This window comes from Ornithodoros turicata, chromosome 2, assembly GCF_037126465.1.
Source record: "Ornithodoros turicata isolate Travis chromosome 2, ASM3712646v1, whole genome shotgun sequence".
In the NCBI taxonomy this organism is placed as follows: domain Eukaryota; kingdom Metazoa; phylum Arthropoda; class Arachnida; order Ixodida; family Argasidae; genus Ornithodoros; species Ornithodoros turicata.
In genome coordinates this window covers 28811990-28956168 of record NC_088202.1, presented here as the reverse complement: position 1 = coordinate 28956168, position 144179 = coordinate 28811990, and the positions used below count along the sequence as shown (strand labels likewise).

General features: G+C 47.4%; 1 protein-coding gene across 1 annotated transcript; it reads left to right on the top strand.

The window, feature by feature from the left end:
* Nucleotides 1-27510: 27510 nt before the first annotated feature.
* LOC135385260 (protein turtle homolog B-like) lies at nt 27511-141771 on the top strand. The gene is made up of 16 exons (XM_064614463.1): nt 27511-27756; nt 127132-127479; nt 127557-127856; nt 128001-128255; nt 128342-128623; nt 128714-128980; nt 129076-129396; nt 131173-131469; nt 131574-131759; nt 133563-133670; nt 134824-135108; nt 135666-135824; nt 135914-135947; nt 136414-136580; nt 136652-136864; nt 139903-141771. Exons 1-16 carry the CDS (start codon nt 27705-27707, stop codon nt 140064-140066), a joined length of 3438 nt encoding a protein of 1145 aa, XP_064470533.1. The 5' UTR covers nt 27511-27704; the 3' UTR covers nt 140067-141771.
* Nucleotides 141772-144179: the final 2408 nt, after the last annotated feature.

Genomic DNA, 144179 nt, shown 5'->3' with positions numbered 1-144179 from the left:
AACCGAGCAAAAACGAAGCGAAACGAAGCAAAAACGAAGTCAGCATTGAAGCAGAATTGCAAATGCAGAAAAGAGTCCCAACTGGAACTCACATAAATGACTCATCAGGTTCACGGTACAACCTACAGTCCAACTTACTGCATACAAGCCGGGTTACGGATAGATAGTACACAACTACACATGAATGGGGAGAGGACAGTGGACTCAAAAATACACTACACGTGCGGAACACTGTGGCAATTAACCTCGGGGTCCTCGGGTAAGTAATTGTTGCGGGAAAAGTCCTAGTGATAAGACAGCTGCCTTGCACCGAACTTGCAGAGGGCAGTTGGTTTTGTCTTCTCGCGGCCGTGAATCATCCCATATGTGTGTGTGTGTGCATCGTCCCGAACAATGTGGATTCTTTAGTTTCCAAGTAATCGATTACTTGGTAATTGATTACTGAAAATTGTAATTGAATTACTCAAAATATTACTGGGCCCCAAAAGTAATCGATTACGTTACAAATTACTCAAAAAAGTAATTGATTACTAGTAACGCAATTACCCGTTACCCGTTACGTACAAGTCTGCGGCCATGTGACCCCTTGCGCAAAGAGCACCTGGGAGCGCCAGGGAGTTCCCGCGATGGCCAAAATTGAAGCAATTTGGCAGATACAGGGGGAGAAAAAAAATGTGGGCGTGCTGATACGTCACGCTTCGGAGATATGATTACGACGGACGGACGAGTTCGGGTTTTGGAATGTTGTGGTAAAGGCAGTGTTTCAATGCCTTTCGATTCCTTCTTGGGATAATCGGGAGATAATTTTCTTCGGGGGATAAGGAATACCTCTCGTTCTGCTACATCACTTCTGCGCGAAATCCCCTAATTAAAGAGGATAATTAATGAATTTTAAGTAATTAGTGACCTTGTAGTTACATACTTTCTTCGAGGGAATGTTCGCCTAGCCATATATAACTGAAAGAGAAAAAAAGCAAGAAATAAATAAAAGGGAGGAATGGAGTGGACTTTCACTGCTGCAATATATCATGGAGCCAAGCTTGTACAAGATACTAAAAAAGTATTGAAGTCAATATACTAAACACTGCCTTTTAAAAGTATTTGTAAGATACCAAGTTACTCCCAAAAGCACTTAAGGTAAAGTAACTTGAGTAGAGTATTTTTGTTATGTACAATTCTGTCTGAAGCTCTCACATGTTTTGTGAGATAGGACAAAGGCATTCCATTCCAGTCTCCTTGGGTACATCACACAGATACGTTATGTATAGATGAATGTATTTGGAAGTGCCTTTGATAGTCATAAAGGTATACTTGAGGTAGTTTGCATTCACAGCAGAGTACATACTCGTTTGCTACTTGCTGCTTGTCTGTATATGCCCTGACCCACTTGAAACATTCAAAGAAAAGTCACTCAGCTTATCTTCCGTTTTGAGACATGGTGGAAGGCTGCTAAAATTTTGGCTGCAGGATTTTTTTACAACCCAACATGATGAGCTTGTTGTATAATGCAATGATACACTGGCGCACAATGTATAAAGTTTTTGGGTGCGACAAACTGACCACCGTGATACACGCTCTGAAAGTCATACAAATCTTTCCATACTCACGCTGAAATTTTGTTTAAGACGCCATTTTCGAAAACAGCGTCATGTACTAATACATGCAGAGTATTGGGAAAATCAGTCAGATACCTAAGCCAATTCTTGACATCAAATTATGCAAGCTGAAGAACATCTCCTTATTTACCTCATAACATGTAATCGCGTCGTTTGACAAGCAAAAATCGAGGTGTACTATGTATTTGTCGCGAACATGGTACTAGACGTAGTGGAAGGTAAGATCCCGTTTAGGCAGAAAGTCACATCCTGTAGGAACACTCTGTCTCTTTTATACCTACGTCGTAGAGGCAATGGTACGATTTCAGACCAGGGTTTATACACTATGGCACTGCTCTCCCCCTTTCCCGGCTTTTCGCGATGCAACAAGCTTTCTATTTCACAGTTGATATATAATCAGAATGAATCAGCTGGACTAGAAAGCATACATTTGCTTTCTAGTCCAGCTGTTCTGCCGCCCAAACTTTGGAAGATAGCTGCAGCAGAACCAGCAATCCCAAACGTGGTCAAGTCCGGGCCACTCCGCGAACAAATATGCGGCGGCCCTCCTGGTGCTGGGGGTCACTATGTGTTAGAATGTGAGGTGCCCTTTTATGCTGACATGGTATGCCGAGACTGGGAGGTATCCTGGGTTCGAATCTCGGAGGAAGCTGTGCTGTCTGAGGCTGGGCTTTGCTCGTACACTTTAAGACAAATGTCAGCACAGTTGCCTATGAAGTCTGTCCACAACGCCCCCCCCCCCCCCTCTGCGCTCGAGCAGCATGTGCCGCCAGACAAGCAGGCAGATCGCTCGGAAGTATCCACTACCTTTTATGCCACGCAGACAGTGTATAGCGTCCTATTTTGATACAGCATTCAGGGTTACCCCCCCCCCCCCATAATCTCACTAATCTTTCTCATTTCTAGAAAGACATCGTCTCGCTGTTATCAGGTATCATGATACATGCCGAGCGCCGCTGCTATTTTCATCTTCGTTCTTAAGGAAAAGTTTTGTGTGTCCGCTGCAAACGAAGCTGCTCCATAAATTAGTCTTTTTCTTCAGAAATTCGACCACCAGTATTGTTGTCTGACTACCCGCACTTTCACGCGTTCAGCTGGTGAATATTCGGGAAACAAGGACGCTGTAATGTTTATTTTATTGCAGTTTTTATCTTGTCGTTCTTACTTCCAACTTTAGTGACGCTCGTCCATTGCTTGCTATTGAGTACTGGCATTCAACAAACCGGTCATATAAAAGAAATTTTATTGGCCTTATTTGATGGAGTGTACAATAACAAAAAAGCGCGAGATGTACACATACAGGCTGTACGGGCTAAAACAATGAGTGGGATCCCCAAACACACTTCCTTCGGTTCTTACATACAGTCTCATTTCTTGAAAATAGCGAGCAACAAGCAGTAGTTATGATGTGATTGTGAACAGCAGGCACATTATCGCCGAAGTTCTTTCCACTTGTACGTACACCAGCTAAGGGGTTCAGAACAGAACGAATAGAAAAGCAAACGAAACGTCGGGTGGTTTATCGTTAAGGGATAACAAGTGAAGATAATGTCGCATGCTTAGATGTAATTTATATCAAATATCAAATACCAAATACAATGTGGTTTAGTACATATAAACGCGGTATTTGATTAGGCAATCGTCTGTGAAGCACTGCGCGGTCCTACGTTTGTCACCCGGTCAGTGTTCGAAGCGACGAGGGTTTATCTGACCCCTGATTAAACTGTCAAAAACTGTTTATCCGCACGCTTGGTGTGCTTCCCTACTTATCCCGGCCACTTACCGGCCTAATAAAACGCGAAAGAATACGCATCACAAACTCTGACCAGGTTCGATAATTCTTGCACTGCGCACGAGTCCGACGCTGTGCTCTAACCTGTGAATCACTGAGAGCAACGGTTTCTGAAAACTGTGTGAAATTAGAATATATAACATCCAACGATTTGTGGCTGCTGATTTCTCTATTGAAACCGTGCTGTCTCGGGTCATACGGTGAGGTCCTGTAGTGGCCCTTCCCTTGCCTTCGATACACAATCCTGGCATACTTGTGCCTGGACGCGGTCCTTATGCGATAGCCGATTTCGAATGCGAGAAAACAAGCACAGTTAAATTGCAAGGAATAGCCATTGCGCATTGTCTAACCAAGTCTACGCGTACTTTATAATCAGTGATTTATGGAGGCCCCCTTACTAAAACCCTCAATTGTTTGGCGTCAGGTTGTGGATTCGAGGATAGGATAGGAGGATAGGAGGCTATCAGCTTTGCGGCGGCGTTTTACAAGTTTTACAAGTTGTACAAGGTGCTTATAGATTGTGCACTCGCAGCGAGCGAACGCCCAACGCATTGCCAATGTTACTGGAAGGGTTCCCCGAAGACCAAAGACCCCTCAAGTCTGAGCGAGATTACAGCGATATGCACAGACCGACCACTGTTGCATCGCTTATGACCATTGTTGTAAGCAACAAATTATCAATTGCAAGAGAGTGAGAGATAACCTCAGCAAGCAACGACCTTGCACTGAGCTCGTGATGCCCTTGATAAACCATCCATCGACACTGTTACGTTTCTCGGCCGGCGCGGTGCGATCCTCTGCATTTCACGGATAGGGCACGTGATTCGAAACAGAAGAGTACCTCGGATCCCCACAAAAATCCTTCCGCAAGGCGCGCAGCGAGCTTCAGCGCATCCATGTACACAATCGCACGTGGTCGGGTGCCACGGCCGCGACCAAGCGCTCCCATGCATTGGATAGGCCGGTAAGCACACCAGTCATTCTAGCTCACCATAGTAAGGAGACCGAACTCGGTTGGAGAATGACGTCCCAATAGGCGATTTCAGATATTGCCCTTGTGCTCCGCACGGGGGCCCTCCGTCGCCCAAGTCACGCGCATCGCGCAATGCGTTGTGGGAAATGGTTTGCATTCGTGCTCGTCTGCGTGTCGCTTGAAAGTGCGGGAGGTCAAGGAGAGAGAAAACCGAAACCGTTTGCGCTCATCTTCTTCTTATCTGACTCCTGAAAACTAAATCCCAAGGTGCAGCGGGGCTTTCGCAACACGGCGCTCTCTGGTGAGCCATCCGTGCAATTTCTGAAATCGTCTATTCCTCGAGTCTATTGTTGGCCGCGGCGCGGCCCTCGCGTTCCCTCCGGTACAAGCTCCGCGAAATCTCCTGCAAGGCAATGCGGTGTTTGTCCTCGAATACTCTACTAAGAAGCGTTGAAAACGAGTGTTTGTGTAATAAAAATTAACAACGATTTCTCCAATAATGAGTTAATGTTTTCTGGCCTGCTCCAATCTTGTTTTGCAATTTCTGCTGCCTCGTTTTCGTGTCATAGGTGGGACCTACTCCAAAGGAAGCAGAGGTTGTGCTGAAAAGCCACATTTAAATGGCGTGGAGGGAATTATGTGTTTGAAGACCTGTAAAGTTTCAGGACGCGATCTTTTCGGAATATGTGGGAATTTCTATGTGGTGTCGCCGCATAAGCTGGGACTGGGAAAGTTTTATCTGGGGGGGAAGGGGGGTTTAGTGACACGCTATGCTACGGTTTTGGGAACAGAAAAGAAAGTCGGTATGTAGCCTGTAATGTGTGAAGTCCAACACTGACATCTTGAATAACACTGACTTTTGATGTTCAGTTCCATGCCTAGGAGTTTCAATTTACTTCAGCACAAGCATAAGCTGCTCAATACGCTACACCAGGTATTCTACCCAAGCTAAAAAAGACCCAAATCCAGTAGATATGGGCTTCACACCCCAACCGGACACCAAGATGAAAATCGTCTTCGGGATCTCTTCCTTAAACTGAAGTACGTAGGGTGAAACGCCTCGGCCAGGTGGCGTACAAGTTCACTGCGTACAGCGCCACTCGCGATGGCGGAGTAATTACCGTCTCGCGCCAGCCAGGCCATAGGCGCAGCTGTTTCCAGCGAAAGCAAGTGAACGGCTACTTCTGCGTTGTGCCGCCGCGCTTTCCTAGCTATGGCAACGTTGCGTCTATTTTGTGGATTCGGCAAGGTGGAGAACGTGGAAGCATACTTCACAGGAGCGTTATTTTTGAAGATGGTGCACGATGTTTGGTAGAATATCTAGAGCTGTGTGATGGACAGGTATCACTAAGGAATCAACGTTGCTACTACACTCAAATCCAAGTCCAGTTATATGTTCTCAACCTTTCCAGGGGTATTTGTTTGTGTACAGTCCGAAGGGGGCACAGACTGTGGTAGTCACTCGGGATGACTCGTTTCTTTCAGAATTAATCCCAAAAAAGCTAGAGTATTTTTACTTTACATATCTCCTCAATGAGCTCAGTGAGACCGAATAAACTTGTGGCTTATATTATCTGAATATCAACATTTGGTTTATTCTGTAGCAATGTTCTAACAACTGAATAAATGATGCTCAAGTGGAAGCCAAAGGTGTGTTACTGACTTCAGTGGTTAAAAGGACAGTCTCGTGCCAACACTGTTGTTTTAAAGCCCCACTGAAATTACGTTCCATAGGGTTTAGAGACATATTCATTGCACTGGGATACATTTATTGGGCTGGAGTGCACGAGTTGATGATAGGACGCTCAGGACCTGTCCTTACTACAAAAGCTATGCCGCTCCGGGGTTTTCACTGTCAGAACGAAAGACAGGAAGTTGCCCGTGCGCATGAAGTTTGGTGACAGCTTTTTTTGTTTGCCTTTTTCTTTTCTTTTTGTGGTCGTAATACCCTCTACTACAAAAAAATTATTTTCTCCTGTAAACGAAAAAACACCATCGAGATTTTTTAATATGTTGTAGAGGAAGGCTCATTCTATAAAACTGCGTTGGTTTCCGGCGTATCTTCCGACGTCTTCATTGCGTGTTTTACGCTCGATTGTAGCGAATTTTGGAAAAATCACATACTTCCTCTTTTTTTCCTGCAATGGCTATGAAAGTTACGTGTCTGGCGATTTTTCCTGTTGAAGTATTCCTTGGTGCCTTGGCAGGAAAAAAATATTCATTAAAATTTAATGGTTTGATTGTCCACAAAAAAATCGCGAAGTAGGAGGAAAATTGCGAAACTTCCGGCCTTTGTATACCTGCACCGATTACAGCACGACAACCAGGATTTGGGTGCTGTGTAGAGCATAGTTTCCTCTATCCGCAAAAGAAAACCACACAGTTTTAGGTGCTTTCTATGAGCCGCACCTGCCGTTCACGCCAGGCACGGTTTTCGGCAGCGCTGCGAACTTTGCTCGTGTCTAGCACCCGCCACATTGAGATTTGGGAAGAAATGTTTCGTGGTGTGTCGTTTTGCACTATTAGCGACTGCTAAAAATTTTTTCGTAAAAATTCGGGATCGTTTTGTGGGGGCCGAGCAGGTCAGCTGGATCATTTCGCGTGGAATCGCCCAGCAGCACACTCCGGCATACACGGGACGGTAGTTTCGCCTTTCGTCGACAGGGGAGAAATTGGCGCTGGCGTCGTTGCGCTAAACTCCAGGCGCGCGCCCCTCAAACCTGTGACAGAAAGTGCGTTCTGGCACCTTGGCATTAAATTCATGTGTAGTGGCATGTGAAATGTAACTCTATCCTCTGATGCTTTGTAACTCTATCCTCTGCTCTGGATGCTTTTTTCCCAAAACGTTGTGCACGCGAAGCGGGTGGTAGAAACGCGCGCTACGACGCTGTCGTGCAACAGCTGGAATCCAAATGTGCTCACATCATTTCCTCGCGCTGCGAGATGTTCGTGGGAAGTAATAATCAGTGCACACCATTAACAATGTAGATCTCGCAGTCGTGCCTTGCCAGTCATGCAAATTATCCTGTACGATGTCAAACAACAACCTTTGTGCTCCTTCGGGTGTCTTTTTATCTCAAATAAAACAAAACGTACTTCCGCGATTCTTAACAGCTTCTTAACTGCGAGAGCACTACGCTTATTTACACATTCAAGCCTTCGAGCAAACGCGGATCCCCCTTGACGGCGGCTTCCCCACATTGTAACATGAAAGCCTCCCGCTTTGCACCAACAAGGACTCTAGGCGAAAAATGCAAAGAGAGATCGTTCCTTGACACACGACAATCGTGTTTCTTTATCAAAATATTTTTTCCTGCTTGCACTGGACACACTAGTAAGTCTGACACAGCGCATTACAAGCACGTCATTTCAGAGGAGCAAGTACCTGACGGAGCGCGAGCGCCGCACCGCTGCCACAATTATAGCGTCCTCGATAAACTACACCGGTGCGCCCCGGTGCGACCTGGTGCGGCTTGCCATCCTCGATAAACTGCACTGGTGCGTTTAGACTCAAGAGTGAAATGGTGCACCCACGTTTCATCGCACGTGATGATTCGGTCAAGGAACGGCTGTCTTTCAGTGTCGAAACGGTTTAGCTCTTGGGAGATTTCCAGTCTTCCCTGCCGGTCAAACACGGAGAGCTGCCTCGGGACCCAACGGGCACTAACTTTCCGAAACTGGAGATGTTCATGAATGATAGTGTTCAACGTTCCCACAGAAAGGTCCGTCTTTCGAGCCAGTTCGAGACATGTTATTCGTCGGTCCTTGCGGCTCAGGCGCTCCACAAGTTGGATGTTCTCAGGAACTCTGACACTGGGCTCTAAGCCGCCCCGGCCGGTATCTTCCTGCACTGATGTATGGCCGTCTCGGAACCGTTTGCACCAATCAAACGCTTTGCTGCAGCTAAGTGTATCGTGGTCATACTGAGCCTGAAGTCTTCTGTGAATTTCAGATGACCTTTATGGCTTCATTCACAAGAAACTTCATGGCAATTCACTGTTCGATGTGCGCGCTCACCTCGTTGTCGGCTATCTTGTCCAGCACGTGTCTTCTGTTTTGCACAAACTTTGGACCACCACGTGGTGAGCGCGGAGGCCTGTCGCGTATGAAAATGACGAAAAAGAAGTCGCGCGAGCCATTTGTACACTCAGGAGACAGAAAGTCCCGGTTTGACTTGAACACCCCTCGTATTAGAAGACCAGTCGCAGTGTGCAGAACGCAAAAGGAGCACGCGGGACCGGAAACATCACGTGTGGCAACAGTTACTTCCAACGTATGTCCGTTCCTTGATTAAGTGGTAAGGAATGCCATACTCAAAATACCGTTGATCAGATTTGTGCAACAACAGAAGATATGAAATGAATCTGCGGCACAGTCTGAGGTCCCAAATGAACAATTCAAGATGACTCGAACACACACGGGCGACTAAACTTACCGTGTACTTACGAACAAAATGCGTTCCCGTGACAGAGCTGCTTTCAGTTCAACGAGAGCCGCAGCTGGGACAGGAACATATTACCAAGGGGATGAAACTCGCGAGTTCCTTTGCGGACTAAAGTGAGGCGCTGCGAGCCTTTCGCGTCATCAAACGTCATGAAACGTCAAAATTTTTACGTCGAAGCACGAGTTCTCTACCGAGAGCATCCCATTGGCTCCTGCGGCCGCTCCTCTGGTATGCGAGCGCTCATTGGTCGGTTTGAAATCATAACCTCTTCGTGGCGCGGGAAAGCCGGCACCACTGATCTCTATGTATAAAGGCTGGATCGCGCATGGGAGAGGGACTCGAGGGGGAGAGGCGTGCCTTCGGGCCGCCATGTTGGTGGGCCCTAAAGTGCTGTGTGTGCCCATAGAAAACAATGGGAGGCAACAGAGATTGTGAGTATTTATTGCACTGCAAGCATTGGTCGTTGTTTGTCATCACACAATTTTGTAAGGTGCCAGTATACTGATGTATCCTAAAAGTGTTTCACAGGTGTCCTGCCGTTCGATTCTTAATTACGTTATGTTTTGCATTCCGAAACTAGACCGTCACTGCAGTGTAGCGCTGGGGATTGTACTACAACACGTTTCCCAGCCAATATTTCAATAAGAAACGACTTGAGGTTAACAACAACCATGTATATTATATCCCGTACTGCGTTCTGGACAAAAATTGTTCCATAAAGAACGGTCCAGGAAAAGATATACTCGCATGGCAGAAAGAGATCGTTCTGTAGAATCACAGCCGTTGTTTTAGCCGTGTATGCGTTTAGTATGATTTATATCAAGCATCGCCTAAGAAAGAGTCTTTTAGTAAACGACAGCGGCGCTTTGCCTCGCAAATATGGACACACCGAAGCAGCCCAAATAATTACTTCACGCAATTAGATCACACTCGTTAGGACAGTTAATCAGGTAGTGATGTAAGCGTAATCAATTATTTTATTAAAAAGTGGTAACACCTCCTTGAGACACAGGACTTATCTCTTTTTGAAGTACAGCCCTTCTGTGTTAGTTTGCTTCTTCCTTTATTTGTTCTGATTATTTGCAGGCGCGGTTGTGCCAAACTGAATGTCCTTCTCCAGCACTCACATGCTTTTGTTGAATACAACTGTAGCGTGAGAAAAGCTGCTTGGGGACGGGGTCCTGCTATCCAGTGCTGACTTTGTCATGCTTGTTATGTGGAGCATGTTCCAAAAAATGCAGCTCCACGTAGGGTCTTCTAATTGCAACAGGACTATTTGGAGCTTGAAACAGTTGTGATTTTGTCATTTTGGCCCTCGTGTACCCAGTCTGTGAAACACAAACAAAAAAAGTCTAACACGATATGCTTTTGTAATGAAGATCACTGATGATGAGTAAAGAGAATATACGAGTTCAAGTTTATTCAATATTTTATGTGATTCATTATATAGGGTGTATGCTATAAAAGGTCAGTGACATTTTCGCGTGTGACACTATATCTATTTGAGAGATGGACTTGTGCTGCCATACAGTGAATCACTTATGCCAGAGAAACCTATGAAAAAAATGTGGTTACCATTCACTTCGTAATAGAATAAACACGGCCACGGAAACTTTCATCTTCATATGTTTCCTATGCGCAATACCGATGGATGGAGGGTGAAAGTTTGCATGGTCATATTCATTTTGTTACACAGTGCTAGGTAACCACAATCGTTTCGTAGGTTCCTCTAGCATAAATTATTCACTTTGAGGCAGAGGAAGTCTTTTCGTGATAGAGGTACATATAGCATCAAGGAGGTATCACTTCTTGCACGAAAATGTGACTGACCTTTTATAGCATACACCCTGTATTATTCAACATTTTATGTCAAGTTTATACAACATCAAGTTTATTCAAGTTCAAGATTTATTTCTTGCACTTATGCGTTTCAGGATACAATAAACGTGCAGGGAGGTCGCAAAAGACTACATTTATTGTTTTGTGACCTTGCTACAATGGCAATATATATTTTAGGAATGACAATGGTCAGGTACGCTCTCTCAATTTTAGATTGGAATGAGCAATGAATAGCAACTTCCCTCCTGGTATTTTCTCATATATGCTAAATTTTAAATTTAATGTGATCGAATATGTGATAATATAATAATAATATATAAGAATATAACATGTGATAAATGAATGTGATCAACAGTAGATGTAAACAACATGAGTAGCCAGAGAAGTGCACTCTCAATAAATAATTTTCTTCTTATAGCATATATGTGCATGCCTATTAACTGAAACAATTATCACAGTTCCCTGGCAAGTTTTAATTACTGAGAGTGTACTGTAGAGGCTGCTTAGATCTACAACAGTTCATACAAGGTATTATATACACACATAACATGAAAAACGGTGAGGAGCAACTAATATTTATTTGAACAAGAACTTTGGTGCAAGAGACTGCACTTCTTCAGGAACTCCAGTGATACTCCATTGAACTCCAGTGATACCATCATTAAGTCTGTTCCTGGTGCCAAGATTCCGGACCTCATCAACATCGTGAAGGACCTCCCGCATCCTGAAGAAGTGCAGTCTCTTGCACGAAAGTTCTTGTTCAAATAAATATTTGTTGCTCCTAACCGTTTTTCATGTTATGTGTGTGATTCCCTCTACGCGGGCTCCTTGACAGTGTTTCTCTTCTTTTTTTCCAAGGTATTATATACTGTGAATGCCTTTAAAAATCCCATGTGACACATATGCCTTTACTTTCCGGAGGTGCTGTGGTAGTCAAAGTTTGTGGGCATTACGCAGGTTCTGCACCCATTTCTTGAGTATGTTGAGGCAGCTGTGAAGTAACCTGCATTGATGATGATGATTCTAATTTTTATGGTGCATCGACAACAAAGGAAATAATACATCAGAACATTGGTTTGGGTGCAACCAGTTAAAAGTGAATATGTTGTTTAATAAATGCATTGGACAAATGTTAAAACATCAGTTTAAAACATGGTTTACAATCCCTGTACCTTCTAAAAATTAAAAAGATTAAATACTATTCTAAAAAGAATATGGGGAACTCTTCTAAAAAGAATTATAATCTCTAATTATTATATTGGTGGGTGAAGGAGCCTAAAGTCTAAGGTGTGTTTCTGATGTGAACACGTAAGAAAATATGCAAAACAGAGAGGCTAACCACAGTGCGTGCACTGAGCTTGTTCCTTCCTGTAAAGTAGAAACCAGTGGATGAGGAACGTGATACTTACCTGTACACCCAGCCGTATCACACTGCACAGATTATTCACTGGGTAGCCCTCATGACGAAACCTGTATTGAGAGACCACTTTTGCCTTAAAAACTGCTACAAATAGCACGACACGCTACAAATTATTACTATCGTAACAAGCTGACGATACAGCTCAGACACAAAGGCGTTATTCAAGTCGCGCCACACCACCGTTACGTAGGATTCTTTGTCACAAATCAAACCAAGGCACAAAACAATACCAATAAAGGAAAATGTGACAGTCGTGGTCTCATTATGACGTAATAACTTGTGCGCGAAGGTAATTCAAAGAAATGAATGTGGCACTTGCTTCCGTGAGAGAACACCGTGTGTCATGCTAGCAATGCTTGCAAAAAAGCGCTCGAGTGCTCGCACATATATTGATGGCAACACTACCTGTGTAGTGTAACGTGTTCTTTCAAGCATATTATGCACTCAAACTGTATTTGCCGCCGGGTAAAATGCAAGTGTGCTCGATTGAAAGTCGGAAGAGCGATCAAGCAACCTGCACCCAGTGCTCGTTTTGGGCAAAAAAACACTTCATAATGGTCAACTAAATATACAGAATGGACGCCTATTTATTCCTTGGTGAAGAGTGACTCACCTGCAGAAATTTGGGCCCTGTAACCTTGCCAGTACGGTTGATACGACCGTAATTGCAAGAAGTTGCCATGATCGCTGCGGCGACTGTTGTGGGTACAGTAAGATGGCGGCCGGTTTCTTCACGCTCGCGCTCCCTATCCGCGATCCAGCCTTTTACAATCGAGATCAGTGGCCGGCACCGCCGTGTCTGGAGTGCCGGAGCGGCCGGAGCAGCTCGCCGTAAAGTTTCGAAATATATGGTGCAGCAGGGACGCACGCAAAGCATCTTTGCCGGTGCCGCTTTGGATGATTTAGTGCCCGTCGATACCGACTCTGCAAAAGTCGAATCCTCTTGGATACTTCTGCAAGTAAATTCAGTGATAGATAAGTGGAAGGCAGGACTGCTTCGCTTGCTTGGCGCGACAACGATTCAAGAAGCATCTGTGTTTTTCCACTCGATGGCAGGTAAGTCAGTTCCTATTCCATTCTGCCGCTTAGAGTAACATAGCATAGCACCGCACCTGTGGCATATACGCAACATTTCGGCCGGTAGAATTTTTAGTTTTCACGTTTTCTGATCCCTGTTCTGGCCTTTCTTGCTCAGGTATCAACTAGGTACTCCTCAACTCATATCTGCTTCAGAAAAGCATCTACATGGACGCAATAGAATGGATATGCCACTCTGAGTGGTTGGAACATCATCTTTTGGTTTAGCAGCAGCACAGGTTCCTTTGTGACGGGTCAGTCTTGACATGTGCCACTACACAAGCAGCAAAGGAATATGAACATGTTTTCTGTCATGCTGGATTTGTGAATGTGTGTGCCTGTGCAGTGAATTTACTGATCTACTGTGAAATCTTCCACGTGAGACATATCAGCTCACAGTGAAAGCGAAGTTGCTTCGGCATATATTACTCGAACTTCAGAAACAATGTTCATGTGAAGTTTGTGTTTCGCGCAGATACAGAAGACTGCATATGTATGATTTGGAAATACCAATCCCGAAAAATAAAGCACCTTGTGCAACAGAAAGAGCCAACGCTTCCGCGTTTTATTTATTTCACTGGATGCGAACGAAAATGCAGAACCGCCAAAGCGGGGGAGAGAACAGAGGGGAAAGGGGAAAAGAACGCCTCGGTAGCGTCGCTTTACGTCACCCGTCACCCAGGGAGACAAAATAAAAGAAAGCAAAAACTTCTCTACCGAGGCCCAACGATTGGCCCGACGTCAGAGGTCACGTGAGTTTTTCCCGACAATAGAAATATACTACACGTTCATTCCCCTGATATTACCATACGTCGTTTCTACGATGGTGCTCACATTTTCACAATAAATTACTTTCAAAAAGCAAGATCATACGAAGAGCAGCGCGAGAAACAAAGCCTTGCAAAACCGAAACTTTAGAAGGGATCACGTGGTGGACAGGAAGCAATGGCGATTTTGACTCGAGCGACTCGGAGGGCGGCAACGCCACTCCGGCGCTAGTCCGGCGCCTTGCTCATCTGAAATAAGGTTGCTGTAATGCACCCTTTGAGATGTACTTGTGTGTCCAGTGCAAGTAGAAAAAAAAATATTTTGATAAGTAAACACGCTTGTCGTGTATCAAGGAACGATCTCTCTGTGAATTTTTCGCCTACAGTTTTTGTTAGTGCAAGGCGAGAAGTTTTTATTTTAGAATGCGGGGAAGCCGCCGTGAAGGGGGCTCCGCGTTGGCTTGACGGCTTGAATGTCTCCGTAAACGTGGTGCTCTCACAGTCAACAGGCTGATCTCTTTTTTCTTTGTTTATTTGAGATAAAACACGACACCTGAAGAAGCACAAAGGTTATTGTCCGACATCGTACAGGATGGTACGGGTATTTACATCACCGCCAACGCACGACCACGAGATGTACATTGATACATCGATGAATGGTTTGCATTGATCACTATTAGTTCCCGGGAACACCTCGCAGTGTAGGGTAATGATGTCATTGGGCTGGTTAATCCGCATTAGCATTCCAGCTGTTGCACGAGAGCTCTAGCTGTCGCCCGCGTCTCTACCAGCCGCTATATGCAAAACGCTTTGGGAAACAGGAGCCTTTTGTCGTAATTGTGATGCATCCGCTGGGATAGAGAGTTACATTTCGCATGCCACCATGCACGAATTTAATGCCAAGGTACCAGAACGCACTTCTGTCGTAGGTTTTGCACACGCGCGGTGCAGGATTCAGTGCATGCACTTCCTGTTTAAGGAAGGGATCTCGAAGACGATTTTCATCTTGGTGTACCGGGGGGGGGGGGGGTGAATCCCATATCTACTGGAATTAGGGCTTTTTAGCTTTTCTGGCAGGTATATATTGGTGGTGGTGCAGTATTGTTCCTCTTTGTGTGTGTGTGTGTGTGGTGGTGGTAAAATTCCTGTGCAACGCTTTGAGCAGCATGCTTGTACAGAAGTAACTTGCAACTGAACACCAAAGCGATAGTGTATTGTAGAAGTAAGTGTTGTTCAAGATTTCAGTGTTCGTCAACATAACTTAGAGACTAGATCCCGACTTTCTTTTGCAGTTCCCAAAACCGAGCGATTGACATGCATGACAAGAAATAAGAAACTAAGTGCCAGAACCTTCGGAACCCCACCGTGTCTAATCATAAGAGCGTCCTGCCCCTTCTTGCACTCACACACCACAAAGGTCTCTTAACAGCTCTACACGTACCGAGATAAAACTTTCTAAGTCCCAGCTTATGCGACGACCCACATAACGCGCGATTTCGGAAAGATCGCTTCCGGCGACTTTCGATTACAGAGCTTCTAACATACTCTTTCCTCCATACTATGGTGGCTAGATGAATATTGTCTGGTGTGAGGAGCGCCGCAGTCGAGGCGGCCCGTTCGCGGAAGACGCCGTCAGGTGGCGCGCCAACACGGATGTATGCGAAGATTCTCCCGAACGCTCCCGAAGCGTGTCTGCTGAACGGGCCGTTTTCGCCCGTGTGGCCGAGAAGTCTTGCGGAGGAATTGAACAGTTAGGGGTAAATATCAATGGAAAACGAATAGCCTAAAACACATTGAAGATCGCTTATCCAAGCATGCACAGGATCAGGTACTCAGCTTGGTATGTCCCATGCGTAGCTCGGACGTGACAAACCTGATGGCAACCCCCCTTTTCAACTTTTATCTCTCTTCCTTTTATCAGTTTTTTTTGTCCATTCTTACTTTTAGTTTTCTTTTTTTAATGTCATAACAACAAGGCCGGTTGATCTTTCTTTTTGTTTCTCGATGTATAAAGTTTCCTATCAGTCAGTGAAGACACGATCATCTGCAAATTTCAACCTGGCAATACCAAAACAAGATTTATTATACACAGCAATAGAAATAACCTGTTTCGTCCCCTCATCATGATATATATGTACATACATATGCACACAATGAAAACAAAGAACATCAGTACATGAGTCTGAATGCTCACATAAGTGTATTCACTGGAGACGCGCCTCCTTTGAAAGCTTCTGCGTTTGCTCCGCTCTGCGCGAGAACGGTTAATGCTCTTTACGAGGAAGTGCATTCTCATCACAGCATAGAATTTTACAATGTTCATCATGAAATATTCACTATGGGCTTGACGGCCAACATTCCCCTCGGCCAACAATCCCCTAGCCAGTGATGGGCAAAGTACCTGGCGTCATTAGTACTTCAAGTAAAGTACAAAGTACTAGGCAAAGCACTTCAAGTATTCATCAAGTACATTGTGAATTTAATTTGTATCACTTTGCATTTCACTGTTTAGTATATGTGTCTCGCTTTTTTGGCAAAACTTTAGCGAGCATTCTTGACAAATGCTCTAAAGCCGTAAAGTCTTAGGTTAAGTGCTAACCCGTCAATATGAACTTAATCAGATGACATAATTTGCAGTTACATGTAGAGAGGTAATCTGTCAACTAGGCTGTGATTGCATATTATACCCTGAATGATCGAAGATCACCCGCCTAGTGTGGTGTTCCGGTACCAATCTTCTGCTATAACAGGCTAGGAAATTTCACGGGGGGGGGGGGAGGGGGGAAGTACAGGCCAACTGAGATTATATATTTCTGGGCATTCCATGCTGCTTTTTGAAATACCACATGTTTAAAAAAATATGAAGAAAGTAAAAAGGATGAAGCACAATGTAAGGCATGATTTTTATACGACTGTGATCTGCAGCAATCTAATCCATGTGACCAATTAAAGAAACGTAAAATGTAAAAATTAAAGCATGTGTGTCTTTTAGAGTGTTCATCATGTGATGCAATCACACATTGTGATATAAAATGATTATTAATTGCCAATGAAGGAAGCAATATAAAAAAGCATAGAACCCTGCATTGGAAGAACTGAAATGACAATTGACCAAGTCATTGTGCTGCCGGTTGCAGTATCATAATGTGTGGATGTCTGTGCATTCCATTCGTTTTACATAATCATAGAAGTGTTGATACCTTTTCAACGTTCCAAGCCTCTCAACCATAAATTGGCTTCAACAAATATTTATGCTCCCTAACAGCACAAAAATCCTTTTTGGTAAAATGTCAGACTAGGACTCTGGGTACTGCATCCCACCAAAAGCGCTAAAATGAAGTCAAGAAGACGAAAAGACACAGATAGCCCTATCTGTGTGTTTTCGTTTTCTTGTTGTCATTTCAGCGCTTTTAGTAGGGTGCATTTTTGATACTCTTTTGTGACTTTTTGTCTGGAGTCCAGTTTGGGTACTTGAGTACTTCATGGGAAAGTACTCGGAGAAGAGTACTTTAAGTACGGTACAAAGTACACGGTTTAAAATGTACTTAAGGTAAAGTACAAGTACACAGAAATGTACTTAAAGTACTACTTGGGTACTTGCTACATCAAGTACTGCCCATCACTGCCCATAGCACATGCCATGACTTCTAGTATAGGCTGTCTGCATGCCCTTTACGACATGAAAAGAACCTTGTGAAGGTATCTTCAAGTTTGGAGACAAGCTTGAAGGGTGTTTCTGAACAGTAGCATAAGCCACCCCTGTTGAATTGACGGATGGCCTGCGCTCTGTTCGTTTTTGCACGCTGCCTTTTCTTCACACTGGCTTTAGATGTCTTCTCAAGGTTCACCATTCCACAAAACAGTGCACAGCCGACGAGAAAGTAAAATAAAGCACCTCAAAGACGCGACAGCGTCGTTATTCCACCCCCTGATACGTCACGCACGAAAGAACTCCGCCCGGGGACTAGCCAGAGCGCACAGAAACTAGCATACATCCGTGGAGCAGCGCGCCTGGTGGCCGTCTTCCGCAAGAGTCCCGCTCCGTCGGGTAGGAGGCTGCGGCCGCTCCTCACACCAGACAATATTCATCTAGCCACCATATCCATACCATTCAAATGTAGCTTTTCGGAACAACGTTTGCTTCCTTTGGTGTATGTTAGCTTGTTAGCGCAGCGGTCGAAGTACGCGCGCACCAGAGAGAGAAGGGCACCATACCCGAGACGGCCGGGGAGAAGCGACAGGTGATTCCGTCGGAGGCATTCGACACTACACCTTTGGCAATGTCAGACGTTTGTCTTACATATTAAAGTTTACTTTTTTTGTCTTCCTATTTCCGATTTCATTTTTATCCAACAGGTAGCTTCCATCTATGAGACAAATACGAGGTAGCAGAAACTGAGAAAAAAAAAAGAAAAAATAATTGTAGCTAACCAGAAAATATTAACTCGTTACTGGAGACACCGTTGTTTATGCTTATCAAGCAAACATTCGTTTTGAACGCTTTTTAATAGAGTATTCGAGCACAAACGGCGCATTGCCGTGCAGGCGATTTCGCGGAGCTAGTACCGGAGCAGAGCCTCTGTACCGGAGGAAACGCGAGCGCCGCGCCGCGGCCAACAATTGACTCGAGGAATTGCGACGTCGTTTTCCAGCAGAGTTCGGTCTCCTTACTTCTCCTCCGCGGTTTCCTTCCTCCATGTTCTGCCCTTCTGCGTCTTCCCGAGATGCCCCTCTCCATCGAGATGGCGCCTTTAAAAGTGGATGCAAAATCCATTCTGTTGGTAAGTCGTCAGGGGGATATCCTATTCAGTCTACTTCAATCCAATTTCCCGAAAATGCCGGCACTACAGGTATATTACAGTACAGGTATAATATATAGCTTGGATGGCCTGAGATTAATAGCGAACTGTATTTTGGCTCGTGCTTGGCCAGAGAGCTAAAAAAATAGGTGGAGCTCCAAGTACAGGCAGGTCCCATTAATCCACGAATCTTACGAATCTCGATCCTTTCGAATCCTTTCTAAAATAGAGTTTAATAAGCCCGGGGGAAAGCACTTCTACTGAAAAGTGTTTTGAAGCAGAATTTGATATCTCTGTTTAATGAAAAACAAATTAAATAATGGTTCACTTTCAGGGGAGGCATACCCAAATATTTCTTCTTGAATGTAATTTGTTGAACACGTTCTTCATCGCCTACAGGAAATACTCTCGGATCTGAATTCTTTCCATAAAACTAAGAAACAATCAAAAGCTAAACCATGTTACTTTTACACTTGTGATGTAAGAGTTCCTGGCTGAACCCCTACAGTCCAGAGCAATGTAAACAAACAAGAAAACATAGCTGAAACTTTTAAATTTTTGCAGATTTTTGTTCAAAAACACCAGCATTATCGCTCGCTCGGTGTGTAGACACCTACTGCGTTTTTTATCAGCTATGACAGTCGATGCGCTGAGGTGAAGGAGGTGACGGTGAAGGGGCTCGACATTGTCGGCCTCACAGATGAGGGCAACATCACGACTAACGCCCTGGGGAATGTGCGTCCTAGGACGATTTCTAAGGGGACTGTGCCGACATATGTCTGAAAGCGTCTGAGGAAAACCCAGGAAAAACCCCAGTCAGCACAGCCGGAACCGGGACTCGAACCCGGGTACCTCCCAGTCTCGACGTGATATGGCCAACACGATAACCACTGAGCCACGCGAGCTCGTCCTGATGTGCTGAAGAGTTCTTCTCACGACCTACTAGGTTATAACGACCATGTCAGGCACACCCCTTCTATGCGCCGCATTTTTGGAAGGTAGCGGTGGCGCTTCTCATCGTCCCAGTTATGGCTTCCTCAACTTCTACAATACTTTGTACTTCAGCTTACCTTAGTTATAGCCCCTAGAAAGATGGATAGTCTACCCACCGCGCGCATCTCTCTATGCAAGGAGAGTGGCAGCCCCTTGGATGACAGCGTAGAGGGCGCTGCGCATAACCGGCGTGCCGTTTTGTCGCTGTGGTGCGTGGGTCCCGTTGCGTTGATTTGATGTATTTTTACATTTTGTGAAAGGTCGTGTCGTGTCCTTGCCGTCAGGATTTATGTCTGTGAAGCCTTGAGGAAACGGTATGTGATTGTGAAGTTTGCACTAGAGCCCTGCGCGGATGAGATTTTTGGCATCCGCATCCGACACGCATCCGCGCACACGTAATCCGCATCCGATCCGCATCCGCACCATACACACCAGTTTACATCCGCATCCGATCCGCTGAGCAAAACGCACCATCCGCATCCGATCCGCAAAATCCGCACGTTTCGAAAGACGCGTAAAGACCGCCGGAAGCATGTTGGTATAATTTCGGATGCCTCCACGCTGTCACGGAAGGACTCAGTGATGACGACAAGCAAAGGTAAACCTTTAAACAAACGCGATATGGAGAGACTTCTGGAACGCGCGGAACGCTACCTCGTCGGTGCTCGCACGGTTCGAGACGCCAGAATGCCTCCTCTCCCGTCTTGCCGCCGCTCATGGTCAAAGGGGTCAAAGGTGAACCCGAGCATGCGCTCGCTGTCGGCTGTCGGCGCGCAATACAAATAAATTGCTGATGGAAAAATGACAGCACGCGGTATCTCCGCATCCGATCCGCTGCCTTCGTAACCGCATCCGATCCGCATCCGACCTCGCGCCATCCGCATCCGATCCGCACACCGCAGAAAGTGCTAAATTTTCATCCGAATCCGCAAGTATCTTATCCGCGGATATCCGCTTCCATCCGCGGATGGTGCAGGGCTCTAGTTTGCACTGCCTCGACGTTGTCTGCTGGGACGTAAACGGCATGGCATCCAGGAGTCGACGGACGCGGGACAGCACATGTTTTGTTCCCGGTTGTACAAGTGGGTACCGCTCGTGTAAGTTGAAATTCTCGCTCTTCCGGGTGCCAAAAGACCCCGATAAATTACTGCAGTGGGCACGCAACATAAAGCGTGGTGACAAAGCACTCGACGAAGCAAGTGTCGTCTGTGAAAGACATTTTGAGCCCTGCTACATCGAGAGGAGCTTCAAAACTGTAATTCGGGGTACAGCTGTTGAGATTCCACGCGACGTGCCTCAGCTAAGTAGTGATGCTGTTCCCACGTTGTTTCCTGATGCTCCAAAGTACCTAACAAAGCCTCTGCCACGAAAAAGAAAGGAGCGCAACTTAAGCGAGCAGACGCTACCACCACCATAAAAAAAACGACGCACTGAGGCTCCGACGGCTGCAGAAACTGATGTGCTAACGGAAAATAGTCCTCTTGATGACATGAGCACCAAGCACAGTGAGCTTCTACGTGAGCTTCAAGCACCACTGCCGTGGACGAAGATTGTTCTTCCCGACGTCAGCGACCAGGTAACTTTCGCACAGTGTCATACGAGCGATGATGGAGCATTAGACACGCTACATGTCAGCAGACGTGTCATCTTTGACATCGCTGCCTCGGACACTATTGCTGCAAGCGCGACAGTGCACCTCTATGGGAAGAAGTGGAAGGTCCAAGATATAAGGACTACCACAGATGCAGAATAACTATTGTTAGAGACCGCAAACCTCAAGTTGTGCTCCGGTTCTGGGTTGAAGCCGACAACAAAGACTTTTACCACATCCAATGGACTCTACTTTGCGAAAAACTGTGCTGTTATCTCTGAAGGACCTTGTATGCACTGCAAGTATGTACGGAAGCTAACCCTGAACTCGCAGTCAAGAATGAAGAAGAAAAAAAGAACCACACAAACCGCGAAAGCTTCAAAGACCCGTGCCTTGTGGCGGGCGAAGCAGAAACTCAGAAAGGTAATGGTCACAATGGAGCAGCTACAGCTACAGAATCAACAGCTTTCTCAAGCTGACTTCGAGGAGAAAATTGCAGCGCTTCCTTCTAAACAACAACTTGCTGTTAGAACATGTTTTGAGGCTGCCAGAAGGAAGTCGGCAAAAGGAATGACTTATAAGGATGACTGGCTTCTTGAGTGTATTCTGATGCGAACAAAAAGTCCAAGACTCTATGAGCATATAAGAAGGCACAGCATCTTAGCCCTACCAGGAAAAAGTTGTCTACAGAGACACATTGCAAACTTCAGGAGCAGTTTTGGCTTTAATTCAAATGTATTTGATGCCCTGTCTGCAAAAACAAAGGAGATGGATGAGTTTTCTCGTCATGGAGGAATCATTTTCGACGAGATGAAACTATCACAGCACTTAGATGTAAAGGCAACCGGTGAGATATTCGATACCCTTAAACCTCTCTGCCCTGTAGCTGCTTATCTGATTTGACATCACGTCTCTGGAAATTCTAGGTGATTTAGAGGGCTTCGTCAACCTTGCACAGCTCACCACCGACATCCAAAAGGAACAGCTTGCTGATCATGGCCTGGTGGTCCTTTTCCAGCCTTTTCAAGGTAACTTTTATTGTTTCACTGCTCTGGTATTGACATCTACACAATCTGAATGTTTTTTTTTCTTCTTTTTTTAGGATCATGGACACAGATTCTTGGCACGTTCGCTTCGAGAAGTAATGTCAAGGCGGATATGTTGGCGAAAATCATCGTGGAAGCCACAATACTTAGCGAAAAAGCAGGCCTGTTCGTTGACTACATCACGTGCGATGGCGCGAGCTGGAATAGGTCTATGTGGAGGCTGTTTGGAGTACGAGGTAATGCCATCAGGTCATAGGCTGCAAATCATTTTGACTTGGGTATTTTTTACCTACACAACTTGTTTCCTTCAAGGTGGAGCCAACGGCATACAATGCAAAGCCCCACATCCTGTGAATGAAGAGCGTCATTTGCAATTTTTATCAGATTTCCCTCACCTGATAAAAAATGTCAGGAATGCCTTCATAGCTAAGGGGTTTAACACACCTGATGGTCACGTGCATGTAGGACCCATAAGAGAGGCCTGGAACGCTGACAATAAGAGCATCTCACTGAAGGTCATGCCATCCATTACGAAGACTCACCTGTGCCCAAATTCATTTGAAAAAAAAAAGAGGGTTGGACCAGCCTTTCAGCTATTTGGGAATCAGGTAATCAAAGGTTTGTTCCTCTATCGAGCCAAGATAGAAAGTGCCTATGGCCCTGTGGGCCCAACAGAGAGCTTCCTGAAAAAAATTGGCAAGCTAATCAGAATCATGACGTCTAGGGTGCCGCAGTCGGCCTTGTACCCTGGTTCACCTAACTGCACATTCTTGAAGGAATTTCTGCAATATATCCAACAATGGGAAGAGCACACAAAAAGCAAGGGTGGCTTTCTCAGTCAAAGCACTGCGGAGGGACTCCGTGTATCAATTGAAAGCACTCTTAGTTTGCTCACTTATCTTGCCAGTATTGGCTTCAAATACCTCATGACGGCGAACTTAAGCCAAGATAAGCTAGAGAACATATTCGGCATTATCCGCCAGTCATCGGGGACTAATGACCATCCTACTGCTGCACAGTTCTTAGTCACTGTGAATGCACTTGCATTTTACAACTTGGCTAGGCCACCAAAGTCCGAAAATTGTTCTCCGGAAGTGGTTTCCTCACTGCTGTCAAGCACTGAGAAACAACCGGAACAACAGCGCATACTTAATGTACTGGACAGCCTGATTGACACTGGGAGGCTCGACGAAGCCGAGTCAGTTCTGTACACATCCGCTTCAAGAGATCACCAAACATATGTAACTGGTAAGTCTCATGATATGCTGACATACTATATATCTGGTTACGTAGCAAGGAAGACGTTGGAGAAGACCCAGTGCCAAGCTTGCACCATATTTCTGACTTCTGAGAAGGACACGGAAACAGCAAGTGACAACGCTTCACAGCTCACAGCGAAGTTTGATAATGGAGGATTGCTGTACCCGTCTGCACCCCTGAAGTTGGCAGTCACTGCTCTGGAGGACTCATTTACAACGTTTTTCAGTCTCAATAAGCTGCATGAAAGGAGCATCGTTGACTTTGCAACATTTTTGATGAGCACTGAGTTACCTCATCTAGGCTGTCCAGAACACACAGCCGACATTACAAAACGCATACTGAAATTTTACGTCCTCCTCCGGTTCCGGTTTTACACCAAGTCACTTAATGGAGAGAGGACAGCAAAACAGGAACGGCTAAAGCACCTTAAAATGAGGCGATGCAAATAGCTGACCTAAGTCTTGAAGCATGTCTAGTCATACTGTCCAAGTCATTATATTCATCTAGTCATATTGCCAAGAGCGAGTTGTAATTTTATGGCCTTTGTGTTTTCAATTAAGGTCTGTGCAATAATAATTGTGATAATGCAAATGCTACCTGCGGAATGTGTAATGTGACCATTGGTCTGCTTTTCTTTTGTGCAATATTCTTATGTCTATGGCTAAATAAATAAAAGGAATTCACTACTAGCGTTCGTTGTGTCGTGTGGTTCGTTAATTACAATTGCCATTACAACGAAACACTTCAGAGGATCAGCGACGATCCAGGCCCTAATCGCGTGAGCGCGGAGAGCAGCTGCGCTGGGAGGCTATTTTCAAAGCATTTAAGGATTAAGTAGATTACGAGCACATGCTTCAAAGTGGAATAAAATGACAGGCATGACGTCCATATGTTTCACGATTTTGTGGTTACAATGATTAAACAAACAAGCAAGAAACCGCGCGATTGCAAAGCTCGTAGCGCGAAGCGGGCGGCTACTGGGGTAGCACTCCGACTGCGACCAGCGCCCTCGCGCGACGTCATTGCGCAAGCGTCCCGCCCGTCGGCGCCGACCGGGAGACTACCCATCTTTCTTACATACCTTAGTATTTCTGTACAAGCGGTGGACGTTCCACAGATGTTTCATTCTGAGGTTGATTATCATCATCATTCTACGCGTTTTCATAGGGGCCATCGCTGTCGTCTGCTACGGTAGTCGTACACACGCTTCTGCGCGTTCAGAATTCAAATTTCCATCGTCCAATCGTGTTGTGCCGATCAGTAGCGCCCCTGGCGGATCGTGCGGACAGGCTCCTCATAGGGTTTTCTGATTGTGACGTGGTCGTTATAATCTAGTAGGTCGTGGTTCTTCTGACATTAGTGTCGATAGGGTGTGGTCAGGTATTTATGCCAATCAGACTCTCGGCGGATTCCGGAGGCGCCAATTTTAAAAAGAAACAAACAAACGTGGTTGGTGGATTCGAAAGATTCGATTCGCCGTTTTGGCCACTGGGATTCGGATTCGAATCCCTACCAAGGATTCGAGGATTGGAAGATTCACGGTTTCGGTTGGCCCATCCCTAACCAGAAGGATAACTATAACCAATTCATCGATTACTGTGGCGTCGCTTAGCTGCCTTGCGACGTATAGCCGTAAATTGTCATTATTACATTACATTTATTACATTTCTTAGATTGCGACGTCTCACGGGCGTGAGGCGGATGACCACAGGCGTAAGTCGTGTACAGTGCATTATGTGATGCGTGCCATGTGAAATATCCTTTTTTTTTTTGTTGTTGTTATGACCCGTTATATAATGTAATTTAATATAAGTTAACAACGAATCAACTCAGTGAAGTCATCAACAAAATGATTGGTTTTGCAGATGTTACATGCTCGTAAAATCGATCAACGTTGTTTAGTTAATGCTTCAAAGGCGCAATACATTCCATAAATACTATACTGTAGTCTTTATAGCAAAATAATTCGGTACAGTAGTGCAATAAAAAGTGACAAAAAGTGAAGTGAAATCAAAAAGTTACAGTAGGAATGAAATAATTATTGGCCAATAATTACACCCGCAGCCAGGTAAGTGTTCTTTCATCCGTACCCGAACACTAGAAACACTAGTACCGGCGGGGATCTGTCCAAGACCGCCACAGGTAATTAATCTCACTGGCCATTTCCATAAATACAAACTTTATTTAAACATTTCGAAATAAAAATACTTTTCTTGTCGAAGGAGCACTCAATTCTCTTTATTCTGCATGCATGTGCAAGATGGAACATTTTTATTTATTGCCAGGAATTTGTGTCACATGAGAGTGTATTGTTGTTGTAACTGAAAGCACATCACAATAACAATACTTCTGGCCTCTCTTGTTATTTTAACAACCTTTTTTCCACAAGAACAATCCAAGTTTCTAGTGTTCGCAAAGTACAAAGTGGCTCTGCTATGTACATACTAAAAGCAGATACCAGATACGTGTATCAATCCTCTCAATAAGTGTAATCACTTAATGAGAGGATTGATACCAAGATATCAGAGATACAGTGAACTGTGTACGCGTTGTCCCTCGCGTGGATTTTCCAAACATCTTACAGTTACAGCATCCCCCCCCCCCCCCCCCCCCTGCCAACAAGGCGAAAAAAGCCCGAAAAGTCAGCCTGAGTCAGCAGATGCGGGTGTCATACCCCTGGAGATAAAAATCCAGTCCAAATCTACGCTGCACGCAGGCAGAGCGGGGACATCCACGGGAGAGTTGAAAGTCACGTGAATTAGTTAACTGTTCGTATCCCAGATGGCAGCACGAACACGGCGTGTTCCTCTACTGCGCAGCCTACTTCGAGATTCAGTTTCGGTTCCGATTTACAGCGTCAGCGCTACATTTGTTCCATGCAGTTGCGCTGTTTCCGAGGCCCATGAAAGGCACACATACCAATGTAGCTGCACTCTCCTAGACCTCCAAACGTATTCTGCAGTACCGGCGTGTACGCTCCTCCTCCACCCCCACCTTCCCGAGCCTGAAGCGGCTTCTGCCTGCCCGGTAGCATAGGTCGGCGCAATCATGATCGCAATGCCTTATCAAAGCCTGATGATCGCGATCGTGAGTGCGATCACGAAGCACTGGCAAGGCTGCCGCGATCATGATCGCGCCGAGCAATGCCCGGAAGGAGTCTTTTTGACGCCCCTTCAGTACGACAGAAGAGAGGAAGAAAATCAACAATACCGGGGGGGGGGGGGGGGGCAAATTTCCAACTTATCCCTTCGGAGGCGAAAAGTAGACGCCGGCTCTGGAATCCTGGTTTCAGTGTGTAGTGTGGAACAGAGTCACTTGATATTCAAGTACACTGCACGAATTGTGTTTCTATTTTCGGCACTAACTCGACCCTCCAAGCATCAAGCAAGCAGTGTATCGACTGCTTCAGCATGCAATTTATTTTATTTCGGATATATGCGAGACACAACCTAAACTGTGAACTGAATCGACTCCAGAGTTCAGAAGCAACAACGTGCTGCTACTTACTGGACACTGCACCAACAAAGCTTGAAAGCGTAGAGTTGGGGTTGTTGTTTAGACACGACAAAAAACGGCGAGTGAGATACACAGAGACAACACCAGACAGGCTGTCCGGTGTTGTCTCGGTGTATCTCGCTCGCCGTTTTTCGCCAAAGCTTCACGTTGAGAAATCAGGCTTGGAGGCTGAAATGTCGTTCCACTCGTGCAAAAAATCATCACACTCACAAAAAGAAGCGATACAAAGCAAGAAAAATATCGTTAACAAAGTTGAAACTTTGCCCGGCAAAACAAGAGCCGCGCGCACTATTTCTTCTCTTTGGGAGAGGAGCAGGCGGAGAGGACGCACGTGGATGCATGTATGATTGCGCGCGCTCCTTGTGCGTCTGCTGCTTTCCGTGTTGTCGGCCTCCTGTTGCTTGAGTAGGTGGTTCGGAGTGGAGTGGTTCCGTGACTATGGCGGTTACTTCGTCCTGAAACATCTTTGCTTCCCCGCTTGCGGCGACGTTTCCCAAGGAATAACCGGTGACGTTCAAGGATTTGTGCGTGTGTGAGTGTGAACGTGTGTTACCAACTGTTTTTCTGTGCCATGGGAGCCTCAAGTCATCGTGAACTTTTCTTGTGGGTCGTCTTGTGTTCAGGTGAGGCTTAGCTACACTTGTAGTGCGTGCCGCTTTCTTCCTAGCTGGAGTCTTCTTCCCTGGAATATGCCGCGGAGGTCGTGTGGTTGTCCGCCCGTGCTGGGTTTTCGTGGAACACAGGTTTTATTTGTGGTGAACATTTCTTTCTCGTTTTCGCCGTGCCGCATTTGACAGGTGTACAACGGTTGTACGCTGCCGACGTGTTTAGCGGCAATAGTACGGCGTGGAGCATACCTTTCCTGCTTTGTACCGTGTATTTGTTTCTCAAAAAAACTTTCTGGCGTCTTTTAATGCTCTGGAATGCCGGCAGGTGCAAACGAGCATCTGACAGCTGACAGTGCTTTGACCGTTACAGCAACAGGACGTGACACCCCGTCCATCGAATTTTTGGCTCGCTGTGTTCGAGAACGCATGCGGTAGAATTTTCTTGGGTGTGTGCTTTCGCAGCCGTAGAACATTCAGTAATTCCTAGTGAAACACTCGTTCTCCAGCGCTGTCCCAAGAGGGTTGGGGGAACGGCAATACAGTAGTTTGCAGCTACACTGCAAAATCGCAGATGCTTTTAATTACCGCACCGGTTGAAATTTTGTTTCCATATTCCACAAAAGTATGGTTATTTATATATATGTCCAGTTCTTATTTCTTTCTGTTAGTTTTTTCTTTTTTGTCTTGGCTCCAAAAGAGAGACCACAGCACTTGAGGCTTGTTTGGGACGGCCGCTGTGTATAGCATCCAGTGTTAATCTCTCTAAGGAACATGGACACCTCGCATCAGTATGCACTTCGTGGACGTTCCCGGCGTCTATATTTTTTTGTTCCCTCCGAGCGAAACGAATCACTGAATGAGCAGCTCATGTTTTTTTGGCTCGCGTCTTTTTGAACCGGCGGAACTGCATAATGTGTGGCTATCGCAGCGCAGGAGTGAGGCATCACCCGCGTTTACCTGTGTGCTGCACGGTTTGACCACAGAGTTTATCGACTTCCAGTCCGGTGCCTAGAATGAAATGGAGGACGCCGAAACAACCTCGTGAAATTTATTCCTGACATGCCTGTGGCAGTTACGGACGCCGTCAGTCAAAATTCAAGGAGAACGCTGGCGTTCACTGGGGACGGCTTTCCAGTAGAAGGCAAATTTCTCCGTCGACGAGCTTCGGTAAAATCACTCCCCAGAGAGCACACACTTTACATCGGTGAGGCCGTGACTAGTTCAACTCACCTGCCTTGAAACGAGCCCCTAATGGATCGCTCTTTGGGCTTGTCTAGTTGAGTGCGTGTGTGGCTTTTCTTTGTCATTTTGCCTGCCTCTTCGCTTCCAAGAAAAGGCTGCTAGTATGCCACTCCTAGTGACCGTTCTTGACAACATGGTCAAACATGACTTTCTAGGTGATGTTAGGTGGTTCCGGATTAACGCATCGGAATAAGTATCCCATGTCGCAGTTGCGAACTAGCTCACGGTTCCAACTACATTATGAAGGTGAGTAAACCCCGAGAGAAGAAATACACAGACGATCATTTGACAATAATTTTCATAATGTAGCACCAGTTAGCTTGCTTTTTTACTCTTATTTACATAATTATCTCTTTCACAGCCGTACTGTATTTCCAGTTCCCCTTTCGAACCCACATCTTGCCTCAGGGCAACAGGTTATCTACCTAGCTTCGTACAAGAGATTACCCTCATTCTAACAGCTTTATTCGATCTTTGCAAAGCTGCAGGCTGGGAACAAAGCGTGTCGAAGGGCAGCCTTCGATGCACACGTCGACCTCGGGGTGGGGGATGGTCGATAGAAGTCTTTGGGATGGGCGGGCACGCCGGGCAGGTCCTTTTTAGTGTCCAGCAGATGTAGGACGCCGGGGGATTAGTCCATTTCTCTTTTGTGCGGGAAGCTCTTCGCCACGTTGGGCAAATGGCATACGCGATTTCTTCGTAGACTGCCCTCTTGCTCCACGATTGCGGATGATGGCAGAAGTATTTTTCCTCCGGCGTCTCGAGTGTCTGCGTGTTGCGAACCAAATTTGTCGCGGAAGGGGCTTTTCATCGCGGTTTTCTTGGTATTACTGCGGGAAATCTTTGACTAGGTCGGCCGTGCCTCATTTCAGTGCGTTTCGCGTGATTCTTTTGTCCGACTCGTTCGCTTACTTTTACGTTGATAGGTTTTTGTACTGTCTTTTAGTGAATCATCTGTTCAGTGTAGGAATCGTTCGGCGTTCACGTCATGCTGCTCTTGCATGACGCGGGACTCAGGATCGCAGGTACCCGGGTGTACGGAAAAATGGTCCCGCAGCCGCCTGCGCGCCCAATACAGGGACATCGTTGCGGATAACTGATCAAACACAGCACAGTCGACCGATTTGTTGAAATTGGGAGACATATATATTTCATGTGTTGATGGACTATAAAATATGTGTAACATAAAAGCGATCATTCGTTGCACTAGTTCGCTAGCGGTATCGTTCGCTGCTGGATGCTAGTACTTTTCTACTGCTGGTCAGACACGGATTTTAAAGTTGTCCCCTGCATTTTTTCTGTGTCGATGTTTATTAGCAATAAATAGGGCCCTGTATTTTCGGGTTTTATTTCAGGCGCCGTAAACCAAGCTGATATCGGGTGAAAAAAAAAAAAAAAAGAAGCGCTTCTGACATTTTAGATTGACATACGACGTAGAACAACAGTGCTGAATGTACAGTGCTAGCGATCTCCAGTGCCCATATTGGTGGCTGAATTGGCACTTTGCACGGTTCGTTTTCGGTTTTGCTGGAAATGATGATGATGCAAATCGGGGTGTAAAAACATGTTTCACCCTAAAACACAGGGCCCCAACAATAAAGCTGTACGTCAGTTCAAAAATGTCAGTTAAGCAATTGAAATCAACTGAAATATGCAACTGGGCGTTGTGAGGCATATGTTCAGTTTCTTTATCCTTGTATGTTCAGTTGCCCCATCCAAGTTCTCCCTCTCATTAATTGTTTCATTACCCTTACAACTCCGCATCCGGCGGAGATACGATTCATCGGCACAGAAAGTATGATAGGACAACTGAAAAACCTTTGTCGGACCAAGGAAAGTGCTAGCATCCATGTTGAGCTGGGAATTACCCCCGAGTACATCCGACAACACCCGCGCACAGTGAGCGCGTGAAGTCTGAGATTCAGGCTAGCGAGCGTTTATGTGCGTCCTATTTCATTAGTACGACTGCGGAAGGTAACGTGCCTCCTTGAATAAAAGAACGCGTGTGCCATTTTCCCAATCTATCGGCCAGAAATACGCAGAAGGTAGCAGAACCTTGGAGAACCGCTTCGTAATCTTGTCGCGTTGCCTGTACTCAACTGAATAACTAAACAGGGAGAGGAACATAGGCAATCCTTTCAATACAACCGGGGCAGCGAATGTAATCGCTTTTATGTTTCTTATTGAATGGCACGCAGCGTTTATTATTCAATAACATCCATATTAATTTAAAAAAGCCCATGTCTCCCAATTTCAACAAATCAGGTGCGCGAATGACACCACTTGGCCGGCTACGATCCGTTTAATCGGCTGTCCACAACGACGCTGATGTGGTTTTGGGCGCACGAAACCCTGCGGGACCATTATTTCCGTCCACACAACGTGGGACCATTTTTTTTCCTGAACCCCCTTCCTCCCCCCCCCTCATAACCGGAGCCAGAATGTCCCGAGACTTCACCGGGACAGTTCCCAGTGAGCTTCTCACGCTGACGCTGAGAAGTGACCCGGCTTCGAATCCCGACTGATCGAATCGGCTGCATTGTCCAGCCGTTATCTCTGTACTGAAGCTTCGAGTCGAGACAGTTTGTACGTGCTTGTACATCTTGAACATTAGGCAGCAAACGGATACGGACCACAGAGAACGACTGGAGTCAGTTCAGAGTGAGCAGCTCTGTGTTCCGCATCTACATGCTGCTCAATATCCAAGCTGTTTTCCTCAAACGCATTATGGCATAATGTCAGCACAGTCCTCAGTGAAGTCGTCCTGGGGCGTGTGATCCTCCCCCTCTGCAGCAACATGACGCCGCGGCGGCACGAAAACCCGCAAGGGCAACATTACGCCACTTACCAGCCATAACTGCCGGAAAGCAATATTTTTGTGGATCAGCGCATCTATGAGTAACATATTACTGCGAAAGCTCAAGGATTTTGCAAAAGGTCTAGAGCTCAGTGTCAACTAAGTGATCAACTCTTGTCATATAGTCGCTCTTGTGCCATAAAGCACCAAAACACCAACTCTTGTCATACATTATTTGAGAGCAGTTTTTAGTGTGGTGAACGGAGAATGCTGCTCCTCCGTATCAGCAAGAGGCCGCTCAATTTAGCTGCACTCATTGGCCCCTATGTCGATTCTGTACTCCATCGTCGAGTTCTTCACCTGTGCACGGACTTCCTGTCGTCCACTGGATTGTTCCAGACGCTTAAATTCTTTCTCGTATTTTCATCCTTCCTTCATCTTCATATAATGTTCCTCGTGCAATGGGGTATGGTACCGCACCACCGCGGTGAAACACCACTTCTCATTGTCAGCTTCTATTGTTGTTGTTGTTGTGTTTCCTCCGTATAGCGGCTGGTGCATTGCGAAATTGAATCCTACAAACAATATTGAAGAGGACACAAAAACAAAAAAGTCCACATGATGATGATGATGATGATATTGCTGGCGACTCCCTTTGAATCGGGCGGACTGCGCAGTGTGTACTGCGCGTTCTAACCTCTCGTCCTCGGAGGACAAATCACTGGTGTCGATCACGATTGTAGTTGCCTCTCGACGTGGAGCCACGAATCGCTCTTCAATAGGGAGTTTTACTTTCCTGACTCATGTCAGCACACTTCTCCCTGAAGTCGGCCTAGGACGCATACTAACCCCCACTCCTTCCTGCTGTCCTCTCTCCATCTGTCCACGTCTGTACGCCGCTCATAGCCATAATTGTTTCGCGGCGCTAGCACGGAACTAAAAAAATAGGGAGGTTTAGCAAATCGGAAGGTCGTTACGGTAACGGTTCCGGAAACATGACGAGACATCCGCCTGGTTCATTTGAAGTGGCATTTGGACGATGTTTCGGTTTCACACTACAGTGTAGTGATACTGCCTTCGTTTTTTATTATTTTTTGCTTCGCTTCGCAGGTCGTTTGCAGAGCTTTACCAGTATCTCCATTGTCTCGCCGCACTGACAAGTGGAATCGATGCTTTCAGATACTTCACTCCTCGCATTTGTCATAACACCCAGTCCACGCCTGGAAGAGTAGTGCACTTCTTCCGGAGAGACTCGAGGTTTCAGTTTGTGTATTTGAGGCTCCGTTTTCTTGTCTCCAGTCTCAATTTCGATTCCCTTCGGATGCGATTTTGTTCCACTCTTTTTCGTTGCGGTTTTTGTTCCTGCGCTGCATTTTCTGTAGTATTGACTTTATTTTTCCATCCAGTCTTGAGGCCGCGGAATCTCGGGCGATGAAAATATTCTCGTTGCTGACGATGTTTCCTGCAGGTGGACCAGTCTTCTCAGGTAGCGGGTTTTGGAATCTGCCATCATAGAACTCCCATAATAACTAGGAACCAAGCCAGCCAGGGGGGGGGGGGGGGGGGGGCATCTCAACATGTGAGCCGCCATGATCGATACGGTACGCCTAGCGTCTTACGAACGGTGTCTCTTACGTGTTCCGTGCGCCGTACTTTCATGTCGCAGCGCCAGGTTTAAACTGTTCGATACTCATTCCCTAGGGAATCCAAGCGCACAGGTGATGGCAGCCAAGACAAACACTTCGCATATGGCATCATGGCACACGGAGCCCAGCGGAAGCGACTTGCATTGGATTGGATACCATTGGGCCGGGGCGCACCTGCTCTTCACACGTGGAAAGGCTGTGCCAAATCCGGCCGAATCCAGGACATCAATCATGGCGCCTCCCGGACTTGGACATTGAGAGAGGGTCTTGCTCCTGTACAACTCCTTTGTTCTCCCCCATCACACTCTCTCCCAGCATTTCTTCCAGCCCCTCTCCTTATGATTACTATGTCTGCCATGGAGGCTGCCCCGGGAGAGGTCACGCGCTTACAATAACCGATGCAGTGATTCCACTCATTCGCCATTTTGTGACACATGAGATTTTCCGCACCATCCTGATGAAAATACGCAATATTGCGCAAAATTGCAAGGTCTCCCAAAACACATTTCAGTACTCCAAAGCGTTTCAAAATCCAAATTTCCATGCTCAGAGAGTTGCTCCAAATCATGTTTTGGGAGTATAGCATCACTGCCAGTGGGAATGGCCGGGTCTCACGCTCCACTATGGTCAAAGCTGCACGCTGTAGTATGTTCGACGGTGTGCGTCTGTATTAATCGCTAACTGCGGTACATAGAAAACAAAAAATTCCCCTCGAATACGTTGGCATGCACTACGGTGCGCGCGCGTTAATATGAACTACAATCGAAGAGCCGCAACCCTGCGAAACGGAACTCTGACGGACCTACACAAGTGGTCTTTCTGAAGCTGGTGCACCCCAGAGACTCAGCGAATAAAAACTCTATCCTGTTACTAAGGTAATCGAACGTATTCCATCGTCTTGAACGTCAAGGATCGTTGCAAGTTATCTCCCGCCTGTTCGTCGTCTCTCTGGAACCCTTTAAGGTCAGCCCCGTTGAAACCACCATGCACCCTTTCGATCCTGCACCGTGATAGGAACGCATATTTAGAGGCGATATCTCCACCCCTAGGAGCTCACCGCCGCCACTTGCCTGTGAGGTCAGGCCATCGGAGTTCGCTTCGTCCCCCGAAGCAAGGCAGCATTCCAGCGGAGACTCCTCCCGCCGAAATGGTCGTTCGTCGCACGAAGGGGACCCCGTTGCTGTTGATTCCCGCCTTTTTTGTAGCTTCCGTGCAAGAATAATGGGTGTCGCTTTACAGGGTAGTTCCGCAACTCAAGCATCGGATAATAGAAAGAGGAAAAGTACACACACGTCTGTTGCTGGACGCTTGATCAGACAGAGAAATGACCAGCGCCATCGGCCGAGCAGGTTAAGGCATCCCGCTCATTGGTGGCAGCCAAGGTCGTGCTGAAGACTAGGAGGTGTTGAGTTCGAATCCTATACCACCGGCTGGGCTGTCTAGGGTTTTCCCTGGGTTTTCCGAAGACTTTCCAGACGAATGTCGGCACAGTTCCCCCTGAAGTCGGTCCAGGACGCATACTAGCCCCCCTTGTCCTCCACTCCTTCCTGCTGTCCTCTCTCCATCTGTCCACATCTGTACGCCGCTCATAGCCACAGTTGCTTGGCGGCGCTAACACGGAATAACAAAAATAAGACAGAAATGTGACGACGGTATCAGCATTTGGCGCTAGTGCGCTTTCGACGAGCACGTGTTGACTAATTTGTTTCCTCGTTCTGTGACAACTGCAGGTGGCTGCGTGTGTTATTGTTGCTGCACATTCGACACGACGAAGTTATAAGGGAAATAATTTTCTGTTCTTCCTAGTTCATGAATCTGCTTCGCTATTGTTATCGGATACGCTCTTAGATAACGTCATATTACTCTTATTCACGCGCAAACTTGGTTGGTGGAAATGGCACGAATGTCTGAGACGACCAAGGCCACGCGCATGACATCACCTGCAGGAAGCGCCAGTCCATGCCACACTTTTTGAAATGATGATGGTGGTGGTGGTGATGTTGAAAGGGCTTGCCGTTGTCGGCCTCACGTATGTGGGCAACGTCACGACTGACGCCCTTTTTGAAATGAACTTCACCACATAGCCCGCTCCTAGCCAACCGTCATCTCGAATGATGTCGTTATCTGCCCTGATTTGTTGAAACCATTGTGACAATTATGAACAGCATAAGTGTCACAAAAAGGCGTACGCCTCACGTTTTTAACAAATAAGGGAAGATAACTATATCATTTGAGATGATGGTGGTTGGCTAAGAGTGTGCTATGCGATGAAGTTCAGTGCGCGCCGGATACAGCGGAGCCGAAGAGCGGCGAGCCGTTTAACCGTTCATTGCTTTCCAAACTCTCCTTTCGTGTTAACACCACGGTCAGATTGAAGACTCCGAGGCGTGTGGATTCGAATTCGCCCACCGGCCTGTGGTTTTCCGGCAGATTTGCTAGGCACAGTTCCCCCTTGAAGTCGGCCCAGGCCGTATACTAACCCCTTCTGTCACTCACTCCTTCCCGCTGTTTCCTCTCCGTCTGACCGCGTCTGTACGTCGCTCATGGCCACATTTGCCTCGCGGTGCGTATTCTGAATTGAAAAAAAAAAAAAGAGAACAAGTAGAGACATTATCAGGTTACCCGATAACGTCGAAGGCCATGAAGTCACAGTCACACTGACTGCTTTGGCACTTCGTGGAAGAACGGTGGGGGACCCTCTCCAGGAGCGCAAGGAGTTTCTACCGCGTGGTGCAATCGACAGATCGGTGGACAAGTGCCAGGATGGCTTTGAAGTCTTTTCGTCCCTGGCACCACAGGTGTACGAGCATCAGCATGTTACCGATAAACAAAAGAGCAGGGACACCTGCCACTCCCGCTAATCCTCGTTTTACTCTCTGGTGTCTATGTAGCATTCCCGAAGAGATTCCGGATCCCAGCCTGGACAATCCCATTGTATACGTGGACACGCGTATTTTGGCATCAGCCTCGTAAAGCAGGCCTGCTGGTTCTCCACATCGCTGGCTGGCGCCGCGAATGTTGTTGCTGCCACGGATTACCGCACCTGGCGGAAATTTATGTTTCCACTAATCCCTGCAGTCGCTTATTAAGGACGGTAGGATTGTTCGAAAAAATCGTGCGAAGCAGATTAAAGCCAGGGAAGAGTTATTATTGCGGCGGGGATTATTGAAGAAGGATGGGTTGCCATCAATATTGCGGCCCTTCGCGATTCTCTGGTTGGGTTGTGTTGACGACCCTTGGATGCAGGAGCGGCGGAAGGGGGTTACTGTAGACTCCTGAATGTGTGAAGGGGGCGCAAAACTCTCGTGGAGGTACAGGGACGGCGAAACATTTTGAGTTCGGGGGGGGGGGGAGGCAAGCCCCTGCTTGGCGCTCCTCCCCCAATGTCCCTGAGATGTTTTGAATTGTAGTCCACTTCAGCCCTTTTCTACCTGGTGGTAATGACGACTCTGTGCCCCCCCACCCCTAGGAATATCGGGGGGATAATGTACCCTTGTCCCCCCCCCCCTCCATCCGTCGACACTGTGGAGGTGAGGCGTCAAAGTGCTATCTTGGGTGCCGATGCGCATAAAATGCCATAAACCATTTTCCTTTGCCTTTTGGGGACCCGGGCATGATTTGGTGGTGGCGGTTGAGGATGGAAGGGGCGCCGGTTGGGATCTGGCGTTCCCCTGAGTTTGGGATGTTGCGCTGCCCCTGCCTGGATATGATGGGGCGGGATGTGTGTCACGGAACACTCATGTTTCCTTGCATGTACGGGTGTACCTTTTCGTTTTGCTGTACCTTTCACGCACCTGTCTAAAAGCAATAGTGAGGTGACATCTAACGCGGCTCGAAACCCTGTTAAGCTGTCCATCGGGAGGAACAGTGCAGGTACCTTCACTGTGCTGGGTATTGTCACAGCGCAATCAAATTTGCAGAAAGCAGCCGCGGTCGGCCGACACGATCCACGAGTGACGTAAGGAAATCCCCGTGCCGTTCTGCTTCGTTTCTTTCTTCTCAGCTCACGCTGCTTAGATCCGCTTGAGTCGCGCCGCACTACGTCACGAGTCACATGTCAGGGGAATAGGTTACGTCACGACGTATCCTCATTCTCCGATACGCTCACTCCATAGAGTGGAGGATTTTTGCTGCAGGACACCTGTGCACGTAGTTCTTTGCAGGAGCTCATATTATTCGTTGCAAATCACGCACACACACACACAAATTGGAAGACACCTAAGTGCCCCTTTAATGGGGTCACGACACTTCCGGTGTCTTTATACGAGTGACATCCCACAAAATACTCCCGCGGAAGGTGCATCCGCTTTCTCCCGCTGTGTGAGTGCGAACACTCAGCGTCATGTCTTTTCGTGTCTCTCCTACACTCAAAGAAAAAAAGGAGTAAATCGGGGAGTAATTGCAGCTTCTACTCCCCTAGTCTGCACTTACTCCCCATTTTAGTCCCCTAACCCGACATTTACTCCCGACATTTACTCCCCAGGACTGCAAATCGTCACTAAACTTCGCGCATGGTCTCCTGAATGCAACAGTCTACGTAAATATGTGCCCTTGGTCAATTTGAGCGGCATAAGCCTGTATAACTCAGACAGCGTAGCAATATTCCAACCACACAGAGTAAGAAACAGTTAGCGCATCTTTCTCCGCAAACTGTGCCCTATGTATGGCGCAAGATTTTATATCACGCGATATATCACGGTTGACGGTTTGCTTCAAAGCATTTTCATGCATGTACACGAATTGTGTACTTGGGACTCTTACAACTGCGCGGGAAATGCAGTTTACACTCTGTGACATTCGTTTACTCCCGTGCATTTACTCCCGAAAGGGACTATTTTTTGTGGCAAGGCATTTAGTCCCCAAAAGGAGTAAAAGTACTCCTTTTTTTCTTAGAGTGTATGAGTGGGAAATATCATTAAGCTCAGCCACAAGATATTCCGTAGCAGACGACACGGCCGATGGTGTCGTCTGCTGTGTGCGTGCCACGTTTTGCAGTGAAAGGGGTAATAGACGGTCATCTCCGCCAATGAAGTGGCCGCTGGAGATGTCGCGCGGTTACAACGACCAACACGAATGACAAAAATCCCTGAATCCACTGACGTCAGAGCTTGACGCGGAGGTGTGTCGAGGGGTTAAAATCGCGCCAGGTACGGCCCTCCATACTGTTACTATTTGCATTAGGAGCACCATGCAATCATCCATGTCCATCAAGGTGTCACAAGCCCTTGAAGTCGCACGTTTCCGTCTTTTCGCATCAGCGGTAGACGTCATAAACGCCATGTAAATGTCGTACATCGCCTGCTACGAAGCACTACAGGTATCGCCCGTCGCGGGGATAACGATAACAACACCTAGAGAAAAGAGATTCGAAACAGCAGTGGCGGAGTATCTCCGAATGTTGCCGTGGCAAGAACGTGCCTGTGTTGCCAGCTTGTACGGCAACGCGTGTTAATTACGATGCTACTATACGGTGGGTGAAGTGTTGACGCTGCTTCAAGGTGCGTTTGCTTCTCGAAGTCGCCGCCTACAGTGAGTTCGCGGAAATCGTATTTGATGCGAATCGGTTCCAAGAGTTGATGACCGATTTGGGGCTATCGTTTCCATTGGATCGTGTTTTGCTTGTACTACCTGGGATGAGGCGCTGCGGCTAGCAAACCGGTTTTTACTATTTCCATCTTTGTTTGCTTACGTAAGTGGCCCGGTCAACCTGTCTACTGCGGTGACCGGTTCGCCCGTTTCTAGCCGCGGGATTTTTGGTGCCCCTTTTACGAACTCACCTTTCGTAGCCAGGCTTACAAAAACCGTCAAAAATGTTCACTCAGATGCGCTAGTTCGTTGTACTAGTTAATTTAGTTGGGGAGCGCCGCTAAAAATAGGTGGTTTTGGTGCATCGTACGCTGTCGTCCTTGCGTACGTAAGGGATAGCGTTGGTGGTTCTGCGCACGCGCAAAGCATGGAGCTTACCGCACCACGCTTACGTACGTAAATGCGGTAGCGCACGATGCGCTTAAAACGCAAAAGTATCGTCCATCAGTCCCACGCACATCCTTCAATTTCACATTTCACGACGTCGCCGCAACTACTTTCGGTGTATCTGTGTGACGTCATCATTATGGCGGCAGATATTTCACGTACTGTGGCCTAGAAAGCATTGGACATACCGCGACAAATTTCTGGATCACTATCACCGTAGGAAGAATAGTTAATTACATGCTAATTCATTAAGGAGACCGGGTAGTCGCGTTTTAGCCACTATTGAAAAGAACCGGCCTCTGAGAATCCAACGTAATCCCGGACGTGCAGTTCCACAGCGTAACGTGTTACGTGACTACGGTTGGAATGTCTTTGCTACCATGGTGGTGGTGCCGGTGATGGAATTGCTTGTCGAAGTCAGCCACGCTTAGGCGGGCAACGTCACGACTTAATTAAATGACTATCCCAGGGGGGTTCGCTACAAGCGCTACGCAATCGCCTCTACCTGTCGTACTCAGCAGTGCCTCCTATCGATGATCGAAGCAATCGCGTGAGCTGCCGGCGGTTGTAATGCCCGCAACCGCAGCATCCCAAGTTGAACTGCGGCAAACCGCAGTAGCACGACGAGCGGGTAATTGGCCGTAGCAAAGTGGCCAACGCACCTGATGAGCGGTATAATGAAGTTGACCGCTAGTCAGCGAGGATCTCTCCCGCCAGTGCTCCACCAGAGTGCGAAATTCAGAAGGCTTCCTTCATTTGCGTTTCAGGCAAATTAACCCTGCGTCGGACTAATGTGTTGTTTAGGAGAGGAGGTGGGCTGTCTTCCGAACGCTTTGTCTGTCCCCGAGAGGGAGCATGAGGTTTCGTTATTGCACGGGGGGCTGTCACATAACGAATTGCTTTTGTCTTTTACGGGCCTAAGCGCCGTAAAATGGAAAGGAGAAGCGAAAATGCAGCTTCTGCCTGGCTGGGGAGGGATTTTCTGAGGCGAACAAAAGAGCGGTCGTTTCCACAATTTATCAGCGTTGTCGCAGTTTCAGCTTTGTACACAGTCTCGAGAAATTAGTATTCTACGTCAATTGAGTTGGTTGATCCGGCATTGAACAATTGATACCTAGGACCAGGGCTGAAATGCGGAGTTTCATCACAGTTTCGTTTTGAACTAGAGTTGCTTTTATTCGGTTGTGCTTACTGCAATAGCCTGTGGATGGCAGTGCGAGATGATATTTCTTCTGAGACACTCTGTGAGACGCTAAAAAAATGGTGTCTAACCCATAGAAGTCTCTGGCGGTCGTCCCTTACTCGACGCATGTTGGCGTTAACATCCCCACACCGTGACGGTAGCTGGACTAATATTTACCGACGCCAGTACGCATCATTCCCCTGCTTTCCAAAGGAAGCTCGATTGAGTCACAGAACATACAGTCCCCCCAAGATATAACCAACCACACGTGCAGGGCAGATTTCCCTCGCGAGAGCTTACGAGAAGGCATCCCCGTTATATATACGCAAAGCTCCCATCTCTCTGAATCGTGCCTTTTTATTGACTGGAAGGTATTGCCCCTGTTCTCGAGGATGAGTGGAATAGCTCGGCAGAGACGCGGCTTGGCAGATGCACCCGCTTTGAGATCCGCCTTCCGCTCTAAAAAAAAAAAATGCTGACAGTGAGCATGCGGAGGAAAACAGAGGGCGTCGAGAAGTGATGTGGTCGTTTGCAGTTCAACACTTGCCAGCCCGTTGGTGTAGTCAAGGCGCAATCTGGGAGCCAAGTTCCCCGCTCTGATTAAATACCGTTCCAAACAAAATATTATTCCATATGTTTGTTCCGCGTGAGCGCTTATCTGGTGCTCTTATGTGAACGACTACCGGGGGAGCGCGGAGAGTCACTGCCGTCTACACTCTAAGAAAAAAAAAAGAGGGGAGTAATTTTGCTCCTTTTGGGGAGTTAATGCGCTACGTATTGCATTGAGTTAATGCATTGCCACAAAAAATAGTCTATTTCGGGAGCGAATGAATGTCACAGAATGGAGACTGCTTTTCACGCTCTGTTCAAAGATTAACAGGAACATAATTCGTGTGCATGAATGAAAATACTTTGAATCAAACCGTCAACCGTGATATATCGAGTGATATGAAATCATGCGACATACATAGGGCACAATTTGCGAAGAAAAAAGCTCTAACTTTGTCTTACTCTGTGTGGGTAGAAAATTGCTAAGTTGGCCGAGTTATACAGCTCTGTGCCATCAAATTGACCAAGAGCACATATTTACGTAGACTGTTGCATTCGGAAGACCATTTGCAAAGTTCAGTAACAATTTGCGGACCTAGGGAGTAAATGTCGGGATTGGGGGACTAAAGTGGGGAGTAACTGCAGTATAGGGGACTAGATGCTGCATTTACTCCCCATTTTACTCCTTTTTTTTTCTTGGAGTGTACATTGGCGTCTGAACCCCACAACCGTTCCTTTTAAAAGCTGGCACGTATTTTTTCTTGCAACGCAGCTATTTTGTGGGGGCATAGTGTACCGCATTTATTTATTTATTTATTTTTTTTTTTAACAAAGCGGTACTGGCTTCGTTAGCAAAACTTGGCATGACTAAAAGGTACCTAGTTCCTGAATTCGGACCAAGAAAGCATTCTGGAATCGACAACAATGATGCACGAGCATCGGCCACTTTAATGCGCTGTCACTTTGGTATGTTCTAAGAGAGAGAGAGAGAACGACCCCCATAATCTCTCAAAGGAAGTAAAGCCTCTCAGTTTAAATGACAACTTTCTGCCTCGCTTTTGACGACTTCCCGGAATAAAACTATCAGCGTCATCTCGCAATCATGACGCATGCCGGATTTGCGGTGACCGCAATTCCTTCGAATGTGGAGCAATCGGCGGATTCATTTTCCCGTCTTTCGTTCGATGGGCGCATTCCCGCCAGCACGTCTGCCACGTGTTTTACTGTCCCTTTTGCCCAACCGTTATTTGGCGGGGAACGTTCGTTTGAAGGATGTACTTGGAGACGTGGTCTTTTTACTCACAACTGACGTTGACTTTTTTTTTTTTTTTTAGTGTTTCTTGGACGGGCGCGGGTATCTTCCGATTTATGTAACGTCGGTAGATAATTTTGCCGTGGTTTGTGCAGTTTAACGGCGTTGTTATTGTCGCGTAAATATTGGCGGCATTATTGCAGCGTTCAACTTTCTCTAGTGAACTCCGACACTGCGAACTGCACTAATTCCATAATGAACTGCACAGTGCAGATGTAAACTTGAAAATAATAACCGAGCGCACTTGCAGTTACACAGGAGGTACCTGTTCCGTACGTCAGCTTGGTCAAATTCAAAATTAGGAGTAGATTTACACGTAAGGTGAGTCAGCCTATCTGTGTGGCGACACGTTGCACGTGCCGCAGGGTAGGAGCGCGGATAATTTGGACCGCCTGGCGTTCTTTTAACGTGCGCCGGAAATCTCTGACACACTGTGCTGGAAGCAATGTTTACCTCCCCCCCCCCCACATTGCTACCGTCCTCGGCCGGATTCGAACCCGCGATCTTGAGCTCATCATGCTCACCGAGGGAGTTTCACATTCATGATTATCCTGTTCTGCATCCCAGCGCTAACGTGTGGTAGTTCGCTTCCTATAATCTCACATCACATCACATCACATCATCCGTACTAGAAACAGAGCTACTTTCTAATGTCTACTTTTTTCTTTTTTGTCTCGAGGCCTGCACACAGACCTAATGAGTGCTGCGTGCTCAGCTCGTTTATTTCTTATTTGTGGCACTACGCTTTACTCGTATTGTTCAGCCACGAATGTGTGACGACGAACAATATCCGCGCAGTGCACTCAGCCTACTTGTAACGACGTATGGCGTCAGTAATTCCTACTGCGTCCCTTTGTTTGCGAACGTTTTAGGCGAGTTTAAATAGTACGCGCACCATTCTATGTTTGGATATAAATTGCGCCGGTTATAGGGGATGCCCTCGGGGGGTCAAACTGACGTCGAGGGCCGAGTCGACCCAGATGTGCCTCCGCTAGCCAATCAACGTCACTCACACCGTCGGTGCCGGGCTTCGTTCTCGGTAAATGAACTTCTCGGAGTTTGTGTTCTTGTTGGAAGGGCAAGAAACGTATAGACCTGTAGGAAGTGTCTTCCACTTCCTTGGACGTAGCGGTTCTATCACGTTTCACTGCGCAAATAACGTTGTTCATGGAGTCCGTCGACTTCATTAACGTAAAATTTTGACGCGGTATCTGCGTCTTTCCGTTTCAGACGGACTCGACCTAACCTATATAGCTAGCTTTTTTTTTTTTCTCGTAACGACATTGTCATCAAGGTCCGCACCGGAGACGTCCTGTGTATCGCTACAATACGCCGCAGACAAACATTATACTCCGTTCTCTCCCGTTATGCATACTCTATATGTACCACCCCTTGACCGTCACAATGGGGGCAGCGGTCCAATGTGTACGGCCGTTCGTGCACGGATGATGATCCTGGCGGACGGCAAATGTTCCCTGGTAAGCCGCTGGAACGCGAGGACCCTTGATGGTCCCATTATGGATATGTGTTGGACCGCGGCGGGATCGGGTTATTGTTATGTTCCATATCGGGGCTGGACAGACACACGATGGCATCAGGGGTGGTGGACTATTCGCCCACAAGGTCGATTGGTGACCGCCGTTCCTCGATGGGCGTATACCACCAAGTTTGTGTGGGATGCAGGGGAAGCCCGTGATTGATTGTTGACTGGCTATGTAGGTTGACGGGGGAGGCAAGGAATGGGACCTTATGTGCTGTCCATTAGGGCAGGTGATTGTTTCCTTCTCGATGGGTCGGTGTTCTTGTGATTGTGGTCTTTGTTTTTGTTGTTGTTCGTGGGCTGGCGAAACTTTGTTTCTCTCGCGACCATGACCTTTTCTGTGTCTATTTTTGTTCTAGTGCTATCTGTAAAGAAAGTCGTACGTTCGTATAGCGCGATACACTGACACAGTTAGAAGACTAGGTGCTCTGCACTCTGTTGCGCTAGTACTTCCAGAGCTCATGACTGATCGTTTTTGCCGTTGTGGTGACAAATTTCCCGTATATTTTATATATCAATTATATAATTATATATTAAATTATCAGTTACATATTAAATGATATAGCTTTTTGTTTTCAATTTCTTCTAATGAAAGTTGACGAAGTTCGGCATTGGTCGAGGAGACTACATTTAACGCCTGCACAGATGCCTGACAATTTTCTCAAGACCATCGGGGTCCACAGTGCTGCCAGTTAACGTGCCAGATTACCATCGAGGCTGCGTCGCTGGGCAGCTGCTTTTTTGCCCATCGAGCAGCTGCCTGGCTCTTTGCCTGTAGGCCGTCCACACGAACGACCCTCCCCCACTCAATTTAAAAGCAACTCGTATTTTACGAAAAATATCGATAAGGACGCGAATCGTAGGTGCTTTTATGCCTCGTCGTGGAGAGAAGCTGGTGTTCGTTTTTGTTTCGTCTGCGATGGTTTTGAAGGTAGAGGAAGAGGAGGCCCTCCCTGCTGCCATCGACCAGTTCCTTTCAAGGTCGGCGTCATTGGCACGTCTATCCACTTCTAGTTCCTTGAGTGATCGTTGCTCGTTGTATCCATTTGCCATCTGTGGCGTCTTGACGGCATGCTGTATCGTCATGTTCGAGGAATGTACATTGTGCAGCCGATGCTATTCATGTAGCGAACATGCGGACCAAGGGTATCCTGCGAGAGTATTTTCATCAAGATCGATACCTGGTTACTTTTTAGTTTCCGTGCAAATCTTAAGAAGGCGGCGAAGACGAGCTCACATTGCGGAACCATGCCAGTGGCTATGTGTACCGCAGATGACTTATTGGAGTGTGTATCGCCGGCGATGACAGCAATGGGACCAGACAATAATTGAACCTCTGTATGCAATAAGGGGATAAGTCGATTTATCCCCTTTTTGCAATTTTTGCTTCAATGACATCTACATACCAGTATGTATACCTGCCAAAGAAAATTTAGGACCGTACTGCAATCTAATGGCCTGCTACAGGAGGGTAAGAAAGGGGAAATGCATGTGTGTCAATGGGACGGACAATCAAATCAGGCCTTTTTTCTTTGTTTGGGATTTTTCGACTTATCCCCTTATTGCATACAGAGGTTCAATTGGATAGGCTATTCTAGGATAACTGTTCGTTACAAAACATAGGGTCATCGCAAGTATGCATTGTTAAACGGAGCTCCTGATGCTGCTTGTCTCTTGGCAAAAAAGCAGACCTTCCTCATGATCCTGGTGCATGGTTGGAACCCTGGTCAGTTAAATCCCTTGAATAGCCTGGGATTCGAAAATACCGTTTTCAAAGCCGGGAAAGCACCAAAATTCTCCACAGTCCTTGAAAACCCTTGATTTTTGCGTATCTTTTTGCTTGCGGGGAACTATAGCTTCGAAACCACGTCAGTTAACACTCATTGCAACAGAAATGGGTAGGGGTACCAGAAGTGCGAGAAGAGAACGGCGTCAAAGAGAGAGAGAGAGAGCTGTGGACAACGGGGGGAGGGGCTTTTCGCCATAGCATTGAGGCAGGTATTTTTGACGCCTTTGTAGTCCACCAGGCTCCCGTAACTCCCCGGGCTTGGACTGCTCTGTGTATTTTTTCTTGCACATCCTTTAAACAGCAAATAAAGGTTGGTGTGTTTCATGGTCGGTGCCCTTGGATACTCCGGAGTGTTTTTTTTCCTTTTTTTTTCGGGAGATCCTAGTGGGCAGGCGGGCCTGGTCATTCTCTGACGTACTCGAGCCGGGCCTAAAAATAGCGGCCAGTGTCAGCCTCTACGATAGTGTCCAAAACTACCTTATTTGATAGCGGTGCTGACTACGTGCACACCGACACGTAGTCTTCTGCTAACCCTCATATTGCGAAAACAACATGGCCAGTGATTCCCTTTTCGTCGGAGCTTGTACCCTTTACCACAGCCCATCGACCGCTCCTCAGCGGAGAGAGCGGTCGAGGGGCCGTGCATTTACAATAAAGCTATCGCATTCAAACAGCTTTGACCAACGATGTAGCTAGTTTTTCTTGTTTTGTAAAAGGTAGTAGTGTGCTTGGTGGTGGTGATGCTTGTGATGGTAGTGGTGGTGGTAGTGGGCTTGTTAATGGCGAAAAATGTAGCTTTGGGCGTTGCGCACACGCAAACGCGCCGATGTCCTTCGGATTTTGTGACGAACAAGTTCGTCTCTCGTCGTCTTTGAAAGGTTCGGTTTTCTTCGGACTCCCGCAAACTCGAACCGCGACTTGTTATCGGCATCAGTACCTGCGAACCTCTTCGTACTCTGACTGCTGCCGGACCTCGTCGTCGAAACAGCGCGTAAGACTGGAAACATTTCCGATATTTATTCTTGTACGTGGGTAATGAACTCGGTGAGCTCCCCCGACAAAACATGCAAGGGACGACCGTGTATAGTTCGTTCACACGCGCTGTCGTGTTTGATGGGGGAACAAAGAAGGACGTTGCCTTCGATATAAAGCAGGCTTCGTGGCTTTTCGCCAACGCCCACCGCCTTTTACTATACAGAAGCAGCCCTTCTCGAGCTCATGCACACTCTATAGCCTGCATGTGTCGTTTAATGCGCCACTTCCCGCATTTTCTCAATCTAGTTTACGGCTTCACGCCACTTGTCGGGCGAATTTCCAGGCCGCGGCTTCTGCAGATTGAAAGCTATTATATGGTACTGTGTGGGAGATGAACAGCAGAGATCGCTGGTAGCGGGAAACTGCTCGTTGTGTTGGGGGCTGATGTTCCGCGAGGACGTAAGTGCCCTTTTTGTTCGACGCGTGTAACATGGTTTCTGTGATTGCGTGTTTTATGGGCAGGCGGAAGGACGGGTGGCTGGGCTGTTGGTGATCGCGGGTGGGTGATTCTGTGAGGAAAGAGAAGTGGAGGGTTGCACTATACGAGCAGGAACCCGACTCACGCGCGAGACTGGGCGCGTACAGATTAATTCTGCGTGGGTTACTAATGGGGCATGCAGGCCCAACTATGTGCTGTACCACGACGTGACTTAGATGCGCGACGACCAGTGGCGCCTTTTACATGTACTACATGCGCTTCACATGTTCGTAATCGTAAAAAGCTACAACGCTATATATGTTGCAAACCTGAACCTGTGCACGAAACACGCGTGTTTTTCTACGCATAACTTTCGTAGCTGCAGCCTGGTGTAATGTTGAGCAGAGACTTGTTTACCTTGACCCGATGAGACTCGAATTAACAGAAAGCAGCTGCTGATTTCACCCCGAATCATTAAAATATTGCTACCCATTTTTAGCTTATAAGTTTGTAACAGCCATCTAACCCGATAATGTCTGATGATCCTACGCAACGACTACATTGCAAGTAATGCGGAGGAGCTTTCAGTTATGTTTGTTTCGCCGAGTTAGAAAATGGGTTCAAGCTTCCTTGAGGCAGCCGGCGTACCGCAGCAAAAACTTAGTAGTAAAAGAAGTAAGCAGGATGAACAGAGCACCTGGTGATGAGCGTCTCTCAGTTATCTATATTTATGTCTAAGCTATGACAATCCACCTTCCTCGTGGGTAATGACCGCAGAGCAGTAAGAAGGGGACATCTGCTACCTTCGCTTGGAGCGTGCAGGACATGTCCGCCTTCGGGCGTTTCCTTCTACTTCAAAGTCCATCTTCCTGGTGCATCGGCGCGCTCTTGGCAGGTGGTGGCGCTTCTCTAAGCTCGAAGAGGGCGAACACAGGTGCCTCCTCGAACAACGGAGCACTTTGAGGCAGCTGACAAATATAAGCGCCGGAACAAATATTACCGCAGCAAACAGTGGTGGGGTGACCCTTGCTCCTCGCGCTCGATGGCTGACGGTTGACTGCCCCTGAAGTCAGCTTTTGCTCCTTTGGTGGTGATCAGATCCAATCCAGATCAGATCAGGTCAGATCCAATCAGAAACGATGAGACTGTCATTCGTGGCAGTGGTTGGTGCACAACGTGATATGCGGTGAAGTTCTGTTTCTAGGGTGTACAGATATAGGGCACACTATACCCGGAGCGACAGTCGCAGCGCGAGATATACATAGTTCGCGATATTCGGCAGGAAATCTTTTTGCTTTGAGTTTCCGTAGCTTTATCCGTCGAATGTCGGTCAAGTTCACGAACAACCTACGTGCACACCGTATATACGCCCAGTGGTTCGCATACTTCGAAGAAACGCGCGACGTCCAATCTGGCTCTTGCGATCCGACAGCACGAAGCTTCACCTGCTGCGCGTTCCCCCGTCCCGGGAGGGGGATGTTTTTCACGTTTTTTCTGACAGCTTCCATCCCCTCTCGCAAATTGAAGGGCAAGGTCGGCTGGAGGCCTCGCACACCATCTGCGTTTCCAATACTCAACAGGTAGCTCCGTACATTCGGGGAAAGAGGGATTTAAAGCGACAATCCGGACCCGAAACAAACGCCGTGACGTCACAGTAGGTAACTCAGCAACGGTGTCAGCCTAGTGGCCGAGCAGATTCAGCATCCCCTCGTGGGAGGTTGCTAAGAGGAAAGAGTTGTGAGGTGGTTGGCTCGAATCCCACCACCGCCTGCTTCCACAGAAAGCACGTGCGGCTCACCTTGAGCTTTTACCCCTTTATCACTTTATCACGACTTTATCAGGGAGCGGGAGCGACGAGGACTCCACGGACGTCAGGGGAGAGAGGGAAACTGTGGAGCTGCGTAGAGCTAACCTATGCCTGCATAGCGAGGAGACATTTTTACCTTTTTGGTGCCCCTTTCAAGTCAGTATCACGTCACCACGCTGGTTGGCGATTGAAGCGCAGGCGTTACTGCGGATTTTATTTTTTGCGCTTCCTTTAAAGTAGCACACCTTTGCGGTGTATAGTTATCCCAACTAACAAGGTTTAAACGCTGCTGCTAGTACGGCTTGTCTTTCGATGTTTCACACGTATGAAAGAACAAGGAATACAAGTAGTAACGAGAATAGGAAGATCCTTCTGGGAGGTACTTAACGCGAGTCATTACTAAGCACAGATTGAACCCGTGCCTTTTGCGTCACAAGTCGTACACAATAGCTTGGCACTTGCTTCGGGTCAGGGATACAAACACCGGTTTTGTTGTGCTCGTATACGAACCCATATGTGCGTAACCTTGCTTGCGAACAATCAAATATTTCGTGGAAGCACGTCATAAGGTAACTTGAGGCCGATGAACGCCGATGAACGCCGATGCGTAAAGGAAGATAATGTCTCGTGTGGGAGGAATCCATTAGCGAGGCATTTGATGACTTAACAACTACAACAAGTACGATGAGCAAGGAAAGTTGAACTTGTGGCTCAGTACCGCAGGCACAGTGGTTATGAAATGATGAAGCGTTTGCTGATGGGCTAAGTGATATAACATGAAGCCCTCGTGGTCAGATAATGTGGCAGAAGGACATTAGAGTCACAGTACGAATTCATTTTTACTAAGCAACGTAAAGGAGACCAGCGTCTCAGAAATTCCGGTAGTCTTTGCGCTGGCGACAACAGGCGAAATTGACGACTTGCACTGTACGAGGCAATGCATCGGGTAATGAACAATCAGTGTCAAACCACGACTCATTCAAAGTTTGCAGGGAATAAACTTTGACGTACTCAACGGAAGCTACAGCAGCACGCACGAAGGACCGTGCTCAGTCACTGTACTTTGGCCGCCTGGTGGACAAAGAGGATAAGAATGCCTCCATATTATGAAACGTCACATGCATATTTCAGCGCGGGAGGATTTCGGGGGAGTTATCGTAGCTTCTGAAAGCAGATCATCGTCTGCGACAAAAATGGCGTGTCCGCATCGGATCCGTCTCGTACGTGATAGCTGCCGTCTGAAACAGAAGAAAAGGGACAGTGAAGGTATTCTATCGTGCGCAAGCGGATGTCTTCCACTTCATATACATGATTCCAACTTGATGGGTTCCGCCCGCCTAAATGGCCATTTTTGTGCATCTCCCGGCATCTTCGAGACAATGGAAACGCACAGCAGACGATGTCGTCGTCTCCGTCTGTCGTCTGCTTTCCTACCGCCATTTTCTTCCCTCCCATTGTCGTAGAATGAGCCTTTGCAAGTACCTGACTGGCGTCAGCTATTGTTCGAGTGCGTTTTAAAATGAGTTATAAGAAAAAGATGGGGAAACATGGCTGTGACGAACTGATGCCCCGATGTCTTTGCGAGATTTCGACGGGGGCGAGGAGGACAGACTGTGCAGGTGGCGCCTCATACGGACAGTGGAAGCAAGACGCTGTGCGTACGCACGCGATCTCCGCATACATATGCGTGGCATTGCCGTCCTGTGTTTCAATTGCAATCTTGTTCACATTCTCCCGGCCGCTGATTGCCTCTCGTCTCTGGTTGTCCCCCCTTGACCTTGACCAGGGCAGTTCCATTTCGAAACGGTTCCGTGATTGTTGCTTCCCCCGGGGACATAGTGTTGTCGTGCGTAAAGTACATTATGCTACATGCAGCAGAATAACTCCAGCGTTACGGTTCTTACACGGCGCCCCGCCTAAGCCGCAGGTGGTACATAACGCAAACATAGTAATGTGATTGACCACGATGCAAAGCGCTCCCTCGCTACGTAACAGTGTGGATGTCCTCGACCCTTGAATAGTTACTTCCTCGAGGGTCGTCCTCCACTTAGTCCCCCATCACTGGTTCCAATGAACTGATTAAACGTAGGGGGGAGGGGGTCGCCGACCACCCTGGTCACATTAACGTTCCAGCATACCAATACATTTAAGCGATGCTCAGACATCAACATGGTTGACTGGTTTGCGGCTCCCTACTTTGTTAACGGAAACAGCGAGAGGAGAACTCGATGAGGAGCTCAGTCACGTTTAAATGCTTGAACGTAAGCTTTTCCGTTAAAGACGACGCATTGCTCGACCTAAATAGCTGCGCGTCATGTGTTATTTATTTTGACATTTTTTCGTCATCCGAAGCCCGCTGGCTAATGACAAGCAACGGCGTTGGATTCACGGCAGTAAGACCTTGTACGCGTGAAGTATTAAGTAACCAACTGCAAAATACAGAAAAACCAATCAACCACGCTAATTACCGTCACTGGTTGGCGAGAGATGAACCATAATGTCCAGAAAGGGGGCCCCACCCCATTGTTCCCAATGGACATATTAAGGCACCGAAGAGAATAAGTGCACGGACCACACACAGTGGGCAATTTTTGACACACCTGCTGCCTTCCACGTCGTGATCGGATGCAAAGGGGTAAGTCAAGACCGGACACGTGCACACTCAAGCAGGAATGACGGCGCCTCGTGGAGACTATCCAGGCACTGACATCATCACGGTCGTATAACTGGGCGCGTCACGCGGACGACGTCACGGCGGTAGGTCACCGCCTCAGGACGAATGAGGGCTACTCATAGCAGAATGTGGCGGGTTGAATCAGGATGTACGTAGGAGGCTGAGATTGTCCATGGATGAATGTACCCAGGTGTCTCGATGATGGCAAGTGCTGAGCAGCACATGAAGTCTTGAAGACCCAGAGCAAGAGTGGACGCAGACACGCAGGGAGGGAGAGATAATCAAGATACATAAAAACTGTTGATTGAGACCTTAGACGTGCAGTGCGTAAATAGACATATGGAGGGAATGTAGAAGGATTTGTTCTTTTTTTGTGCCTGAATGGCTCGTCGTCTCCTTCTTTATCTGCCGCACGACACTCCTGTTCTGTTCATCGTCTCGACACACCCAGAATCGCCGGTGTACGGAGCTCCAGTTCAGTATTATAGGACCTAGTAGGTATATTTTTTTGTAAGACCAGGTGGTGCCAGTTGGATCCTAGCGGTATACTGCACTTGGTAGCTATAATGTAGCCACCTGTGCCCGAAGAATACGTATTTTTTAAGCCCCAGTGCGGTGGCCTCTCGTATAACAGACATACGAGGGAGGAACTTTTCTTTTTGGTTCCCCTCTGCTGCTGCTTGGCGGGGATGCTCAGCGAAGCCCGCGTTTGCCACCTGTCGACTGGTCTTACGGGGACTGGATTTTATGTATCTACGCACTTTCTTGGCCTCCTCTGTCTCATAATGCTGGCATGCACGTCGTTAGTCTTTTACTTTTTTTTTTTGTTTTTTATGCGTAAAGCACCTGCGCTTTAGTGGAGTACACCGCGTAAGATAGTGTTTCAATTTCGGAACTTTTTAGATTACGTATTGCGTACAATGTAGAAATGCCAACATTGTCGTTCGGCCTTGGGTGCAGGGTCAGTGACTTGGATCTCTCGAACCTAATCGGACTCAAGTCGCATCCCCGTTTTACCGATGTCACGAAATTAATTTCAAATCATTTATTTTTTTTTTTTCAAACTGAGTCGTTTTTATTTTCGGTGTCAATTCGAGTGGTTTCAAATAGAGATATGTGATATCCGTCACCCGATTCCGGAAAGTCTGCTCTCTGAAGCTCTGCAACCAAAAACCCTAAGAATGGCTTTGGGATACAAGACTCGTATTCCATGAACAAAAATTAAATCTCTTTTTACCGGAGTGACTCAAACCAAATCAAGTCTCGGCACACACCCCAAAAAAGTTACTTGCAAATTCTACCATTAAATGGTCGCCGATCAAATTCACGTGCCTTTCGAGTGGACTTGAATCGGACCAAATCCAGATTTCGAGCTCTGGATTGCAGACGACTGTTTGCTGTCGCTAGTCTATTTGATGCACGTGACGGGCTTTGTACTTTCACACCGCGGCGCGTGTATTGTGACGTCACGGCATTGAACGTGCGGCGCGCTCGAGAAGGACGCTCGCCCGTGACTTTTGCAGTTCCCGCCGACGTACGATAGAACGAAAAAAAAAAAAAAAAACTGTCAGCCGAGGCGTGCGCGTTTGCTCAGCTCACGCGATACGCTCGGATGCGCAACTCGACCGTGCTTTTGCCGATCTCCTTCTGTCATACCATCCGTCACGCATTTCCGAAGTCTCTGACCGCACAAAATCAAACGTTTCGCATTGATTCTTCGGCGGTCCCGTCCCGAGAAAAATCCATCTCAAAATAAACTCTCTTGACACCCAGCAAATCCTTATCGGAATGTTTCATCTAATCTCCTTCTTTTCTATTGGCAGGTAAGACCGACTGACTTCTCGGTGCGTCAGCGTGGCTAATGTGCTTCCCGGTAAGCTTAGTGTGTCTCTGGGCGTGGTGGACGGACGTCCTGCGGGATGCCGTCGTCTTCTTGCGGTGGATTAGAGCGCGAGGCAAATGTGGCTCTTCAAAGTGACAGGGAGTCCTCGTGGCTCGCGATCAAGAGCCGAGATTCGTGGAGGAAAAGTGGAGGACGGCCGCGCGCAGAGGTGGAGTTCATGGCCGCGACAGTGTCACTGGAAAAGTGCGAATATCGTTTGCGACCCTGCGTTGCATTAAAGGCCTCGTAAGCAATCAGACAGACACTTTATGTTGACGGCGTAGATTAACAGATTGTTGCTTTTCAATCCAATACAGCAAGTTATACGTGGAACAGCGAACGCTTAATTTTTTTGCTAGCAGAATCGCGGTAAAGCGGCTCGGGGCGACGTCTGGTGGGAAATCTCCAATTCGTCGAGCAACAGGGACCTGTGTTCCCGACTAGTTTGCTGTTGCTGGTGGGTTTCTGACCCAGTGTTGTCCGCATGCAATGTAGTTTCGTCTTCGTACTTGACGAGCAATGCGCAGTTGGCGACCACCTCGACACAGTGTTTCCTGTAATTTTCTTTTAAAAAAATAAAAACTGTGAGGGCAATTGGGACGAAAATTATAATTTACGAGTGCTGAGGGCTTAAGCTATCGAATAGATACAATACGTGAGATTGAACCTTTGCTGCTTTCCTTTAAGTCGGAGTGGTATTTCACGCGTGCAGTGGACATGTGCAGCAATATTCATCGCTATTACTACTTTGCGCTAATATCGCTGCCTACGGACATCGTCTATAGGGTAAAGCGAGTCTCATGGCTTCAACGACGTAAGATAATCATCGAGAGTCCGCCAATCACGGTCGTGCTTCATTGACAGTTGCTATGGAGACGAGGTACGAACAGCCGCTTGTAACCACAAGTAGCCTCTGTTTGAAATCGTCTGTGGCGATTAGCTGAAGCAGTCGACATCTCAACTCCGTGTCCACGGGCCAACGGAGGAAAAAGAGCCATTAAACGGGCATTCGTTAGGTAGGTGACGTTGACCCCGCTGGACCAAAAGTATTTGCAAGCCAGTATTTACGATAGGATCTACCTCGCGATCCGAAATTTCGAATAAGGATAATAACGACAGGCAGCATTCGAACTTCAAGAGTTGTTTCATTTCGACATTCAACGCTGTCCAATGTGGAGCCGCCGATCTTAGTTATCCGGCTGTTGACTTCAATATTTTGTCAACTGTGTGCCTCGCTTATATAACGGCGGAAACGAAGAGAAAGAAAACGACAATATCTGGAAAGAAAATAGTTAGAAAAAATAGAAAGAAACGTAATACTGAAAAACAAACCGAAGTATGGGAAGTAGGCGTGGTGGCGCGACCTTCAACTGAAAAAAAAAAAAAAAAAAAAGAGGCTACGTCTGCGACAGCAGCGGTGGCGTCTTGGACGGTGGTCTTTCTTTGCCAGTCTGTCCACCGCTGATTACCTGTAGAAGCTACCGTGGCACTAACACCGTTATTAGGAGCACCTGACGAAGTAAGACGTCAAAGTAGAGACACAAGCGTCACATAGTAGAGCAGAAAAAAAAACGTACACAAAATGAAAATTGCCAGAGATAGTATTCTCCGACGCCTTTGTCCCATGTGGAAGATGTCTGTACGGTCGCCACGCACGAGTTGACGCCCTGGAAAAGAGGTTGTGCCAGTTTTTCTTTTTCTTTTCCTTCTTCTTTTTCCAGCATGTCGTTAGTATTGTGGTTCTTATAGGGACGCCGTTGCCAGTAGCCATAAAAAGGGAAGGCACAAAAACCGCCTTGTACGAGAAAAAGCGCGCGGTGTACCATACGCTTGACTTTTTTTTTTCCTTGCAGGACACTATACAGGCTACTGTCGAGCTTTTTCTACCTTCATTTTTCTGTTTCTTCCGGTTATTCTGTTTCTTCCGGTTATTCTTTCTTTTCACGGTAGTGTGTATTATGAGCGTCTTCGCGAACATTGATCTAATCTTCGCAGTTTTAGAGGCTTCGAGGGAAAAAAGTATACTATTTATAGAAGGCGAGCGAAATACATCGAAAAGAAAGCTTTTCCCTGTCGCCACGACGAGATAATCGATGCATGAGAAGATCGAGATACTATCCAAGAGCCTATCCAAGGAGGCTATGATCGCTGATTGTCGGGTTAAGTAATCGGAACGCACCTATTGGACAGCGTTGCGCACGGCACTCCCCGCTGTCCAATAGACGCGTTACGATTATTTTTTGAAGCATCACGTTATCCCTACACTGAACGGACTTAGCCTTCCAAGACACCCCTATGATGTCGAGGTTCTCGATCCTTTGATCCGCTGCTGCGTACAGTGTGGTGGTGGTTGTGGCGTTTAGAAAGAAGAAAGCGAGGTTTCCCTGCTCAAGGATGGCGGCGCTGTGTACAGGGTGTTGCCTTTTTGGAGCACGCGTCGATCCCATTCTCGGCACACTTGTCGTTCGTTGAGACGTGACACCATAGACGAGGCCCCGAGTATTTTCTCTGGGGCAGACTTCGCACTGCGTGACGGTAATTAATATCTGATTTGATCGATACTGACCTATTTCGATCACGTTTCGAAATGCACATCGACTGCTCGTAACACATTTGCTAGTTTTTCTGATTCATATTCAGGGAGGCATTTCGAAAGTACAGAGAAATGACCAAAGTTCCACATCCAAGCTGCGAACCACTTCACTGAAATATTTAAAAACTCGGGCGAAAGTTTTTTTTTTTTTTTTTACATGCTTTCAAAGCAGCACAACAAGCTTCGTGCCCGGATCATGCGTAGAGAGTTCCTCGTTATCGCGCTATACTATAAACATATGGAGGAATGTGAGGTGTAAGCCTGGAGCGTAAACGAAAAGGGAAAGAAAGGAATTAAGTTGTCTGGGGGAAGGACGCAGAAAAGAGGGAGACAACGCAATCCGAACTCTTCGAGAACAGACTCCTTCGTTTCACACAATACACAGTAAACGAAAACAGAGTTTTGGATTGCGTGATCACGCTGCGATCACTGCTGCGTCCTGCACCGCACGCATCCGGCTTCCAGAGAAACTTACCTGTGGCTCATGGCGTCTTTTTACAAGGCCTACGTTGCAGGGAAGACAAACACACGCACTTGTCACGTTTTTTTTTTTTTTTTTTTTCTTGCTCACGTGTCAGAGAGCAGTTCACAGAGGGTAGGGGAAGTATGTAAAGGATCGGGTGGTGGCTAAGGTCTCGTTCTTTCTTTTTCTCGTTTCTTTTTCCAATCCGATCCAATCCCGTTCTGTCTTGTCGTCGACGTTCCCATTTTATTTCCCTTTTCTCCGTCGAGACCCACCGTTCAATTTTATAGAATATGTCAGTCCATTTTTCTTGTCTTCGCTTAATTCGCCTTGCATCTTCCCCTTCACCGAGACTGCGTCCCTATGTTTGACGACCGTGTGGGAGGGGCGGAACTGAGAGCTTGAGGAACACTCAGGTTCTCCTGCAGAGTGTCTACATCTTATGCGATCTAAAGCTCGGGAGTCTGTGCCGAAGAGGTCGTAAAAAACACACGGACGGCACTTAAACTTCGACCTGCGCTCACCTCGTAAGTCCTCACTTGAAAGCGAGGCACGGACCCGCTTTGAGAGGATTATCTCTGTGGAGATGTATGTGTGTGTGTTTGCTGAAGGTATTTGAGATGTGCTTTTAAGGTTGCCGATGTAAAAAAACAGAAAACCAGATCCGAAGACAAGAACTGGGTAGCCTTGCTTTTGGCGCCAGCTACAAGTGTGGGTGCGTCTGTGCAGATTCGTAAGTTACGTCTTCGAGGTTATTGCGTACGAAAAAGAGGCTCACAGCCTAGGATCTTGAGAGAGAGAGATGCATAAGATGGTGTGTGTAGGGAACTGTTGTCTTTACCCAGCGAGGTCTTTGGTCTTCATTGCGCTGTTGTTTCAGACACACGGCAAAGTTCGTTCGAAAAGAGAATTATTTTTCAACTTTTGCTCTATCGCCTCACCAGGCGCTCGTGGTACAGTTGACAAAAATGGTCACAACACATCGACTTCGTGAGAAACGACTTCCAATCCCTGGTCGAAAGTGCGGCCACCGAAGCACAAAACGATCACGAGATCCAACGCGAGATATTTTTTTCCCCGAAACGCAAGCATGAGCGAGACTTAATTATAAAACTCCACTCTCCATCACACTCGCGCGAGTGATTTTAAGTCCGTGAGCAATGGTATCAGCTGCTGTCGTAGGATGAGTGTCACATCTTGACGTGTATGCACGTGACCTGTGACTTGACAGCGGGAAAAAGCGGAAGTGCGGACAGCCAGCGCCACCTAGATAGAGAAGTCCTGCGTATTGCCTCTTCTCCCTCCTTGGCTACGTGGACATATATAGCCAGAATTCGTCTGCTATTGCGTGTCGCCGTTCTGCGAATTAGAGAACTCGCAAATGATTGCAGCTAACTTGGAACCTGTAGACAAGAAGTGCAACACGCTTACCGTTTTACGCTTTATTTTAAATATTTCCCATTTAGTACGCGGGGACGTTCAATCACTGCTCGCAGACGACCGTGGTTCATCTGCATGCCTACGACCGCTGAAACCTCGTTCGTGATTGGCTACTGCCGTTGAAAACATGATCCTTATTGGCTGACTGTTAGTTGTTACGTCACATCGACGAGTAAGCAGGCTTTCTCTATCTTGGGGGTTGGTTTAGCCCGTTGAGATCAATCGTCTACACATGTGCTCTCGTCGCATTTCTTATGTGAACAAGATACGCGGGTGTGGAAGTGGAACATAACCACAGCCAAACGCAGAATTGTTACGCACTTTCTTTATGGATTAATTGATAATTCTTCCTTGTCGCTATTCGCTTGCGCATTCACAGTTGCGAGACTGCGTCATCGTCCCAAAAGTGTATCTGTCGTTCCTTCCTTCCTTTCATCGGACCACAGACGCATCCGCATAAAAAATGTAACGAAGAGGGCCCATGTGGTCTCCCACTCGTACCAGCAGACACAGCTGTCAGGTGCTTCGACGCAAAACCCTCCGTAACAGCTACGAACCAAGCCGTCTGACGCGTCTTGAATGAACTTAAAATGCGCAAGTGGGACAGTGGTGACGGACGGGCGCTAATGGGGGGAAAATACGTACGGCTGCGGCTCACACACAAAAAAATAAAAATAAAAAAAAATAAAAAGAGAAAAATAAGTGTGATAACCATTGAAAGAATTTCAGCGGAAGATGGGGGGAACACGTACGCTCTCTTTGAAAGTAACTCATTGGGCGGTTTCTATTTAAAGGAAAAAAGTGTAGCCCAATAATTTTACACTGACGTATCTCATCTTGTGCAGAGCAAAGGGTAACAGAGAGAGAGAGAAAAAAAAAAGAGACGTCACTGACAGTGCACCGCGTATAGGAAGATCTAAGAACTTTTCAACCGAAAAGTGAGTTCTGCTTTCCTGAAGGGCGGGATCTGTTCTTCTGCTTACTACTACTACTAATAATAATAATTGGGAGTAGTTAAAAAAAAAAATCTAGGGTATCGATGGTTTGTGCTTATGGCTTTTCGCTGGGTCTTTGTTACTAAGGCCTCTACAACGGAAGGAATAAACTTAGCTGTGTAATATTTTAATGTTTTAATCGAGGCACATCACCCGAATGTTGACATCTTGTACCCTGTGTAACAACGTTCGAAGGGTTTATGTTGAGCTTCATGCGCTGCAGTCTCCATTTGACTTTTCCCATCTTGTGCACTTTCACAATCGAGTGTAAATATATAAAAAAGGGGGGAAGAGTACAAACTTTATAAAGGGAAATCGCGCAGAATGCCTCACCGGGATTTTTATTCACTATTTTCTTCAGGCCCAGGGAGCGCGTGTCCCGTGCTCGTGTCCTTTTCGTCCTTAGAAAGGGTCATTTCCCCTCTTTCTTACCTGCCCAGCTCCAACCCTTCAGATCCACCCCACCGTATGATTTTTGTTTCCTTGTTCGCAGTATACGCTCCTTTTCTTTTCTTTTTTTTCTTTCGTTTCACCAGAACCACAGCTGTGCACGGACTCCGATCCCCGTTCCATACTGTAGTCCCTTTTTGCTTCCCCCGTCGTTACCTCGAACTTTTTGTCTGTTCCTTCACATTTCACCTTTTTTTAACATCTACCTTTAGCGTCCTCCCCAGAAGGACATCTGTCGCATCTTACAATAACTGCTCCCCGCACTGCCTGAGGAGCAGCTGCTATGCAGCCCTCATCTTCCGTGCGTCTTTTCTTTGAGGGGTCGCTTTTTCTAACGCCTTATCCTCAAATTGTTCATAGAAGTTCTGCCGGTAGAGTTCTTCTCCCCTCCTAAGGAGCGTTCCTTCTTCTTGAAGTAACACGTAGCGCCATCTGGTGCTCTCGAAGCAGCAGGTCCTCCGCTCCCCCGGGTTACTTGCAGTGTAGTGTGTCATAAAACATGGAGGTGGTGGTCGTTCCACTGCCAGAATGAATGGTGACCTGTCTCTCGTCGAGTGGGACGCCTGCTGCTGTTGTCCGTCAGGGGCGCTGCGGGCGTGGGTCTGGCCGTGTTGTTGCAGAGGGGTGCAGCAGCTGCTTCCCTCCTGTTGTTGGCGCGGTCGCGTGGTCAAGATTGGAGCACTTTTTTTTCGGGGAGGGGGGGGGGGGAGGGCAGGTGTGGGTGTGTTCCGGAAAGATGAGTTTTGCAGGAACGAGGTGGTTTTAGGTTTATGAAGCGCACGCAGGCTATTACGAGCGAACTGATTTTTTTAGTGGTAGGTCCAGCTGCCCTGTGCTGGTGGCTAAGACATCGGAAAAGCTGAATGGAGGAACGGTGAACAGGGAAAACGCAAAAAAAAAACGAAAAGAAAAACAATCAGCGTTCCTGTTCAGCTGGAGGAAATCGTTTTCCGATGGTTTACTTCTGACTTCCATGAAGTGAGCTTTGCGGCAGTTGCTACATTTAAATTCTGCTTGTCCACAGGAAACGTCGTCGTTGTCGTTGGTGTTGCTGCGCACACCAGTCTGATTTGTTTTGGTGATTATGGCTACCTGCCCCTCAGGTAGCTGTGAGATGAACAACGTTCGACGTCACTGTTCATCTCTCGTTACACATAGAGAGCTACTACACGATTGAGTGTGACACGTTACTGTTTGTGTTGATTGCTTGGTGTACACCGTCTAATAGAAACATTTGGGCTGCAGTTTCACCACCGCGTGCAAGACAAAAAAGCAATAAACACCATAACACCGAACTGTAGCTTGACGTAGAGCTTACTTTTTGGCCCCTTTTTCGTTAAAAGCTGGGAATACGTGACTCCCGTCGCGAAAAGGAAGAAAATGTCACAAAACTGACGACGCACGCGTTCGGAAGCATATTATGCGTAAACGGCCGGCCGACGATCGAGATCCATGCTCGAGGTATGCATGTGGTGAACGGATAGGTGACTAGAAACGGCAAAGGTGTCAATCTCCACGCAGTGATGGTGCTATTATATACCGAGGTGCTTGCGTGCGATTTGGAGGCATGTTCCTCGGGATTGGATCGTACGTCCTAGTACCGACATTTGCATTGGAGCATCTGGGAAAGTCCCGGAGAAAATGCTTTGACATCACGGCAGGTGCAGGAATTCGGACACGACGTGACCTCCCAGATTCTTTGCGTAGTAGTCCTTCGCAATGTCTTGAGCGCAAAATGCACATGTGGACAGAAACTTGGAGCACGAACGTCCAGATCGCCTCTCGACTGGGATCTAGCGATCTGTTACGCAATGAATGACAGGTGCGTCCAAAACCGAAAGTGTCGTCAACGTCTTTCCTCTTTCGGTGTATTTTCCTCGTCGAGGCTTTGTCGGGAGTGCATGCTAAGTGGTTCCACGTTCCACTGCGCCATCGACCTCTGGACGACGCTAACGAGCCTTCTCTGAGGCCCGCACCCACCTTCTTGGTTTGTCCTTATCGGTCGCTGCCATCGAACGGCGTTCGCTTTTGTCGATTGAATCCTAGCTGCTGGCCGGTTCTGCGTTGCGTGCATCATTGCTTCAGTGAGCATCTCTCGTAAACGCCAGGCTGTTCACGCACCAATGCCGTAATTGTGTTCGTCGTCCGCGCCGACCGATGCCACATGAAAGTCTCAAGACACTTTATCTTCCCAGCTGCTTTTCACCCCCCACCTTATTCGACGCTTTTCTTCACCCAATCATTTCAATCCTCAATCGTGTGTGACTTCCTCGATGGCGACTAGGTTTCTAGAATTTTGTTTTAAAAATAAATAATCCTAAAGTATTATTAAATTCATTCCGAACACCTTTTGATCGGTCCTCTGGGCCAGTGGTTCCCAAAGCGTAGTCCGCGGACCCCCGGGGGTCCCCGAGAGTGTTCGTGTTGGTCCGCGACGATCGAAGACAGCCCGAAGACCGTCTCTGCTAGTGCTCGTTACGTCATCTCAGAGGGGACGATATTGATATATATGAAGATTTATGATACTAAAGAAGGCAGAAATACGTATACTACCTTCTCATTTCGGACCTTTGTGCATCATGCAATGTGCGCGCTGACCTGCACCACCTACTTATGGACTGCCCTGGCTACCAGCGAGAGGGCGAGATCTTGCAGCACGGAATGTATGCAATCGGCCACCGCCTGTTTACCGTAGGCAAGGTGCTGGACCCATGGTCCAGTAGCGTTCATATGTACCGAGGTCTCCGTCACCTTTGGGATTTCGTGTCATCAACATGCCTCTCCACCCTGCTATGATCATCTGAATCCTCATCTCCATCATCTCTCACTATCTACAAATGGCACTGGGGCGGCGCGCAGCCTGCCGGCCGGCATCAGCGCCATCTCATCATCGTCTCTTTATGTGTGTGTGTGTGTGTCCTGCATGGTTGTGCCCTGTTGGTTTGTTTTTTCTTTTCTTTCTTCACGTCCCTTATTTCTGCTAACATGAGTCATACGTAACGGGGGTCCTCGAATGGATTCTTAGTGGTTGGGGGCGCGACACAACGATAAGTTTGGGAAACGATGCCTAATGCTGCACGCGCAGGCCGCATCACATACGCATGCGCGACGCTTGGTTTAATTGGAGACGACCCGACTAAAATCGCCTGAGGCGATTTCCTTGTCAATCACGTAGATGGAGCACTGTTGCCAATCGCGGCTTTAATCGTTTCGAGCTCGTACAAGGGCAACGGCGCTGTTTCCCGCTCGCGTTTGAGAATAAGGTCGCACTGGGCGAGGTCTGGATAGTGATTGGTGCTTTAATTGTCGTTATTCTTAGCTGCTGTCGTTGAGTGCTCGGGACAAATGAAAAATCGCCTGTCTTGGGGGTAGGTAGGTTCGTTATCTTATTTAACGGTAGCAACGGGGAAAAAAGAGCCACCGCGCCTAATTGTTGTTGGGCGTCATTGTACGCTTCGCTTATTACCGTTGTGCGCGTGCGATTGGTCATTGGGTTGGTCAATTAATTAGTCCGCACTGTTCCGGGGTGTGGTGTGCCGGTAATTGGGACCTCACGCTAGCTGTCCTTTGTGCACGCATCGGTACATACGAAAGATTAGTATTCGTCGTACGCCGTTTTTTCAGTCACGTGGGTTGCTGAACAAAGTAAATTGAAACTGTGTCCTGTAAACTTTGTTATGTATAAGGACCAGGAAACGTTGTGCTTTCGAAATCTGGGAGATATTGTTGCTCCAACACGTCGGAAAAGTTTTTTGTATAGCCAGAAACACGTAGGGTTTTTGGAAAACAAACTGAAATTCAGTACCGAGTACTCAATAGTTAGTTATCATGGGTATCCTGTCACTAGACACGATATACAATCACGAGCGTTACTTGTTATCACACACCAGAAAAAAAAAAAAAGACAAAAAAAAGTACAAGCGCAGGTCACACATATACAGTGTACTCGGGCGGTGAAGGCAACCTTTGTGTTGCGACGTATCTTTCCCCGGTGCCGTAATTTCCCCATAAATTGACCTCTGGGGGTAACTTCCAAAGCAGGAGGTATATGTATATGCTACATGTTTATGGGTACGTGCATTGGTAGTATTGGGAAATTTCCGCAATTTCGAGGGTGGGGGTTACCAAAAACTTCACTCCCCACCATTTCGAGTCTGTTCGTAGTTGCCACACGAGTTTTCACTAACTCAAATTGCAGCGGCTGAGTAAACAACTGTTAAGAGGGACACTCACCGGCGCAAAATCAATTATATGAAAGACTTCTTCAGGGTTTCGGATTTGGAAGATGCCTTTCAGGGTTGTCACCACGGTTTCCTGGTAATATAGGCCACTAGGATATGCTATATACATGCGTAGATCTGAACGAACAAACTACGTATCATTACGTGTACACACATCTGGTCTTTGTATGTTTCCGGCGTTGTTGCGACTAGGTGCAGTTTTGGTACGTTTCTTCTCCTTGTCTGTATGCGAGACAAGGCACCGCAGTGAGGAAATTGCAAACGGGTTTGACTGCCCCGCCCTCGTGCCTGGCGATAATGGACTCCGCTGCCCCTGGCCTCCGAAAGCTCTCCGCAATCGCTAATACCGAGGCCGTCTGAGCGTACCTATAGACGCGCATGCGCAAACCACTTGATGGATGGGATCGCATTGGGTGTTATACCCCCTGTTGCCCGTGGATGTTTGAGTTTACGTCTTCGTACGAGGTTGATATACGAGGAAAATATATTCCGGTTGGTTTATTTCTTGGTTCCCCACGACGTGACATGTTCCGCCACGCACATTCTGTTGCATACATTTGCGCGTCAACTTCCGGAGGTTACGGCCATTTCGCCAGTGAACACTTTCCAGGAACCTGCTTGTAATTTCGAATGACTTCTGTGAGACGAAAGGTCGCATATTTCTTTCTCCTTAAATTAGTTACAGAGCCTGCTCACTGCTGACATAACAGCATTCTGTTCCATTCTCTCCACTTGTTCGCTGTGGCGCACTCGTAACTGCGTCAGTTCTGGGCAGAGAATCAAACCGAATTTTTTTCCGGTTCGGTTCAGGTTCGGGTCCATGCATAATGGTTCAGTTCCGGTTCAGCTCCAGGGGGACACATATGTCGGTTCCGAACCGGTTCATTGCGCAAGCTATATGTCCTAAAATAAATGGTAGGAAAGTTCCGAAAGCTTTATTTCTCTTCACATATCCTAGCTGGCCGCAAAGCGGTGACAAGAATGCTTGTCCACAGGAAAACGAAACCATCCAGAGCGCGGTTGTCAGGCGTTGTCTCTGTCGATGTTGTTGTCCACTTGCGCTTGTATTAGAGACACAGGTTGCAAAAATGTCACACGAACCGGTCATTTTTGGAAGAGGTTGGGGCACCCAAGGTATGTAAGATGAAAAACGGTCAGCTCGAACTCTCGATGCTTGAAATCGGTTTTGGAACGGTAACTGAAATTTTCTAAATCGGTTCGGTTCAGCTTCAAGATGTCGGCGGCCTCTTCGGTTGTTCCGTTCAGGTTCGGTTCTGGCAAAAAATAACGATTCTTTCTGGTTTCGGTTCCGGTTCGGTTTGATGCTCTGGTTCTGGGAATAGCATTTCGGTAAAATCAAATGATGGCCAAACATGTTTGTTATCTGTTCTTAGATCATCCGAAGTGGATCACCCGATCCTAACGACTTCGGAAACGAGTAGCGTCCCTTGTAAGCACTCGCGTTGCATAACTACTTTACGCCGTATCGCTAGCCGTAGGCTGATTCACACTGCTGCGTTTACGGTTGCGCTTGCGTGTTACGTCCGCTGACAGCGAATCGTTGCAACGGAACATCCTTCCTAATGGAACGAAGGTACACGTAAGACGATGTACGCAGCCGTAAGCGCGCCTTGCTCCACAAGAGGAAGCGACAGCCCGTAATGATTTAGTTTGGCGACTGTTTGACGCCTCCAGCGAGTGTCGTAGCACACGGTGTTGATGGATGACGCTGGACAGACGAGGAAAAGATAGTCCCATTGAAAGAGATTCCCGTTTCTTTCGGACCACTCCCATGGGGCCAAGGCGTATCGACCCCACTACGTGCATTGTTTTAAACTTTGTTCCGCAGTGTACGCCACTTGAGGTAAACTTTGAAACTGAGGCTCTGGAGGTTCGTCCGTTTTTGTCAGGGACATCGATAGCGTTGGTCACAAAACCTAACGAAGCGTCTCTAGTTGCAAGGTCACAGCACTTCCCGTTCAGGCGTTACGTTTACACATAGTCATTTAGGTTCGCGTGAATTTTCAATATGGAGTCTGTGACCAAACGAGGGAAGACAAAAGTGTTTGCCAAGTGTTTGCCCGAAATGCCAAGCTTAGCTCCCGAAGTTATGGATTTAAAAATTCTCCACCGTCCTAGACTAAAGTTACGAACAAAAAGTCAGTGTGCGGGGAGCGAAGTTGAGTTTCGCGTCGTCTCTTCACTCATGCGGCGCGACGCAGTCATGCATATCCGGCAGCTTCGCCACGGCGTCTTCTAGCGCAGCCTGACGATCTGTGGAGAGTTCTTCTTCTCGCCAGAGGTTTCTACTTCTGTAAGGCCTCGTTCGGTTTGCTTTATTGTCGTTCGTGAATTCTCGAATTTTAAACTGCCGGTGCATTTCAAGTGTCAAGATGTTACCAAGCAGGTAACGTCCGTGCTAGCCAAAAATGTAGTCAGGTATAAAAGCGACAGTTACTGAAAAAAGACTGCGCTAGTAGTTAAACCTAGGCATTTTCCCTTTCCCTTCTCTTTTTCTATCAGCATTAAACACATCACCCTATACATTTTCCTCCTCCTTACATCCTACATGCACACCAGACATTTACGGCATGTCGGCATGACATTCACTCAAAAACGTTAACTATAATACCTCATGTACGAGACAGCTTGTACTACTGAAGCAAGAAAGCGACATAATGGAACTCACTAATGCCAGTGGGGAGGCAGTAGAACTACGCTCACAATCCCAGAGAATCGCTCATCTCTGCGAATGCTACCTATCAACAGACCGTTGAATCATTTTCACGTGGAAACGCGACATAAATACGTGTGAAACACGACTGAAACACAACAGTGGAAACCGAAACGTGCACCGCCTTCAGATTGGCATACCTTTTATGTCAGCAAAGTTGCAACCATGGCGAACTTCTGTTCTGGAGCAGAAGACAAGTTCGCCGGAGCTTCTGGTAGTTGTAAAAGTCGGAGTGAAATCTTTCAAAGTGCCTCGCTCGGAAGCAGGCAGCCGTGAGAAATCTCTGGCAGGGGCGCCGTCTCGTGTTTCCCACGAAAGAAAAAACTCATTAATACGCCTCATTAAAATGAATACGTAATTGGTCACGCCCATTGTACGGAAAATGGACGTTGAAAAGCCTCAGCTGCAGGAAATTAGTCGCGTATCGCGTACACAAATGCGCGTTCTTCGCCGAAAAGGAGCCAGTTATGTTCGACTATTTCCGCATATCGTCCCACTTGGAATACGTCGTGATTCCAGTCTTGGGCGTTTTTCATTCATTATAAAGAATCGATAACGATACTATACGCACCTTTTTACCCAGCCGACCTTGCGCCATTGCAGATGGCCATTAGGCTTCATCACGCTTAGTGCGATCAAGTTCATTAAATGTGGCCTACTTAAACGATTGGTCACGAAGCGGAACCACTTCTTACGATGGTCAAGCTGCAACACACTCTTTAGATACCCCGCTCAAGTTCAACGTGGTATTTGTCCCGCTCCTGCTGCTGCGTGTGGCCCTGTCTATGCCAAATGCACCTGTACAGCCCTTCTCTTCGCATTATGCAAAGTATTTCAATAAAATTCGCAGCCAATTATCGACACTATTAGTGCTAACGGTATTGCTCTCGTGACGTCATTCGGACGTAGGCCAGACACGCCTTCTCAATGCCTGCGTCACCATAAAGCAGGCACCCGTATATGCACATATGATTGGTTCTTTTGTCTTAAAAAGTACGATACAACGTGGAAGGAAATTTTGAGTCGGAACCGAACGTGACTATATCCGTCTATTCTCGCGAACGACATCCTCACAGAAGATTCTAGTGGAAGAAAAAGCGAAAGCACTGCCCACAAAGCCGAAGTTCTGTCCCGTGTTATGTTGATCATTCACGCGGTGCCGGGATATCGGCAATGGCCTACTGCGCACTAGCAGACGACACCGCCAGCGTCTTTTCCTGTCGTCTGCTACGGAATATCTTGTGGCCGTGTCGCAGGATGTTCACCACGGTTAGCAGTGTACGTGAATACACGTCGCTGAGCGCTCACGTGACAGCAGAAAGCTATGACGTTTTTCGCATCTTCCGCTGGAGTATTCTGGGGAATGCTCCTCGTCTGAATACACTGTAACCTCAGAATCGGTGGACTGTTCCACCGAGCCGCATCCCCACCTGTCTACAATCGCCGAGTTTTTCGGTGGTTTCTGCTCTCCCATGCGGCGCGCCGTCGCGTACGCTCGTAGGCAAATCGGGACGTGGCTTTAAATTGTTGCCATGATTGATTGGCAGCGTTCGAAGTACGTTGAGAGGGTTCTCTCTAAGCACTGCGTATAGTCTAGCCTGGAGAGGCGTCTGTTCCAGCGCGGAGAAAGAGCGTCTTGAACAAAACGAGTTTTGTGCAATCCCGGAGCAGGAATGAAAAAAAAAAGCTTTCCATTCTCTTTTCCGTTTGTGGCACGTGTGGAGTTGGATTTCCGCGTTGCTTGCAGTGCGTGTTCGAAGTCGTTATCTCCGAACACGTCCTCTCGAGGCACTCCTCAATACTGGATTGGTCGCCAATAACGCGGGTGTCTGTCTGGGGTGAATGTTCTCGAAGTTTGGCGTTTGTTGATTGAGGAGTGAGCAGGGTGGGGCAGCTGGGCTCATGAGTTGAAGATAGGAGCCTGATGCATATTGGTCGGCTTCTGTTTGTTTGGAACAAAGACTCAATTCGTGGTCGGTGACCGCTGAGAGGTGCACGAAAAACCTCTGTTGGTTGCGGAGGTCAAATATTAAGCCATACGTACTTAGACTGTTGCAAGCGAACTTCGAAGCATGCTTTATGAAATTTCTTCGTTTTCATATATATATTTTTTTCTTCCGTTTTCCTCGACGCTCACTCGTATTGCGAACGGTAGCGGCTCCGAGGATTTGGCTAATGAGCGGGACAGCTACGAAATACAATGCAATACAGCGCAGTGTTTATCTATTCGAGAAATCGTACAAGCAAAAGAAAGTTACGGATGTTGGAAGACGGTGCAACAAATCTGCAGCGTAGAGGTCTGTCAAGCTTCCACACTGCTATCAATATTCGCTACTGCCAAACTGCTCATTACGTACTTAAGAGACAAAAGAAAAGAGTGAAAGTACACGTAACCACTCGTATGGACCGAGGCTAGCAACCTGCTATTACTCCCGATCGACACCGGCGTGGCCGAACGAACCCCCTCATTCCTCCCTCCTTTCTTCTGTCTGCCTGCCTGCACCATGAACGCATAACGGATCGAATCAGCCATCCGCAAGAGGCCCGTCTGAACTGTACCACCGTGTCTGAACGTTCCTTGACAGCTTCGCCGTAATAGGCGCCTAGTACAGATACAAGTCCTTTTGTATGGTATACTGCTTCTGTGTTTTATGATTCCTGTAACGTCGGTATCATTATTTCTCTTCAACGACAAGACCTGTTTCTTTGGGTCATTGTTCTGCAACCGGCAAACGTTGGGATCGGAGCTGTCACGTCACCGTGGTGTTACTGTGCCCGAATCGCCAAGGTTGGGCTGGACGGGTGGTTCGTCGAAGGTACTGTGAATCGCGAGCTTGTCTCGTTCCAGTAGGTTGGGTGTGGGGGGTCGGGCCACGCCTGTGCTTGCCTGCTGACGGACGGCTTTGTGTTGGTCTCGTTTCTGGTGCGCGGTTGTGTGAGTGTTGGAGAGTGGTGGTCATTTGTTAACGCGTCGGTTTAACTTAGGGGTGTGGGCTGGTGGGCGTTCTAGAGAGGTGTGACGTGACATGGCAGGTTGTGGTAGAAGAGATGAGTTGATAACGTGACATATAAGTACGAATAATCTGCTGGCGGTAAGAATATTAAGAAATGCCCCAACGTGCGAACGCAGAAAATACACTGTATTCTTTGCACACACACACTCACTCACACACTAAAGCCTGTATTGATATAGACGCCAGGAGCCACTTCTTGGTTGTCTTCTTCTGAAGCACCAGCTCCCGTGGCATTAGTGGTTAGGATGATCGCTTTCCACGCCGAGACTGGGAGGTGTCGCGGGTTGGAATCCACGCACCGCCTGTGCTGTCTGGAGTTTTCCGGTAGAGTTTCCAGACGGGCACAGTTCTCCTTGAGTCTGCCCAGGACGCGTATTAACCCCCATCTTTCCCACTCATTCCTGCTGGCCTCTCCCCATCTGTTCATGTGTGTACGCCGCTCATACCCGCAGTTGCTTCGCGGCGCTAGCGCGGAATTAAAAAAAAAATCCTCTCAAGCATTTCCGTGCATGTCGCACAGAAACTCTTGAAACATACTATGGGTACGGTTGTGCGGCGTTAGCTTTTAAGAAAGAACAATTATTTCTCAGGTACACCTATACGCAATTCGTATCCAGTGCAATTAATGAATATAAGGTAGCCCGGCACGAACGAAATCGCGTCGCCATCGGGGGTAGACTTCCGGCAGTTTGATCTATGTGATCCGGTCACGTGGCAATGCTCCTTTCCCTGACTGGCCGATGCACGACCAACTTCTGACGTTTTCGCTCGGCGACCGATTCCCACCAACTCGAGTTGGGGGGTAGTTGGTGGTGTCGGCCGACTATCATCGACTCCAAAGTTGGTCCGAGTTGGTGCGAAAGGTGACCCGTATGAACGGCTGCCCGACTAAAGGACACCGGGGTTGCGTTCTGTTCGTGGTAGTGACGGACGTACACGTATTTGTTCATGTTAGTCGTAAGTTCTTGTCTGTGTTAAAAGACAAATGGGTCGAGGGCTACTAGAAACGGCAGTCAGGTTCTGGGCTCCTCACTAAGAAACAAGATCTGAGCAGTGACCTAGTAAGCGTTTTCTTTTCGTTTTTGTTTTCACGTGTAGCATAATCTACCAGTAGCTCCATGAATTTTGAACATACCAAGCAAACATTCTCGTCTTGTTCTGACATTACTCTCACATTATTTTACGTGTCTGCCTTCGTTTTCTAACGCATAGCTCATGCGAGCCCTTTTTGCTTCCGTAAAAAGTACGGCTTCCTGCTCTTTCGACGGCCAAGACACCCACGACAGCTGTCGCGGGCTTCCTGTGACCGCCACGTGAAAGAGTCTGCCTTCTGAGTTCGCGTTGTGGGAAGCATATGGGCTTTATCGGAGTTTGGGTGTCAAAAGCCTCCCGCCGCCGCTTTCCACCCTTGCCGACAGGGGAATAGGACTCAGGTCACCAACGTTTGCTGCTCTCGACGCACAGCGTAGAACTTGGTTCCATCTTCCGTATGCTCCAGACCTGAGGGCTGAAATGCTTCCGTTCTCAGCGCGCTTTCATAACATGGATGTCCCATTACGGAATGTGCAATGTCCCGTCGGAGACGTGGGAGATAAAAGCTGTCGTTGCAGCTACATCGTTGGAGAAGGGTTTGATACGTTTACGCTCTGACAGGCTACAACGTTTAGCGAACAAGCAGAATATACGTCAGGAGGACGTTTCCGGTATGCATACATTGAGAAAGATGGAGGCTGGGCACCTGTTTCAGGCCAGGGAAGCTGGCACTTCGAGTAATGTCAACTTCGATGATGGGTCTACATCGATGACGTCGAGTATATGTGCTGAGCGTGACGTCATGTTGTTACTGTGCTCCATGTCTAACCATGCGAGTCATTGGATAGGAAAAGCATTTAACGTATAGCAGCAGAGTTCGTGCTCCCCGAGTCTACAACCGCTTTCTACTGGACAACGCAACCTCAAACAGCACCCCTTGTTCCGTATGTCTTGCACAGTAATCACACGATGTAGAAGCGCAATATGCTGTCAGGAGAGAAGACCACATGCGCCTTGATACCGTGATACGTAGAAGTCAATCTGAAATGATGTGCTAGAGGCAAGTGACATCATCAAAGCGTTGTCTATACGCCCTACAAACTGTCTTCTTTCTCCTCTCTTGATGACCCACGCAAAGCAAATAAAGCAGCTCTTAGTCGCACTTCTGACAGGTTTCGAATTTATGACAATTTTAGAGGCATTTCGCGTTCCGCTTGTTTGGAATGGACGACAGTATTCTCGAAGCACCCTTTTTTACTTCACGTCCCAGTGATTTCATTAGGTGAAGTGTGTCCTTCAACATCTATTTACTATGACTGAGATGGCAGAGATATCTACCTCGTTTTCAATCGGTTCGAATCAGATGATCCTGAGATTCTCCGTGCATTTGCGTTCTATCGCGAGAATCTTGCAGAAGCACCGTATAGCGAGGAGTGCATCCTATAGCCGCGGTATTAAGGACGTAATAGGTAACGGACCGGAATGTGTCATGGGTGACTGGTCCTTTCGCGAGAAATTTCCTCCAGATGGTGCTTCGCCTCCTACACTTCTGTGTCACGCAGGGGGTGGGAAAAAGTTACGCACCATCCTGTTTCTAGTAGCCTGTGAGCAGGGTCCCTCGCACTGGTCCCGCATTGTTAGGTTACCTCGATATAGTTGGAAATGTCTTCGTGTCTTGTCCCCAAAATATGTAGGTTCGAAAAATTAGCTCGCGAGGATGTGGGACAACGAGCGATACGTGTCGCCAATCACACGTCGTCTCATTACGTTGTTCGTGTTGTGTTTTTACCTGCCGACATCGGCAATAGAACAGCATGTAGGTCGGCTCCCGAAATGCCCCAAGAAAAAGATCAGCATTTTCCTGGGTTCTACGTTCTGCCGCCGCCGACTTTCACCCATTTATTTTTGCAAGGAACTGCGAGACAACGCGGCAGAAGCGACACCCGCTCTAGGCAAGCACAAAGGATGAAAGAAAAAAAGCAAGATAGCAGCTTCCCCACTCACTGTTGCGAGACTTCGTAGTTTTCCTGCCAGTTACGTAGGCAAAGGTCGACTTTCCGCGATACATTTTTTTTTCTTTTTCAAAAGCAAGATGGGCCTACAGTAACCGCCTGACTTAACCCTAACACGCGAGTGCGTGACCCACACATATGCCAGCGCCGCGGAGCGTGAGCCTCTGGGTTTGAGTTCACGTCCGAGACATAGGTTCGGGACTCGGCTGAGAGGCCCACCGCCTCACGACAGCGGTTTGGCATGCTTGCTTGGGTAGCTATCGCGCCTACAGTCGGTCTCTACTTCGCACTCACACGCACCACGGGCTGTGGTGAATGCGCGCGGCTGCGCTAAGTCTAAACTTAGCGCAGGCTGCGCGTTCGCACGTAACGGTTAAGTCTGACAGCGGCTGTACACTGCGCCAATACTGTGAGTCCCAGTGTAAAAAAAAAACAAAAAAAAACGCTTTTGAGTGTCGAACGCTCCTCTCTGGCTGCGGGCGAATTAATTCTGGGAAGGTTCAAGATGGAGATGGGAGAAAGATTTTGTAGTGATGATGTACGAACAATTGACATTTGCACACTTTGATCACCTTGACCCAGGTGTGACGACCCGACCTTGCCCCGTTAACGGCTCGCAGATGTCGGTTAATGGTAACACCGGCGCTGCGCCAACATTTACCGTTCCTCCACAACCATTTCATTGTATTACGGACCGTGTTCTGTTGCCTCCTTGTGTAAAACGGCTGCTGAAATCAGCATTGCAAACGGGTTTAGGGCTTACCTCGGTCAGGGACGCAGCGCGGCGACTTGGCTGCCAACGATGCCTTGTCAGCCAGCCTAGATCGCCCACGCGCGGGCATTCCAACGCTGGCACGTTCCTGAACGCGCCGCTTTGACCTTGATCGTCCGTACACAACGATACGTAATATGGACGACACTTCGCGAAAGACACAGGGGGAGAGCAGCGGTTGAACGAAGGCTTATCACCGGGGGTGCTTCCCGGTGGTTGTCGCATAAGAGGGGTGGGTCGCTTTTAAAGACCAGTATTTTGGAATGTGTGTCTGCTGACGAATGATAAGGAGGATTTTAAATGTGGAGAGGATTTCTTAAACGTCTCGTAGACTAATGTTGTCGAGGCCGGTGCGGAATGATGATGTGGTGCGACGTGAGATAGGCACAGCAACAGCGTTCTATCCGGGTGATACACTCCAATAGCGAATTCGGGTGATCACTTCATAGCGCTCGGAGAATGCTAGGCCGGCGCCCGCGCTGGATCACATGACCGTTGCCACCCGAACGTGAAGTTCAGCGGTTTTAGCGGCTTGAATCACGCTAGGGGCATCGAAGACGCTCGCCTTCGAGTTACGTCGTCTCCTAACCCACGTGAACTTCGACATGTAGGCCAATGGCGGGACCTCGCTACCGCCGCAGAGCGGATGTGACGACACCGGATATAGTTGGGCTGCCCGGTTGTATCGAAGCCGGGCAAACAAGTAATAAAGTGCTAGCTGGCAAATTCCTGGCGGTCGGAAAGCGCCACGCGAACAGGCGAGATCTGAAAAAAAAAAAAAAAAAAAGTTGCCACGAAATGATTACCTGAATTTGCCATAAGGAAAAAAAAAAGGGGGTAACTCTGGTAACTTCTTCTCCTACTCTCCCAGAATGAATTACTCTCCGTTCTACTAGAAATTTGCTCCCTAACGCCCCAAATGGTCTTCGAACTTCGCATTAAGGAGTAATGGCTGCGGCAATGCATCTAGTCGCGAAAAGGACGACATGAGCTCCTTTCCGTCCTAATTATAGAACGTTGCAAAGGTGGCGCTGGCATCGGTGAAGCGGTGATACGTTGACGAGGTGAATTTGGTGCACGTTTTGTGCTACATCGTCAGCAGCAGTGCACTGTAAGAAAAAATGCAAAACTGGTCAATTGGGTGGATAGAAGAAAACGTTACGTTAAGAAGACAAAGAATCCGTACGTTTCCTGTTTCCTGTATCTTCAAATACCTATATGTGACCAGGTAGCGGAAAGCGCGTATGTAAATACTGTTTTGAACCAGGCTGTACGTCATTGCTAGTGTTGGGACATTGCAGCGGTGAGAACGTGAAATTGAACTTTCGGTGAGCTTGCGAAGCGTCTTTTTCACGTTTTGGGCGTTACCACTTGCCTAAATGTACGATTGCGGATGACATATTACGCTTCGTGTACCACTTAATGCACCTTAAGTGCTGCCACTTGCATTGCATAAGAAAGGTCAATTATTAATCGTTCCTCTAATTCACAAACGGTTTCGTTTCCGGCACCCAGATAAGGATCGTACGGTTGATATTGCGATCACGTTTGAAGTGACAATATGAGGAGCCAACGCCTATCGCATTTGCACCGCAGGATAAAATGGACCTCGTGCACGCGTGCGCTCTGTTGGCTCCAGTTGAGAGACTGAAGGACAATTACCCGATAACCGTCTGTTGTGCACACCCGCACCTGGTAGGTGGGGTATAATTGCGTGGCAACATATGGGCCCATCGAAGGGAGCCACCCACGGGCACTGAAAATAACGTTGAACATAGAAGGATTATGTAAGCGAGCTGGTATAAACATGACGTAAGCATACGTCACTGAGATTAGGGCTGTGGAGGGCTGAGAGGTATTCGAGACTCTATCCGATGTCGCATACAAAGATTAATGCACCGAATTGTCAAGTCACTTATGTCCAGTTTGCGTTTTGGAACACAAAAACATTGTCGGCGCACCCCTCAGATGTACCAGAGGCATGTGACCGTGACAGAAGCGCCCCGACACAGTTTGATGAAGTTATTAGATGAAATATCTGGTACCTTCCAGAAACCTAGCCTCCCCCTTCAGAGAGTCCGTGAGGGAATGTGTGATGCCTACTGCGTGACGTGGAGGGTACCCCGCAGGTAGCGCCGCATTATTAGCGAACGAACTTCGAGGGCGAAATGGGACCTTGCTGATGCTCGCTACTCTGATGCTACGTCACCCGGACCTGGTTTCGTCACGCCAGAGATCGGGCCGAGCATCCGAGGTAGACTGCTCGTTATATGAAGTATAGAGTATCGAACAATGCTAAATGTCACTTCCATGCTGCTTTATAATTTCGTAAAAGTTTTAGTCTGGGCCTCAAAACTCAAGTGTGTTGGCAAGGTGCCCGGCCAAGAAATGGTCGTATAATGAAAGGTATCCAGTATTTTCCTCGAGTCGATCTCGTAATGGCACTACGTTGATATGAGGACTGCGTACCGAGAGGCACAAACCGAACCCCGAAATCGTTTATTACTTCGCTGGATGCCCCCACCGTGTATCTGCGCGAGGTGTCGGGGTCTAACGATCTGCTGCGTGTATAATCGAGGGGAAATTATACGCAGCCTTTTCGAAGGCGAACGTTCGTGCGTCCCTGGAGGGCAACCGAATCGGTTTATATGCACTGAGTGGCGCAGTTAATTCATTAGAGGCCTGGCTCAAGGGGCGGTTTGAATAGTCTTGACGCGTTCGCGTGTTATCCCGTTCTCATCGAAGCATTGCGAGACGCACGGCTTCTTCCAAAAGCGATATTTTCTTCACGAACGTGCAGCCGTACAAATGATGGGAGCGTGCACGACCATCGGCAGCCGAATTTGCTCCCGCCGCGCACGCTTTGGGCTTTTGTCCAAGGAAACGGATGCGGTCTTGGTGGCCATCGGTAGCTGCTTCCTTCGTGCAGGGGAGATGCGGTGGTGACCGTTCCGCTCAAAACTCCTTTGAGGGCGTCCAGTGATGCATAAATTGATGGAGGGTCCAGATATTGCACTTTAGTGCCCGGGAGCATTTTCTTTCGGTTCGGTTACTGTTCGGGTGCGGAGTTACCATTTTATTACGCGGGAGCGAATTTTGTGCGTAGGAGCCTAAAAAGATTTGCGTAGAAAATGGCAGCGTGTTCTGAATTGGTGTAGTGGCTCCTAGTTAATGTATCGAGCGAAGGTGAAGGGTTGCCTCGTGCAAAGACATCGTCAAACATCGTTGGGCTATTCTTAATGTCGGTGACGTTACGGTTGTAGTATAGTCATTGCTGCGAATGGAGGAAAGTTTGCATGCGTTCAGTTAAAGTACAGCGCCACCGCACGACCTGTTACTTATTACCTTTTGGACTACGTACTACTACCATTAACTGCCAAAGATGCCTGACAGAACTTTGACACGGCCTTAGACATGATTGTAATATAGGTATATAGGTATAGGTAATATAGGTATTGCCTATTCTTTGGAGCAGTGTTCGTCAGATACTTTACGCTCGCCGTGTTGGATCACTTGCGCCGATACGCCCCCAAGCAACACACGGGAATGCTCAAAACTAATGTGTCAGGTTTTTTTGTGTGATCTATCATAGCGAGCTTCTTGATGTCGAACACTACAAGTCTAAGTGCTGCAAACAGAGGACAACTGCAACTGATTTTGATTATGATCGCCACAGGCGATGCTCTACCACGTTGTTCGCGGTAATTTGGTGAAGATTATATAATGATGATCTTCACAGTGAGGACCGAAGTCCTCTGCACTGCCCAAAAAGGTGAGCGGTGCTTCAGGGCTTCTGGTTCTTCTTCTTCTTTTTTCCTTCGTTCCTGATAGTCATAGCAAACCTGTTTGACTGCGTGGGCTACGCAGCCAGACAAATTCAGCTCTAACTCTATGCAAATGATGCAAAACCAGTATCGACTCCTTTTTTTTTTTCGTCATGTCTTTCAATCTCGGTGGTCATTCCACTGCTAAGTAACTGCTTTTCTGGGGCTGTTTTGCGAGAGGGTAACTCACGTCCACCAGCGTGATGCCCGGTAGCCAAGAACCCGGAGGCTGTATTATATCGCCAGTCGGGAAGGTAGGGGGAGGAGATACTGTGCGCCCCCGCTGCCTCTCTCGGGAACAATCTATCGAGCACGATTTTTGTGGCCGTTGCGGTCTAAGGCTCAGGAGAGAGAACATACGGGTCTTTCGTAGACTAGCAGTATTCGCAGTGACGTCAGCACATCTCCTTCCCGCCGGTGGCTATACTCCTCGGTGGTTTTAATGCCTACAGCCGTGACCGTACATGGTCCTCCCGAAGGTTACCTCACTGGTGGTCTATTCGTGGTGGATGCGGTCCGGTGGGATGATGAATCGGATATTTTCAAGCACGTTTTAAGGCAATTAGTCCTCCTCTGCGGAGATCGCTTTTCTCTGTGTGCGTGTGTGTCTGAAGTTTGGGCGCCGAGTAATGGAATGATGAAACGTCGTTAACGAAATTACTGCTATGTTTCAATGCACACAAAACGCTATTCATCCTTTGCGTGTGCAAAAGTCTGTTTGTACGTTTGTTTCAAACACAGTTGCCAAACGTTCGAGCTCATTCTTCGCTGATCTGTCATTCGTAGTAATTGAACGCAAGACCGAAAGCCGGCAAATGCTGGTCACTTGTGTCCAGGACAGTTATAACGATGGACATGCGAAGTTTTACGATTATACAGTACATTGCCCGATTTTTAGTGTCCTTTTGCGAATTTGGGGTGATAGCTATACTTTTTTGAGTTCACTCTGTTTGTGCATTGATAAAGAAGTTTATTGGAGCAGGAAGTTCACGAATGCGTCTTCGTAGTCCAGCAGTTGGAGTATGAAGGCACGTCCATAACCTTCTATGCATAACAGACAACGTAATATAACAAATGTGTCACATGATTGCGATGGCAAGGTAAAGGGAACGCTTAAGTATTCAAACAACATTTCATGTTTTTCTGTTTTGTTTTTGCCTTCGCCCTTAATACTTTCAGCGTAATCAGGTTTGGCAGATCTGTGGGCAAGAAGCTCTATAGTAGACACATTGTTGACCCCGAAGCACTTCATGCTCCTTGTATTTGACTGGTTTCATGTGCTTGTATGAACATGCTTTTCTCGTTTATTTGCAGGTAAATAAACGCTTTCTCCCTGTGGATGTTACCTTTCCAGCTGGTACGCTAAGGTAAGCGTTTTGGCGTTCCACTTGCAAGAACGCCGCGCAGGTGAAAAGCAACCGCGCAACCTTTTTCGATTTAAATATATTATTGTGAAACGACTCTTTCACATCTTGAGATGCAAATGTGCGGTTTTAGTTATAACCTCTGATGTTATTGCGCCAAAAAAACATCAAATATGCGGCTTTGGGTTCCGAACGTCTATGCCGAAGCCTTAAAGGAACCCAGAAAGCCATCAAAAATATTTTCTTTTTTTGACGCATTATGAAAGGATGTGACTTCACTAGACGACCAACACAAAAAAATTCTGTGTGCAGCATTTTTGTTAGAAAAAAAGTGCCCCCGAACATCGACGCACGCGTTCCCGCTCAACTGGCTCCGCTGGGCGAAGCGACGAGGAGGAGGAAGAAAAACGTCATCGGTGATGTCATTGCGGTTACAAGAGAGAGAGCGCTCCAGTCGGGGCCGGCGCCTTCCGCACTCTTTTCTTTCTTTTATTTTCGTATTATTATTTTTGTGTGTGTGTGTGTGGTTGCCAGTTCTCTCCCCCTGTGTAGCGAACGACGTCTCTCCCAACCTCCAAACCAGTTAGCGGGCTGCACCGTAGTGACGTAAAGCGACTCGGGCGGCTAGTTGCGGGCATTGTCACCGTTGCGCACGGTCGCGGTTTTTCAAATCGAATTCCGCGATATTTATGCATCTGTCGAATGAATTACTTCGCATAGTACATTTTAGTAGTCAGGTTAACTGCTTGGTATTTAAAAAAAATGGTAGAGATTGAAGCGCTTTCGGTGCTTTTTTAAACCGATGCCAAGCCAGAATCCATTATTGGATGCCCCTCTTCGTAGAAAAGAATGCAGTGGTAACGGGCTGATCCCCCTCGGACAAAGTATGAACGTTATTACGAAAGCAGAACACAATGGAGAAAACTAGTACTTTGCGTACTGAATATATGAATATAGGTCAACATGCAGTGATACGAAGTACCTGCAGATGGTTTCTCAAACCCTTTGACGTTGCATGGCAACATATCGCCTGCCGTTTAATCGTGCAGTTTCGAACTGGCATTACGTTTCGGACACATCGAAGCGGAACGACGAGATGGATTCTGTTGGGGATACCGTGCTTCACAGTGAGAGCGCTTCTGAAAAGTCGTGAGATTACTGATGCCCGTATTGACGCACCGTAAGCGATTTCTGAGTATCACATTTGTCACGAACTATGTTAGATCGCGCCTTGAAGACCAGGAGGTCATGGAGAAAATAAATAAATAAAGGATGCAGTGTTCGAAAAATTGCATTTCGCTCTGCAGCGTTTCCGAAGATGAGTCGCTGTGCAACAACAGGATCCGCTTTTGTGGGGAAGAAAGGAATCCCGATGTGAGAGTGTCACCGACAATTTATTTGCAGAAGCACTCTTGCCTGGTAGCCAAGCCTAGCTGTCCTTGATGTGCTCATCTTGTACTTCTTCTTCTTATATCAACTGGGTGTTTGCTGGAGCTATGTGGTGACTTCATATGTCGCCTGCAGCTCCATATCTTGTAGTTGGTATAGGTGGTGATATCAACAGAAAAGTCTTTAACATGAGTGAATGACACGTGACAACTTTTGGTCTTGGGTCTCATGTTGTTGAGTCCAGGTTTAAAAGCGGTCTGCGATGCCACTTTCTTTAAGAAAATTGAAGAGGGCTTTCTTTTGCAGTTTTGGGCAGGGCCATTTACCGAGCAGCTTACAAAAACTGAAGGGGCACGAGTCAGGGTTGCTTAGGGCAGCTTTCAGTCTTTCTCGGTGCTAGTTGAAGGCTGGGCGTTGGATGATCACGTGGAGCGTATCTTCCCGTGTCTTACATGTTGCGCATAGTGGCGATGCTGATCTTCTCATTCGGTAAAGTAATAATATTAATAATGGGGTGATTACGTCGCGAGACAACTGAAATCATGAGCGACGCCACAGCGGTCGGTCTGTGGATTGCTTTTGCCCAACCTGAGGGTTGTTTAACGTGCGATGAGAGCTCATCACACGGCACCCTGTATTTAACGTCTCTCGCGGAAGACGGCGTGACTAAGCAACTTGTACCCTGCCACCAAGTTGCTGGCGTCTTCGGCCGGGTTCGAACCCGCGATCTCGGGATCAGAAGGCGAACACGCTACCGACTGTGTCACCGAGGCCGCGTTCGGTAAAGAGTCGCCTGAGTGTAGAGTTGTCCCATGCGATTACTGTGGACGGCTGTTTGGATAGACGTGTGTTGATTTCTAGGGATGATACCGTTTAGTTCTGGATCGATGTGGGACAGGTAGTCGGACAGTCTAAGGTTTCTTTTCCACTGGTGTACCGATCGTTGTGCTGTCCGTTGTCCGATATATGATTTGGCGTCAGCTTTTGTGAAAGGAAATCCACTAAACTAGTGCAAACGGTGCAAGTTCCCGCATTCGATTCGGCGGAGGTGCAGCCTTTGCGGTACACTCGACCATTCGATTGGAAGAAGTGCTGCTCTTTCTCCGATGTCTGTGCAAGGTTTCGTGCACCATGGAGCAGACGACGTAAATAGGGCAGCGGTGGTTTTTGGCGCTGTTCTATCATCGACGTGGAGCATACTGGCAGTCAATTTTGTTAAGATGGGCCTGTTTTTACTCCACGGGTCAATTTATAGACAGTAATCGCTCAGAAAATTGCGATGCAGTGCGGATATTTGTGAGAAACTATCTGAGTCTTATATTTTTCAGGAGAGCAGCACATGTCGTGCACTTCGTTTGCACTCCTTTACACTGTCCTTTGCACTTTTTCGCGAATGGAAATACATAACAGCTTCGTCACACCTGACGCCAGGTGCAGGCGATACAGCAGCAAGGAAAGGAGCAATAGAAACCCAGTTTCCTTCTGATCCTCCGGATGTTTTTCTGTGAAAACAGGCGTATCAGGTCCTGCCAATTGTTTGCGCCTCTCTCAACCTAGAAGGCAACACATAAACAGTTTTCCTTCATCCCTCTCCTCTGTGTGCAGCTTACTGACTTCATCCAGTTGGGGGGGGGGGGGGGGGGCGTAAGTAATGGAGGCGCAAGGCCAGTTTTTCATGTTGTAGGTATCTAGGGGTGCGAACTTTCACTTGGAGTCCTGGGTCTTTTTATCGAAGCCCATTTTAGGTTAGGGTTAACGGTCATTAAAGGTGACGTCTCACACCTTCACCTTGCACATTCTCACAAAGGAAACCGTGCGCTCCAAAACACACACACACACACACGTCAATGCACTGGAGGTCAACCGATAAGAAAGCAAGCAGCCAGGCATTTCGAGTTTTCGTATCTGACAGCCATGGAAGGAAACCACTTCTCCGTGAGCTCGCATAAGAGCAACCCAAGAAGGATCAGTTGTGTGCCATTCGTGCTCAACACTGAACAGAATCAGAACTTAGTCACGAACACGCCGAGGGGAGAAATAATCGGCTCAAATCGCTCGTTCTTCCTTAGACGCAAAGAAATAACTTTCCAAGGCGTCCGTCTGACGTGTACGTGGCCAAGATGGCGCCTCGGGGATTAAGTCGTGACAGTGTTTATGCGTATCGTATTGGGTTCGAGGCTATGTGGAAGCTTGCGTGTAAGGGTTGTGCGTGGTGGTTGCTCTCGGAGCCTTTCTTTTCCCGCGTAAGGGGTTCAGCGTGTTTATGCAAGACGGGGCTGTCTTTGGCGTTTGTTTGCAGATAGGATGATGGATGGATCAGTAACGTGGGCGGACTCTGTTCCGCGTTTTGGCTTCGAAGGGGATTTCTCGGGAAGGTACACCAGTGGAAGATGCTTGTCGCGCGCATGTGTGCGTAGGAGTGAGTAGGTGGGCATCGGCGGGTTCCTGGAAGTTAGGAACAGGCGACTGCAGCGGCCTGGGCTCTTTATTCTTTCTATCGTCTTACTTCACGTGTATTTCGAAATTCCTAAGGCTGGGGAGAAGATATGACTTCATTTTTCGCTTTAATAATTGTTCCATACGGTGGTCTTGCTCTAATGTTTCAGGCGAGCTGCAATAGTCAATGGGCAGCCTCTGTTAAGAAGCATGAGAGCCGGCGTAGGCAGAGTTGGATGCCTGAAGCCGCTCTGTGGAGGGTGGAGTCACCCTTTGCAAAAGATAAAGCCACAAAGTTGCCATTTTGACGCTGTCGGTCGCCATGCCTGCATGCTGTGTTCCGCTTTCACCAGCTTCTTCAAGATCCCTCAACAATTTATCTACGTGGTTCTTGCGTGCATAGTATAGTGTCAAGTGTACAGACATCGTAGCAGACGACAGCGTTGTGTACACTCAATACACAGAGAGCTGGTATTGACACAACCTATAGGCAGAACATTTAGCCAGCGCAGCTCTTCTGAATCCTGAAGATGTACATTCACCGACGCTCAGTATAGCTGCTTTTTGAAAGTTTAACCACAGTGTTTTTCTACAGGTCTGCTTTTGCTCCTATGGAAGCTGCCCTGGTACCAACGCTAGATCAGAGCGTGCCAGCCAAATCGTGAAAGGTCGATGTAGCGTGCGTGTAGACATTTTTGATTCTTGCGTTTTCCTCGTCCGGTGAGGTCTCTATTAGAGTGATTATGCTAAGCGAATCACTGTGATTACGAGCGTGTTTTGACCCTCGGACGGAGGGAAAGGGGGGAGGATATGTAATGGACGGCCACAACCTCCGCGTACTCGATGCTAATGCGCTGCGGTAGGTTGCTCTGCCTGGTTTCGATGAGTGATGTTTCGTGCGTTTGTCAATGTCTACGTTGTGCTATTTTCTGCTCTGGATATTATATCTGCTGTAGCGCCATCTGCATTACCTCGCGAGCGATCTTCCCGGACGGCAACCTCCCGTCGCGTGTCTAACACAACCGCCTGCGGGGGCCAAGTGCATAGTTAGGGTGATGTAACAGCTTAAAAATGACATTGTTGACTCATGTGATGAATACTTGCGAAATCCACTGTGCGTTTCGGAGCGGAATGGCGTGCTTAGCTAGTTGTTTCGGATCAGCTGGCTCCACGACGGAGCGCTCTTTCTTGCTTCACCGAGAAAACTCGGATTCGACCGAAATTCCAACAAAGTACTGTAGCCTCTAACGCATCTTGCGGAGCAGCAGTAGCGAGCGTTGGTTGGGCGCGGACTCGCTGAGTTTGCCGGATGTAACGCAACGACCTTCGCCAAGCTCTCCGCTGGAGCTCCATTGTTCTTTGCTGATGGGTTCGGATTGGGTCTCTCCGTGCCAGATTTTGTTGCTCTGTAACGGAGTCGAATTGTCGGCCCCGGATCAACTACTGGAATTCGCCACAAGAAAACACACTTTCGCACAGGAAATACCGAACGTGTCGGCATGCTCGCACTATCTTTTTCTACAGCGACACAGGCCTTTGGACAAACAGCAGACTAATCTGCGCATTTTTTTTTTCTTTTTTACTGTCGAGTCTAATGTGATATTCCTTTACAAGTGGAGCTCCAGGTCACGGTGGTTACGGCGCCACTTAGTCGTAAATAACCTACATACAGAAATAGCACTGCGAAAAAGACGTCCCTCCTGATCATTCTTCGGATCTTCCTCCTGCATTGTAATTGAATCAGCGTTATCGCGCGTCGCCATCTGTGTCGCAGGAGGAGCACTGTGTTCTCCCTCCATCGATGCATTGTTTCGTCGAAAGGAGAGAACGTCACCCGTGACGGCGACACAGCGCGAGGTGCTGTGCTTTACACACGGCAAGCGCCCCGTACGAACACACAGCGGTCGACCTCTCGGACTTCCGGGTGTCGTGTCTTCTGCTTTGAACAATGAAAGGGGTCCACGTAAACCGGGTGTCGCATCTTTTGCTTTGGACAATGAAATGGGTCCAGACACATGAGAAGGCAAACGAATTTTCCGAGTTTGCAAGGACTAGCTGCCTGCTACCTGCCGGAAAGTTACAGATAATGTCTCTGGTTCTGGCTTCAAACTATCTTCTTGTACGCGTGATTCTGTTGTTTATGTTTGAAAAGGCGTCGACGAGACTGAGATGACTGTAGAAAACTACGGTACATCGTTTTCACCAAACGAAATATTCTATAGCACGTTCGTCTCTTTAGAGTGCTTTCAGTTCCAGTTTCGTTGGCGAGCTGTATCTCTCGGGCAAGGGTCCCTGAGGGTAGCCGGTGTTGTTGAGACGTTTGTGTATAGTATCAGTCGAAAAGGCGTCGCCATGTTCGATGTAGATTTGGAAAGTTTGCAGAGGACGAATGAGGGAGCAAGATGTCCTCTTAGGTTCATCATAAAAGCGAGGGATCTTTGTAGCATCACGTAATACGGTTTTACTTATAGGATGCCATATGAAATGCACGACGGATGGGTACCAGTCCCGCCGTAGATCATTGGCTACCCACAGAAGTTTGAGCCGACGGTCGGCGTAGTCACAGTTCAGTGACTAGAAGTCCGCGTCTAGGCCTCTGCTTGAAAGAATGCACGGATAGCACACTCAAAGCAATGTGCTTCGGAAACAACGTGAAGATCTAAGAAAAAAAAAATCTTTCCGGAACAGCACCGTAAGCGGTACTGCCCCGACGACCTTTTTATCGACCGCGCATTCAAAGACACGACCCACCCGTGGGAGGACCGCGTTATCAAGGGGCCCTTCTCCAGTATATGAAGGACCGGCTCCCCTTTGCCTCCCCCCACCGATTACGCGGATTTGAAGGGAGACCAGAGCGTACAACATGAAGAGTTTCGGGTCTGCGAATGTGTATACCTCATCTTTTTCATTGTCATCCCTCTCAAAATAATGTTAACGGTACCGTGAGATTATACGTAAGGTTCGTCTGCGCAGTGTGGCGACATGCTGCACGTGCCGCAGGGTAGGACTGTGGGATAATTTCGACCACCACCTGGGGTTCTTTTGACGTGCGCCCGATATCTCTGACACATGGTGCTGGAAGCAATGTTTTACCTCCCCCACATTGCTACCGCCCTCGGCCGGGATCGAACCCGCGATCTTGAGCTCAGCGAGCCAGCACATATAGTAACCCATATGCACTGAAGTATGGTACCGCAAATGTTGCGGTGAATCACTTCACCTCGTCGTCATTTATGAAGTTGGTGTTATCGTTCGGAACATCTTCTCCCACTGACTGTTTCGTCTCTGCATTCACACTGTTTCCTCTATTAACAGCTTTCTCCTTGAAAGAGGCCACGCGCAAGTTTCTCGTCCTGTATCTTCAACGCGTGACGAAACACACAGATGCTCCGTGGCGAGTTGCACCGAAAACTCGTCTACATCGTGGCTCGCATCGTAAAGTCCGTACAGTCGGTCCTTTGTTGCCATCATACACGAGTAATCGGAAATGGTCATCAGCGCAGGCACTGCTGGAAGGCTCGGGACGACAAAAGTGAGAGTTACCTGAAAGGGGGTCGTAACAGATCATGCGGGTTATTTCCATTATTTAAGAGGCGTGCGCATCTTCGGACCATAGCGCGTGCTGCTTACGCCTCGGAGACGGGCTTCCGGTTCGCGTGGCCAAACCTTTTGTTGGACGTCGGTTGCAACGGTAGCTCATCGTAACGGCGGTCACAATGGAAAACGCGCCTTTGTCCGTACGAGATAAGACCCACGGAGACATAACGTGCATCTTATTGGAGCATCTGCCGTTGCTGCTTTTTTTTGTGTGTGTGTGCGTGCTGAATCTAGAACGGGCTTTTCTGCTTGTCCAGGAACTCTGTGCGGCGAAGGTTCCGTAACTTGAGAATCTCGCCTCTCGTGTACTTCGTGCGCTCAGTGCGTCGATGCGAGGTCAATATTGGCGGTTTGCAAGATCCTGTTGTAACAACTGGACTTTCAGGGGAAGATTTTGTTGGGCACATAGGCCATCTTCCGGCTACGTGTGCTCGTCAATCTTCAGTACCGAGTGGGGGTTTGAAATACACGTAATCTCGTCGCTTTCGGACGTTTTTGGGACGTTGGGGACATTTTTAAAGTGCTGCTTTCTGCAGTCGAGAAGCTAAAAGCCAGGCGATCTTTTCGTTCTATTGCATTCATGTGCTGACCTTCTAGAGGAAGCTACCTGGAGTCACGTTTCAAAACTCCAGCCAGACTGCATATATTACCTTAATTTGCGACTCTGTGCGCACTCATAAATGCGACGTTTCTTTCCACGAAGGCTTCAGCGTCGTATTTTTTTGTGAAATATTGCGTGCTGCAACGTCGCTGCGTCGCGTTGCGTGACGTCCGGTCATGTGACCTCGTCACGCGCTCAGCGAGCCGTGAAGTTCTTGGCCGTTTTCCCGCGTTTTGACGCCGGGTTCTTACACTACGATAGGCTGAGGGGGACGGCCAGTGAGAGGAACGGCAACAAATGAATATCGCGAAACAAAGGAGACAGCTGTTAGTCGCGCTTGGAAGACGTTGCTTTATTTTTGCACCATCCGTACGAGCACTCCTGTTGCTGCTCAGGTGGACGACAACGAACGCTGTTAAGCAAAATAATAACAAGTAGGAGCAGAAAAGAAGCAAAGCCCGGCTTTGCTAGCGTTACATTTGAAATGTACGTTGCCATGAACGGAAAGTAGAAAATGCGTCTCGTGCTCTCGACTCAGACTCAATGTCCCATTGCCTAACGCATTTCTGTTAAAAGACATGCGCCCAACTTTTGTCGTTGTGTTCATCATGTCGTGTGCGTGAAGATTCGAAACATACTCTTGTCGAATGCGCGCGGTTTCTCACTGCACGTTTGCAACTTCAGAGACCCCTGGACCGTCTTGATAGCCGACCCTTTGACGTCGTGGAAGTGCTGGGCGAATGACCTGCGATTGATTCATCAGGGTGCACAGCGCTCACTCATCACCTTCGTCAAGAGCATAGCAGAGCTCTTATCTTTTTAGAAGTTTTTTCTTTTTATTTTTTCTCTACTAAGACCTGGAGTAGCTTGTACCGCGGTGAGTGGCTCACATCTCCATTTTCCCCTATCATCATCATCATCATCATCTCGATGTGCTCTGTGTTGTGGTGTCGCAAAGTTGTTACTGTGTGGCGTATCACTCGCTTCACATGAACGACAAATATGGCTGATGTTGGACGACTGCTTGGAGTGCGGTAATTTCTGTGTGTTGAGGTTAGTTCTTCATCGTCTCATCATCAGGACCCATCTCATTCCGTCAATTGTGCCTTGGAATAGTGGGCCGCACCTCATGTGGCAAATTTCCCCAGTCACCACCATTAATTTATCAGTTGTTGTTGTTGTCGTTTTCATGGACCACGTTCTCATTCTGGGACGTTCGGGCGGGAGATGTAGTGCTTGCTTCGGACGGTTTCCGTGGGTTCAAATGACAGCGTGAACATTGTTGTCCTCGAATGGGTTGGCGTTCCTTGAGGCATGCCATTTTTGTTATTCCGAAAGCTTACGTGTTCTTCCGGCAATCCGCGCCCACGAGAAGTACGCCTAATAGTATCTGTTGCTCGGGAGCACCTACAAGAGTTCGGTCGGTCCCCCCGACGCACGAAGAAACTGTCTTTCCGAGAGGTTTCCGTCAAACATATACGTCTACAAACTGAGATTATTCGCTGTATCACTTACGTCTAGAACTCGTATATTCGCGCAAGAGGGAAGTACTCTTTGTGCGCGCAGCACGAACTGTGTCTTCAGTTCTGTCGACGTAATTCGGGAGAAAATTTGTTTCCAGTCCACTAAACAAAAGATCAACGGCCTCTCGCGTCCGGTAGTACGGGCCATAAAAAAATACCTCGTTCGAAGTTCGTATCGAGCGCGCTAAGTCTGGCCGAAGCAGAGACGAGCCCTGGTAAACATGAGTTTGCTTCGAGGAAACAACGTCGGTAACGACGGGCCTTAGGAAGTTATCCTACTCCAGAAGCTGTCAACGACATCGGACCTGCAGCCGGCCGTGACGGTATCTGCCAGGAATCGTATAGGCTACGATAGCGTCTCTCTCTTTTTTTTTTTCTCACACGAAGAGATATCATCTGGTTTGCCTGTCATCACATCTACAGTAAAGCTCTAAATGGGTTCTTACGAAGTGTCTTCCCTTGGACCGGTATTGCTCTTTTTCAGACACTTGTTGCCGGTGACCGGTTAATGCGATGACGTCGTCACATCCAAGTGAAGACATTTACAAAAGGGGAGATTCTGTGAATGCTGATTGGCTGTACATGACGAAGAAAATATAAGAACCGTAAAAGCTGCATGATGCCACGAAACGACGTCAGTGGCGAATGCTGTGAAGTCACGTGTAAGTACAACAACAATAAATCAAGGAGAACTGATGATGACATGTAGGAAGGGAGTTGCCTCAGGACAGAAGCCGCCGATATCGGCGGCTTCTGTCCTGAGGCAACTCCCTTCCTACATCTCTACCGGTTCGCTGGATTTCTACCCGTCTATGATGATGACATGGGATGTTTCCCCGTGGTAGCCACAGGACCGTACCCCACTTCACAGCGGTTAATATGAGAGGATGAATTATGATGAACGCGAAGCGACGACAGATCGGAGTTCTGTTTTAGAGTTCTTCGAGGAGCTACGACCCTCCATATCATCGAGGACTGCGACCGGTACACGAGTGAACGCCGAGTGTTTCGATGCCAACTTGAGCTCCTCGACCATAGGCCATTCAGCTTGTCCAAAGTACTTGTTCCATGGAGGTCTCCTGCGCATCAGTGCCAGGCTCTTAGCTCCCTTTTTGCTTTCATGCAAGCCACTGCACTTGTAAGTAAACTTAGCAGGCACTGGTAGAAGCCTATACACGGCATAGAGCGAGGATTAGTCAATAACGAGGTGACACACACAACTATGCTCTGCTCCCCTGGATCCACCTGCGAAGGGAGCACTGGAGACCTTGGCTACGAACGCCAACGCGCAAGTTTGGCTGTGTTCTTATGAGGGCCACTGCGTGATACCGTGGCCACAACGCATAGTGTAGGCCAGATTCCGGACATTCAGCTAGCATACACGTAACCTCCGTCGTACGTGGGTACACCATGACAGGGCTGATGGTGTGTCTGTCTTTTTAGTGCGGCGGGCAAGGAACGCGGGTGTGTTGTCGCTGTACCTCTGTTAACAAGAAACAACGTCGGCGGGGGTGTATAGGCAAATGAGCTCTCGGTCTGCCAGACACCCACGAGGCGGGACATACAGCCATAGGGCGGAGAAGGTAAATTCCTTTTTGGGCGAGCCGGTGAATTTTGTCCGGAAAGCCATGACGCATGAAAGTGTTTGTGGAAGCTGTGTGGATTGCTAGCCGGAAGCGTAGCGTAGGGAAATGTAAAATGTTTGATCCAGAGCGACACAGGGGGTCACCACTAACGCTGGTGCCCGTCGTGACACATCGAGCACGTTGGAAAATGCATAATCGTGAAGGGAATCTCGTTTCAATGTATCAGGTCTGGTGTCTTGGTAATGACGACTACCGTTGTTCTGTCGAAACTTTATGCAGGACTGGCATACATAAGCTTGGCTTTCGTAACCCCATGCCAGCGCTAGTCTTCAGAAGTTTAGCTTACTTCTGTCACATTTTTCGCATCACGTTTTGTGGTGGCCTAAAGACGTCTTCTTGACGCACGGGCAGTACCACTGTATACGGGAAGCAGTATCTGCATTGCACCTATCTGCGTAAGTGCACGTACTCCATCACGAAGTCCGCAACGGCGATGTAGCCCCCTCGATGCATCATCCTGTTCGTCGAAGAGGGACCACCACCAGGTTGTACAGCTCTGGAAATAACTGGTTTCTCAAGCCTTTTAATTGATACCTGTCCCTGGACTCAGGCGGGCCTGTGCGAAAACTTAGCCGCTCGTCGTGTTTTTCTTCTTTTTTTTTTTCCTTGTGCTCGGCTGTCGCCGACCATCTGACAACATTCCAGGTGCGGCTGCCAGAGCTTCCGGACACTTCCGTGCATTAGCGTTCTTTCAAGGGCAGCACTCCGTTGCGTCCTCGTCTGGCAACGTTTCTCCTAGGTTTTGTGTTGTGTGTAAGCATTGCATTGGTGGGTTATTTTATACGGATGAGTAAGTGATTGGGATGCCTGACTGGACGATGGCCAAGGGGAGAAACAATCGCTCGTTCGGGCCATTGTTTCTCAGCGCGATCCGAACGCGCCTTTCTTTTCTCCATTCTTGATGCGAACTTTCCATGGGTGTATGCAGTGAACTTTCCGTATCATGTCGTTTTCTTTTGGTGGGGAAATGGCAGGAAAATTATCTGAAAGGGGGAGGGACCGCTTCCGTGTCCGCGTAATGGTCGATTTGTTGATGGTTCTTGGCTGAGCTACGCACTGCACCTGCTGGTATTTTGTTTCTTAGCTTTTATTTCGAGCGATTCCTCGTACACAGTAGTAAGAGCGTTCATTATCGCTTGTGTAGCCGCTTCAACGCGCACTTGGCTGTATGGCAGCTGTAGGAGTACTGTCGATCTGCCGGCTCAGCGTGGTTGAGCGCCTCATATAGGGCTCATATAGGGATCCAGCGCCTATAGGGGTTCACACAGGGGTTCAGCGCCTCATATGAGCCACATATACGGGTTCAGCGGCACATATAGGGATGGTAGCTGCAGAACAATCTGCCGACATCTCTAGAATTACCCCGACTGCATGCGCTGGGCACCGCTACGGTTGCAATATACTGCGACAAGACGCCTCTGGTCGTGCTTGTCTGCACCGTAGATACGAAGATATTGAATGAAAGGCCCCCTGGCGGCCAATCGCATCCTCATTACCCACCCCCGCGCTCATCGGTGACTTTTGCAGGTTTGGTCACGTCCCTTCCAACACCGTGAAGCTATCGCGAGCTGGATAGATCGCTCGTATCTGGCGCCATCTTTCTTCCTTGGTGCGATTATCACTTCCGCCAGGCGTCCTCAAGGGTGGTGGAATGTCACGTGACCTCACGAATTCTGGTGCCGATTCCGCTTAATGTGTACTCACGATAGAGATGGATGAAGATGGTCCACGTTGGTAAAAAGCCCGCCGTTCGACGTGACGGCGCTTTTACGATTGCCGAACATAATTGTTTCTCTTAGTATTCGCATCATACAGTTCTTTTTGTTTGTTCGTTCTTTTTCTGCTTTTTCTCTTAAATCATCCTCCGTTTTCGAGTTCGTGTTGTCTGGCCGCCCACGATGTCCAATGATGTGGGGGATGTCCGGATGACTCCAGCAGTGTTGTTACGTAACCCGCTGCGATGAATTTAAAGCGTACGCAGACTAATTGTGGTTCGCGAAGTCGTTTCAGGAAAACGATTCGCCAAATTCACCAGCGCCCTTTTTTCCATTTTTTCGTAGCGGTGTGGGGTGGGGTAGGATCGCGCAGCATAAGTGGGAGAGTACTCCTGTGACATCGACATTCATAATTTAATTGTTGTCGTTGCTAATACACATCAGCGGACTCCAAAAGGACGACTTGAATACAACTGGAAGCACGTTTAGTCTAATCTTAAAGAAGAGAGAGAAAAAAAAAACGGAAAACATATAGGTAGTAAACGCATTGAAATGAGGAAGGTGTATTCTGTGTCATCAGCGGCATGGCCGAGCGGGAAAAAATGCATCCGCTCGTTCTTGGTAGCAAAGGTACTGCTGAAGACGGGCGGTGGTGGGTTCGAACCCTACCACAGGCTGTGCAGTCATAGGTTTTCCCTGGGTTTACCGGCAGACTTTTCCGGACGGATATCTGCACCGTCTCTTGAAAACGGCCCAGGGCGCACACTAAACCCCTTATCTCCTACTTCTTCCTACTGTCCTCTCTCCATGTGTCCACGTATGAACGCCACTCATAGCCACAGTTGCTTCGCGGCGTTAACACCGGAATAAAAAAAATTCGGTCCCGCTTCATTTCTGTGGGGTCTTTGGGCTTGCGTTTTGAAAACTGAATTGGAGGGGATGTCTAGTGAAGGTCAGGATTTCTCTGGATGCGTGGCACGTGCGTCGTCTCCCAAATTGACCTCTACCAGAGAAACGTCATCATGACGTTGTTAGACAGTCTGAAACCGAAACAGATCGGAAAGGGGAGGGCTGGGTTCCACGAATGGGCATTCCCTGGGCGGTCATGGGCGGTCTCCTATTGAAAGAAAAGTAGTACCGAAGGTCGCGTCCCTTTCAGGGACCATCGTGATCCCCTCAAGACCGTGGCTTTCGTGCGCGATCTTGTTCGCCCCCTAGCTTCGAGCGTAGTTCAAGTCTACCAAATTGGTGGCGCTGTCGAACAACTATGACGTCATTTGTTTACAAACAGGGAGAGGTCTATTGCACCATTGGGCTATCGCATTACTACTCTAACGGCAAGCCGACCTCGTCACCACGACCACAACTCAGAAACCTTATCGCAAAAACGTGTCAAAAACCACTGCTCTTGTTTCATGGGCAGGCTGAAGAGGCGCATTGTTAGCCGGGAAAGGCGAGGTAAAGGGAAGTGAGAAAACAGGAGCAAGAACCGCTCGTACCCCTCTTTGCACTTTTTTCTTCGTACCTGTGCGAGACGCCCTTTCGTTGTAAATCGCAGGCCAAACGCAAATAAAGGGTTTGTGCGCATTGTTTCGCAGCCCATGTAACGGCATGAACAACAACAAATCAGGTGAGTTCCTTCACCGCAAGGGTCCGGGTATACCCCCACTACGTTACTTAGCCCATCTCAGTGAGAACCTTTGATGGCAAATTTACGTTTCTCACATGCGAGCGAATACTTATTTAGTGTTCTACGATTGGTCTCCGCTCCTGACGTCACCGGGGGCTGGTGCTGCGAATGTAATGTGAGGGCGAGTTTCTGTTGCCTGATTTCGCAGCTCGGAAACTGGTTGGATTGGCTTTTGCGGTTGTCAATTTGCGTTGCAGGCAACGGCGAACTGGTGTCTATTTTCAAGAGGTTTCATATCCTGTCCTTCTCAGACACGAACCAAACAAAACGTAAAATCTCGCCTTCAGTTCTTCAGTTTGTATGGCGTTTTTGACTGAAATGCCGCCATTTGCTGCCCTGTTTAATTTCATAGCCCCTACTGACACGCTACGGTATGCTAATGACTACTCCGTTACTTCCATATGGGAACACTGTCATACGCAGTTGCATACAGTGCTCGTTTCTCGAATCGTCTACTTGTTGATGTCCGTTATCAGTCTTCATTCGCACAGTGGTGCTATGGAATTGAAAAAAAAAATATCCGCGCAAAGCACAGCAGTCATATCACAAAAAATAGTTATTCACTGCACATAAGTGAAACCCGTTGTAGTGTGTTCACTCACTCCTGGTAGTGTAGTGTTCTGGGGTTGGATCACGGCTAAATGTCAGGGGGCATCTCCTTACTGAATATACCCTACTTGATCCAAGCACCATTATCCCTTTGACCCGTATGCGTGGGCGCGTCCCTGTTTATAGCGGTCACGGAATGCATTCATAGTTCACTAGGTCTGAAGATGAGTGTCTTAGGTGAGAGCGCTGCTTATGCAGAGGGGTCGTTGGAACAGTTGAGTCTGTCTTTCGCATCGAAAGTGTCCTCGAGGGTTCTCACTTTGCACGAAGGAAATATTGGAGCATGCTACAAGAAGGTGAGGAAAGCTCTGTCGAGAGGAACCAATTAAGTCTTGAGACCAGAGGTCAGCACCTGTAACTCGTGCTCATTTACCTCACGCTCAGCTCTCCGTTTGCTCACTCGTGCTCAGCTCATTGAGCATGAGTGATAATACTCATGAGTGAGCTTGCGGGCCTTGCCCAGAAAGATTCGTCACTTGGTGACTTACTCTACTCTCCAGTAGAGACGTGACTTTGAGCTCGGGATGAACCTTATCGCTTCTCCCCGTGAAGTTGTCCCAGGACACATACTAACCATCCCACTCCCCCCTGCTATCGTATCTTCATATGTCCACATCTGTCACCTGTGCGCTACCCATGGCTACAGTTGCTTTGAGGCGCTTACACGAAAACGAAAAAAAGGTCCGATTTGCGAAATAATAGCATCAGATTATTATACCGTCTGCTGCATAACGTATACATTTAGTACACTGTAAACGAAGAATGCCCAGATAATTGATTCGTCACTCGGAACGTGCTGTAACAATGCTTCTCATGTATGAAAAAGAAACATCACCTGATAACTTAGATTTACTTATCAGCTTTATCACCGAATAACTGGTATCTCCTCTTTGTGCAATTGCCCCCTGTTTGCAATGACGTTATCTAACCTACAACGTGACGCTGCAGAAAGGTTCCTTTTGTATTTGCGTTCCCCAAGAGAGACCGCTTTATCGTTGATGGGGCTAGTTTTAGCAGATCGGAAAACGTTTACAGTGGCGCTTCCGAAGACGCTGTGGGTAAAATGGAATTGTTCCTTTGTAGTGGACAACATCACAATGCTGAACTTGGATATGACGGCTTCCTTCATTCGTGTAGTTTTCGTGCACTGCTTCCGATCAACGCCCTGGTGTAAGGATTCTTGGACATTTATATACACATTCCATTCACCCGCGATGAATTCGTTTCGCTTTCACTTAAATTACAGCTCAACAAGTACGAGAAGATAAAAACGCCTGGCTCTTACAAAACCGATGAGCTGTTTCCTACAGGTATGCGCCGGTGCAGTACCGGAAAGGACACAAGAACGTGCTCGCTGAAACCCCCACCAACAGATAACGTTGGATATTTTTCTGCCTGCTTGAGTACCAGGAAGTGTGGACCACAGTCTATCATATTTCCGAACTGCTGCTATCTCGCTGCTTTTACATTCCTTCGAAGAAAATATTGAAAAAGAAAGAAAGAGATCTTACCAATAGCATAAACCTGACGGAGGAAAATTCCATTGAACATCCCGTTCAGGCACGAGTGCAAAGGGCGCTGATCAGAAATTAGGAAGTCAGCCGGCGTAGCGCAGGATCAGGTTGTGTCATTTGCTCGTTTCGATGGACACTTTATTTGCCAGTGAACTCTCAAACCGATTCGAAACGATTTAAGATTTTGAAATGAAACCAGAAAAAAAGAAAACTTAATCCTCCGACCCGTTCCCTCCGCCTTCATGCCCCCGAACGTGACTGTTCCTTTTTTTTTAATTATTATTATTATATTTTTAAATCTAAAAGAAATGGAACGAGAGACCCGATCCCCTCTCTCTCTCAAAGCCAATAGTGCCGGATTGAGGTGCGTGATCTGCGTGCGAGATTAGTCACGTGACCATGCGATGGTACGTTGTTTCGGACGTAGTTTCTTGAACTCGCTTGTCCTCTTTCTCATGTTGCCTCTCCTCCTCTCCACGAAATGCACAGCCGAGGCACGTACAACCAAAGAGCCAACAAAATGGCCGTTGACGAAGATTTGGTTGGCCAACCGGTTTGAACGAAACCGCGGCGCGTATGGCGACCTCTGGCGTGAGGGACGCGCGATCTTTATTCATGAGTTGTCGACGACCGCGGGAAGCTACATACAACTCCGGTAGCGAACCGAAATGCGCATATGGATGACACAAACTGGTGTGCGCAAAACATGCTTCGGCTCTGGTCGGCTTCACTTCAGGGTGAAGGTGTCAGACGACCCCAGTTGCACCTCTAGAGAAGCTTTTTTGCGAAATTATGATTCAGCTTGAAATTGACAGCGGGTGCTTCGACCATGCTGGTGTTTTCCGTCTTGCGTCGTAATTTGTAGCAGGTAAAGCGTGTTAGGCATTTCGTCTGTCCGTAGCCATATATCATTTTCGATTTTGGAATGAGTATCAGGACGTGCATAGGGCAGGAAGGGCAATGTTTAAAAAAAGTCACTGAAAAAGTATGGTAAACATAACTTGTCGTTCAGCAGGTAGCGGGAAAAATCAACGAGATTTTAGTTGTAAACGCGAACTGGCACAAAATGAGCCTTCTCAATACTGCTGTTAGAGTTGCTGCTGGATAAAAGTTTACTGCACTCGCTTCTCTGACTGGTCGCATCCAACACAGGAAAACGGTTATGTAGTTTATCCTCGTAACGTTGTAGAAGCAGCTCGTGAAACGCATCTCCAAACAACGCAGAATTCTCGTCGCAGTGGGAAACAGATAATGTTAGAATAAATTTCAGTCACAAATACTTATATACGCAAAAAATGTTTCGTCACCTACATTGAAACGAAAGCAGCACACAAGAGGAGACAAAGCATGACAGATACAACGGTTGTTCGCACACTGACGGCGAAGTGTTCTGCATGCGTTCCCGGTTCGTCTATCCTTTCTTCTTCTTTTTTTAACAGTGTGAGTTTTGAGACTGTCGTGCACAGAAGCATATCGAAAGACTAGTGGCCTATGTTTCGAAGAAAGAGGTTGTTGGTCCCAAAAACCGGGAGCACTCATGCGAAGGCGTCTAATGGCATTCGGTATGGAATGGTTCAAGAGGGAACCATGGAAGGGAAATGGCATGCAATGCATGGTGCAACCAGGAGGGGAATGTCGGCACCTGGCTTGCCTGTCACTTTGGGTGTCATCGTACGGTGATGGAAGACGCCTTCGGGTGGCTGACAAGGCCGGTGACTCGCCCACCGCCGGCAATGATGCAGGAATTGAGATAGCTGGTTATTAAGACGTACCTATTTCCCGTTTGATGTCGAGACCTTCATTATTCTGTGGAATCGAGAAGCGCAAAACAACATTGTTAATTCCAGCAAGGTCGTTACACGTGTAGAAGAGCCAATAACATGTCGCCTCGTGAACCTTTGTATTCGTCACAACGATAGTGTTGATTGATGAAATATTCAGGAGAGTCTCGTCCGAGTGAGTATGAAAAAAAGAGCTCCTTTTCGCCCCCGATATGCGAAAAAGTGACACCGATAGCTGTATCATCTTCGCGCACAGCTAAGGTTTATTTCCCCCTCCCTGCACTGCGATTGACTACCGCGCCGGTCAACGACGGTGCTGCAGCAGGTGCGATGGTGCAGCGTGTGTTTGTGCGTGTGATATCATTTGTGGCATCCACTGTACTACGTGGTATTGTGACGTCGTAGTGCGATGACGTCTTTCGTTTCTGCTACACACGCCTTGATCTCCGTGAACACCGCAAAAACCTCCCTGATACAGCTATCCCTGTAAAAGCGAGTGCAGACACATGTAATACGACCTGCGTCAACATATCTCAGCAATAATGGTCCCAACAACTATCGCGAGTAATTTAAGCTCCAAATCGTCTCAGTGTAACACAAAACACGATCAGAGCTTGACATTGACACGGTCATCCTGATGACAGAACGCACTGTATTCAGCTCGTCAAGTGTGTCCTGAAGTTCTCCAGAAGTAGCCTCAATACATGGACGAGTTCCTTCGTGGCTCGTCGTTGGAAACACAAAGCTTTCAGTTCATCATCGCCTGTGGAAAGCTCTTGACTCTCTCCCCGCAGACACGCGGTATTTGGTCTTCGTAACGAGTGCAAAGTCTTGAGACGCCGACCCTTGACGCGGTCATCAACGCGTCCCGATGGAAGGACATTGGAAGACATTGTTCATCTGCGTAATCCGACCGTTGTGTAAACACGCGCGAGTGAAAGACAAGTGTTTCCAAGCATCGTCGGGGAAAGACCACAGAAAAAATATAATAAAAAATAGAAGCGTCGGGGCCGGATGTGACGGGAGGGTCACAGGAAGTAGTGTCTCAGTGCGCGAAAAAGTCGCTGTGAGCTAAAATACGAGCTTTCGTTGAGTACGACCATGTTTTTATTATTAACTGGGACTCCCTCTGGTGAGGATGGATCTGGGGGATGAAGGACGAAGTAGCGGGGAGAGGACATCTGGAAGAGACGTCACGGGTGGTTGTCAGGGTGGCGCCACCTGATGCCTGGTTTACTCGAGAAGGTGGGAGGGGCGCGGCGCTACGTCTGGTACAAATTGAACTGTATCTCTGTGCTCTGGTAAACAGAGGCGGGACCAGTGTTCTGTTTTTAGAAGCAGCCAACGTTTGGTGCGATGGGACGCGGTCGCTTGACTGTGGGTTCAGGGTGGATTAGGTCTCGTTTAATTTTACCATTCAGCAGCACGGATACTTCCGCGTGCACAAGTTGTATGCTCTCAAATGCAGCCCCCCCCCCCCACTGACCAATGTGCTGGGTGTTCAAAGCCCATGGTTACCCCGTAAATATCTGTGGGTAACATGTAACACAAATAATGTAAAACAAAACACCGGTCTCTCAATAAATACAACCTATGATGTTCTTGTCATCAAATCATCATCGTCGTCGTCTCGATAAAGACTAAAAAATTACCATGCGAGTGCGTCCTTACTAAAGCTTCCTTTGAACTTGTTTAGTATGTACTGTAGGATATGTTTAGGGGGATGCCACGATATTCCACCGTTAAGAATCCACCGTTTAAAATCTCAGATGTTCAAAATCCCAGCTTTCTAAATTAAAGCTTTAACATGAAGAATGACGGAATGATAGTGTTGCATAATACATATTACTGACAAACCTCGCAGTATTGCGTGATTTTGACGTCAGTAGAAGTCAGTGTCGCGAATAAAAACAGGTTTTTGGCGACCGTTAGGCTTAGCCTGGCGGTCACATCAGAGCAGCAAAAATTATTAGATTTTGGTTAGGTTAGTTTAGGTGTTTTTTGACAGTTCGCCACGGCGTTGCGGGGCTCCCCACAGTTGGGCACGCACGCAACGCTACGCTAGCCCCGTTTGGGATTTTCAGTATATGGCCCCCATGTTTAGTATTGTTTAGTATCATAGAAACGTTTTTTTATTGTTGTTGTATTCTTTAGTATGAGTGCGAACTAAGGCTTTCTTGACGGAGTAATTAATCCTCGCTCTCTCTTCTCCTTTCAGGTAATTATCCCGGTTGGTTTCGTCTTGGTCACGTGTAAAAGGATGCTGTGACGTCACGTCGAGGTGTAGCAGCCAGTGAGTGACGGTAGGGGAGCCGCGGAAGAGCGCAAAGTAGGTCATGCCGTGCCATCAGAATAAGCTTGACGATATTCAAGGATATTCAAAGTGAAAGACCAGCGTGATGCGCCCCAAGAAATAACGAAAGATCGCCCCTGCCGTTTCTGACACGCGCGTTTGCGGCTCTGAGCAAAACGGTGTCATCCGAAGAAGTTGTTGCCACGAAGGAGTTGGTCTACATGGAGTGAACGCAGGGGCGTCCACTCGCTTCCTGCATATTTGCTCATGGGTGGAACGGGAACGAGTAATGGTTTTGCGTGCCACAATTGTAAGTGGTTCTAAGGGGCTAATTTATTGGCCGAGTTTATGATCGCAGTCGTGAGATTCATTGCGGTCATATAGGCATTCTCGTATACCGTACTTTTATCCCATTCGCAATGCCAAAATACTTCAGTATTACGCGAGTGCGCGGTTAATGCGCCTCTACGTTATCGTTTTATTGCGCTTAATTTTAAATATCATGTAATTCTGAACGTATAATGGGATAAGTTAATGAAACTACAGCGTCTTTCTAAGATTGAACACTGGTGCAGTGCAAAATTTTCTTACATCTTTTTGACCTGCGTTGTTGTTGCGCCATTAAACCCAAATCATCTTTTTTTTTTCTTCCTCTTTCGTGTGTAAATGCCTTCTCCTGCAGATCGCACTTTCGCAGAGTAAGTTTGACACCGCGCTGAAGGGTCTGCACAGGTTGATTGTTGTCCCTGTGCCAGTAAACTTGAAATCAATCAATAATACAGAGAAGTAGTGTTTTGTAAAACACCCTTCTAAATGGCGTATCCAACATATCCCACCATTTCAAATGGCATGTTTTACGGAAACATCATTTCAGGGTAGTATGTTCCATTTCAAACACTGTTTCAGGTGGGTGTTTTGCAAAGATCTCGTACGACATCATTATTAAACTGTTCAGTTGAGGCTGCGGAATAATAAAACAAGATATTTATTCGTAAAAGCAACCCCTTTTACACCCCGTAAGCCGTAAAAAAAATTTACAGTCTACTCGTGACGTGGGTAAGAGCCGTCCCATAAAATGCCTCTGAAACAAAAGTACTCCCAATTGAATAGAGGCATTGGCTGTTAAGTTGCCACCGAGTATACGGTGAATCACTAAAACGGAAACTGTAGCTCCTACGCGAGTCGCCCCGAGTACAAAACGTCCAAAGTACCGCAAGCGTCGCCAGCTAAGCAACACGCCGGCAGGGAGTCTCTCCGGGGCGTGGTACGGAATATGCACTTCCAGCCGTGACGCGGAATACGCCCTGGCGAAAGACTTGGCCTTCCTTTGGGTACATAGTCACCAACGCCGGCGTACAGAAGAGTACACATTAGATAGAGTACGCTCTTCAGCGGACGGGGTCCTTTGCCCTGGAAGGTCTCGGAGAGAGGCGCACTATCCTTTGGGCTGAGCACAAATTTATGAGTTGCGGGAAGTCAGCGGGAGAGAGAATATGCAATGGACCCGAGTGGTTTGAGCTTTTAAGAAACACGGGGAACGTGTGCACGATCGGCGAGCTCGTAAATTTGATGTGTAGCACAGGATAAGAACGGCGTTTTGCTACAGGGGTGCACATAGCATTTATTGCCCGGTGCAATGGAACGGAGGGGGCGATGAAAGCCAATTGCCAGATTATGCATAGAGTTACTTTGGCGGTGCGGAATCTTTGCAAGCATTTGTGAATCGTCATTTGCCATTGTCGGTAGTCAGTTTTTTCTTTGAGACCTAACACTTGCTCTTTTGCCAATGGATAGCAGGGTACGACCAGGGATTCAGAATGCACCCCTCTCTGATTGTCTATCATCACCATGTGCTTCAGTTGATCTTAGACAGGGTATCTAGACTGTTATCCTATAGGACACTGGACCTCTCTCTCTCTCTCTCTCTCTCTCTCTCTCTCTCTCTCTCTCTCTCTCTCTCTCTCTCTCTCTCTCTCTCTCTCACACACACACACACACACACACACATACATACATACATACATAAAAGCCTGGGCCTGTCCGTGACTACGACTCTTTCGGGTTGGAGCCGCGATTCTGCCGGTTGTTTAACCATACTTTTTCGGGACGTAACCATATAGTATTTGATCGATTTTACCTTTCTGCAGTAAACAACTTGACTGTACCACCAGCGCACATATTTTTTATGACCAGCAGCTCCTTCTGCAACCTGCTTGACCTGATATGTTCGCAACAGCTTCTATACTATATTGCTAAGGATGGCGCATGTGCTCCAAACGCAGCAGCGCTACATTTTCCCACCCATATTTGTAACGTACTTTAGTCGTTATATAGCACGACAACGTTTTGCTCTATCTCAATAACGTACATGTATGAAAGTACCGGTCTCGTCAGAGAATCCGAATTTTACGAAACGCACTTACCTTCAGAACGGTCCACACAACCCCTGTTCATAGTGCTTTTTTAGCGTCTGCCTAGAGCGAGAGAGAGAGAGAGAGAGAGAAACAGCTTTGGTCTTTGCCCTCGTAAACATCTTTCTTCGAGTACCAGTCGAATTTCACGGGTCATTTAAATGGGTTCGCTTCCCATTTCACGCCCGAGCTAACGTCGGAGTTTCCAGCTTTCACCCCGTCTGGCCCCACGTCCGTCTTTGTCAGTCGGTTACAGTGGAGAGCGAAAATGAACACGCACAATAACACTCTGCAAGTGCACTTGCAGTACTTCCCAGTGATCCGAACGTGCCAAACTGTTCGGATGGGTAAACATGCTACCAATGATAATAAGCAGCAGTTCGTAATGCACTCGGTCATTTAGCCGTGTCATGTTCCAAAGCGTGCGACACTAACGTTGAGAAGGAAAAGATATCTACTCCGTCAACTAAACGTACACGGTTGGAGATAAGGAGACGCGGTGGCGTGCCCCGAGAAATACTGCAGCGTAGTGTCATGCGGCCAGTCTTAGCAGCCAATACGGAAGCAGAGGGAGTATGATGGATTACATTATCTGACGCAGGGAGGGAGCGTGACCCCTCTGCGTCCAGCCAACCTGTCTGCGGAGCAGTAATATTTTGAGAGCGGGCAGACCTTATGGCAGATTCTGGATGGCACTGTACAAATAACAACCGAGACAGAACAATATACACCTGCTCCCGTGGCATAGTGGTTAGAGTGATCGCTTTCCGAGACTGGGAGGTGACACGGGTTCGAATCCGGTCACCGGCTGTGCTGTCTGAGGTTTTCCCTGGGTTTTCCGAAGACTTTCCAGACGAATGTCGGCACAGTTCCCCCCTGAAGTCGGCCCAGGACGCATACTAACCCCCCCTGTCCCCCACTTTTTCCTGCTGTCCTCTCGTCATCTGTCCACGTCTATACGCCGCTCATAGCCATAGTTGCCTCGCGGCGCCAACGCGGAAGTAAAAAATAAATAAAAAAGCAATATACGGCAAGTACTGTGGGGACACGGTTGTCGAAAATCAGCACTCCGTGATGTATTCCATCTCAAATGTCCTGGTGTTGCATGACTATGGACCTTTTTCACATACGCATCGTATCCTAGCGGCTCTCCAACGAACCATGCTCGGCGCGCGTCAAAACAAATCCAAGTGGGTAGCACAAAGGGCCAAAACCGGTGCGGAGTGGGGAAAAACAAGCTAGCGCCATTCGCGTGGTCTCCCCACTGGTCCCCACTTCTGTCGTCCCCATACTGCGCCATCTAGTGAAGACGGAGGTAATCCTCCCCGGCGCCTCAAGGTCATACGCATGCGCATAGGCCATTGTGAAAAAGGTCCATTTCTTTTGAGTAAAAAAACACACGCACCACATGGTCAAAATACCTTCAAATACAATAATCGCGCAACACTTTCAAGCGCGACTGAGCTAATATGGGTCGTGGAACTGCTGATAGAGGATTTTAGCTAACCGTGTCCACAACAGTACACGTGCAGTGGAGTAGCTGGCAGTGCCTTGTTTGTACGGTGCTTCATTTCAAAAGGGTAGCACACGAACATCTAATTTTCGGTATGTACTTAGCTCATTTCCACTTGATTTCTATGCCGTCATTACGTATTATTTTTATTGTTGTTGTCCATTTGCCGCAGGCCAGTAGCTTTTTCCCTGCCACTTGTGTAGTGGCATTATGGTTGCACTTCCGTGCTGACAAATTAGTATAAGTATGACCTTTCTACACTCACATTCTTTGTGTACCGAGAAGAACTCAGTCCTTCACCCCCGTTGTGGTCACAAACAATTTGGAGCCTCTGCGTGAGGGACGAAAGAAAAAGAGGAAGTCGGATGTGGGTTAAACATTTACCGTCTCACAACTGCCTGAGTACTCCACTGTATGGCTGTGAAACCATTTTCTTTTGTGCTCCGAATCATTTAGCCTTTGGAGATAAGCAAAGCAATGCACCGGGACAGTCGGTCGTCCGCTAGTGCTCGAAGCAGGTGCGCTGTCGAAGATCTCTTCCTGGAAGCGTTTTAAAAAATGGCGGATGCTTACTATGGTACCACCACTGCACATTGGGTGCGGTTTTAGAGATCTCCTGAGAGATATATTTTATCGTTGGCGTTAGATGTCTTCCTTCATGTGATACTTGATCGGATTGGTAGTTGCGACAGCGAGAAAAGCTTATGAATGCATGAACGAAGCAAGCAGCGAGAGATGTGGACGACTTGGGCGAAATACGTCGAAATTTCCCTCACTGTCCCAGGATTACCAAAAGTGGAAAATCGATCTGGCAAAAGTAGTTCGAAGGAAAACTTTCAGATCTGGAACCGCCGGTTTTATCATCATCATTATGATAATCGCTATTTCGTGTTTCTTGCTGTTTGCGCCTAATGACGCGAATATGAAAGTTATGCAGTGACAGTACGGGAGAGATATCTTTCGCGCAACCCTATTGAGCACGTCCAAGTCCGATCTTTCGAAAGCCTTGGCCACTATAGAACGCTGAGAGCCTTTTCTGCTTAGTGGGGCGTTTCATCTTCGCCTTTCTCGCGCAGTTCGCCCGTAAAGCTTTCAGCGAAAGTGTAACGGCGAACGAGCTTTTCTGTTCCAGCGAAAGCGCTGTGCTTTATAATTGACCGCGACAAGCGTCGCCCTCTGTTCGTGTCTTACCGCGATTACCTAAAACGCGGAGAGAAGAGAGAAAGGGAGAATGATGGACTGTGTAACGAAAGAGGAAGTTGAGCTTTATGTTCATTTTTCGCAAATTTCACGGTCGCGAAGCTACCATTCTCCCTCTCTCTCGTCTGTGCTCAGCGGTGCATTGGACCGTATGTGCACGCTTCACTTTCCCTTGCTTTCCGTGCGGCAGCAAAAGCTGTTTTTCTGTCCTTTCACTGCTTGACGACGCTGCTGCTGGACATTTCGGTCGTTATCCATTTTTCGGCTTGTCCATATAGTAGGGTGCTTGTATTAAGTGTTCCCAGCCATTATTGACACCATCACGCTTTACCCGTTGGGCGCGGGGGAAGCCATTTAGCGTAAGGTGTCCATACGAGCTGTGTCGATGGAAAGTCTCTTTCACGGATGATTTATGCGATATTTTGACGGTCGCGGCCGTGAGGACTATACACGTTGACGTCCCAGAATACTTAGCGGAATTGCTACCGGGAATTGTTGTTAGAAGGTCGGGTCCTGCGCGTTAGAATATTAGGGGGTAGAAAGAAGAAACTCACTGAAAAGGATAACCAACTGCAGGATTCGAACCCACATCTTCTGGAAGTAAATTTTCGGTGCCAACAGTATACAAAACTTGACACCACTTACGACTGTTCGTACATGCACTTGTAGACGTGCAGTACAATGAGGTTACACGCGTGTCCACGGTTGTCAGCGGGAATGTAGGTCTGATATCCTCCTCTGCAATCGTTTCTGCCACTTTTCCTTGTCCATTAATGGGATGCCTTACACTTTTCAAAAATCCGTGTGGATCGGCGAGGATGCACGCCATGCACTGTTACGTTTGTAGCGAGGATGGCGTAACAGACGACTTTAATGTGTCCCATTGCATTTGTCTTCTCTGTCTTCATTGTTTTTAAACCTTTGCCATTTGGCTTGCCCTTCCCCTCTTTCTTTATGAGATAACTTGAATGGCACTTCCTTTGTTGTCGCGTTGGGAGGGACGTCTTCAAACATCCGTTGAGGTGCAACGGACGGAAGTCATTTCCACTAGAACGCGTTCGGTGCGTCTAAAACGTCGCTTAATTAAACACGCTGTACGTGGAAGAGAATGACTGTAGGAGACCATAACGCGTCCAAATCGTGTTTCGTATCAAGGGCAGGTGTGGATGATGTATTCCTTACGACAATTACGGTTTCACGGGTTCGTAAGAATAATATTCGACTTAGTTAATATTAGCTGCGTGGGTTCCGCAAGTACCGACAGAGAAAGTATAAAATGATTAGTCAAGATTGCAGACTCAGGTCGGAGGGCGCCGATATTTAGAACAGGCTCTGTTCGAAATATCGGCGTCTCCCAACATGATGCCTTTACTTCGATTATCCTTCGCCGGATCGCTCTTCAGAATTGGTCGGAGAAATGCTGTTGCTTCATTGCATAGGGGTTTCTCTGTATAGCTTACAGAGGACATTACACTTGTAGCTAATGAACAAATCTGCGACCAGCGGCATGGCCGATCGGGTTAAGGCGTCCCGCTCGTTGCTGGTAGCCAAGGTCGTGATGAAGACTTGGGAGGTGGCTGGTTCGTACCCTACCACAGGCTGTGCTGTCTGAGGTTTTCCCTGGGTTTTCCAAAGATTTTCCAGCCGAATGTCGGCTCAGGACGCATACTAACCCCCCTGTCCCTCACTCCTTCCTGCTGCCCTCTCTTCATATGTGCACATCTCTACGCCTCTCATAGCCACAGTTGAATCGTGGCGCTATCACGGAACTTAAAAAAAAAAAACAAATCCCGTGCTTCTGCGGTAGTCTTTAGATGTGGAAGGTTGGGCATATACTGACGATGGTGCCGTTTGTGCCTTTCTCAGAAAGACAAGATACGATACAATTCAAACCAACAAACACTTTTTTTAGCGTTCTCAACTGTTCCTTTTTTTTCGACGTCCATTCATCCGTCCATCAAATGTTCCTCTCTTCTACCTGCCGCTGACCATTCATCAATTCATCGTTTTCCTTCTCGAACGGAAATGAGGTAGGGCTTGAGTGAGCAGCGAATCTTTTATTTTCCCCGCGCTTACCGCGAGGACCACCCCCGCACGCATAGGAACCCCAAAAAGATGGACGGACGCCGAAGGAAATACGCTTGGACGATCGGACTAACCACCAAAAAAAGCTACACATGCACAGTTGCTATGAAATCCCCCCCCCCCCCCAAAAAAAGAAAAAGAAACTGAGGACGCCTCCATCCGGTCACCATTTTTACGCTCAAAAATATACTTTTAGTGAAACTGGGAACACTGCTGTTGCAGTTTTCCGACGCCCATTCCAAGTGCATTCGAGGATCGCACGAGATTGACACATCAGGCAATTGCGGGGGATTTTCGTTTCAGGTGGTGTTGGAGTTCCACAAAGGGGATGGGATGGAGGAGAGGTACACGAATCTCACTAGAATATTGTTCCGCATACGTACGTATATTGTATCCCCTTTCCCCGTCCACCCAACCTGACATCGGGTGTCGCTGGACACGCGATGTCCTCCTGTAATTCCATTTTATGCGTGTGGGGTGTCCGCGCCAGCTACGGACAGTATTTTAGGAAACGAGCAAATTATTTTTTCTTCGTCAATTTCAATAAGTGACGATATATTCTTGGTCAAGTGGGCAACCTTATAACCATACACAACCGTCTGGGGCGAATTGTCCAAGTTAATTTTGACTTGTGAACTTTTTAATTATGAGATGATTTAAAGATGACAGATATATGAAAGAAGTCGCGCTTCCTTTGGGATGACAAGATCGAGCCAGTGTAACGCGAGGAAATGGCCTGCAAATAAAGGCATATTCAGCGGTCACATTTCTCCGATCGCCACAAGCGGACTTTCTCAGTTACCCTTAAATGCGAAGGCGAAACTAAAACAGCCATTTGGGCCTGCTGGTACAATTTCTTGACGATAAAGTGCGTGCTCCATGTTGCGTCGTCTGTGTTCGTCTCTTTTAGCACTTTTATCGTCAAGATAAATGAGAAAAACGACTGCCATCCTGCTGCTTGGGGCGAGGGAAAAGTTTAAGCAGAGGAAGGAAGTAGCGAAAACCTCCCCCCTCCCCTCTCGAGCCAAATCATACTACATATTTCCGTTCGTGATGTACACAAAAGAAAGCCCGAAGAAAAATTACGCAACATAGTTGGTGTGTATCGCTTCCTTAGTTTAAACTGCAGGATAGCACATGGGCTGCCTGGAAAGTCTAGCGATCGAGGCTGCGAGCTAACTCACATCACATCACATCGCTAACTCCGCAGCCCCCTCGTCAGTCGCCGATAAACTGATAAGAAAAATTAACCGCAGCGTATGTACACGAACAAATATGCCTTGGCGCACCACCACCATGGCTGCCACTCATGATAGACAGCTGTCAACTTTACGTGAACGCCGATTTGAGATACGCGGGAGTAAGCGTTCTGTGTAAACGTCGGCCTCCTCATGATTATGGACATTCATAGGAAGCCTCTATAACGCAGTTCGTGAGAGAAACTCTGCTCGTTTGAGGTTTAATTACCCCTCACGCTCTCGAAGAGGGGAGGGGATCACGAAATGGAGGGTTTTCGAGAAAAGGCTATGTTTTCCCAGACGCTCGGGTAGCAGAAAAGTGTAGTTTTTCAAAAGGGGAAAGTTTAGGAAGCAAACGCATTCTATTAAAGGTCGAAGGTGGCAACCACCATTTTGACAGAGAGAGAAAAGTTGAATTTTTCTCGCGCGTTCACTCGTGGCGATGTTTGGCAAACCAAGAAACACAGTGAGGTAAATAACCTTGCGGGCTGAGAACAAGAAAAAAAGAACAGCGCGTCTAACTTTTTCAATATACAACTGGTATTCATTACGCATAATGTAAAACCCCCGAGACTAGGGAATAGCTGTTGTAGGGAACAGCTCGCTTGCTTCCTAGCCATTTTTTTCATTGGTATTCGTTATTTTCTTAACTTCAAAGCTATACAGCAAAAAAGAAAAAAATCGTAGAGCTCGCGTTATAATTTACTAAGCGATGTATATTTGTTTGTTTACTCATGTTTGCTGATTTTGTTGTGTTTATTTTATCGTTCCTTTATTTTGCTTTAGTTTTTATTGAGATTGACGTTCCTTACCTTGAAAGGTGCGAAACCCGACGCACATACCCAAAATTGTGGGGCTTTTTCATCCCTTCGCAACCATACAGAAAACGTGATCAGTGACTGGTGCTGTAGAAGGACAAGAACGCGTTGTGGGCGGATCGTCCTGAACAATCCAATGGGGTCCTTGGGTTGAAACCGTGGTACCATGGTAGCAACCACCTTTGTCCCGCATTCTTCAGTTCTTGCCCCCCCCCCCCTTCTTTGCTATTGACCATGTCTATTCCGACCCAAGGGCACATAAATAGATATAAAATATACCAATCTATTTTGTATTTTTGTGTCTATAGGAGCGACCCTGCTGCAAGCACAATGATGCCCTTTCCGCAGGATAAAGACAGCGAGGGGTAGAAACGTTCTTCTGGAGAGCAACCAAGAGTTTGGGCTCACCCCGGAGAGAAAAAATATTTTTTTCTTTACTTTTAACTCTAGCATTGATGGGTCACGCGCTCACCTGGCATTCATGTTTGTTTGGTTATCAAACAGGGGAGAGAGGGAGTGCGGCGAGGAATGCAACTGACGCCGCCGTCATCACCCGCTGCTAGATTGCACTCATAATACCTTGGATGCGCGGTCGGGTATTTTATGCTGCCAGAGGAGGTCGGAATGAGAATACGCGGATGAAATAAGAGTGAGCAGGCAAGCGAGCTGGTGAAGGTTCGACGACGGTGGCATACCTCGAGCTTGAGGGAACGAGAGGACACACGAAGAAGTAGACGTGTGTCCTCTCGTTCACTCAAGCTCAAGGTATGCCACCGTCGTTGAGAATACGCGCAAAAGCAGCGCTTCGATAGTGGTGCGTTGTCCATCGCGGACTGCAGTCTTTCTTGAATTGCTTTCTGAGTATCTTCACCATCTTTGCACCCGGCTGAACCTTTCAACTTTATTACTGTCACACGTATCTCACGCTTGCCATTAGACAATTACACGTCTTAAAGTACCGGTAAAAATTGGACCGACCGACTTGAAAGCAACGGCAGTTAGAAGTGCTGAACAAAGGTAACTTGTAGAGGATCCCTCTAAACGTGTCCCTTACGTTTCCTATAAAGGTCTCTTCCTTGCAGTTGTGATGCCTCTGATCTAAAAATCGAGCGTGTTGTTTAAAACCCATTTTGCGATAGGTATCGTATTAAAGTTAAAAGGTGCAGCTTTCGGGTGGGTGTACGAATTAAGGAGAAATAATACGTACACAATACGTGCTTTTGCACGTGCGTCTGTGTTAGTGGAGATGGATGGCGAGTGGTGCTACGCTATGGGCGGGGCTTACTTTGCAGCTTTTTGTGTACGTGACCTCCACGGGAGGGTGTAGGCAACGTCTCCTTGGGTTGCGTTCACGGGCAGGTACGGGTTACACCTTCATCCGACGACGGGGTGTAACGCCTTCATTATCCTTTGTACTTCGGGCGCACGCGACCAAGAGCTTCTTCTGTGGCATAACGCTGAACGAACATTACGCGGATATCTTCTCCGCGCACACATCGCATAAGCGGGTACCATACTTCGCCTGTTTATGAGCGAACAAAGCAGTACATAAACAGGAAAAAAATCGCATTCAATAGATGGAGAACGTTAAGAGTTCCGAAGTCCACCCACATCCAGTCACAGGACCTACGAATACGCGCCATGGAAGGTCAATGGATGGAGTGGCAGTTCGCCGAACTATTTCGGCGTCGAATTTGACGAAAACGATCCTCCTCAGTTGCACATCGATCCTTGGAAGACTGTTTGTGAAACTGCCGCGCATCCACACGCCGATCCTCCTTAGAAGTCGAGCAACAGGTAAAGTTAGTACACGCAACCGTGTAAAGAGTGCGTGAGGCCCAGCTCCACAATCGATGTCTAGGTGTGGACGTGAGGTCCCTCAGATTCCGGCTACCAGGCCGCCACCCACTGGGCACGATGGCTGCCCTGTATTAGACACGCCGCGTAGAGAGAGCTGCGTTGTAATTTTTCCCGACGATTATATACGTTGGGCAGAGAGGAGCGAATGATACTCGTTGCCTGGAGGCAGGAAAGCAATTTGGAGGGGCATCCGCCACCCTCACGTGGGGGCGAAGGGACGCCGCCGGAGGAAGGACCACCGGTGAAGGTGCACTCGAAGAGCTTAAATTTTACTGTCTTATAACCGTTCGCTAGGTATGTGTGTGTGTGTGTATGCTGTGTTCGAACATTGTGCCGTGGGTTGCTCGTTGCGTTTCTTACTGCACCGGAAGTTACACTCGTTGTTGCTATTCTGGCGGCTTCTGTCATTTCCTGCTTGAAGCCTGACTCAGACCGCCGGACGTGGTGAGGACGCTTCCATGGATTGCGGTGGTCGTCCGCGTCAGCTTGAAACTTTGGGTGTTCTGCTTCCGTTTGACTTCAAGTAAAGCTAAAATTTTAAGAATTCATGCTCATAAGAATGACATCAACGCGAGAGCCATCACATCGAGGAGGGAAGAGTAAAAAAAGATCGAGAATGAAAACCTCCTTGCTTCCAGCACTGCGTGTTTGAGATTACAGAACCCCAGGTGGTCGAAATTATGTACAGTCCTACCCTCCGACACTTCCCGCATGCTGCCACACAACTATACACTGATTCACTTTACACGTAAGTCTGCTCTTAATTAATGACAGCTTACGCGTTGACTCAAATGTTCTTGGAATCAGGGCGTGTGCCACATCAGTGATATCCCCTCAGCACGCCAGGCATCTCTATTGCTTGTTATTCAGTTTTCCGTGTGATCTGCTCTTGAGGAGCAGCGAGATTTCACGCTTGTGCTTCTTGTTTATTTCCGATTTCCATGAATTCGATGCGAACGCTAAAGCGTAATTCTCGCGGCGTAAGCAGGGTTGCCAGGTCAAATCCTGAACAGTCGCCAGCGTCCCCTTAGAAAGTTACCAACTCTAGCCAGTTTCTCTCGTGCGTAGCCAATTCTGTAGCCAGCGCTCTGCCGGCATCAGGTCATGTGGAAGCAGCTCCACTACATCAATTTTACCGTGGCGAAACTGCCACTTGGAGTAGGACTAGTACATACGCGATACACAAAGGCAAATGAGCAGTAAAATCTTCGGTCGAATTATTAAAGAATATGCCACTGCCATAACGAACAACATGACGGAGTGAATTTTTCTATATGCTTTAGTCTCCATGCCAAACACTAGTAGAAGACGGAACATGGCCGGTCTTGTGGCCACTGCCAAATCAAAGAGAAAGCTGATTATAATTCGTGATTTCCCTTCGCTAGACAACTATGAGCGATGCCACAAAGGATGTGCCGGTGGTCTCATTTTGCCCGCTTCAAGTTCCTTGAACGTGCGCTGAAATCGCACAAAGAGAAAGCACTCCGGAAGACATAAGACTTGGTGAGAGGAGGCCAGCCACCACGAGCAGATGAAAGGGATAAGATGAGATGAAACTACGATGGAAAGCTACTGTTCTGAGTCTTGAAACAAACAAACCGTCCCCGATTTAGGTGCACTGCAATCCCACACGTGGCGATGATGTACTCGATCGTATTGCAACCGTGTCAGTTAACGTTTACCAAAGAATCTGTAGTTTATGTGCATTGGTGATCGAGTCACTCGAGCCTATCGGTTATTTATGTGGGGCGTTGCACCTGCGCTCCTCCTGAACGCGTGGCATATGGTATGGGCCACTACCTGACAAGTCGACTTATACCGGTTTACATGTATAGGAACACGAGGCGACTGGAAGCACCGTACACTTTCATGCGACTTATCTTACTGGGCGCTGGCGGCGTGCAGTCGACGCGGTTCCCGGTTTTACCAACGCTGGTTAACTTTGAACGGTCTCGTACCCCCTGCCCCTCTCATAAAGTGTATAATTCGATTGCCCTTTGTTGAAAATGGAATACTGCGAATTTACCCGACAAAACACGCCACAGTTAATAAATAACCGAATTAAATTCATAAAGATTGCAGAGTATGCCGCGATCTGTGTTGGCAACAATAAGAACAGCCACGTCGCCCTGCGGGAAAGTCCGTGATAGGACACAGAAATCGTCTGCTTTTGCGAGCGCTAGTGCATCGGCGTGAGCAGACGACTTTCAGAAGTTACTGGGCACCGCGGCAACTCTCGCACATTTTCTTCCAGTTGTCAGGTGAAAAAATGCACATTCTAAGAAGTGGCAAGCATGGTGGTTTAGAACAACTATGTTAACACTCAGAGACAAGTTAAAAGTCGCAGGACAACCCCACCCACAATCACAAGTCTGAAGTCGCCGGCCATCGGCGCGCGCGGTCGCATTACAGCTCCTACCAGAAATATATTACGCGCGCTTCCATTACACTCCCCGTTGCACACTGATCATGCTTCGAAAAGAAGTGTCGCTGACGAGGCACATGGGGAAGGAGTGCGTGTTTATCTAAAAACCGCGGATTAAATACTCGCGGAAAGAAAACACGTGACTTAGCTTCCACGTATCCGATAATGTGCCACATTATCGGAGACCCCACAGTCAATGCTCGGACTACATTCTCCGCTCGCGGAGGTATATGCGTGAGTGTCCCCATTTCGAGAGTAAGGGGGATGACTCAACCCAAGGTGCTTCTGCAAGTACAATTACCATGACAACGACGACGTACCCGCAGGCCGACGTCATACGTGACGTATGCATCAGAGAAGCACACGTTTCGACAAATTCCTCGAAAACGACGTGGTTATTCCGAATGAAACTTTGACGGTTGTATGTGTACAGTACTCGTGAAGCTAGTTTTGACTAAGTTTCGGAATCGCCCCGGCTGTACGAGACCGTCCCTTTAAACCGAAATCAAGGGTTGCTAAAACGTGAAGTTAACACTCAAATATTTTTTTGCAAAACGTCAGTTGGTGACATGGTGAATGCTTCAGTGACAATAACTCCCTTTAGTGAAGCAGAATTAAGAGTTAAATTCGTGTTAATGGGGCCGTTGATCTCGGTTCAAATGTTAATCGGCGTTGGTGAAACCGGGCCTTAGTCGCCTACTCCCACTGCCCTATAAAGTGGCAGCAGGTGCTTTATTCCCGGAACAAATACGTCGTGGAGAGTGCAGCCGACGACCGCAACGGCGCTTTGTCGTTACCCAAAGCCAACCCACGGCAGCTCTATGCAGTTCGGGCGTCGGGCTCAATGGGGCCTGGGTCGCTCCTCTGGGTGCGGCTTCGCTGCCCAAACAGCAAAACATCTTTGCCAAATATTGGACCAGTATTGGCAATACTGGTTCAATATTGGGCCAGGAAGCTGTGCTGCTTGGGTGGGTCTGTCTGTCTCGTTCTTGATTTTCCCTTCTATAATTCTCTCTCTCTCCTTTTTTTTTCTTTTTGTTTTGTTTCCGGCTCTGCGATACTTTCTGTGGTACAGAGTCACGCCCATCATTTAATCTTTCCTCTTTAACTCTTCGGTTTTTTTTTTTTTTCGTTTTGTTTCCAAAACCTCCCACTGTGAGGTAATCTCAGATGCATGTGACCTTCGTGTCAAAACAGGCTCCTAGCTTACATGGGTATACGGACCAAGGTTCCTTGAGAGGCTCTTCTTGAGCCCCTATATAGTTTCGCTGCTTATTTTGTAAACATGACCCTCGCTCGCCCAAGCTACGAAGTGGTCGCACATTTTCTCCTCCCTGTCAAGTTTGGGCAGATCACGATCCTCTGCCTTACACGCATGTAGCTCCAGAGGACAGCCGAGTCCCCATTGCCCAAATTCGCCCAAAAAGCACGCCGAAAGGTATAGCCAATTTTTGCGCGAAGTCCCCAAATCTGGCAACCCTGTCCATAACCCTGTTATGGGCGCTCGTTAATAAATAAATAAAATTACAGCAACGATCGGCGTTTTGTCAGCGACAACGCTTAAGCACTCGTTGCTGTAATCGACGCCCCTGAAGGTATCATAACACCATGCATTTACAGCGTTCGAGGATAAGGAATACGAAGGCCAGCAGTTCTAACCGATCAGAATGGTGTCGACTCCTACCCCCCAGGCAGACACCGCGATCCGGTTTCGCGTTGTATCGGCTCTTGGGCGTTGCTTCGATGATTACACTTGCAAGCTGCGCCTCGGGGGCTTCAGCGGTCTTCCATCACACTCGAACATTGGCTTCTCGCGGGCTTTGTTCTCGGCCACGTCCAAATAGACGCAACGCCAGTTTCGTGGACAACCAAATGCTAGCATTTTTTTAGCGTTTCCGGTTCGAGTTTTCTGCTGATACGTCATTTCCTTCTTTGAGGAATCCAACGTTTCGCGCCTATTTGAGCACCTTTTAATTTCTGCGAGAGTCGACAAGCTAAAATAGATTTTTGGCGTCGTATGGCACGAAAATAAATATTTCAAGTCCGGTTTCTTTCTTCTTCTTCTTCTTTTTTTTTTTTTTTGCGTAAAAGTAATAATTTTGTTCAACTATACGCGGCAGTTACCCACATTTTTATCGTGCTTGCCGGTCTGAGCTGACAAAATGAGGGGCACGGCCGAGAAGATGCGAAGGTCATGCTTTTCCGAAGGTCATGTCAAAGAGTAGGAGGAGGTAGTGGGATCGAATTCCTCCGCCGTCTCAGATTTTCCTTTGTTTCTCCGCTAGATTTTCCAGATTGATGTACGCACCTCAAGCCGATCCAGAACACACACTGACCCCTTCCCCTCCTGCATTTCTCCCCTCATCGATCCATGGCTGTACGCTGCTCATAGCCACAGTTACTTCGCGGCGCTGACCTGGAATTTGAAACGAAAGAGCCGCGAAGAGAGAGTATATTGTCAGCATTGTGTGGAGAGTATTATCCCCCGTGTCATGGCTAAATAGTCTTAAATAATCTTCAAAAGCTACATTAATCGTCTTCTTTGTAACTGCCTGACGTAACCATTTGAGCCAACAATTAAATCCCTGTAATCTATAGGGTTTTATCTACAACATCAGTTTCGAACCAATTGTGCGCAAGCGTTTTCTGCCAAGCACCACCTGACCCGTATATCTGTCAGATGGATGAATGCCGAGGAATCTCAATCGCCCTTTGTGCTAACCGATCACCAAGTTTTTATCGACGGCCCAATCGACATCGTAACGCTAGTCGTGCGTTGCGGACGAATCTCAGCCAGCCATATGCCTCCATCCAAATGGACGCCGAAGGTCTCTCGCCATTCTGTAAACAGGCCACATATCGCACACGATATAAGTAGGCCCATATATAACGACATTTAGCTCTCTTTTACGGTAGCCGGTTTTTGGCCGATGCCAGGGAATCCGATTATTACTGAGCGCGAGGCAATGATGACCTCGGACAGCAGCTTTTTTTTTTTCGTTTTGTTCGTCTTGCTGCTGGGCAGTGGGGACACTTCCTGTTGTATGGGAGAACCGTCTGCGGTACCTCCTGGTGCCTCTCCGTTCGTAGCCCGAAGGCTGTATCGGTTCTCATCGGAGACGTGTATATGCGGAGAGAAGGGATGTTGCCTACTGACTCGATAAGAGAGAGGCGGTGGGAATGAGGAAAGATTTGTCTCTTTGGATTTTTATTCGCGGTGTTCCAACGCTTCCGGTGCGAGATTACGAGGCGATCTTCATCACATTGGCATTGTCTACGATGGTGGATAAGTTTCTTTGCGATGGTCCTGGTAAGACTGACTCCGCTGTGACAACCAACCCTGCTAATCTGGCAGCGGCTGAGAATGCACTGCTCCTTTATTTGTCCGGAAAGATTTGTTCCTATACTGCCGCTTCGTCTCATTCAGCAGTGGTGTGTGCCATAAGAACAGGACTTGACCACACGACATGCTCAAGGGCATCCACCATACAGAACAATACCACCCCTGCAAGCTCCGCTATCGTTGCGTGCGTAACTTGAGCATAGAATATACGATGCTTCGTAGTCGTCGTAGGCAGTGGCGGATCTATGGATCCGGATGTCCTGACCCCCCCCCCCCCCCTTCAATTTCTGTCGTTACATAGTTTCAGTTGACCTTAGGTAGTGTAGTAGGACGCTTTCCAAGGCAGGAGCACCCCCGACCCCCCTCAGAAAAATCCTGGATCCGCCCCTGGTCGTAGGACACCTTGGTCCCACTCTGGCTGGGGGAGCGACGCAGAGTAGCGCGTCGCACTTTGAGGTTCGAGAACAGGCTCGATCCTTTGTTTGCCCGGATTTGTGCGACGATTAATTCAAGTGCAGAGTCCCACCCCTCCCATTTTGAACAGATGAAGCGAGAATGATACCATTCAGAATGATGTGACGTGGTGATGCTTTCGGCGTGTTCGTGTGTGTATGACTTCGCTGCAAGAATGTCATCAGAGTTCATAGCAGCCTCTTGCGTCTTCCTGATCTACATTCTTCCACGTTCGACCACCTGCTCGCAAGATGTGCGATTCCCCCTTTCTTCGCTCTGCTTCCGTCGCAAATGAGGTCGTGGTCGTAGTAGCTCGCATTCACACACAAGGGCTCCACTCACAAAGGATTGCCGTTTCTCCACTCTTACAGAATGATCGGCTCCTTTCATTGAGAGTCAGAAACCAGAGCAGCAGTGTCTCTTCTGTGCCATCTGGCACCTGATGGCTGTTGACTGCTTCTAATGGGGTTGGGATATCCTACTGTGGCGGCCTAGAAGCAGCAACGGCTCTTCGTGACAGATGGTTACTTAGGATTCTGAAAGCCGCGATAACTATGTTGTAAACTGCAGGTGTTATTCCTAGTGTCGCACCTAAAAGAGATAGAGAGAGAGAGCTGAAGATTCGATGTGAGGTCTCGCAAGGGTGCTGTGCGAACGCCACCTAGATAGAGAAAGCGATGCTCAATGTCCCCTCCTCCCCTCTCGCTATGGTGGTGGTAGTGCAACTGATTACCGTTGTCGGCTGCGCTCAGGCGGGCAACGTCACGACTATCGCAGGGGCCCTGCGTTCATGGCCTCGATTCATGCGTCCTGGGCCGACTTCACAGGGGACAGCGCCGACATTTGTCTTGAAGCCCCCGTCTGAGGAGAACCCATGGAAAACACCCAGACAACACGGCCGGTGCCCGGATTCGAAGCCGGGTCACCTCCCAGTCTCGACGTGGCATGCCATCGTCGTAGTCACAAGGCCGTGGGAGCTGGTCGTCGCCATGTGCACATGTTGAGTCATGATGTCGTTTACTTTAGCCAACCTGCAGACGATTTCGAACATAGGCTTTCTGTGGCAACCAGAGGCTGCTCATGCGGCTCATAGCGGCTCGTCTCCGCAACTCGGCTACAGTCGTGTCCGGCTGCCCACATGAGCGAGGCCAGCTGCAGCAAGCCGATCTTGTCACCACTACCACCACTGTCTCCGTAGCTGTGGTCGCCTATTAAACCCGTCTATATTGGCGGACTACGTCACGTAGTTTAAACGATCCGACTATCTATCTAGGTGGCGCTGACAGTGCTTTGTGCCCTGTGTTTTAGGGTAAAACCCGTTTTTGCCCCAGGTTTGTATCATCACCACTTCGGGTGAACCTTCCCCCCCCCAAAAAAAAAGAAACAAAAAATGAATAAAAACGAACTTTGCAAAGGGCCGATCCAGCCACCAATACCGGAACTGGAGGACGCTAAGCATTCAACGTTCAGGGCAGCTGCTCCGCATCATATGTCAATCTAAAATGCGAAAAGCGTTCTGTTTTTTATTATTATTATCATTATTATTATTATTATTACTATTTTCCACCTGATGTCACCCTGTTTGAGGGCTCCAGAAATAAAACCCGATTTTTACCACCACCACCACCACCTTTAAAAAAAATAAACATAATATCCGAAAACACGGGGCCCTACCTACGCTCCCTGCCTTGATTTCAGATTTGCTCCCATCAGCCGATGGAAGCAAATCGCGCTTCGTAACGTGGCTGTGCTCTCTCGCTCTCGTAAAAGAGCACGATGCGAGTGACGTTCGCACCGTGTCGTCTGCTGACTTCACTGCATGTGTGTCACCAATTTTCTACGCTTTCGACAAGCTGAGGACATAAATGCGTAGGCTTCGGCATAGTCCATGTGGTTGACCACTCCCCCTGTGACAGCGGAGGCACAATGGCTCGAGCGTTTCGTCATGCGGCGTCCACGTGTCCTTCTGCGAGCTCCACGTAATTAACCCTAATGGCGACCAACAGCAGCACTCCACCGTGTGCGCGCCGTCGCGTTGTATGCTTCGACGCTTTACCGTTATTTTTTAGCAGACCGTCGCCAATGCAGACTACCGCTATGAACTTCATTGTGTGCGCGCGCATTCCCGACAATATACGGGCAGTAATAATAACGGTGTTCGTTTCTGTCGGTCGTCGCTTGTAGCCGACGTCCAAGTGACTTGGAACGCTTTATTGTTGACACGGTCGCCGTTATAATCGCCCTAATGGGTATACAGGGAAAACGGTTCTTGACAGTTTGCGAATTGGTGCGTGAGGTTTTCATAAGAATGGGGTTGAAGGCGGAAGCCGGTCGGAGGAGGGGGGTGGGGGACGAAATGACGTTTTCACGGGGAGAGAAAGCGTTGATGTAAAAGCTTATAGGCATAAGGAATAGAGGCGAGTGCGGGTAAGCAAACTTGGACCCGCACCCCGACAGTACCCGCGGATGTGTGACCCGCACCCGCAAGAATTCAATCTGGGCGACCCACACCCGCAGTGCTGTCTGTATACCCGCATTGGGACCCGCAGGGGGCAGTGTTCCTCGTCCACTTTACCGCTGTTTCTATTTTAAAACAATGGAAACTCTGAGTGTTGGCTACGTGTCTCGGACGGCTTCAATGGTATGCCAATAAAACTGCAATTCAACAGAGAGCCATATATGTCTGCATTAATAATAGAACTCGCCCGCCAGCACTTGCCTGCTGCAGTCTGGCACATGGATTTATACGGCCAACGACATAGGGCACTGCTGAGCTCGCGTGTGACAGAGAGGGATCATTTAGTTGGCCATGGGGTGCGGGTAATGTGGGTATACCCGCATTACCCGCGGTCGCATTGCGGGTACACCCGCATTTTACCCGCTACCCGTAGCAATCGCGAATTCCTACCCGCAAATCGTGACGATGTGCGGGTAACTGCGGGTACCCGCGGGTATACCCGCACCCGCGCTCAGCTCTAATAAGGAACTACCGGGTGAGAGAGAGAGTAAGAGCGGTTGTGGACGTGGATGTTGCTCGGGCAACGTTTCCTTTACGTAAGCCACGTAAAAGGGGAGATGAAGGAAAAGTAAAGTAATAAAGCGAATTGGCGTGAACACGAACAGAAACCGTGTGTAAAAGGTACATGTATCGACTGCGCAATGGCAACACCGTCCCCTCACTTTCCTTTTAGCCCAGAGTCTCCTCACCGAAGCTGCACTTGCACACACTCCTCTTCTCGCCAATATATTTTGTCCTGGAACTTATACCCGTGCCAAAGGTTTGCGACGTGTTAAAAGATTATGATATGTTTACGCGGTTGTATTTGCGCGCGGTTGAAATCCCGCCGAGAACATACATAGCTGTGTTGACACGCGGGCGTCCAACGGCTCTCCACTGATATAGGGATATGAGCCCTGTATGTTTCCTCAGCTGCATCGGTGTGCTTCACACGTGCTGGGCGCGCAGTGGAGGAATGCAAGCCTGGAGCGCAAAGAATTGCCTTTGGAAAGGTCGACGACAAATCGCTCCTTTGGCAGTCAGCGTTGTTTGGCTTTCGCTTTGGGAGGTCCACGGCTGGCAGCTGGAAGCGTTTTGTCGTTGTCACTGCGAAAGTTCCGCGCCTCATCCGCTTGTTGTTGTTCCTTGGAGTGCACGCGTGTTGGGGTACACTGAACACCGAAGGCGCGAGAAATGTGCAGTCCCGGGCTTGATGCACGTGTGAAATCACAGAACTCATTTATGCAATAAGATGCACTCTGTTTTCGGCCCTCTGCCTTTGCCGGGATTCGAACTCCGGAAGTGACCAGTTGAGCTGTCTGGGCGTTCTGTTTTGGGCTTTCCTCATACGTCCCGCAGCAAATGGCGGCGCGGCTCCATGTCAAGTCAGCCCAAGACGCACAATTGCACTTTGCAGCGCATGCCTTACCAGGTAGGCAATTAGCTCGGAAATAACTCTGCCACCTGCCGGTCTTTTGAGAGCACAGTCAAGTTCACTGTCGCAGCATATTTACAAGCGTCGAACTTGTATATCGGGTGTCCGTGCTAGCTTTATTTATAACATATGTTATTTTAATATGGAGATGCATTTCCCTTTTTTTTCTTTTTTCTTTTTCTTCAATTATAGTAGGTGGCGATATATTCTCGATTAAGTGGGCCAGTTCTAGTGGGCCAAAAAGTTCATTAGTGGAAATACGGTGACTCACTTATCCTACAAAATATCGCCAATTATTGTGATAAAAACATTTCCCAATTTGGAAAAGGAATCTGACCACAGTTAGCGCGGACACGTTGTATATTGCGCCTCATAACGTTCGTTATTAACAAATTTCCTCGTTCGTCGTCACTTCATGTGTGGGTTTGTTGCGCGACACCCTTCAGCCTCTGTGGAATTCCGGATTAATTTTTAAAGATATGGCTTTGCTAGTATAGATTCAAATGATTTATAGCCCGAGGCGGACCCAGGATTTTTTCTGAGGGAGGGGGGGGGGGGTCCTACCTTATTGTTTCGATTTGTTTGTTACTTATGTTTTGATTCTTTCTTGACTGATTTGTTTCTTAACTGTTTGCGTGCTATTTGTCTCATGCTCGTTTCTGTTGCTGTTTCTTCCCTCTTTTTTCTGTTAACCCCCCTCTTGTAATGCCTCTTGGCATTTGAGGTATATAAATAAATAAATAAATAAATAATTCGGGATACCCCCGTTGGATCACGCTAGGGGCATCGCGCGTTCGCTCGTCTGCGGCTTCCGTTGACTGCTAACCAACGTGAACTTCGACGTGCGGGCCAATGATGGCTCTCGCGGTGTGGATGTGACGGCACCGGGTATAGTTGGGCAATCCGCTGCCCGGTCGCTCCGAGACCGGGCGGAAAAAGTGCCAGCTGGCAAATTCCCTGCGCTCGGAAAGCGCCACGAGAACACACGAGATTGCTACACTTTGACAAATGCTCGGACTCTGGCAAAAAAACAAAAAAAAAAGTATGCCAGGAAATGACCACGGGAATTCGACATTCAAACTCTTCTGCTTCGCTCAGAACATAACAAAAACGAAGAAGAAGAAACGCAATTCGTGCTTCGTTCACCTTCGTGATCACTCACAAATAAGGGTGCCTCAACCGAGAATTCTTATCGCGTTAAAGGTACTGTAAAGCAGCACCGATCAAATGTCATTTAGTGTGGCTATTCGATAGTCCAAGCCACCAGGACAAAAACTGTGCAAGTTTCATTCCAATCGACGGTACAATTAATTAGAAAATTACAATTAAAGATTACGGGCAACACTGTACTAGGTATTCGAAATGAGTCGGTACTTCTGACACATACGGCGGCAACCACATTGCATGCGTATAACACTGGGCCCGACATAACAATCCACCATAAAATCCGCCCCTGCAATCCACACAACGATCCACATCTGAGGATAAACGGATAAGCGAATTGAAATGAAATACTGAGCCGTTGAAAAAAATGTGTCAGACGGTCAAGAAGCCAGACAGCGTCGGGACTTGTTTGTTCACAGACAGAGTTTGTTCGTTCGAAAGAGGCCGCGAACAAAAGGAGCGCGCAGGCGCAGCAGAGAAGTAGGGAGAGCCCCCATCGAAGAGCGGCCAGGACTGGGTTACTTCGCAAAAACAGGGGTTAACAGGTTAAGCTGTTAACAGGGGTTTCAGAATGCATAGGTAAACAGGAAAACTAATAATATGGTTACTAAAATAACCAAGTTCCGATGTCATATTGTGTAATACCAATTTTCAGTGTTGCCCGCTGTACAGGGGGTTGTTTGACACCAGGCGTCGCACCGCTCCACTATGCCGGATCTTTCATGGCAAATTAAAAATATTTATAGCGCGTTGTCGGTCGTGTGGTTATGCACATGGTATTTAGAAGCAACAAAGTCTCTAGACACATCACCGGCATATCATGCTTGTCTACTGCTTTACAGTACCTTTAAACGTTAGAGAAATATGTCTAAAATCAATACATCCAATAATATTACCTCTATCTAGACCCCCCCTCCCCCATCCTCGTTGCGTCCAAACCTGGTTGCGTCTGGGCGTTAACTCTGCAGCAACGACATTTTCTTTTAGCGTCGTCAGTCGATACCCTCGACCTCAATCTGTCTCTTGGCCGTCGGAGGCGAACCGGTTTGAAGACACGCCAGGCAATCGAATCAAGGAACCGACCGGCTGGTTCGTTGTTTCCGCGGCTTTAGCTCCTTCGATTTATGACGTTCGACACAGAGGGCTTAGATTGATAGTGCGGTTTTGCGCAGGCGATTCTCCCTGTATGTGACTCCACGGGGTTGCGTAAGCAGAACGACCGGGTGGGTGCAACGAACGGATTTTCGGGGGTGCTTCGGAAAGGTACCATTCGAGTGTAAGAAAGTAAGAAAATACTTTTTCGCTTGAACGAGTGAAAGGTCACGAACTTATCATGTTACCTGGAGGTATGGCTTCTTCCCCGTGTGTCTCGCACTTCGTTCAACGTGTCTTCAACACTTTTCAACGAATGCTTACCTGTCTTCAAACAAGCTAGTGCCACTCTACTCCGTCTGAGGTGCCAAGATCTACAATTTCGAACTTTGCTTGGGCATTGTCACGCGTATAATTAGTGTTATCGACTTGCACCCGAGTAATTCAGCTGGGCCTTCGGGCGGCCTTCGTCCCGCAGATGTTTTTCCGCCACGAACATCGTGTATTGAGGTTAGGTTGTGTTGTGGTTGAAGTTGAGGTTATATTGAGAATTTGTCTGTACTCCTTGTCTCTGGTTTTATTTCGCAGTCATGCATCACCTTGTGAGCACAATTTCGCTTTTGCCGATCAGGTTACAGTTGGAACGCATTCAATACGTGTCGAGGAAAATAAGCTTTGCCTGTTTGGATGGTTGGCATTACGCAACCGCAGGAACCTCTTCCTCCTGGGTTCTATGCACTGGGTGGACCATGACAGTGGTCGTGACTCGTGAGGCATGGTAGCGGACGCAACCTTGTCTTCTGATTCGAATATCTGCGTGGTTTCTCTCGTTGCTAAGCAGCTCCTGGTCATGTTGTCCTTGCCTACCGGAGCCCGGTGAACCTTCTTTCATCGTGAGGACTTTAGTCTGACTAGTGTCGTCTTCTGCAGGATGTTGGAATCGGATACAGCAGGTTTGCATGGTAGTAAGGTGCATACGATTCCCGTCCACGTGTTGGAGATAGACACAACGGATGCTTTGCGCACTGTCGTAGTTTTCTTTCTGTCGCAGTTTCTTTCGTACTTAAACACTAAACAAAATACGGCACTACGACTTGTGGAACGCGTATGACGCTATGTGCGTCGGAGGTTCTGATTTTTAAAAAATCCTAAAGTCCTATACGAGGAACTGCTGTGGTACGTCTGTTTCGCAAAACCGCCGTCATCGGCTTTTTTGTCGCATCACTCGATCAGGTACTCCTGACAACCTCCCCCTGTTACTGGGAGCATGGATATGTCGTTGCAATAGGGACTTCACCGCAGCCACGAAAGCATGGCTCATCTTGACCTGCCAGCCAGCCAACCAAGTGGGCCTCGTCGGACGGGTGTCGCCGTGACGTCCATCTCGGTCGACGGTTCGCGTGACGTCACGCAGCTAGGTCTTTTTGTCGTTGCACCTCTCGACGCAAGACTGCATTTTTGGAAGTTTGGAAGCCTTTCCGTTCCAATTATAACCATATGGTGTTCGATTATGGTAACTTGGTTGTCGCTCCTGGTGATGAAGCTCCCCATTTCCCGCATGAAGCATAATTCATGATCTTAATAGTAAAGTTGTTTTAATAACTGGGTCATTCTCGTTTAGTGCTTTAGCACGCGCTTTGTGGAGTCGAATGCATCTTGAAAGGGCGGCATCAACAGTAGACGTCAGTTTGCCGTGGACCAGGTGATGGAAACGCACGTGGTTGCTGTTGTTGGGATAGAAGTTATTTGTTGGGTATTTTCGAAGATTACACAACTGTTTCCACAACTCCGCCTGTGTGTGGCCGAATACTTCGTTACTTTCTACGCATTATTCGTATTTTTTTAAAGCCTGTCGTACGCGTTTATTTCCCGCCGTAGAAACGCAAGAGGAAAAGAAACATGGTTTTATACATCTCAGAAAATTGCCCTACTGTACGCTGCCACCTGCTCACCTCGCCGAGGGCCATAATTGAGATATCTCCCCGTCAAGTGCCTCCATCTTTTTCTTCTCCTGTCCCGCGTCAGAATTTTCTTTTTGTCTCTGTTCGTTTTTTTATCTTCTTTTGTTCTTTTTTTTTATCCTCCTCTTACCTCCACCACTCCTCTTCACCAACCTACTCATTATCGCTCGCGGGAATGGGCAAAGCTGCTTCGCCATTTCTCAGGGAAGGGGCATAAAAGGGAAGTGGAAAAACATGATCGCCATCTGCCCTCTAGTGGTTGTTTCCTTGGGCAGCCATAAAGAGAGACCAGAATGTACGAACAAAAACGAAAATGAGCATGGGTGGGGAGTTGGTGCGGAAGAGCCTCGGATGGATTTTTCTGCTGCTTGAGGTGGAAGCGTCTTCTCCTTCTTTTTCTTTTTCTTTTTCTTTTTCTTGGACACCTGATGAAAGTTTCGCGAAATTCTACTGCTTCCTTCATTGTTTTCTCGGTCTTTGTCTGGATCGGGGTTGGGGGGGTTGAGGTATAGGAGAGGGGACTCGTTATTCTCAGCATGGGAGGAACTGCGTGTGTATACTTTCTAAGAAATAAAAGGGCGAAGCTGTCTTCGTTCTCCAGTAAATGACGCCGCTTTCTTTGTCGTTCTGTGTGTAATGAGATGGTGAGCGTTGTCCAAAGAAGTGTGCTTTACGAGTCATTTCCCTGGGTGGCACCGTAGAAGCAAAATGTGCCTATAATAGGCGTTTTGTTCATCCGTGTTGTCGGAAGTGTATCGTCGCAGTGTTGTCGTAAGAAACATTTGCCCAACGACGTTCAGGGGCTGGTGAATCGAGCGTAGCGCCGTGTGAGGAAAGCGTCTACCGGGAGAACAATAGAGCTTTCTTGCGCCCTCTTCTGTTTCCAGCCGCACTCTTTGTTATGCTATTATCGCGCGCAGTTACCATAGGACTCCCTGCTTCGAGCAGTTATCAAGTATTTATCACCATTTGTGGAAAAAAATAACTTCCAAATGCAGAGTCTAATTTCCTAAACATGCACATCAATGTCCTACGGTGAAGGGACCCCACGTTCTAGGTGTAGCTTTTTTTAGCTCCGGGACAAGTAACACTTTTAGGCGTTAGGGTCCATTCACTACAGCGTCACCCATCTAGAGTGAGCTTCGAAAAGGCGAAAATAGTCATCATGAAGTAGATCCGGCGAAGTTCGGTTCTGGTTTTCGTTCGCGGCCAAATATGCTATTTAGTAAACTACGTCAGACGTTGAGTGTATGACAATTACAGAGATATTGTACAAATAATGTTCACACAGCGAAGGCAGTGCGGATGACAGTCAAGGGGATCAAAACCATCGGACATGCGTCAGTGCGGCAAATCCGCTCTCCTGCGAGTGACGTCATGAGAAGAAAACCCCCATACAGGTTGGGCTGCCATCTAACATCCATCAAGATTTTAAAAATGGACGGGACGGTCTACCGACTGAATGCTGATTGGATGAGACTATATTAAAATTTTGGATTAAGGGTCGATGTGTCATTTGGAAAGTTGGGAACTGCCTCGAGGAACACCCCACCGAGTTATTTCCAGCAATTTACGCTTTATGTAGCTTTTTATTTTTCCTTTTCACTCTCCTTTCTTCTTCCTTTCCTTCCTTTTCTGTTCTTCTTTATCTCTTTCTTTTACGTTTCTTTTTTTTCTTTTTTACCTTTTCAGTCTTAAAGAAAGCCCGTAAAGAAGGAAAAAAAACAAAAAAAACTCAGTGATGACGTGCCCGTGCGCCGCGATGGCAGCGCATGGCCATGTTGCATTTCGTTGTATAGTGGGATAAAATCAACAGGTTTTGCCTCAAATCAGTGACTGGATTACTTGGCTGACTGGATTACTTGGCTAAACAGAAACGGCAGGTTATTGACAGGCGTGTCACAGCAGTAAACATGCCAGCAAAAATTTCAATTCTAAATGAATTGCTGTGAATTTAATTGGAATGTTTTGAACAGTGACTCTGAATATGTGATGTTTGTTTAGCTTTGGTTTGGTCTGTCGCTGTAAGATGAGAAAGGGGGTGGGGGTTCTTGGTATCAAATATAGAATATGTTGGGACATGAGGCTTCCATGCCTCAAATTTCATAGTGTAAACAGATTCATTTTCACAATTTAGTAGCATTTCTTTTTCACGTCATTGAACTGGTCGTATGTAGTGCACTTCTATTCTACACAGTTTCTGTGTGAGTCTCGCGAGCATCATGCGGTCATCATTATGTTTAGTTGCTTTCAGTTTATTGTGTTAGCAATATCAAGGGCATCACATATAATTGCTCCTTCCATCTTTTCTCTTCCATAGGAGCAGTGTTCCAACTTGTTCACGGGCAGCCTTTACCTGCTGAAGGTCTAGATGTCAAGGAGGGTAAAGCCCTGGAGCTACGCTGCAAGTTCAACCCTGCCTTAGCGTCGCGAAACATACTTTACTTTTGGGTGCGAACCAATACAGAAGGCACAGAGAATGCTGCCATTAGTGGGAGTGCCCTCTTCCCTCATTACACCGTGGACTTCGAGCCCACGGAGGGGCGCTACGATCTGCTCATTTCTAGGGCCCAGTATGAGAAGGACAATGGGCGCTTTGAATGCAGGCTGAAGGAAGCCGGCAGTGGATTGGACGTGCACAGCAGCGGATATCAAGTCACCGTACTGAGTGAGTTAAGGTTCATTACCAGCACGTCGCCGTACATTGCACTAGGTCGGTATTGGAACGCCCCGTTTCTTCCCTAGTTCCACCAGGAAATCCCAAGATAAGCCCTGGCAACCCGACGGCCCGCGAAGGTGAAGCTTTAGCGCTCACGTGCGCCAGTGAAGGAGGCAGCCCCGACCCAGAGATTCAGTGGTATCGTGATGACGTGCCCGTGCAGTCAACCCTACAGCCAGGAGGATCTCGCGACAAGCCCACCATTGCTGTCCTCTCCCTGACGCCGAGGCAGGAGGACGACGGTGCTTCCTTCCGTTGCGTCGTTCGGAGCCGTGCTATGGAGGATGGTGCAAGACACGAGGCCAGAGTCACACTCAGAGTGTACTGTAAGTCGTGACACCTTCTAAAAATAATTTAATCCTTCCTCTCCTTGACTTTTCTGCTGCTCTTGAGTGTCACTGAGATTAATCGTTAATGGTACTGCCTGTTAATTTTGTAACCGTAGTACACACTGAATGTTTATTTTGCAGATGCTCCCAAAGTCACTGTTGGTCCTTTCAATCCACTTCACGTTATGGTGGGCAATGATGCCACTCTCACCTGCTCTGTGGTGGCAAACCCACCTGCCCGTTCTGTGCGCTGGATGAAGCGAGGTCAGCTGTTGTCAAACACTCCGAACCACACTATTCCCGGTGTGACGCCGGAGGACAGCGGAACCTACTCTTGCGTAGCTGATAATGGAGTTCTTCAACCAACACACTCTGACCTTCAGCTGAGTGTGCTCTGTAAGTACTGCAGCTGATTTCAACATGCACAGCGAGCCTAACTAGATAGCGATCATTTCATTACAAATCTTGCGGTCTTTTTCCAGATGGTCCACGTGTCAGCGTGCTCCCGGAGCAGGAAACGTCCCAGGGAGAGAATGTTGTGATCAAGTGCAATATAGCCTCTAACCCAGAGCCTCACGCTGTATTCTGGCAAAGAGAAGGAGATGCTACTTTTAGGCAGAAGGGAGACACACTGCGTCTGGAGCGTGTGACCGCTGACGATGCCGCAACTTACGTGTGTGAGGCTGCTGTCCACATGAGACCATCCACGTCTGCTGTACATACAGAAGTGATTGGCAATGACTCAGTCATCCTGCACGTTCGACGTAAGTGCCTCCTGGCTCACAATAGCACTGCTGTTCTTCTGTCTCAAAGAGACTCACCATGTCCCGTTACCATTAATTTCGTTCCTACAGACAAGCCTGGAGAGGCTGAGATCACACCCAACAGCCCAACAGCCGTCGCAGGCCGCCCCTTCACTCTATCTTGCGGTGCCCGTCCTCCTGGGTGGCCTCGTCCCGAGTACCGTTGGTGGAGGGAGGGACAGGAACATATTCCCCTTGGCCACAGGGCCAACCAGAGCTTTCTGGCAATCCACAACAGCCATGAAGGACGATACTACTGCCAGCCGCACAATGCGCTCGGCAAAGGGTCCATTGCTTCTGTCTACATGGCAGTCAGTGGTGAGTTTCACCTACTTTATCGCATCCCTTACCACGGGATTTATAAATCTTCAGAAGAATGTGTGCAAACGTATTCTGGTTTGGCACTTTTGCAGAGGCAGCTACAATCGTGATCCCGCTGCGACCCCAGATCGTTCGCAAGGCTGGTGACCAGAACCAGTCCATTACATGTCGTGCGAGGGGCAAGCCTAAGCCACGGGTACGTTGGACACACCGTGATCAGGACATTGATGCTACAACTGCCGGATTCAGCATCAAGACAGTGGAGAATGTGGAGGATAATGAAGTGTTCTCATCACAAAGCACGCTTACCTTTGATCATGCACTGACACCTGAGGATCGTGGGAAGTATGCCTGCCACTTCGACAATGGTTTCGGAGGAGAGGCTGTATCTGAAATGCAGCTGCGGATTGAACGTAAGCCTTTCTTTATTTGCTTTCTCCCGCTCCGTAACTCTGTGATATTTTCACTGGGCTTTACGTCTCACACATGCAGGCTTGAGCAGAATTGCATATATGTATTGTTGTGTTCAACCGAAGAGCAATTTTAGCATTTTCGCTATTTTCACCTGACTCTTGATATACGGAAATACGACGTATTGCACTTATTTGCTTCATATCTATGCAGTTATTATTTTTAATGTGGCAGCTACTAAGTGCATGTTACAGAATGCTGCACTAGCATTGCCATTCGGGGTAGAACAAACTTGGTGCAGATATTTATACGTTTATAAAATTATTAAATTGTATCCTACAGAGTAAACTGTAGCTTTACCATTTTCACATTAACTTTCACAGCAAATATTGCTATTTGCTTTTTCATACTTACTTTTCTGCTTTGTGCGCGCTGGAGGAATATAATCTGGACCTGTCTTATTGCAGTTTATTTTCATGACATGTACAATACATGAAACAGCACAAAGCATAGTTGATAATAGTACAGTTTCACCAGCCGGAGCAACCCTAACGGCGCTTGTGAAAGACAAAGATCGAGAGTGTCGGGGTCTCCTCTTAGAAGAGAATCTGTCATGAAACTGATGCACCAGCTTGGAATGCAGCAAACAAGCGTTGCTTTTCATTGTGGCTGTCGTGCTTACAGCACCACTAGTTATCGATGCACATGCATAACATTCTTCCCGAATGGGTGTCACTTCGTATGAAAAACAATGCCACTTGCCCATGATATACAGTGAAACCTTCCTATGTTGGACACCCGCGGTGCAGCCGAAGCGTGTCCCACTTATAGAGGTGTCCGAGTTACAGAATATGAGGGAAACAAAAAATGGAAAAGATCACAGCTGTGTTGCCAGAAATGTCCCCCTTCTTCAATTTATGGTCCTTCGTGGTACCTGGTGGTAGTGGTACCTCTACCCATTCTTCACTGACAATTATTACTGATTTTGGTAGATTCAATTCCGTTCAGATTCCACTCAATGGCATTATCTCTGGAGCTTTTCGAGCAGCGAGGACATGTCTCTGAAGCGTCAGCCCGCTTTTCATTGCTTTGGTGCAGTGCGCGTTCAAAGGCTCTAGACAAACCGAAGACAAGTGCTCACACAAAGAATTACAATGTGGACTGACAGCACTTGTTTTTGGACTCGAAAAGCTAAAGCAACAAAATGCTGAGACCCGTATAGGGGAAAAAAGGGGCGAAAGTCAAGGCCACTGGCCCATTTTGAGTCTTTGGTGCAAAGATGGGCCGAGATTGAGGTAATTTGGCCAGGGTTTTGTCCGACTTAGCAGGGAAAGCCCTGTCCTACTTCCGGGATAGGGTGGTGTCCGACATAGAGAATTTCGTCCCCATGTAGTTTCAATGGGAGCCTGCCTGTGCAATGAAATCTTGTCCGACACGGGGAGTTGTCCGAGGTAGGGAGGTGTCCGACTTTGGAGGTTTTACTGTACGTATCGGCTTGCACGCATTATCACCACAAATACCGAATGTGGTGATAATCAGTAATGTGGTGGTAACAGTTGTTCGTGCGATCGAAGCCCGTACGGCCCGCGACAGACTCCCCTCTAAGAGGAGTAAACCAGTACCCCTCCTCCCATCTTTCCCAAATGGCATTAGGGCAGCTCTGCTTCATCTCCACTGGCCAAAAATGTGTCGTTGTCCAGCGTGCTTTGAGCAGCACTCTGCTAGATGTGCAATCTACCTAACATTTTTGCAATAACATTCCACTACCCATTCCTCAGATCCTCCACAAGTGCGACACACCTACAACCGTGTGGCATTTGACATTGGTGACACTGCTGTGCTACGCTGCAAGATGCAGGCCTACCCTGAGCCCTCCTTTGAGTGGATGTTCAAGGGGCGCATTCTGGAACGTTACGCAAACTATGCCACCAACATTACAAACCTTGGAGACGACCTGTATGCTGGAACCCTGTCAGTGTCCGACATCAAAGAAAGTGACTACGGAGATTACACGTGCCGCGCCTGGAATCAAGTGGGAGATGTACAGAGGACCATCCTCAAGCTTGTCAAAAAGAGTGAGTCTTGGGATATTCTTTTTGCAGGAAATCTTTGTAGCAAGCAAGTTCTGTAACAAGTTCTGGAATCTGCTCTAAACAACATTTTCCTTGTGGTGATGCAGGTGCTCCTGACCGCCCAGCTCGTGTACAAGTTGTGAGTGTGGACTCTGACAAAGTGACGCTACAGTGGCTGGAAGGATTCAGCGGTGGCTTTGCAAACACAGAATTTGTGGTGACATACACCCACGTTCCCTCTGGACATACCAAGAACGAGTCCTGTCGTACACTGAACCCCTGCTCCATCACTGGTGAGGAGACTGCCTTTGTCTTAGTGGTGTGGTGTTTTGTTTGTTTCTGTCCTGCCTAGCCTAGCCTAACCTAACTGACGTAACTTCACGTTCGCCATGTCTCTGTTTGACTGATCTTGGTAGTATTGCAATAGTTTCCCAGGCAAAAATCCGGAGTGGGACCACTTCAAAGTGGTTTATTGGACAGTTCCCACTTTGAGTGTGGGACCACTTAGTGACTGGGACCAGTTGAAAGTGGCACCAGTTTCACGATGGTCCCACTTAAAGTGGAACCAGTGGAATTGATCCAGTGGTCCCCTATGCTAAGCGGTCCGTGATCCGTCCACTTAACAGCTGGGACCACTGAATGCATGACTGAAAATAATACATAGAAATTCACATATTGTTCAAGTAAATACCGTTTATTCTGCTAAAAGCATACACTGAGCAGAAAGAAATAACCAATACATCTCTACATGTACATACTACATAGTACAAGTCTGATCACTCACTGTGTCGTCTAGACAAGGCATATGCCTGACTGTGCGACGCACTCACGGACTACGGGGAGCTTTCGTTCGTTGGCCACACATGACACTCCTGTTTTCCATGCAGGTCGCGGCATACACCCCCTTCCTCTTCACCGTACGTTCAGAATCTTCTTATCCTGTTTGTCTTCAAGTTTCTCCTGAGTTTCTAAAATGAAACATCTAATTAATAGTAATCAAAGCATCACGGTCCTCACTCATACCTGCAAACATTCTCGAAGTGAAGTCCAATTGGCATTTCACAGTGCGTTCTTGCCCCTACGCCGTTTACGTCTTCTTGGCGTCAAAACTCTTCCGGGAAATCGACAATGTGTTGCACAGGAACCATTGTCATCACATTGTCTTAGAAAGCGCACTAAAACACACGGAAATACTGCACAGGAGATACACCATCCTTGGGACGGCAACTGAAGACAAAACCAACTTGCTGCAACGCGTCCAAGTTCGAACTGCCACTCAGGCCTGTTGCCCTCTCCTCTCCTTCTCGGCTCTCAGCTCTCGCCATTTGAAAGTTTGAATTTGTAGCCGCCGTGGCGTCTTCACATTGCATCAGCCTCTGCAATTACCTTTTCTTCTTTGTGTTTGTTTTTTCGTTTTCTTTCTTCTACATATTTAGCTTAATTTTCGTCGTTGTTGAGATGTATTTTTTTACATTTCTATGGTACTTAATATCTTGTGGTGAAAGTCACCTTCAGATGAGAATATGTGCACGAATTGGAGTTACAGGGATACAGCATATATTTGATTGCAGACGTGCGCACCTGGATAAACAGCAGTAAAAAGAGATCATGCATGTGCTAAAATTGATCAGAGTAATAGATGAAACAAAACCAGAAGGATATATGGCAAGTGTGGACAAGATGGAATCTCAAAGGGGGAAGCCTGGAAGCTGTCCAACTTGGAGTCTCAAGTGACCATTCTGGGAGCAAAATGGTACCTGTGAGGCTCCAGCTGGAACTTCTGGAACCATCTGAGACCAGAGTGGTACCACTGATGTCACCAAAGTGGAACCAGCCACCACACTTGGGAATCCAGCTGGGGCCATCCGCATTGAACTGGAACCATTTCGGGACCATCAAACATCTAACTGGAACCACTCTTGGACCAGTCCAGATTTTTGCCTGGGTTTGCAGTGTGACCACTTTTTTACCACTGGTTTTGTTCAAAAAGAAACCCTCAGTAATGTTGCACACTTCTTTGTGATTCCTAAGTCAGGTTCAATAATTCATTCTCTTACATGCGTAACTGATGTGCATTTGGTATTTTGTTCCTTTAGGGTTGGATTCCAAATCAGAGTACGTGATGAAGGTTGTTGCCGTCAATCCACGCGGTTTCAGTCCTTACTCAGAAGAAATAACAGTTCAAACCAAGGTTAACCTGAAAGGTAACAGGAGCAATTATAGTTTCTCCAGCTTTTGGAAACCTTTTCATTCTCTCTGTGCTCTTCTGCTTTGTTTTGTGCATGCTCACTTGCTTGAACATGCATGAGGCAATCAAATGCATGTGAATCGAACATATTGCACATCAGCTTCTTTACATTAGCCTGTAGAGTGAAACGTTGGTACAGTTCTGTACCAACACACACATGTTTAGAGTAGACATGTTTAGTAAATCTGACAGGAGTTGTAGAAATCACTGTTGTACCCAGTAACATACTGTCAGCAGTAGTTTTTCTGGTCATTTTCTAATATGTATAGGCAAGCTGCTGCAGCGTATTTGTTTATATGAGGGATTGCCGTATTTGCACGCTTTTAATGCGCACCGTTTTGACTAAAAAATGTTGCGTAACAGAACAAGATTAAGAGCTCAGTGAAAGGTGGCTAGCTCTATTGCCGTAGACACCACTCCCTTGCGGCCATCACGCGATCGCTGTTTTCGATTGTAGCATTTTTTTAATTTACGAGTTTCAGATGTACTTCATGCACGAGGGACAAGCTAGCATGCACAGCAATGTTGGCTGCAGCTGGAGTGCACACTAGCATGCAGTGTGCCCACGCAGTCATAGAGCTGGCAGTGGTAGGCGCGCTTTGTGTCGGAATTAAACATGCTACACTCACACACAGTAACTGATGCCCGCTTATGTGGCACCGTGAAGGATAACGAAACAGCCAAAGGAAATGACGAACATGTGACGTTCGTGAGAGAACTGCCTTCCCGGCCATCGTTGCGACCGCTCCGTGCAACAACACTGCCATGGCAATACCGGCCATGGTAGAAAATAACTTAGGCGAACACCAGCGTGAGGCTGCCTTGCGATGATGACTCACATTTTACAAATTTTTGCTCATAAGATTTTGAGATATCCAAATTTTGTCTCGAACATATTTCAAGATAAGTGGTTATAAATGCATGGCAAGTAGAGGAGCCTTAGCCTTCAGGAAAGGAGCAATAGCCTTCAACTTAACAGATTTCTTTTAGATATCAGAGTTTGAGTTAACGAGGTTCTACTGTATTCCACTGTGCACCTGTTTGTTTTCACTCCAGCGTCTGTGTGCAGCCATTGCTTTATTGGGCTGATTGATATTTCCCCCCGACAGATATGCCCCGTCCCCTGGCAGCCCAGTATGACCGCGACTCTGGCACTGTGTACTTCAACGTGGATTCGAGCGCAGAACGTCTAGTGGCCCGCGTGGAAGGCCGTCTCAGGGGCCAAGAAGATTGGCAGCCACTGGCAGAGATGCAGGTGGATCGGCCTCAGCTGTCTCTGGAACTCCCGGAGAATGGTCCCTCTGCTGACAGTTACGCTGACATTCGGGTGCTCCTTTGCCTGCAGAGCAACATTTCGTGGTGTGGGGATGAACGCCTTGCTGAACCCTTCGACGGTATGTTATGATCCTGGGTTTGGAGTGTCGTACAGGATGTGTAACGCACCAGAAACAATCATGATGCTGACAGTGAACAGTCACATGCAGTGAGCATTTGCACAAATCTTTGAAGCGATACTCCAGAGGTGCAGCGTTATTTTGAGATAGGAGTGGGTATTCCACTGCAAGTTACGTGGTTCCAGGAGGTCTTTGATTACCCTGGAATTCAGAAGTACTGTTTTCAATGTAGGGAATGCCCTGGAATTTTCCACTACCCTTGAAAACATTCAATTTCACACCTTTTTGTTATTTTTACTGAGCAGTAGTGCAAATTCTATCAATCTGGAGTCTGAACTATGGTTTTGGAACCGCAGAGATGATTTCGTTGGAATAGGAATCAATAGAGGAAATCAGAAGTATGAGAAATGAACGAAAATAGCCTTCCTTTCCATTCTGTGATATCCAGTGTTCGTGTTTCTTGGGTTACATTTGTGAGCAGATCACTATACACAGTCTTCATGTATTCTGTCACGTGATACCTGTAACTTATAAACGTTTGATTATAAATATTTCAGAATTTATGCTGACAACTGAGACTAACTCTCACCCTGTGGGAGCCCCAGTGTCACTTATGACAATGAAGATTGTCATCATTGTCTCCGTCACTGCTGGTCTCTTCTTCCTGCTTGTCGTGACATTCGTCTGCTGTTGCTGGAAGAGAAAGGCTCAGAAAGGTATGTTTGTGGAAGTGTGTTGTGTAGCACACTACACTTCCTAGTTAGACCAATATTTATCTCACAGTCATGTATTCTCATTCTTTCAGTGAACAAGAAGGACTATGAATCAGAAGTCCAAAAGTAAGTTGGTATTCTTGCAAAACTGCAGGATTCTGCAGCCTAGACTGTTTATTTCAGATAAGACCTTATTAAGGTTTATATCTACAACCACAAACAATCTTTGCCTAGGAGGGGATAGAGCTTGTCTTAGCTCAAACAACTTTCATTCTGAAAAGTTCAGTGAACAAAAAGGTTGCAGGGACATCACATCCAGTTGTGCCATTTGCAAACATACATGAACCCCATATGTTTCAAAGCAAATCCCTCCTTCAGCGTACAGAAGTATGTAAGGCAGGTGCACTGTTGACCAAAATGGGGCAAGATACAGGGAAACTGAAGAGTACACGAATAATAGGGTATCTGTGTAACTTTGAAAATGTAGGCAGCAATTTTGGGGAATGCCACATTTATCCGAGAAGCCTCATTGTTGTGTAAAGTATCTGTGCAATGTAGCGATGCACTAATTACCTTTTTGTTTGCTAAACAGCGCCCGCCCCAAGGTTATCAGTGCCCCATACTATCACGATGATGTCAGCAAGGGCTTGGACAACAACGGAGATGACCTCAACAAGCATGGCACCAACATCTACGGTACCAGCATGGGAAGCTCGCACATCATGAATGGACACAACTCTGGGCACCCCATGCAGAATGGTAGGAAGGGAAACTTTCTTCTGTTGAGAAGCAGAGATGGGGCAGGTCTTGACTGTGTGGTCCCTGTTCAGGAATGATGTATGGCTCGGGTGACATGCTGGACGGTGCCCACCCAGGTGACATGGGCAAGGGAGAGCTGTGGGTGAAAGGAGGGGACATGGCACCAGAGTCCTCATACCAGCCCTATGACTCACGGCCACCTCCGTCCAGTTACTACTATCCACAGGACGACTACCAGGGTCTCAATGAGGATGTTATGAACATGAAAAACAGAGAGCACCTACGTGAGTACCTCTGTCTTTTGTTAGCCTGTTAACTTGCGTCTTGAAGGGGATTTACAACAAAATGAAGTAGAGGTGGTTTCCAGAATGTTAGTCAATGTACTTTATTGAATCAAACTTTAATGCCAAAGGAGACATAGGAAAAGCAGCTGAAATGCAGCAAAATCTACCTAGGAAGCATAGATAAAAATTCTTCCAAGTCACAACTGGATTTGTAGTTTTCTTCTGAGCTATTCAGGCTGTATGACATAGCATCATCCTTGAAGTTGCGTGTAGTATAGGATAGGATGGGATGGGATTGGCTTGGATTTTGTATTTATGTACAGTATTATTTGCAAAAAATTCTACTGTACTATATAGTACTGTTTATGGAAAATACTGTATATGAAAGTACAGTCAAACTTTGTTAAAACGAATACCTTTTTCATGAAAGAACCGCGAACTGGTCTTGTCAGACAACCACAGAGCTAATGCAATTTTCAAACATTTACAGTTTCTTTACGACAAACATGCCGGAACAGCGAAGTGAGTTTCAGGCGTGTTCCATCGGATGAACGCTGTTCTGTCCATTTCTGCATTTTGCGTCTCATTCCTTTTCGTGATGTATGCCAACCAACAACATGCTGTACATATCCTTGCGCTCTTGTTCCACAAAGTTCTAACTCGTACAACGAAGTTCTCTAGTGGAACAGCAAACTATATGCCATGTCTTGCCCTCCCGCCGTTCTTTCCCTGATGGGGCTTCCCACTATATTTAGGGCCTGACCTTTTCGGGTTTTATTTTTGGCCAAATTCGGGGGGTAAATATCGGGTGATATTTTTCATTCGAAAATTCGGGTGTATTCGGGTTAAATCCCGTTACGGCATATTCTGTCGTCAGGAATTCGGGTGTATTCGGGTGATTTTTTTTGTTTAATAAAAATTTGTCTTAACATGGAACTAATGTTTAGCAATGTTATCAAACTTTATTTTCATGCACGCTTATGAGTGTGCCACGTGACCTGGATGTTTTCGGGTAGATTCGGGTTAAACCCGAATTTTACAGATTTCGTTCGGGGGGTAAATATCGGGCGGATACGGGTTTAACCCTAAAAAGTCAGGCCCTAACTATATTGTGCCTCGGGTCACCACGGAAAAGATAAGAATGACTATGTCACCGACTTCATCAAAAAGACAAGTAGTAAACCTGCATTTGTGACCACTGACCAGCATAATGTGACATCATGCAACATGCTAGGAGACAAACTTTCTGTGCTTTGTCAAGGCAATTAAGGGTGGACGAAAAAAAACAACAACATTGGGTACTGCGTGTAAAAAGTGCGGTACCTAGGTTCCGCACAGGCTTCTATCCCTGTGCATTTTCAACCTGCCAGCTACTAGCTCCGCAGTCGTCTACAGTGGCGAGTCACATGACAAAGCATGATACTGAGAGAGGGTGAAAGCAAAGCATGTCACTCTTTCACACGTGTTAGTGGGTGCTCTGCTGCTTTGGACACGTGTGTGCGTAGGGTTGCCACCTTTCGTAGTGAAAAATACCGGCTGAGGGAAAGGAGGAAATGTTCGCGGGAAAGGGAAAGTAAGTGAGGGGTGGACAGTATACAGCGAGAGAAAGAACGAGCGTACTGGCTCAAGACAACATTGATAATAATGAATAATTAAGAAAACGACTGGTGTCTACGGAGTTGGATCTGTGCTCCAGATTTATTCAAGCTGCAGTGGAATGTTGAAAGGAAAACCCTGTAAAAGCCCCTATGAAAGGTGTTGAGCCACAAATACCGGCAAAAGGCTGACGGTATCACCTTCCTACCGGCAACCGGCAGAGAGAGCAAATAACCGGCCGTGCCGGTATAATACCGACCTGGTGGCAACCCTATGTGTGCGCCTGCACATTTTAAAAACTGAAAGTGGCTTGAAAACGCCACTGAGACACTCCAGCTACACTGTGAAATTAAAAGGGCAAGCTATTGGAAGCTGAGACTTCCGATTACGCGGAGGCATCACGCAAGCTCGGTGTGAACGAGTCCAACATTCGTTGTTGGCGTCAGCGACGGACATTGCTGTTCTGCGTGTCTGCACAGAAAGTATTTTAGTGGTCGGAAGTCTGGAATTTATCCCTTAAAACGATCCTCATCAGATACTCGACGATTGTCACACAGGTGATAGTGATGTCAAAAACATGTAAGCAGCGCAGCGGCGACTGGTAGCCCATGATGTTTTTGTGCAATAAATAATCTGGAACCTGTTCACATCCAGCCCACTTCTGCCCAATATCTGCAGTTGTAACCATTCTCGTGGGGCAGGGGCCTCAAACTCAAATGGAGTCACGGGCCACATTGACTTTACACCACATCATGGAGGGCCGCAAAGAAAATAAATGACGGTAATTACGTAGAAATAAAAATGTACACAAGAACAGGGACAGTGTAGTTATTGTGGAGCATGACGGTGTGTCCAAAATTTATTACTGAAAAACTCCATTTGACGCACCAAGAGGAATACATGAGCTGCCCTTCAAGTCGAGTATTGAAAATATGGAAACTGATTGGAGAAAAATATGTAGTCCTTCACAAAGGATTATGAGAATGTTCAGGAGCACTCAAAGTTATCTCCTATTTAGACACTATATTTTTGCCTTTGCTCACGGTTTCAAGCTCGAAAAATAAACGAAAAAAAAAATCCGAGAAAAACAATTAGGTGATATTATTGACAATTGGTTATTGCTTAGTGTTCACTACTTTAATATGACTCCAAAAAATTAAGATACAATGGCCTTTGTACATTGTGCATTCGTACTCATAGGTCTACAGGATGTTGTACTACTACCTTGTTCAACGAATTTACCTTTACAACAAATTTTTTTTTGCGGTCTCTCGAGTTTCGTTACAATGGAGTTTGACTGTATTTTTTAAAGGACGTAAAACTAAATATTCACTGGAATGACGGAGTAAAGTTTTGCTGTCCTCCATAAGAATGAACTCGCAACGTGTTATCTTGGACTGGCAATATCTTTAAATGTGCTCTGCCTGTATCTTGCAATGCAGATTCCCCGTACTATGACGTAAGTGGCCTCCCGGACCCCTATGCCACCATGGGAGATGAGGACAAGAACCCGCAGATCTCTCTTTCCTTCGACGAAAGCCTCGAATCTGGCTACTCGACCCCGAACTCAAGAAGCAGGCGCATCGTTCGTGAAATCATTGTATGATGGAAATTGGTCGAAAACAAATAGTATGGCAGGTTGGCTGTGACCACATCCGCCACACATGCAACGACTGGACTGTGAGATGGCGTCTGTCCAGTGCTGTTGAAGTGAATTTGTAAGTTCGAAAGTTCGAAACTAGAAGCGACTTAGATGGCTCACGGTTGCGTGAGAAATTGTGTGTGTGTGTGCAAAAGACCCCGTCGTCTGTCACGATGGGATGGCTCACCTGAACAAGGCTCACAGAGAAGATGCGGGAAGAAGTGCATTTAGTGCCTCATCACATCGAAAATGGACTGCTGCTTCGCTGCAGTGTTGAGTGTTCATTGGCAGCAGAGTATGGACCACTTATCGGCTACTTTGTAGAGTATGTGTGTGTGTGCTGTTTTAGGCACGCTTGCAGTGGGCACAGCTGCGGTTGGGACAAACTGTGCACAGGGTGCCTTTCATTTGACTGGAATATTTGTGATTTTGGAAGTGTCTTATATGCAAGTTTGCAGGCAGAACATATGTGCAGTATATTTTCTTTGCTCAAGTTTCTCCTGCTTGTGTCTTGTTTCTGTTGTTACCGTGCCTTCATGTTTTATTGTCATCATGTGGATTTGCATAGTGCGCATTTGTGATAGTGGTGATGATTGTGTTCCAGCCAGAATCAAAGCTGCCCTTGCAGGATACAATAGCACGAGGGACAAATGTGCCACAAACTTTCACTTCATGTTGTTCCCTCACATTGTCATTTCGCGCCTACTAGTATTAAGCAGGAAGTTTGCATTTCACACTGACCGCCTGACCATGCTGGAAGGGATACAGCCGTCTCATTTTTAATTACTGCATTTTTCGAGTTTTCAAATGCTTCCAGACTGAGCAGGGCATGCTGAAACCACTCTGCTAAGCCTGGGGGGAAAAGCTTACATGTAGCGTAATGTTCACAACAGTTGGCAGCATTCAAGTATAACTGCTGCTGTAGTGTGCAAAGTAAAGAACCTTCCAAAAGAGCAGTCATTGCTCCAAATTGAACCCTTAATTTCCGAGCCCTGCAGACTACAGCGCTGGCATTGCTTGAGGTCTGGGCTCAAACTTGTGGGACAGCACATCCGCTTTCCCACGCGCCTCCTGGACCTGTTTGTATTCCAGCTCCAGTAACCACTCTAGAAGTGCCATGCTAGGCATTCAGCGAAGTGGGGGAAGCAGATATTTTACAAAAAAATGACACGGCTTATCCTTCCTTTTCTTAGCACTAGCAAAGTTATCTACTGCATCCATTACTTCTTTGCCACTTTCAGAAATGTGGCCTTTTAATATTTTTCATGTCATCCCAATCTTTTAGCGGTTTTAGCAGATTCATTCCCAGCCAAATGTGCTCGGTCTAATTGCCTAATGGCTATGTTCTACTCAAGATGGGGGTGCCTCTACCATTCCATGTCTTGCCAAATGCTGAGCTTACACTGCTGTGTTGCTCTTCCCGTGCGTCACACCACTATTCTCGCAACTAGTGTACACTCTCAACACTAGTAAACAAGATGCAGCATGTGTCTTGCACAGTGACATCTTTTGAGTAGAGCACAGTCCCATGTGGCATGCTGCATTTTTAGTGAGTTCTCGTGTGTTGTTTGCGTTCCTTGTTAAGTGTACATGTTTTATGTTAAGTGTACAATGCGTGTGTAAATAATTGTGAAGGTCATACACGTGTATGAGTTCCTTCTGTACATGGTTTGTGTTGTTTTATTGTAGTACTTGTAGACACTATAATTTTAACTTGATCAGACATCTTGAGAAACGTGTTGCTATTTCTTTCATGCACACGCTCCCTGCCTTATTGAGCTCATCTACTTACATGCAGATGCTCCCATTGGAATATGTTGCAGTATGTTTGGCATCCATAGTTGTGAGCAGGTGTTCTCCCTAGCTTGCAATGCTTATTTATACCCTTGTGTTCTTAGGCCTGGCTTTTTTTTTTTTTTTTTTTTAATTGGGGAACAAAAATCAGGCCTGATTTTGGAAGCTGTGCAGCAGGGTGAAACAGTGAAAAGGCAGTTTTGGGGGGATTTTGATATTTTTTTAAATAAAATCTTGGATTTCAGATGAACAAGAGATGCAGAGCAGCTGTGCTGAATGGGCACTGCTTTGCACTCTCCAGTGCCTGTACTGGTGGCTAAAATTGCACTTTTACGACTTTGTTTTCGCGTTTTACCCAAAGTGATAACTGGAGGATAAGAAACGGTTTAACCCAAAAACACAAATGGACTTAAAACTTAAATGGAGCACCGAAAAGCACTGCTGCGACCGTATAACTTACTTTTTAAGCTTACAATGGACACTTCTCTAGTTCAGTATTAACACTGTCCATGGCTGCAGCATTCTTGGGCATGTTCAGCACTGCACTGAGCAAAGAAAGTAATGGAAGATTTTCGGGTATTAATGAACTGGAAGTGAAGTATGCAAACATTGCCTGTAGAGGATCTCTTGCATTGTGAGGTCCACTTCCACTCAAGACAAACTTCATACTCTTTTGCTGTATTTTACATACAAGGTGTTACCACTCACTTGTTAAACAAAGCACATGATTCAAGGTGGAGTTTCCAGTGAAGATCTCAACAAAGTTTTTATATAGAAAAGGAACATATTTTCTGGATAGCCAACTGCATTTTCATCTTGCTCTGTACTTGGACAGAATTTGCCGAATGAACTTATTTAATACTTCTGCTGATTCACAGTGCAAAGAGATCAGTTACTTTTGAGAGCTATTTTTTGTGCCTGTGACATTCATTCCCGTTTCCTGTCCATATCCTATAGTCTGCAAGTGAGTACAGTCAACATGTGCCTTATTTTTGTCATTCACTGAGGACCGTGTACTGTGTAGGTTTTGCAGGTGCAAGTCCTGTTTGCAAATTGTACATGCCATGTACATTGGAATGTATTCCATTGTAATTAAAACATTTTGGTCACATAAAACGTTGTGGCAGCAAATTATTTGTGCTGACATTTCAGTAGGTCTATCTAAATTTAACAGGTACAGGCTGCTGATAAAGCCTGTAAATGGTCTAGGAATCTAGAGGATGTTCCATACTCTAGATCAGGGGTCTCCAACTCAAACTGGGTCGTGGGCCGCATTGGCTTTGCCTACACCACGGCGGGCAGCTGGTAGTGAATGTACACAAAAACTGCCTCTGATTTGGGTGACTGTGTGGCTGAGGCCGAGTGGTGTAGCCGCAGCTTTCTCAACTGTCTTTAATACAACACAGAATACGTTCTCCAGGCGATACATGGATGCCGTTGGCTACGATCCTCTCGTCTAGAAGAGAAGCCACACGTAGAACAGACAATATTGACGTTATTACAGCCAACAGCAGGAGGCTTTGGACCTCGGAATAAACTAGACGTGAACAAGGTTACAGAGGACGCGATCCTAATGATGAGCTGATGACACTTGAGGCTTCTTCTTCCTCACCAGATTCTCGAGGTCCACTTGTAGGTTGACCACAGTGGCCATTCTCAACTGGGCTTGAAGGTGGTCATGAGACAGCTAGGACCCCAGCTTAGTCTTGTTGATATTCGTCATTAAAAAGGACTGCTCGCATACGTATGTGCTTCCAAACACGGCTGAACGAGCGCGTATCCAGAACGAGCGTCGAAGCGGCGTAGTTATAGCAGTGCATAATGGTAAAAGGAATAGCAGCCAGGGACAAGGAACAAAGACAAGTTCGTTTGTGCACTTTCTTGTCCTTGTCCCTGGCTGCTATTCCTTTTATCATTGTGTGGGGATCCAGACCCTCAGTTTATTGGGGCGGGCGGTTTCTTTGTCGGAGCGCGTAGCGGGGGAGGAGAGAGAGAAAAATCCAATGCATACACTGACGTTTTGGGGGTCGACGCCCCCCACCCCACCCCACCCGGTTATTTGCTCGTTCTGCCGGTTGCCGGTAGGAAGGTGATACCGGCAGCCTTTTGCCGGTATTTGTGGCTCAACACCTTTCATAGGGTTTTTTACGGGGTTTTCCTTTCAACATTTCACAACAGCTTGAATAAATATGGAGCACAGACCCAGCTCCGTAGTCACCAGTCGTTTTCTTAATTATTCATTATTATTATCATTATTGTCTTGAGCGAGTACGCTCGTTCTTT

Excerpts from the sequence above, each read along its gene's own strand:
- LOC135385260 (XM_064614463.1), top strand. The coding sequence starts at position 27,705 with ATGGGAGCCTCAAGTCATCGTGAACTTTTCTTGTGGGTCGTCTTGTGT. Across the intron at positions 131,470-131,573 it reads CCTCAAGCTTGTCAAAAAGA|GTGCTCCTGACCGCCCAGCT; the intron begins GTGAGTCTTGGG and ends GTGGTGATGCAG. Across the intron at positions 136,581-136,651 it reads TGGGCACCCCATGCAGAATG|GAATGATGTATGGCTCGGGT; the intron begins GTAGGAAGGGAA and ends GTCCCTGTTCAG.